Source organism: Colias philodice, chromosome 14 (genome assembly GCF_061535455.1).
Source record: "Colias philodice isolate Cphi_HAF_F1 chromosome 14, ilColPhil1 Martin Lab GWU primary, whole genome shotgun sequence".
Classification (NCBI taxonomy): Eukaryota; Metazoa; Arthropoda; class Insecta; order Lepidoptera; family Pieridae; genus Colias; species Colias philodice.
This window is the reverse complement of record NC_143099.1, coordinates 11454672-11598850: the sequence shown is the minus strand read 5'-3', so window position 1 is coordinate 11598850 and position 144179 is coordinate 11454672. Positions and strand designations below refer to the sequence as shown.

General features: G+C 33.5%; 14 protein-coding genes and 2 long non-coding RNA genes across 21 annotated transcripts in view; 8 read left to right on the top strand and 8 right to left on the bottom strand.

Annotated features, from left to right (window-relative positions):
- The window catches only part of LOC149483092 (calmodulin), a 26261-nt gene extending 3854 nt beyond the window's left edge, over positions 1-22407 (top strand). For both annotated transcript variants that reach the window (XM_089703219.1, XM_089703218.1), the window contains exons 2-4: positions 512-686; positions 17360-17602; positions 21236-22407. In XM_089703219.1, the coding sequence (XP_089559345.1) occupies positions 512-686; positions 17360-17602; positions 21236-21264 (447 nt within the window). In that variant the 3' untranslated portion in view covers positions 21265-22407. The remainder of the gene's footprint in view (positions 1-511; positions 687-17359; positions 17603-21235) is intronic.
- A 4-nt stretch (positions 22408-22411) lies between these two features.
- Positions 22412-31738, bottom strand: LOC149483091 (crystallomitin S-Lap7-like). Of its 2 annotated transcripts, XM_089703165.1 has the most exons (13): positions 31518-31738; positions 30968-31077; positions 30433-30568; positions 29506-29633; positions 28248-28422; positions 27541-27740; positions 26989-27094; positions 26680-26787; positions 26281-26386; positions 24160-24309; positions 23923-23996; positions 23225-23324; positions 22458-22631 (listed from the first exon to the last, which is right to left on the bottom strand). In XM_089703165.1, the coding sequence occupies exons 1-13, from the start codon at positions 31686-31688 to the stop codon at positions 22564-22566; spliced, it is 1632 nt and encodes a 543-aa protein (XP_089559291.1). In that variant the 5' UTR covers positions 31689-31738; the 3' UTR covers positions 22458-22563. The 2 variants fall into 2 exon arrangements, with proteins under 2 accessions (XP_089559292.1, XP_089559291.1); XM_089703166.1 differs by lacking the exons at positions 23923-23996; positions 24160-24309 and having other exon boundaries at positions 22412-22631.
- Positions 31739-31930: 192 nt separating this feature from the next.
- On the bottom strand, positions 31931-33038 carry LOC149483090 (putative RNA/DNA demethylase ALKBH6). The gene is made up of 3 exons (XM_089703447.1): positions 33020-33038; positions 32769-32904; positions 31931-32686 (listed from the first exon to the last, which is right to left on the bottom strand). Exons 2-3 carry the CDS (start codon positions 32811-32813, stop codon positions 32051-32053), a joined length of 681 nt encoding a protein of 226 aa, XP_089559573.1. The 5' UTR covers positions 32814-32904; positions 33020-33038; the 3' UTR covers positions 31931-32050.
- Positions 33039-33806: 768 nt separating this feature from the next.
- Positions 33807-39408, top strand: LOC149483089 (ubiquitin domain-containing protein 2). The gene is made up of 5 exons (XM_089703208.1): positions 33807-33991; positions 34056-34336; positions 36250-36447; positions 38066-38216; positions 39096-39408. The coding sequence occupies exons 1-4, from the start codon at positions 33910-33912 to the stop codon at positions 38207-38209; spliced, it is 705 nt and encodes a 234-aa protein (XP_089559334.1). The 5' UTR covers positions 33807-33909; the 3' UTR covers positions 38210-38216; positions 39096-39408.
- Positions 39409-44991: 5583 nt separating this feature from the next.
- Positions 44992-51069, bottom strand: LOC149483088 (heme A synthase COX15). Of its 2 annotated transcripts, none has more exons than XM_089703135.1 (8): positions 50974-51069; positions 50592-50745; positions 50113-50245; positions 48907-49039; positions 47716-47902; positions 46933-47194; positions 46204-46472; positions 44992-45450 (listed from the first exon to the last, which is right to left on the bottom strand). In XM_089703135.1, the coding sequence occupies exons 2-8, from the start codon at positions 50739-50741 to the stop codon at positions 45310-45312; spliced, it is 1275 nt and encodes a 424-aa protein (XP_089559261.1). In that variant the 5' UTR covers positions 50742-50745; positions 50974-51069; the 3' UTR covers positions 44992-45309. The 2 variants fall into 2 exon arrangements, with proteins under 2 accessions (XP_089559261.1, XP_089559260.1); XM_089703134.1 differs by having other exon boundaries at positions 50876-51055.
- An 86-nt stretch (positions 51070-51155) lies between these two features.
- Positions 51156-52126, top strand: LOC149483087 (uncharacterized). Its single transcript, XR_016316578.1, has 2 exons — positions 51156-51498; positions 51933-52126. It is a non-coding gene; the product is annotated as an uncharacterized LOC149483087 (long non-coding RNA).
- A 1445-nt stretch (positions 52127-53571) lies between these two features.
- On the bottom strand, positions 53572-54503 carry LOC149483086 (uncharacterized). Its single transcript, XR_016316616.1, has 2 exons — positions 54200-54503; positions 53572-53765 (listed from the first exon to the last, which is right to left on the bottom strand). It is a non-coding gene; the product is annotated as an uncharacterized LOC149483086 (long non-coding RNA).
- Positions 54504-54652: 149 nt separating this feature from the next.
- On the bottom strand, positions 54653-57465 carry LOC149483085 (tubulin alpha chain-like). The gene is made up of 5 exons (XM_089703191.1): positions 57369-57465; positions 57076-57286; positions 55531-56003; positions 55095-55451; positions 54653-55003 (listed from the first exon to the last, which is right to left on the bottom strand). Exons 1-5 carry the CDS (start codon positions 57375-57377, stop codon positions 54746-54748), a joined length of 1308 nt encoding a protein of 435 aa, XP_089559317.1. The 5' UTR covers positions 57378-57465; the 3' UTR covers positions 54653-54745.
- A 12443-nt stretch (positions 57466-69908) lies between these two features.
- Positions 69909-79962, bottom strand: LOC149483084 (circadian clock-controlled protein daywake-like). 2 transcript variants are annotated; one of them, XM_089703201.1, is made up of 5 exons: positions 79805-79962; positions 73493-73721; positions 72997-73127; positions 72474-72611; positions 69909-70673 (listed from the first exon to the last, which is right to left on the bottom strand). In XM_089703201.1, the coding sequence occupies exons 1-5, from the start codon at positions 79878-79880 to the stop codon at positions 70522-70524; spliced, it is 726 nt and encodes a 241-aa protein (XP_089559327.1). In that variant the 5' UTR covers positions 79881-79962; the 3' UTR covers positions 69909-70521. The 2 variants fall into 2 exon arrangements, with proteins under 2 accessions (XP_089559327.1, XP_089559328.1); XM_089703202.1 differs by lacking the exon at positions 69909-70673 and adding an exon at positions 70997-71163.
- A 9588-nt stretch (positions 79963-89550) lies between these two features.
- On the top strand, positions 89551-97248 carry LOC149483083 (putative beta-carotene-binding protein). Its single transcript, XM_089703206.1, has 5 exons — positions 89551-89634; positions 93490-93712; positions 95102-95226; positions 95617-95769; positions 97053-97248. Exons 1-5 carry the CDS (start codon positions 89580-89582, stop codon positions 97208-97210), a joined length of 714 nt encoding a protein of 237 aa, XP_089559332.1. The 5' UTR covers positions 89551-89579; the 3' UTR covers positions 97211-97248.
- Positions 97249-101426: 4178 nt separating this feature from the next.
- LOC149483082 (circadian clock-controlled protein daywake-like) lies at positions 101427-114338 on the top strand. The gene is made up of 6 exons (XM_089703203.1): positions 101427-101517; positions 105049-105154; positions 106979-107092; positions 112117-112247; positions 112960-113115; positions 113890-114338. The coding sequence occupies exons 1-6, from the start codon at positions 101463-101465 to the stop codon at positions 114039-114041; spliced, it is 714 nt and encodes a 237-aa protein (XP_089559329.1). The 5' UTR covers positions 101427-101462; the 3' UTR covers positions 114042-114338.
- Positions 114339-114915: 577 nt separating this feature from the next.
- On the top strand, positions 114916-115993 carry LOC149483081 (ribonuclease P protein subunit p40-like). The gene has a single exon (XM_089703446.1). It carries the CDS (start codon positions 114963-114965, stop codon positions 115983-115985), a length of 1023 nt encoding a protein of 340 aa, XP_089559572.1. The 5' UTR covers positions 114916-114962; the 3' UTR covers positions 115986-115993.
- Positions 115994-116498: 505 nt separating this feature from the next.
- Sod1 (Superoxide dismutase 1) lies at positions 116499-126689 on the bottom strand. Its single transcript, XM_089703217.1, has 4 exons — positions 126491-126689; positions 126075-126125; positions 124190-124360; positions 116499-117060 (listed from the first exon to the last, which is right to left on the bottom strand). Exons 1-4 carry the CDS (start codon positions 126554-126556, stop codon positions 116881-116883), a joined length of 468 nt encoding a protein of 155 aa, XP_089559343.1. The 5' UTR covers positions 126557-126689; the 3' UTR covers positions 116499-116880.
- Positions 126690-127166: 477 nt separating this feature from the next.
- LOC149483079 (uncharacterized) lies at positions 127167-128622 on the top strand. The gene is made up of 3 exons (XM_089703207.1): positions 127167-127318; positions 127546-127581; positions 127921-128622. Exons 1-3 carry the CDS (start codon positions 127274-127276, stop codon positions 128545-128547), a joined length of 708 nt encoding a protein of 235 aa, XP_089559333.1. The 5' UTR covers positions 127167-127273; the 3' UTR covers positions 128548-128622.
- Positions 128623-133851: 5229 nt separating this feature from the next.
- Positions 133852-139322, top strand: LOC149483078 (uncharacterized). The gene is made up of 3 exons (XM_089703199.1): positions 133852-133935; positions 137026-137103; positions 138225-139322. The coding sequence occupies exons 2-3, from the start codon at positions 137031-137033 to the stop codon at positions 138992-138994; spliced, it is 843 nt and encodes a 280-aa protein (XP_089559325.1). The 5' UTR covers positions 133852-133935; positions 137026-137030; the 3' UTR covers positions 138995-139322.
- Positions 139323-139451: 129 nt separating this feature from the next.
- On the bottom strand, positions 139452-143709 carry LOC149483077 (uncharacterized). Of its 2 annotated transcripts, none has more exons than XM_089703212.1 (4): positions 143617-143698; positions 140899-141041; positions 140379-140516; positions 139452-140017 (listed from the first exon to the last, which is right to left on the bottom strand). In XM_089703212.1, exons 1-4 carry the CDS (start codon positions 143617-143619, stop codon positions 139819-139821), a joined length of 483 nt encoding a protein of 160 aa, XP_089559338.1. In that variant the 5' UTR covers positions 143620-143698; the 3' UTR covers positions 139452-139818. The 2 variants fall into 2 exon arrangements, with proteins under 2 accessions (XP_089559338.1, XP_089559340.1); XM_089703214.1 differs by having other exon boundaries at positions 139862-140017; positions 140389-140516; positions 143617-143709.
- Positions 143710-144179: the final 470 nt, after the last annotated feature.

Sequence of the window (144179 nt, the reverse complement as noted above, 5' to 3'; positions counted from 1 at the left end):
GTCTTTATGTATCATACATTGCACTTGTAAGATAATACATACACACACATATTAAGAAAAAACACTATTTTTAACATTCATGATATTTTTGATGTCATTTTTGTTATTTAAACTAGTTAAAAAACAGTTTAAAAAAGTTCTGTCTTGGACGTCCGTGTGTGCGGAGGATTTTCTTGTTAACACGATAGCGACCGAAATACTTTACTAATCGAGTCTTTTTTTTTCTCTTACGCTTGAGTATGCTCAGGAATAGAACCCTTTCATTTTTCAGGGTCTGATTCGATGTGGTTTAATTGTTATTAAATAAACAAAAATAATAATTAATAAATAATTATTAAAAAAAAATTCGAGGCGTGCACTTTTGGATTTTCCAAATTATTTACAGAAATTAGTAACACTTAACTTTAGTTAAGCTGATCTCCTATGTGGGTATAGTAATTACGACACCATGCATTGAAAAATGTTAACAATAACCCATATACTATCTATCAATTTCTATCTCCACTTGCAGGCGGATCAACTAACAGAGGAACAAATCGCGGAATTCAAGGAGGCGTTCTCACTGTTCGACAAGGATGGCGACGGCACCATCACAACCAAAGAGCTGGGCACGGTGATGCGGTCGTTAGGACAGAACCCCACGGAGGCGGAACTACAGGACATGATCAATGAGGTCGACGCGGACGGTAAGTTGTGAATCCGTCTTCGTATCCATACTAGGTTAGCCGGGAAATTCAAATAAACGGATAGCTAATAATATTGTTCTTTATGACTCCATAATAAATTTTAAACACCAGGCTATCCTACGCCTGGTGTTCAAAATTCAAATAAACGGGTAACATAAAGGATAAAGGGTAGTCTGGTGTTGATACTAGGCTAGCCGAGTCTTCGAAATTGAAATGAACTGATAACTAATATAGGAATGCTTCTGCGTATATCGTTATTTGATTTACATTGGATAATAATTGAGAAAACAGATACGTAACGGAAACGGTTGGAGACACTCTCATTATATGCAAGGAAAAAGGATGTTGTACTAATATTGGATTAACTGCCTAATCAGACTACGATATTGATAAAAATGATATTTATCATTTATTAGTAAAGTATAGATGTGGTATTATCTAATTCAAGGTAGTAAATGTCGAAAAATAACTTGAAGTGAATAACATACCATTGAATTTTTGAAGTGAAACTTCTTTATCGGGGTTGGACGATAATTTAGTGTAACATTTTTGCTTTACGCCATACGCGTGACATTTTTGCGTTACGCCGTACGCGTGACATTTTTGCGTTACGCCATACTCGTGACATTTTTAAGGTCATAAAGAAGTTTCACTTCTTACGTGTGTACTCTAGTACACGCTTACATTTTTTTTATCTCTGGTTCTTGTAATTGCGCCTGTTATTATGTCGTTAGGCATACAAAATATAAGGAGGCCTAGTAAGGACTAAATTTGAAGCTATCCAAACGAACTTAGATTAGTGTGAACAATAACTGAGTTTAAACAGGGTTTGTTGCCTCGTTTAATAAACCATTCCTTGCACAATTAATACCTCTTTAGACGCCTCTGGGCTTAGACATATCACAAAAGATAGATTAGCGTCTTGTCTCTATCAAATCCCACTAAAATTAAATCGTTTGTATTCATTATTAAGTGGTATCTTCATTTATATTCTAGCTGTTTTGTTTAATATTAATTTGGATAAAATGTAAATTGACGCGTATTAAATCATTATTAATTATTATTTCGTTAGTACTTATAAGTTGACTTACAAACAATTAATAAAGAAAAATATTTATGATACAATTGAGTTTACTCAGTCTTTAGCAGTAATAAATGCGACAATGTATTAACACGTATCTGATCTTGCAAAAACCGCCTGTTAACTGAATTCTTACGTTTCAAAATCTATCATAAAAAAATTTATGTAGGCATTTAAATCTTACCGATTACAAAGTGCACGAATACAAATTTAGCAAAAAAAATATGTATTTTCCTCATAAAAAATCGTTAAACTGCATTTAATACAACCAGTAGTTACCAGTTTACTTTCAAATTATTATGCTACAGTGTGACGGTCACTCCAACCTTGTTCTCGGGTTCGATATTGAAGTCCGTCAAGCCGTTATCGTTAATCGAAATGTTATCGCACATACCACGATAAGACTCGCCGGTATGATCGAATGGCTAGGTGGTAGGTATTGATGTGCTTCTTTGTGGCCGTTGAATAAGTTTTTAATATTTTAATTGAATAGCTATGTAGCTTGGAAGTAGAGGTCCGCGCCACGCCGGCGTGCCGCCGCCGAGAGACCCCGGCGCGCCGCCGCCGCCGCCGGGTCACAGAAAAATTGGCGCCGAGTTCAAATTTTGCGCGCGAACCATGTGTCACGCACGCGTTGTTGTCTACAACACGGCAACGTCGCATCGAAATAGTAGACAATGTCTACTATATCGATGTACTATATCGATATATCGATTATCCCACCTCAAAGGAAAGCCTCAATGAGAGTCGAAACAAACTTGTGTCTGAAGTCGAGTCTTCTTTCCAAGAAGTCTCGGATTGGGGCGAACTTAATCTTGTCGAGTTCAATCCCCTAAAGACACAGGTTTGCGCGTTCACCGCTAAAAAGACCCCATTTGTCGTAGAACATCGGTTTAAAAGTACTCCCCTTAGTATATCGGAATCCTCGGAGTTGTAATCTCGAGTGACGTTCAATTCCGCCGTCATTTGGAAGCGAAGGCTAAATTAGCCTCGAAAAAACTTGGTGTGCTTAGTAGATCGAGACAGTACTTCAAGCCGGCCCACCGACTTCAGCTGTAAAAGGCTCAGGTGCGACCGCATATGGAGTACTGTTCTCATCTCTGGGCTGGAGCCCCACAGTATCAACTCCTTCCTCTTGACCGCATCCAACGTCGAGCAGCTCGAATTGTCGATGACCGTAGCTGCTTTCCGATAGGCTCGATCCACTGTCAGTGCGAAGAGACGTTGCGTCTCTCTGTATACTGTACAGAATCTACTATGGGGAGTGCTCTGAGGAATTGTTCCACCTTTTACCAGCCGCACAGTTCCACCACTGGACCACACGCCGTAAAAACCAGTTCCATCCGCACCATCTGGATGGTTGGCGCTCCACCACTGTCCGCTTCACCCGCAACTTCCTTCCGCGTACGGTGAAACTATGGAATGATTTGCCACCTGCGGTGTTCCCGAACAACTACGACATTGGGGCCTTCAAGAAAAGAGCTTATTTGTCCATAAAAGGCCGGCAAAGTGATTTATGGGCGGTGGTGATCACTTAACATCAGGTGGCCCACCTGCTCCTTTGCTTGCTCTGACATAACATTGCCAATAAAATTATTGGCAATGTTTATAATTATTATGTTCATCACTAAATAGTTAAGCTACTTGATTTTAATAAAAATATTTTTTTTATTAAACTTAAAGAGAGATTTTTCTACTGCCCGCCCACCCCCTAATAACTTTAAAAATAACTAGCCCACGCCGGCGACGCCGCGCCGCGCCGGGTGCCGCACCCGGCGCGCCGCCGCTGGGCTTTTGGACTGCGGCGCGGACCTCTACTTGGAAGGAAGGAGCTGAAGATAAGATTGTTTTAGCTGGCTAGTTATATATAAAAATTGAAAAATCGCGAAGAATTTCAATTAAATCTTTGTTAGAGCATTATTTTGATTAGGTTATAAAGGGAATAGGGATATTTTGTTCATTCATTAGTAGTAGAATTGAATTGATACTGGATATAGACAGATATAAATATGAAAAAGAGTAATTGCTCAATAGTCAATACTATTGCACGCCTCATAAGCGAAGCGTTGAGGTGGGTACTACTGTCACTTCGCGCAAAACATCTGATTTTTCAAACTTAAAATGTCTTTATGTATCATACATTGCACTTGTAAGATAATACATACACACACATATTAAGAAAAAACACTATTTTTAACGTTCATGATATTTTTGATGTCATTTTTGTTATTTAAACTAGTTAAAAAACAGTTTAAAAAAGTTCTGTCTTGGACGTCCGTGTGTCTGTATGTGCGGATCCTTTTTCTTGTTAACACGATAGCGACCGAAATACTTTACTATATAATCGAGTCTTTTTTTTTCTCTTACGCTTGAGTATGCTCAGGAATAGAACCCTTTCATTTTTCAGAGTCTGATTCGATGTGGTTTAATTGTTATTAAATAAACAAAAATAATAATTAATAAATATTTATTAAAAAAAAATTATGAGGCGTGCACTTTTGGATTTTCCAAATTATTTTCAATTAGCATAAAATTGTGGTCCTATTCTCGTAGTCAAATAAATTTCATCGTACGTCTTTGAGATCTTATACTGCGGGATACGAAACATGTAGAATGTTAATCTTGTCGCATCTGCATAATAGAGACCCTCGGATATCTGCAAATGGGGGGACTGGGATAAGTTATGCGAAGTTGCGGGTAGATTTACAACACAATTTGTGCGGCTCGAAGCCATACATCACTGCGTCTTAGCGGTAAAGTGAGAGGAGATGGGGTCAAGTGATATAGAGCCGTATTGTATGTCGTGTCGACTTCGGTCGCCCCTAGGGGCGAGCAATGGTCGATGGAAATGCTGATTGTTGAATATTTGGATCGTAATTTCATCTTTTTTCATCTTTCGATATACGATCTTGTGATAACTGATACGCGAACATTTGTTTTAAGAAAGAGAGATTGTAGATGAATAAAGAAATCATTTCAATAATCGTTTAAATTGTATTTGCTATTTGATTATCGTCCGTATTACGCGTGCAAACTGCGAAACAATTGATATTTTTCTATTTTTGGTACTGCGCTGGCAGTGTGTAACACTCTGGACGAATTTATCGCCCGTCTATTTGTCTGCATTAACGTTAAACAAAAGAAATCACATGTTCTGCGAATACGTGTTGAGCGTTTGGGATGCGTGATGAATGGCGGAAAGGTATGCTAGGATCGCGCCGCTGGCAGCGTTCCCTTCACCTACCCTTAGTTACGCAATATCTATTTACTACACGCCTTAACGTGAAGTTGTAAACACAGGGTGAAACGCATCGTCACCCCGGCTCACGGGTGATAGCTGAACCACAAATTCACGCCAACTATAATTTATAAACAAAAACGTTAGAACAAATTAAATATACGTAATATAACATGATATTTCGTGTACCCAGAACTCGGGCTTAACGCATACGTCTAAACAAATTGTGCAAAACAAACCGAATCGCGATACAGTTATCGCTATGCAAATATTGTAATGAGTTTATTTTTTAGCGTTGTTATTAAATACTACCTACCTTGTTTGCAATAAAAACGACGTCCGCGTTTTATGCGCTGAACATGTTATTTGTGAAATCGTCAACCTTTTGCTGTGGTATATTTTCATTAGAGTGCGTTATTTCGGTTTTTGTTTACAATGTAGGAGCGGCGCGTCTCGAGACGACCCTGATACGACGCCTTATCTCGTCAACTCGATACAATATTAATAGACGATTAATACGTATTTATAGCCGATACACACTCACCTGTCTGAAATCTTGGCGCATATATTGTAATAAATTCATATTGGCTAATGTACACTTCCACGACGCCAAAAGATTGCGGATAAATCTCAAAGTTCGGACGCTGTGATATACATCGCTTATTGGTTTGCAAATATTTTAAACGAACGCTCTTTTGTGTTTATCCGCCGCGAACATTTATCATATCGCCGGCTACTGTGGGAGGATCGTGCGATTTATCAAAAATTAATCCGCACACTTTGTAATGTTTAATTTTTAGATTCTCAAGTGTTTATATTTCCTAATGATTGTGTGTTAATTTAATGCGGGAAGTATCAGAATAGCACACATAGATTAGAATGGAGAAGAAGCAAGGCAAACTACGCCAGGCTACTTATTTATATTTGTTCGTACAAATTGGTACATTACGATAGGTTCACGATTAATGGGGAGCTTCTTGCCACAATATGAACAACAAAGTATTTAGAACGTTAGAACTGTTCTTGCTTTACTCTCTTTAAAGCAAAGCACAATTTAAAACCTCGTTTCACTGAAATCTTAATATCTAGCCTAAAAAATATAATCTGAATAACACGACAGCTGCTGATTGTGTATCTATCAATAATATCAATATTTTGGCTACACTGCAGCCTTGGGCGAGTTAATGAGAAATACTTGTGATCAGTGTGAGAACGCGCACATGGCGGGATCAGTTCAGATCCTTGTTTATTATTGTATTATTGCCCTACAGTGGGGCGTGAGAGCCAATTAACATAACAATTGCTATTTTATTCACCACGTAATACTATATGTTTGTCGTAACGCGGAACTGCGCGAGCGACGCTTGTCACTCATAATTGTGTGTGTTTGTACAACTGGGATGGTTTACATACGGGATGTAGGATTCTGCGTGATAATTATTTGTTGGTGGTCTGCTTGCGCTTTGGGTCTGTTGAAACGACTAAAACCATATGAAAATTGTTACGCATCAGACGCTTAAAAATTTAATCATCTACCTTTTTTCTTTGAAAAGAAGCACTTCTATCTTGCACTTCATCACACTATAGGTACAAGTGAAAAGATCAGAACGAAAATAATACACAATATTTCTGTAGGTATATACTCGAATCCATAATTCTACATGAGTAGTGGATTCTGCTTCATAAGAAATAAAAGAAAATTTATCACATCGGAGTAGTCAATTTTGTACGGCATATGAAAAAAGATTTCGCGGAAGCTATAGAAAAATGCTCATAATGATGGCGTAGGTACACTATTCAAACGCGATGTTTTTAAGGAATTTTAATTATCACAATGGAAATATGATGACGGCATTGCCTTGGTTGTGAGGTAATGTTTGTCCATGTACATCGTGTGGAATAACAATAGCTGCACATCCGTCGGCTCCGGCCTCAGATTAATTCGCCGGCCACAGGAAAGCGTTTCAGATAACTGGCAACCATGTTTTCCTGTTCGTATTATCCTGTTCAGATACGGAACTTAAATCCAGAAATTTCCGAGCGCTACATGTTTTGTTCTGCCTAATGTCTAAAAGCCAGACTACTGTTATCCAGACTTTTATTATCCCGTATCGTATTCCCAAAAGTTGTTAATATAATCTGTTATACTACTCTTGTATTATTTTCATGACGATCTCGTGATGTCTATTGCCCATTACTTGTTGCAAGTTTGTCAAAAATTATAAATATTGGCAGTTTGCCACAGTTGATGGCCTGAAACAGTATAGGATTTGTTTTATACGAGTACAAGTGAAAACTAGTACGCAGATTCTAGTAGAATATAAAATATTATACAGAAAATTGGGATTCTCATACTGAAAGAAAGAAAGAAAGAAAAACATTTATTTGACAACACAGCGCGACACATCAAAAAGTAGACAATAAAGAAAAGAATACATACAAATAACACAAAAAATTCAACAAGAAAAAAATAAAAAATATTAAAACAAATTGTGCCCGCAGTACCGCCAAAAAGGACCTAGTTCAGCTTGTGCCAGGCATGAGCCTAGCGCTGGTTGCGCTGGATGTGAAGCGACGCAATAATAATAATTAATTAAAAATAATGTGATAAACATAATATTACATACATATATATCATATCGTGAAAAAAACGTACCCACATAAATATCCAAATAAAAAGTTCTATAAAATAAATAGACTTAAGATAGGATTGACCCATACCAATAGATAAAAAAAAAAAACAAAAACGAAAAAATAAGCATTGGACATTAATCTAACCTTCGCTGTTCATCGATTAAGTAGTTCTTAAGATGTTTTTTGAATGTATTAATGTTTAACAATAACCTAATCGGTGGCGGCAAGTCATTCCATATTTTCGATGCTGCATAGCGGAAGCTGCCTCTAAAAGTTTAAGTACTATGTTGAGGAATGATAAGTGGCTGAGCACAGCTTCTGCATGCAACATCTCGACTGCTCGTTGTCCAGCTGAGCTTTTCGTACAGATATATAGGCATACGGGTCTTGACAATTCCGAACATAAGACAGGCCAGATGTAGTTGGCGTCTTGCTTGAAGCTTAAGAACACCCTGCTTATTTAGGAAAGGTGTGACATGTCTACGTGGTGGTATAGTGTAGCAGTACCGTGCACACGCATTCTGTACTCTTTGTATCAGCCGATCTGTTCTGGCCAGGAGACGTGGACCATAAACAGTATCAGCGTAATTAAGTTTTGAAAGAACTAGAGACTCCACCAGACGTACTCGAAGATCCTCAGACAAGTATGGACGCACTCTATATAAGGTTCTCAACCGGAAAAAACAATTACGAACCACATCGGTTACGTGCTTTTCGTACCTTAATGAGCTATCGACATACAAGCCCAGATTTCGTGCCTGGTCAACTTTTTGGATTGCCTTACCCATGAGCTTGACGTCAAAAGATGGTAGAGATTTAATATGCTTTTTTGAACCGAATAACATATACTTCGTCTTGTCAGGATTCAGCACTAATGCATTTGTCTCAGCTCTTAGTCTTAGTCTACTTTAATTTTCCTCTCTTAGTGTACATAAGAATTCACATAAAATAATGTATATTGTTTCAGTCCACGGCCATTATTAATTTCCGATCGTAAATGTTTATTTAGCCATAAGCAATTATCATACACTGGGCAAGTTTCCATTAAAATCGAATGTTTGAACGTCTGTGTACTGTAATTGTTTCAATGTATCATGCATATGTTTGTATTGATTATTTTATATGCCTCGGGTTGGTGTTTTATAAACAATAAATTAAAAAATATGATAAATATGATAAATATGCAATTTAAAACAATGTTTAGCTTGGCTATCGATCTTACTGTTAGCTATATTTCAAAAAGCACACGAATCGCTTCGATTTATGGGCGAGGTAGCCTTGAGAGTATTACGGGAATCCATCAAAAGAATATGTAACGTAACAATGAATGTACTTGTCGCTTTGCAAAACAGAAGATCGGTAAGAAATTTTATAAGAAACTAGCGGTCCGCCCCGGCTTCGCCCGTGGTACATGTTTACGATTTCTCTATATAAGAACCATCCTCGTACTTCAAGGAATATAATAAAAAAAGAATTATCGAAATCGGTTCAGCCGTTCTCGAGTTATGCGTTTACCAACACATTTTGCGATTCATTTTTATATATAAAGATCAGTATAAAAAGTGCTTGCTTTTGGTCGCTGGTGCTTGCTGTATTTAGTTCTACAACTTGGATAAGTTGTAGAACATCAGATTGTAGATTTTTGAAGTTATTTCGACGCAACAATTCTTAAATAAATAGATTTGAATCTGATTTATTGCAAATCTGAGGCATATTCTTAAAATTCGCTACTTTTTTGTGCACGATCTCCGAATCTTAGAATCTATTTTCCAAACAAAAAATAAGGTCATTTTAAGCATAAAGGCTGCAATAGACTTTAAGATCTTTGAACTTTGGTTTCTTTGTTGGAAATAAGTTTCATTGACCCGCTCTTCAAACATACGGTTTTATGGCATTCCGATTGCAATTTGCTGGTGCAATTCGGGAATATCACTCGCAACCAAGTTGCGAAATGATGAGGCCAATGCTTGATACGAGGAAGTGCAGTGGCCCAGTTAACTGCGCATACATTCCTCTCCTTAGTGCCTTTTTATCAGCCATAAAGCATCATCGCTAAAACGGTTCGATGCAACCGAATAAATTCCACTATAATAGAACATCGAAATATAAATTTGCCGTTTCAGTTTACATTTTTCACCCACTAATGTTTAATATCGGTTTCCTCCACTCACCGTCTATAACAAATGGCCAGTTTAACCTCGTTCGTGAAAAATAGCCGAATTGTTTACTGTTGAATCGTAATTTTAATGGTGATGTCACAAGCGGCGATAAGAAGTCGTTCACTTGTCCGAGAGAGACGGCGCTCGGCCGCTGCGCCGCTCTCCTCTAATGCTATTTGCGGAACAATGCTGCTTCCAAACGGAAAATCAGTTCTGGACCTATCGTCATTCGGAAAAAAAAGCTTTCGTAAATGTGCACCATCATATGCGTTACAACGTACAATATCAGACGCTATAAAAAGTTAACTATCGAAGAATTGTTCGCCACATTTCAAACGGATGACCGCACACTTAGATCATCAACTATAATTAATTTATTCAGCTATAAATTTAAACTACGTGAAACTAAAAAAATCCCGAGAGACTATTGTATTAGGTATATTTAATTAAAAGCATACGATTGTTAAATTGAAGGTGAGGGGAGGGTGAAGCCTGACGATCAATACGCAGACAGACACGTGTCGCGTTCGATAGCAACGTCAACTGAATTCCCGCGGCATTACATACATGCTTGACATAGTTTTATTAAAAATCAATATGCTGAACATATGCCAGAAACGAATACGAACAAAAATCATAACTAAATAAATCGAAGAAAAAGATCAGAAAAGAGACTATACAGAGAATATTCGTACCGTCAAGAACCGGACAAGCCGTCAATTATTAATTACGTTAAGATCGATTTGCGTCTCGCGCTCCGCTCGACCCCATTCGACCCCACAATAGCTCCATTTATTGATTTATCCACAGCCGGCTCGTACCACACTGTGGCACTGTATCGAAATATCGATTCCCTCTAGCGCGCTTACGTTACGAGGTCAAGAGTACAAACTACAACATAATGACGATTGGCGTAATTGCAGTTGTCGGCAATTCTATTACTCTAATTGACAATATGGCCTCATCGTATCGTTGTGATTTATTGGTGCAGCTCTAGGGCGAGATGCACCAGTTGTGTGCGGATTACAATAAAAATAGGTTAGAGGCGGGTCAAATAACCCGCTCCGCTATCGATCCACTCGGAACCGATCGAGGTCGTTTTTAGAGCGTAATATTATACCGTCTGCTCCATTATTTTCCATGAATTGTTCTCTAGCATCGTCGTTATGTCCCCTACGTATCAAACATCGCCAAAATCTCGAACAGCTAAATGATACAATGTAGACGAAAGTAGACTATTTATTAATAGAGACAGGCAATACATCAACGCTGACCTTTCTCAGCTCATTATTATGTAGTTCGCGCCATCACGCTGTCGTCGTTAGTCCTTTGCAGGCAATTTGTGTGGGACCATTTATTTTCCTCTCGTTTGTGGTTTTATTTGACCTGTGTCACCAGAGGCGGCTTATTTCCTTACTAATAACCGTTTATCAAGCGCTAAGCGCTAACAATAGCTGGTTTATGTAATTTAGACGTACATTCGTCGCGCGAGGAATTTGTGATGGCTCTGGTTTGTGTCTCGTAATTACATGCGCTATAAATGAGATAAAGTGCCGCTTTACTGATGACCACAAAATTGGCGGCGACTTGACGCGTTTACCCAATTAGTATCGGTTAAATCTTTAGTGAATGTTTTATCTCACATTGTTATTAACTAGCGGCCCGCCCCGGCTTCGCCCGTGGTACATATGAAAAATAGATGTTGGGCCGATTCTCAGACTTACCCGATATGCACAGAAAATTTCATGAGAATCGGTCCACCCGTTTCGGAGGAGTATGCAGACTAACATTGTGACACGAGAATTTTATATATAAGATTGTATTTTCGAATAGCGGCGACAAATCAAACTTGTTTAAGGAAAATCGATTGAAGAAGTTATAGGTGAAAAGTTGGGACGGCGCCAATCGTATCGACCCAGTGATGTCTCCCGAGGAGCGAGTCGCGAGCGTTCAAATAGCTGACCCATTGTTGTCCTAATTGCTCGCTCATCGTGTGCCCTTTCTGATTCTGAATCACGGACACATTTAGATCCTTTCTATTTCTGGTTTATCACATCTGATCATAGCGATGTACGTCCACAGGAATCATTACCGTATCACACATAGAATCTGTGTTTTCAGAAATATTCTGGCCACATATTATTGAAGACTTCATGGTATGATTTATGTTGCGCTGCTAAATAATGAAAACATTTTTTGATCCCAGTCTACGATAATTTAGAGCAGAAACTCGTTGTTTGGATAATAATCTAGATATTCTTGTGCACGGCGAATACCGGTTCCGATAGTTTGACATAAACGTGTGCTGGCGCTCCATTTGGTCAGAAATGCGAGTGCCAAGCGCGGTGTTGACTTATCTAATCGAGTGTTGTCTGCATTGGGCGCGGATTGCAAATGAATTTGCATATTGGGTTGGCGTGTGGCCAGCGGGCCTGTCGCGATAGCCGCGCGTGTGCCCACCGCACCAACCGGCTACATTTTCTTAGGGTTTGCGTCTAGCTGATTCGCTTTTTATCATGCCGTTTTAATAATATGTCCCCAATTTTGAATTGGAGAATTGTTATTTATTTTTTAACTTTTAGAGGAGTAAAATACATTTCTGGTAATTGAAGTAATGGTGAAAAAGCAGCATCTTGGATAAGTAGGTTTTAAGCAGTCATCTTCAAAGAAGATATTTCTTTATCGAAATTATTGTTAAATGATAAGTGTTTTTAGCCGAGATTTGTATACACGTGCTCTGGTAGCCCTACAGTGACTGCAAACAACGTATTTACTCTTACTCGACGCGCTGGCGTTGTGACAAAAGCAAGATCGGCGGCGCTCTAATTTATTTACATTTTTTCGGATTGTTTACTGATCGCTGTGTTGCTTTCAGGAACATTAAAGCTTTATTGCTTCTCTAAATATAGCGCTGGCTATCTTGAGTTCACTTAGCTCTGCCCTACTGCCGGTTCTCTCGTATCGTTTCAAACTCAAATATTTAATAATAGGTAGAACTGTTCAAACGCGATAAGTAACATAGCTTAGTGATTACAAACAAGTGCGAGCTGATAAATTACGCACTTTGCTAAGTATGCGGCTGTTGGAAGCGTCGCAAAAACCTCCGGCAGTGACGTCATTTTGAGTCACGCGTCCTCGCTTGCTAAGGCTTCGTCTTCGATCGCCGCATTGTTATCGTATACTATCTCTATACCAAGGCCAATAGATATATAATTATTTAATGCAGATATCTATTAAGTACCTACTACGTGTTGCACGAAACGTACTTGGTACTTGTCATTATTAATTTCACATATTAAAATTGCGATAAAGCGCCTTAAATTACTAGCGAATGGAGTTTACCCGCCGCATAATCTGAACGTATCTTATCACCCTCTTATCGCGTTTATCGAAGTTTAATTATTCGTATTTTCAGACAGACAAACAGCATTCGGTTTAATTTTGCCATATCGCGCATTGTTGCTATTTGAAACCTGATTTATGTTCAACCATTGCCTTAAAAATATGTGTTCCAATTTGGGCATTCTAGATGATCTCATCTGAATTCGCAGCGTTAGGCACAATATGTCACGCCTCTGATATAATACACCATGTTGTGTGTGTTTACGGCTAAAGCAGACTGACGCAAAATGATTAACAGGGACATCTCATCTATCACATGGTTAGTCATACACCTTGTTTTTGCATTAATTATAGCACATTGTTTACTTGATACACGCTCGAATATTGCCTCAATTATGGTAGCATGGAATCGCTCGTCTCGGTGTAAATGGTAATGGAGATTAAGACTATGAAAAACATTATTGTTACATCTGTATCAGATTTAGACTAAGCCGAAATGTAATGTTTACTCAATTGGCTGTAGATTGTCGGTTTGATTACTCGATTCGCCATAATCGACTCCATTGTACCGATTTTGTTTATAAATGAGTCAGTTCTTTTGTTTGCGTACTGCCGAGTTGGGTTTGTTAGTTTTTCTTAACCGCGAGTAGTTTAACAAGCATTGTATGTACTGGGTATTATGTTTCTGAAGTAACGATATGTGGTCGACTGCGGTTTTGCTATGTTGGATCGTATGATCGTTGAGGCTGAGATTACTAACGTGTTTAGTTTCATGAGGTTTTGTCTAGACTCTAGAGTTACAAGCTCTGGAGATCATAAATTGTAAACTGCTGGTTGACCTCAAACCGTTCTAATTACAATATTTCTGGTTGCGAATATTCCAATAATGAATGTTACGAATCATATCAATAAATAACCTTCAACTTAACCTCGAAATCATAAATGTGTTGGACGCGGAATTGAAGATTTCAGGTTCTATCAAATATGGAGAGAAATGTCGAGATGTAGGTGTGGTCGAGTTCAAGGCGAGCGGAGGCTTTTGTTCGTGAACAATACACAGCCGCTACACACACGGCATACGAAACGACTGTTAAATCTTTACTCGTATCTATAAAGAGGCTAGGGATGTCGTGTTTGCTAAACATTCGTCTTTGTCGCACGTAATTGGCGCCTGTTTGAGTTTTGAGACATAAACCGACAAATTTCTGTCTCTTTGTATATCGTGAAACGTTTCCTGCTGTTATTTATAAACTTGCGCGTTTTCCTATTACGACTTGTTTTTAAACAACACTGTATCACCATAGCTTTTAGCCCATATATTGGATAGCTTAAAAGGTTTTATGAATCACATGTTTCCATGAAATTATTCGGCTATGGCAGCTCAACCGCGATGTAGCACTTCTCGGTAGAACATAAGGAAGACGTTTAACGGGGGCAGTGTCGCCAATCGGCCAGATGCGTCCCAGCAGCGGCAGGAACCGGTGTGCATTCTCGAAACTTCTGCTCACGTGCCGGCTAATTATAGCAAGCAACGCCTCCGAAAGGTTAGCCACAGAATTAGCGTCGCCAAACTTAACTTGCACTTATTTTTACGACGTTTGATGTGCGATTACCGATGCGTTTAGGAACTATTAATAGGCTGGTTGGACTAATTCGATTGTATAGAGCGGTGCGGAAAAATGCTATTACCAGAATTGATGGAGCACACATCGGCGTTAACTTTGATGTAGGAAGTAGTTGGACGTAATTGTCCGAATGATGTTGCCTTGTGCTCTGAACAACATTGAAGCAGATTGTATATACTATGCCAATAGGCAATACACCTGAAACCGTGTCGCCGTCAAGCGGAAAATTTTATTCGTTACAGTTTTCCGTGAATAATGCATTTATAGTGAACGCGTTGTTTACAGCGGCTCTTTATTAGGATCAAGGTTTCGGCGCCATGGCGTAGCGTAATGATACGAATATTCAAATGCACGGATTGATTGGTAATGATGCTCATAAACTATATACGAGTTCATTCATTTTGTGTTTATATTTGCGATCCCGATCGTTGGTTCACTGACTCCGGATTGACAGCGTTTGTTTGGCTAGATATTTCGGCCAAATGAGTCGAATTGACAGTTTGACTTGAGATACGAGCTGTGGGTGGAATAATTGCGGAGTGCGATACGAAAAAATATAATGATATTGTTCTATCGCTTGCTCAAGTATATTTGGATGTATTAGTCATGCTTTAAAAACTGGTTGCCTAGCACAATTTGGGTTGGTAATTAAAATTACAAGATACAAAAAGCGATTGTATTTTATTTAAGTGGGAAGGTACCGTCGAATTATTGAAACAATAGAATTTCTTAATTTCAAAGTTGATTAAAAATCCCCTATTTCCTTTTTCGATACTTTTTGCAATCCACTGCTGTTCACCCAATCATATGCTTATCCTATTACATAGGTGCTATGCTATGTACCTATTACAAGCGCATATAATAACATGTTTGTTAACTCAAATCAATCAATGTCTTCCAGATTCACGGCCTCTGTGTGAATTGGATGCGCGTGATAGTAAACATCTAGACGTGATTTGCATCCAAATACATGTCTTGTTTAATATCTTAATATTGGCCATTGTTTTTTGTCCTTGCCGACTGTAATATAGCATGAAATGAATCGCATAGAAATGAGGTGGTTTGTTTTAGTAGGCATTTTTTGCGTAATGACATCTTTATCTCACTTTAAATAATCACTTTTTGCTTATATTACTTCGCATTGTTTGTATCTGCAAGTTATTATTAAAATAAATGGCCTTTTCATAAACATTTTAATCGCGTATGCTAAGGCATAATTACATTTGATTCTCTCATACACTTTAAATAGCTATGAGCAAAGAGATAATACGTAAACACTGGCAGCTCTTTTGATCGGATTCATTAATTTTAAAAGTACTAGATTGTACCAGAGAAAGCGTCATTTCTCGAAGTAATAATACCTATACTGTAGACCTTAAAATAGCATTTATCGCACTATGCATAATTATTAATTTTACCAATAAAATAGGTTTCGTGGCGATATTATTGTATCTACGTCCGTTGCTGATATTTGCAACTAATACGTTAAAAGGCGAAGAAAAAAATGTTCTCATTTTAAAACAATAATTATACTATGTTAAAGTGCTAAAGTATGTTAATTAATGTAACAATGAACGATAGCAATTCGATAAAAGCACTCATTTAAATTTGCATGTAAATTCATTAATATTATTAACTGGTTTTTCTGATTTATTCATGTGTTGAATGATCTCTGTTATGGTAGTTAAAGTGGACCTACTTAGTTGGGAGTATGTGTATTTGACCTTATTATCATATTTAATTATAAATAAACCGGATTATTTACTACTTATGTGCGTAGATCAAAAAGACGGCTTCGTATAGACTTGTCGGCAGCGTGAATAATTAGCTATCGTACGTTTATTTCAATTTTGTACGGAATTACAATATAATAATTATGTAAGTTTTTACTTTCTCTACCGTTTTGAAGGTTATCAAGTATTTACTCAAGGTTTTAAATATTTCAGATTGAATGAAAGATCCAACTTACATATTAACATATCGTATTAAAAAGAGAAACTGCAATTTTCAATGATTTGATTTTCTTTTGTGCTATGAGTAAACTTATAAACCGCTGAACCTAATTTCAAATTCTTTCACCAAGAAAAACTACTTTTGATGTTTTGTAGTCTTCAACTCTGTTCCATGGCATCAAATTAGCCAGAAATTTATAAACATATCTGTGTACAATCTCACTGTGTACAAAACTTTCAGAAGATATCATCACAAATACATATGAAGCTTATTCAAATTCAAATTATATTTATTTACAAGAATGTAGTTACAAAAAAGGTGTTATTACAATGTAAAGGCGCTAATACATTCTACCCACTATCTGGGTGTGCAAATATTTGAATGGAAATAGTTCTTGAATATCATAAAATTGTTTCTCGAATAACCATTTCGTCAGTTTCTCCTTAAATATACTTACTGGGAGATTCTTAAAGTTATCCGGTATTTTATTATACATATATTGTAATAGTCATAAATATCACACTATTTTTTGCTTGATTTATTCTACATGTTGGAAAGTGCAGTTTATTTTGATACCTCGTTAACATATGCGAATTTACTTATCCTTGGTCTTTAATTCTTGTATTTATCGCATATTCCAGGCAACGGCACGATAGACTTCCCCGAGTTTTTGACCATGATGGCCAGGAAGATGAAGGACACGGACAGCGAGGAGGAGATCCGCGAGGCGTTCCGCGTGTTCGACAAGGACGGTAACGGGTTCATATCGGCGGCCGAGCTGCGCCACGTGATGACGAACCTCGGGGAGAAACTCACGGACGAGGAAGTCGATGAGATGATCCGTGAAGCGGACATTGATGGCGACGGACAGGTCAATTATGAAGGTGAGATATGGGGTACATGGGTGGGTCAAACTCAAACTCAAGCATTTATTTATTCAATTAAACGAATTCACGGTTTGATATTTTGATATTTTGAAATGGTATCCGTCTTACGCTTTTTCGATCAGGCCACGTGTCCTGACGCGAGTTTAAGATTTTATACCCAACGCCGCTAAAGAAGTTTTCACTTCAAAAATATGTAGGTATATAAGTTGTAACATATACATGCTTTATACACTGCTATTTTAATAAATTAGTAACTTAAAGCCCCTAATATTGGCGAAAGTTATTGCATATGTTATTAGTCTCAAATCTCTCAACTTCCAAAAACGTATTTAAAATTGCAAATTGTGATTGTTTTTAGCCATACTTATTTGTGTTTTAAAAAGCACTTTTGAATCGTCATTTCATATCTTTAACATTTACCACCGATTCGGAAAGCGGTATCTATGGAGATGAACCGGCAACACTCCATAGTTGCTCTTTTAAAATCATGTCAATATTACAATTTAAGGCCGTGGGGGTTTAGGCTTAGAGAATGTTTATGTAGGTTTACTGGATAGGTTCGTGTGTTTAGGAGCAGATGGGCAAGGGTTAACTGTGTTATACCTGTCATAAAGCGCGTGTAATAAGTGGGGAATTGCGTGGCTTCATAAAGCGCGTGTAATAAGGGATGACAGAAGCGTGGCTTCTGGGCGCGTAATAGTATGGAAAACAGACAAATTGTTCGGAGTCAAATGTGGGGAAGATTATTTATTGTTGTTGTATATAGTTCTTGGTAGCGTAAAGTATTGAGTAATTCAATGCTAGTCACTACATAGTATAAAACAAAGTCGCATTCTCTGTCCCTATTTCCCTATGTCCCTATGTCCCTTTGTACGCTTAAATCTTTGAAACTACGCAACGGATTTTGATGCGGTTTTTTTTAATAGATAGAGTGATTCAAGAGGAAGGTTTATATGTATAATAACATCCATTAAATAGTGGAGAAGTACTGTTATTTTTGAGGTTTCTAATGTGATGTCGTAAATAATTACATTTTATCCGCTTACATTGCAAACGCAGGCTGAAGTCTGAACCCTACGAGTTTTATCAAAATAATGTACTATAGTTGAGCCAATTTAATAGGCAACATTTGACATCTATCAATTTTATCTTCATAGGGTGGTAACCTGCTTAAAAACATCGATTAAAGCGAATTAATCGATACGGACTTGAAACATTTGTCAATCGAACTTGAAACACATGTCAATAATTTATGATGATTTTTATTCCCAAGTAATCAATGCATTCGATTCTAGATGTCAGATTTCGATTTTTAGAGTAACGTCTCTGGTATTTAAAAAGAAAAAAGGTTTAATGACACAAAATTGTAGCGACGTCAGTTCTTTAAATAAGAAAATGTTTATTATGTTTAGAATGGTTTATCAGTAAAATCAAATCCTAAAATTAGTTGCATCGGTCATTATTATTATAAATATGTAATCGTAAATTGAAAAAAGTTAAGCAAATGTGCAGTTACAACAAAACGAAATATCATGTTATTCTATGTCGTCGTTACTAGGTTACGTTGTTGAATTTTGTTGAACTGTCAAATGTTGCCTATTAAAATGGCTCTACTATAAGTATTGTACACATTGAAAAGGTCTACAGAAAAGTCCGCGATGGGCATATGTCTATCTCTTATGGATAACCCACAATAACTTTTTTTTGTCATTTACTTTTTACGACAAATAATGGCTAATTTTCGAAGCGATTTTAACCAATACAGCATTAATCCTTAACCAATTAAATACCTTGAATACATTGTTCATTTAATATAGATCTATATGGCCCTTTACACCGTATGATTTAACTGAATATTTTCGAAGATATTACAGATTTAAAAATTGCGGGGCGTACCGTTTGCGGCGGTACCGGCCGGCCGGGCCGCTATGTTTTTATATACAACGTTAAAAGTTTTTCTGTAGTGTATTTAGTATCAGCATTGCACCCGTGCGAAGCTGGGGCGGGTCGCTAGTACTAGATATAGCAATGATGTTTGAATGAAAATTATATACATGGTATACCTATAACATTGATTTTTTTTGTATTGACATACTTATACAAATACATATGGTAGACTTGAATATCAATGTTGGTATGCTCTGTTCTAAATATGAAGACAGAATAGCTCTATGATTTAAAATTATTTCTGTCAAGTTTTTAATGGATCATAGTTTATTATTTTGTTCTATATTGTGTATCAACAAATATGAGCGCCGCCCACGCATCTCTTGTTAGTGAATGGCACGTGATTTTCTAAATATAATGGTATTATATTTTATCGTTACAAGTATTCTTATTGCTTCTTAGGACATTTCTATTATTAATAATTGATAGGACCATAATCATCTATTAGTATATGAGCATAATATCAACTTGAAATTTAGCAAGACTAGGATTTATTCTTCAAATAAATAGTATTTTAATTTGTGATTATAACAAATCTTACTTTAAGAATTCATGGTTTTAAGTTTAAAAAAATATATGAGTTGTAACATATGCATGCTTTATACACTATTCTTTTAAATTATTGCAATTCACACCTCTATCAACTTAAAGCCCCTAATACTGGCGAAAGTAATTGCATATGTTATTAGTCTCAAATCTCTCAACTTCCAAAAACGTATTTAAAATTGCAAATTGTGATTGTTTTTAGCCATACTTAATTGTGTTTTAAAAATGTATTGTTTTAAATCGAGCACACTGGTAGCGGCGACCGACAGAGATTTGTCTGTTTGCAGACTTCCATGCGCTCGCGCAAATGATATTCGCGCGCGGCGACGGGGGCCGCTAGCTAGCTTAGTAACTAACATAAGGACACGCTGTGATCTCGATATATTTAGTGCGCAAGGCCTACGTCCGTCGCCTCTAGGTACACAGTGCATTCAATGGTTTGCTGCTCGTTATTAACTGTTCCTACATTCTGCAGTGTTGCCACCTACGTACATGTTTCTATCTATCGTAGCACTCACTGTCTGTCACCTATGTCACGGTCCGCCCAACGCGGCGGACTCGGTAGTTTTTTCGCCTTCGATTTTGACGGATCCTTTATAATATTTTCGATATATTTTTTTACTTTTTTCTCTCTGGCATCCCCCTCGATGTACCTCCCCGTAACGCCCCGGCCAGTTGGCAACACTGGTAGCTGTCCCGTGTCGTGTGGGTCGGTGTTGTGTCCCGGGGGCCGCCCGCAACCCCGTTCCGCGCGGCCCCCGCTGCATGTCTAACCTTTCTGTCTCGAAGAAATACCACCTCGACCCCTCGCACCGAACGAGCAGCAAACACGTCGCGTGACGTCACGGGACGCGAGCGACAGGCGTAGGCGTAGTGCATGGACGAGTAGCGTTACTGTAGCGGGTAGTGGGGGGAGGGGGAGAGCGCTCGGGTGGTATTTCGCGTCCCCTAGTAGTGCGGCGAGCTCGAAGCTTGCGTTTCCGCTACTTAGCGTTCTAACAGGTTGTTCTAGTGCATCTCTCTCTCTGTCGGTTACTATATCTGTGTTGTTTCCGTATCTCTTAGAGGGGTCGTGTGATGTGTGGTGTTCGGGCGACGTTAAACCCCCACTAATGCGCTCTTTTTGTTTGTTTGCAGAATTCGTCACCATGATGACGTCGAAGTGAGCCGCCGGCTAGTGTGTGTGTAAAAGAATTTAAATATACATTTTGTTTCATGACACACAATATTACCATCGTATTGGACCTGCATTTCTCTAGTGTTTGCGATAAATTAAATATTGTCATCGTTTCAGTTTAATGGTATAATTGTATAGCGGCGAGGGCCCCGCCACTCGTCCTTAGACTTAAAGTATTCCGTTAATGTAACTATTGTAAGGGTCGCTCGAGCGGCGTGTGTGTGTGCGTGCTCTGTGTTGCGTCGCGCCTAGTGTATGCGGTGCTAGCGTCCGCACCTTTCCGATACATTTTAATGTAATTTTTTTTCAAGTATGAGATATTTATAAAGTACGTGAGATAAAAAATTTGAAAAAATCCCAAAAAAATGTACCGTGCGGGCGCGGGGCGGCGGATTCTCGGAATTGTCAACCAATACCTGCTCGCCTTCGGCTATAACGTTTTTCATTTTTCTATTTATTCATTGTGTTGAGTCGAACCGTTTCTTATATCGTGTAACTTGTTATAAATTATTATTAGCGGTTAAAGATGTAATGTATCTAATACATGTGTCACATCACTTCCCGTGATGGTGTAATCTACTATAACACTAGTTTCACTATTCATTTCACACATTAAACTTAATGTAACGTAAACATTGTACTTTACTCTTGCATAATTTAATACTATTATTCTTAGAATATGACATAATTGTGATTATTTAATTTAATTATCTATGTGTAACTTATCTGATGTAATTTTTAAATTAGCGATGAATAAATAGTGGAACTAGAATTAGTGTTTTAATCCCATGTACTTTAATGAAATTATAATATAATCTATTGTTTTTTATGTTGGTTTGATTTATTTGGAGTTTGGTGTTTGTTGCGATGTGTGACTCGGGCCGAGCCGCCCCCGCGCTTCGCCTCAACGTTTCAATCTAACTCTGTACGAATAAATTAGATTTATCGATACTACATTTAATTGTATCTGTAAATGACTTGATAAATATTATATTTCTATTGTTGGTGAAGTAATTCTATCGACTGTGAACAACTCAGCTGTTATTGAATTACCACATTTGATTCATTCTGTTATTAAATTTTACAAAAGACATACTGAAAATAAATGTTTCTTCATTTTTAGGTCAATAAGCATCGGTGTTTCATTTCACATCCTTAGAATTAAAGATCATTTTAATATTTATAATTGTTAGGTAAATTTCATAATTTCAAATAAAACAACATATTAAATACATTAATTTATTATAAAATACATAATCACAATAGTAAAACGATATAAAAAGTAGGTCTATTTGCATTGTTCTTTGGATTGAGCTGTGTTCATCAAAAATGTAGCCAGCGTGCGGGTTGGCCGACCTGAAATTATAGAAAAAATATTTAAAATAATCACTGAGCACTTCAAGTTCTTTATTTTAAGGTCATGAAGTAGTTAAACTGCCCATAGTAATACCTATACAAGTGTTATAAAGATGACGAGTTTGTTTGCTTGCGCGCTAATCTCGGAAACCACGGGTCCGATTTGAAAAATTATTTTACTGTTAGATAGTCCATATATCGAGGAAGGCTATAGGCTTTAATATCATAACGCTGACCAGTAAGAACGGAGCAATGCGGGGAACCGCAGGGGCATACCTATTTAATTAAATCTTAAGAGCTATTACGCACTGTCGACCAGTCGCCGGCGACTGTGACTTACTATAGTTTAAATAGGGGCTTGCGCACTTAGTCGTCAGTCGTCCAGGAGTAAGTCCAGTCGCCGGCGACCGGTCGACAGTGCGTAATAGCTCTAAATAAATACAGATTCAACAAGATTTTTCTGAACTTATCTAATGAACAGCTGAAATGATTTAAGTTGACAATATAGTTATTTAATTTTATATAATTAGTATACATAGGTATATTAAAGTTTTCATGTAGATAATTATGTAGCTGTAGAATTAATATATTACCTGTCATACGATAAGGGTGTAAGTAAGATGGCGCCGGCGCGTGCGATAACTTGCCCACTCCCGTTATGTCCATGTGTAGCCAATCGCAGCATATAAAGTTCTGGAATTAACTTTTTAGTTAATTTGATTTAAATGTCTTATTTTCTAAGGTTTAGATAATCTGTCACTGAATTAGCAGCACCGTAGTTTGTAATCTGAAGTAGTTTTTAAAATAAATGACAGATGTTTACTTATAGCAATGTGAAAGCGCCATCTAGTGATAAACGAATAAAACTTTTACCTAAAACTACATTTTGAACGAATGATAATCATACATTTACAAATTATATTTACACTGGAACACAAAAACATTTCCTATGCAAGAAGGGCAAACCAGATTTCAAACAGATTGCTTTTATCAATACTTCTATACTAATATTATAAAGAGGAAAGGTTTGTATGTAACTATGTATGTATGGTTTTCACGCTTAAACTACTGGACCAATTTTGATGAAATTTGGCACAGATAATCTTTAGACCATGAGAAAGAACATAGGCTTTTTATTGCGAAATATGTACCACGGGCGAAGCCGGGGCGGACCGCTAGTAAAAGAATAAAACCCAACTACCTAGTAACACACACTAAATACACAAAATGTAGCTAGCACATCTAAAATAAAACAAAATTACCAGCTTATATTATGTAAATAAGCAGATACCTTTAAAAATGCAGCGCCGATACACGGAGTGGCAGTTCCCGAGCCTCTGTTCCGTAAGTCTACTGCTGGATCGTCTGTAGTGAAGTTTTTAATAGTTATAGCTGCTACTTACAAAGAGCATTTTAATGCAAACAAAATTAAACATAAACTTTATATTTCTATCAACGCAGTGGATTGAGGACACTCAAAAAATATGTTAGGATTAAACATTACTTAATTTAATAATTATATACTTACTCTGTATCTGCCTTTGATAATAATCCCACAGCGGTAACCGCCACGGTCTATCGCCGGTATTCGAACCCGCGTCCTTTAGCGCGTTCCACGCGAGTTCGTTGTTGGAGAAACAACCGAACGCACCGCCTCCCATCGCGAGGAGGACGCCATCTTGGAAATAGTTAATTAATTAATTATTTTATCTTCGTAGAAAAGATGTATTTTAAATGTTTATTACTATAAGCCCCGCAAGTTGATATTGCGATGGAACTTTGTCACAATAACAGCCGCGTGACGTCATCCGTCGCAAAAAAGTGCCGATAGCAAAAAAATTTTTAATAAAAAGTAAATATGCCAGGGTAATGAGCACGGAAATATAGACAAAATATATATTTCCATGGGTAATGGGTTTATTTGTAATAGCGAGACGGCTGTTTATGACCTATATTTCTAAGAAATTTTGGCACCATAAAAAAACTAGTTTTGTATGCTGCTTATAGAAAAACAATGATTACACCCCTAAGTACGTAACAATTATATTGTTGATGTGTAAATATGAAAATATTTTTTTAATTAATGTTATGTAATTATAAATTATTAATAAAACCAGGTTGGTATGTAAAAACCCTATCAGCCGTACAAATAAACGAGTTATAACATTTTATGCAAAGAATAAACTAAGAACAAGGAAAAATCATACAAATAAACACGAAATAAATGTAACCTAGTATAACTTCGTAATAAGTATTCATACTAATGCTATTCCGTCCTTATTACGGCTACCACCCTAGTATAAGTCTGACATAACCGAGTTATAACATATCTTTTAATACATTGTGCTGTGTTTTACAAGTTTTAGAAGCAATTTTCAATCTAAATTTGAGATAATAGCAATGAGAGTAATACGAGAAGTAGAAAAAGTTGAGCAAATTAATAATTTCATTACGTACCTATTGAAATGGAAAATTTTGTATGAAATGTCAAAATATACGAAATTATGAAAAACCCTTTTGATATTTATAATGATTTATTTATTTACAACATGCGCCAAACCATACATACATAAAACTTATTTCTAAACTTATCACAATAATATACACTTTATTTCGTTGAAAATATAAATCTTCTAAGCTTGGAGTTGTATGTTTTGAGTACCAGTTATTTGACAACTCTCTATCTCAAGGTGGGCTTATCTTCTGTTCTCCAGATATTGGATAGCGTTATCTATCATTTGCTTGCATATTTAATGATATATTTAAATTATTTCCAATAAATATTTAAAAAATAAATAAACAGAACATCGTATGATGAAACTTCACAACAAATTCGACGAAGTCAAACGAGCGTCAGCAAAATGACAGCACCAAGGCTTAACCGTAGACAATTTCAATGTTTTTCATAAATTTGTGAATGAATTGCGACGTTGCCGCTTTGCGCCTATTGCATAGCGTGAGCATAGTTACATCGACGTTATTCCAAATTTATTTGTAAGAAATTATGACATCCTTATTCTTTATTTATTCTTATCATATCTATGCATTGCATAAGGTTTGAATAAGCAAGTTTTTATTTGTACGGCTGTATGTGTATTTACTAGCGAACGGTATTGACGGGGCGACGTCGACTACGTCACCAAGATGGCCGCCAATCGCAATATCAACTTGCGGGGCTTATACCTTCAATTTGACAATAAGTAACTAATTGTCTCTTCTTCATGCCTAAGCCGCTGAACCGATTTGAATGAATTATGGTGCAAATATAGTTACAGACTCGAGAAACAGAGAATCGGGACCACGGGACGGGATATTACGGGTTTTCCCTTGATATCACCGGTGAAGCGGCGGACAGAAAGGTTAGTGAAATATAAATCTTTCCCGTGTAATAATTTCTTATTACAACAGTAGCATATAAAATCTAAACGCCAATAAATTAGCAGGGTCACTAAAAATCAGAATAAATAGGGTATCGCAATTTTCTATCTCTTTCTATAAAATGGTAATTTATGGGCAAGTGGGATCACAATACCTCGGATTTTTATTAAAATCTGTTATTCATTATTTGATTTTAAGTATCATAGCGACAAACACTACTTATTCTCTATTTATAAATAACATTAAATACTATAAATAAGTAATAACTAACGGGTAAGTGTAGCCACATCGATAACAAGCGAGGGTTTATGCATCACTTGTCCCAACACTAACGCGTCTGCGAGCATCAGACGACCTTCCATGTCCGTGTCTTCTATCTGAAGTTAAATATATTATAATTGAAAATATTTTATAGTGACAAATTAAAAAAAAACGTATGCCGAGCACACGTGTCAGATGTGAAACTTCTTTGGCAGATTCGAAGATATCAAAATCGTCGCCTTATTCCATGACGTAACGGTATTGCTATGAATGCTATGATGCTATCTTGAAATGTTACTCTCAACGCGCCTAAAGAAGTTTCACTTCAAAACTTCAGTTTTTTTTATTAGTAAAATATTGTATGCAAATAATACAGTTTAAAAATAATTAATATTGTTCAATTTGTAACCTGCAAGGACAATCCATTGAGAGCAGTGACCACATCGCCCACTTTCATGCACTGGCCACTGACCATGTTCTCACAGAGAGGTATCACTGCGCTCACATTTATGGGCACCTGTATATTAAATAAAAAAAAGTCGTGTTTAAATAACAACTTTTAACTCAACATCGACTGAAAGGATTATAATATTTTTTGGATGTTGGACTTGGATTCGTCTCAAATGGGATTAAAATAATAATTGAAATATTGAAAAAAAAAAATTGAGCAGCTAATATTTAAATAAATGATTTATTTATTAATAGAATAGTCAAGCACCTTAGCGAGTGCTATAGCCCGTATCGCCGCCAGTACTACGGCAGCGCCGGCCATACTGCCGCGGTTTTCTTTCATCTCGTGAGCTTTCTTGAGACATAATCCACCACTGTAAATAATATGTATTAGTGTGGACGTAATACGTACGTGCGATAATTTACGTCTATTTATTCATTTATAAATTGAGATGATTTATCATTAAAGCGTTAAGCTTTCCCACTAAAAATTTTCAACACCCATGTCAAAATATGAGCTCAATCGATGTACATCTCAGTTTGCGATGAAAAAATCAACGTAATACAATTGCTTAATCATAAAAACACACACAAAAAATCTACTAATAAAAACTCAAACCAAAAAATCACAAAAAATAGTTTTTTTTTTGTAAATACCTGTCAAAAGTTAGCTGCCAACAGCACGGGCGGAGTGCCCCCCCCCCCCGCTCTATAGTCACACTGCAATAGCACAGCTTGTTCACACGACCCTTTGGCCACGGCTAGAAATGCCTCCATCTTCTGCGCTTTTTTTTATTCCTTCAAAAAAATCACTAAAAACCTGTCAAAAGTGACTCCCTTAGCTGCCAACAGCACGGGCGGAGTATCCCCCCCCGCTCTATAGTCACACTGCAATAACACGGCTTGTTCACACGAGCCCTTAGCCACGGCCAGAAATGCCTCCATCTTCTGCGCTTCTATCCAATCGCGTTCCCGAACTGTCACTTGCACTCCGAGAGGACAGAGGACGTCTAACGCTTCCTAAATGTAGCATTTGCTTAAAAATTGTTAGGGAGGAAGAAAATTGGCCGAAATTGGTCAATATACCAAAATTGGTAGCATTATAATCACACACATGTCATACATACAGAATTTCTGGCTTCCCTATTTCTTGTTAACTGACTATATAAACAAAAAATTTATTCAAATCACATTTGACGGTTTTATATGAAAAAATTACAAACACACATCCATCCGATCTTATAAACTTTCGAGTTAAAATATCGCAGAGCCTAGAGATAAAAAAGATCTATTTTATTTCAGTTTGAGTATAGTAAATACTAGCTGTGCCGCGCAGTTTCACCCGCGAACGAACTCGCATGCAAAATCAAGGATATCTATAACTCATGTGTTATTCTGATATATGTATTATATTATGTATAATACTGTAAAGTTTCAGTCAAATACATCTAGTATTTTTGTCCTAAAAGAGTACATCCATAAATCTCCAAAAAAATTATCATTTACGATAGAATAATATTTAGTTACTTGCGCAAGTCCAATAGGAGTCATGCTATTAGCGGGCATATCAGACAGGAATCTGGCCCAGTTCTGGGACCGTCCCAGTATTGACCCTAGCGTCCATTCGTCACTGCTTTCTGTGCCATATTGAGATAGTTTAGCTTCTGGTTTGCGGGTCTCAAGCGATTTGAACTCTTGGAAACTGGAAATATAGGGGAAATATCTTTTATTATAATATTATTAATGCGGAAGTTTGTATGTTTGTAACTTCTTCACGCAAAAACTGCTGAACCGAAATTTGGCACACACATAGAGGGTAAATTGGTTTAACTCATAGGATCGTTTTTATGCCGAAAATCTCACAGGAACGGGAAATATTTCGTTTAGTAGTTTTAGTTTCTGGAATATTTAAAATAATATCGATATATATGTCACGGCTAAAGGTAGGTGAGAACATAAACTTAAGATTAGCCGGCTAAACTTAGGTTTATTTTCGACGAGGTGTTAATGTTAGTTTGTTCTATCTTTAGCCGGCTAAACTTAAGTGTAACCGCAGGCCCGTGGCTAAAAATGTCGGGGTGGGTAGATTTGGTTAGCGCCGGGCCGGTGGAGGGCTTGAGGGGCCCGCACAGTGCCAGAAAACACTCGCCCTGTTCCTTACATGTATTATAGTAACCAAATCTACCCACCCCGACTCAGGGCAGAAAGCTGGTGGCTAGGTTAGGTTAGGTTAGAACTCTTAAGACCCGCACGAGCCGAGCGAGCGCAGCGAGCGTGCTGCGGCAGCAGCCGGCGAAGTGCCAGAAAACACTCGCCCTGTTCCTTACATGTATTATAGTAACCAAATCTACCCACCCCGACTCAGGGCAGAAAGCTGGTGGCTAGGTTAGGTTAGGTTAGAACTCTTAAGACCCGCACGAGCCGAGCGAGCGCAGCGAGCGTGCTGCGGCAGCAGCCGGCGAAGTGCCAGAAAACACTCGCCCTGTTCCTTACATGTATTATAGTAACCAAATCTACCCACCCCGACATTTTTAGCCACGGGCCTGCGGTTACACTTAAGTTTAGCCGGCTAAAGATAGAACAAACTAACATTAACACCTCGTCGAAAATAAACCTAAGTTTAGCCGGCTAATCTTAAGTTTATGTTCTCACCTACCTTTAGCCGTAACATATATATAAAAAAAAACGTAGTTATGTATCCCACTTTATCTTGTTTTCTGTATTTGTAAAAAAAAAAATATCCGAATAACTTTTTATTAAAATTTTAAGTTAGTTTAGTACTTACCTCCAAGCAGCTAAATGGGCAGCTTCAGCAGCAGCGCGCGGTTGTTCCGCTGTATCTACGGACACGTCGTTGATACCACGTGACCGTAATGCGTGTACCCCCGCACCGACACCCAGACGAACATTCTCCTATTTGTATATGTTAGAATAGAGATTTGTGATATGATAAATAAATAAATATTTCAGGACAATTTTTACACACGGCACGATCTGATCCCATACTTTAGCTACTATTATGTATTCTGTGCCCATACTAAGCTTTCGCTTGTGTTATGGACACCAAATAGCTGATAAACACACATATGATATGTCAATATTAGTAAATTAATTACATTTATAAGTTACTAGCTGTGCCCAGCGGTTTCACCCGCATTGCTCCGCTCCCATTGGTCTTAGCGTATCATAATGGGCTATCTAACACCGAAATATTTTTTTCAAATAGGACCAGTAGTACCTGAGATTAGCGCGATCAAACAAACTTTATAATATTGAGTAAGTATAGATAACATTACAAATGAAACTTATAATACAAATATTTAGTCTACAGAACTGCCATCCATAATAAGTGCACGCCCGAACCACGCCAAAAATAGAAAATTTAAGCAATTCATTATTTATTTATTCCTATCTAGGTACTATTATCTTCTGTACTGTAAACTAGTTACTATATATAAACATAATCGCCCATTATGAAGTCCAAACACAAATGTCCGAGCGGCGATGTATAAAACATTCCTTGAAATTAACACCTTATGTGGTAGCAGTAAGGTTCAAAGTCTTCTGTATCGTTCAAAAGAAAACTCTGCCTACACCCATAGGCATAGTTTTGCTTTGGATAATTTTTGTGCGTGATTGTGAGTATAGTTATTCTCAATGGATTTTTGTACACATTTTTTAATTATAACAATCTCAAAATAAAATATTTTACTTTAGTTTCATCAATTTCCTCCAATAGATTGTACCCAGGAGCTTTCTTGCCGAGACATGCGAGCGCTACACAGCTCACTTCTGGTATAATATCCGTCACTACAAACGCTTTGCCGAGCTTCATCTCGCATGATAACCTGGAAACAACATTTAAAGATTTAAAAAAGAGGCTTCCCAATTCAACTGTATAAATTACGTCTCGTATTGGAGCTATTTCATTCCAATCAAACCATATTTTTTGCGTTAGGTACCTATCATTATGTGCGTATATATATACGTACCTATATAATGTGTAGGTATACAAGTTACAAACTTTAATTTTTTTTTCTATAACTGTCTTTCTGTATTTTAGTATCACAGCTAATATCTGAAACCGCTGAATCGATTTTGATGAACATTTGGCTGTAGATGGAGCATACAAAACTAAGTATCAGATAATCAAAGTCCCATATAAATATTTATGTAATTTATCCAAACTTTTGTTACTTCTTTAGGAAACACATTTATTTTTTTATTATTTATAAAGTTTTACTCACTCATTAAGATATTTGCATATCTTGCCGCCACTTTTCTGGTTGACCTCTTCCGCCGCGGAAGTCAACTTGAACTGGTCGCCATCTTCGTACACACCCAGCACTAAACCATTCTGGAATTAAAGGATTATGGGTTATTTTTGTTTTAGATTAAAATTAATTCAACTAGGAAGACCGATCTCAATGGCGTGCCTTAGGAGTGGCCTATGTCCAACAGTAGACATAGAAAGGCTGAAGTAAGAGAGAGACAACTAGGAAGTAAAAAAAGCACAAAACAAAGAATTAATAAATAATTTACCTACTTAGTTATTTTGAATGAATTATGATTATCAGTATTATATTCTACTATTAGGTACGTATATAATATACCTACTTAAGTTTCTGCAAAAAAGTTTTGTAAAAGTGTGTTTGCAAAATATTTAATAACACAAATAATAAATTACTTATTATGAACTTAAAGTTACAGTTTTTCAGACATATTCCTTACTCCTGGATTTTTCATAATAACTTAATTTATAAAGTTAACCATAATTCCAATATTCATTTTGTTTACCTTCTTCCCGATTCCTGAAGAATTTCCTGATGCTGGATTTTCTTTACCTTCCTCATTTTTATCACAGGCTTCTGCTTTTGCCTTCGCACTGCAACTCCTAGATAAAATCTTGCTAAAATTTCTCTCCAAATAAAAATATTTACCACTCGAAAATAATTTTGTAAATGCCATCTTAAAATTTAATAGAATTGAAAATAATATGAAAATTTGAGCCAACTAGATTGTGTTGAAATGTTTGAATGTAGAATTTACCTAGGACAATCTTAAGGTCCTTTTGCTTAAAATTTTCTCATAAGCAGTTTTATTCTTATCTATTATCATTTTCAATTACAAGTTATTATTATTATTCTCAAAACAAAAAATTTATATTTTCATAGAAATAGAAAATTTTAAACTGTATATGACTTTTAAATCGGAAGGAAAATTCAAACACCTTTCTGTAAAAATATATAAATTTTAATCAAAATTTGTACACAGCCAATAAACAGCTACTAGTTAAAACAATATTATAAATTATCTATATATCTATAGCTCTATCTCTTCCCAATATTCAATTTAAACTTTGTCGTTTTAGGGACATGTCTAATAGTTAACGATATTCTAGTCTGCCGATCAACTACAGAACCTTTACTATATCTATTTGAACACATATTTAAATTTAAAATAGAATCATCAATTGTATCCTGCTTAACTTCATCTATACCATGCAGGTAATGTTTAAATAATTCATCTTGTAACACTAGCAAACTCCTTGGTTCTAATAAAAAAGAAAACACTGGCTGCATAGATTTGTTATCTGTTAACGGTTCATAGAAATTTAAAACTATATGAGAGGCTATGGAAATGGTTGTTATTGTTGGGTAGAATAGGGAACCATCTAGATGAGGTAGGATGCCTTGTCCTGGAGTATATTCATTGACTAAAACATGGTTTGGTTTGTTTCCCCCCATTAAATTTAAACTATGTATCCTTTCTAAATACTGATCGAGCCAAGGAGGTATTGTTTCAGCTATCATGCCCTTATTGTGAGGGATTCCGCCCCAGTTCTGTAGCCTACGGTTAGACAATTGAGTCCATTTTGGTTTAGGTGTTGCGTATATGTTGTTAATTATATTCTTTTCTTCCTCTTCAGATATAAATTCGGAGATGTAATACGCAGTTGGTTCAATCTGAAAGTATTTTATTTTTGTTTTTTAAAAGTTTAGTTACAATCTAATAATTTACGAAATTATTTAATAGTTTCTCACTTACCGAAGCAACTCTATGCTTGTCTAAGCAGATATTTCCATTGGTCATTGTTTAGTTTTGGTAAATCACTATAATAATATGTCTGTATACCACTTAAGTTTTCAAATCTCGTTTGAAGTAGTCTATGTAGAATCAACTTCTTCAAAAGTTTTTAATATTATAATAATTTATAAAGTACAAACCTAACTACAATGATATAAAGTTTAAAAATATGTAACTGGGAGTGTTAAAACTAAACAGGTATTATAAATTACCTTATCGAATAAAATACTAGTAGGCAAAGGTAAATACCGTATAACATAATATACTCTATGGGTAAATAAGAACAATTTCCTTTCTTTAATTTTCTATTTTCACGGTTCACCAAATAAACAGAAACCTACACTTACATGTCAATTGTCAATGTCTTTGATTGACATTTTAGACATCTGACAAATGTGACAACGGAGGAGAGCTTATTGGTAGGTCAAACTAAAAGCGATCAAAGGTTTAAAAAAGTGTTTATAATATTTCTTTTTATAATTAAAATTATAATTTACCCAATTCTAAATATATGAGAGTACTGTATATATGATCAGGTGCTGCAGATCTTCCGCGCAAGTTCGGGCCAGCGCTAAAGAAATTTGCCGCTAGATAGTTATTATATCTTAGCAATCATTGTTTACCACTTCAATAAACCAAAGGACGTTATCACCTACGGTTATCACAGAATGTAATTAAGAGAAAGATCTCCTCCGGATCAGAAAAGGTAGCAACTACCTACTCAATTCTTGACTCAATTCAATAAAATATTATCTGTAGTCAAACCTGATTCGTCAAAAAACATTAACGTTTCGTTTTCCATAAAACCTTGAATATTAAAATAATTTAATATATAATTTTGTATTATATAAATTATCTACCCATAAATAGATTTTGAAATTTTAGTTGTTCATCATTCTCCTGAAAAAAATATATGTGAATGTCTCATTTTGATATTTTAATAATAAATGAACTGACATATTTTGCATTGACCGATTCGATGTAAAAACGAAACGTAAACAGCTAGCTTTTGACAGAAAAGGACTCGAACAGGCGATAAAATGTTATTTGTTATAATGTTTTTGTAAATGTTACAAATTGGTAATAAAAGAATGTAATTACAATGGGTGGTTGTATAGGAATAACTAGGAGCAGGAGCGGGCCGATAGAAGAATCCTCGGGCACAGTGTCTCGACCGAATTCAGGTACGTGATCGAATCTGTCGCCGTGGAGTCGTGCGTGAAGTGACTAAATTGAGTTTTATTTTAGGTGGCCTGCGAAAGAATCAGTCCCTGTGCCATGAGACAATACGATGGAAGTCAGACGTGCCACTGACGGAGGGGCAATTGAGGAGCAAACGCGATGAGTTCTGGGACACGGCGCCGGCGTTTGACGGCCGTAAAGAGATCTGGGACGCGCTGAGGGCCGCTGCGGTGGCTGCTGAGGCGATGGACTTCCAGCTCGCTCAAGCAATACTGGATGGAGCCAGTGTTTCTGTACCTAATGGATACCTCACAGAATGCTATGATGAATGGGGAACTAGGTATCAGGTAAGTTAATAAATAGCAAATAATACAGCAAATTCTTAATTAAAGCCAATAAAAACCGAATAAGTACATCTAAGAAGATTATAAGCTACAAAAGGGCAGTTGCTTAATTATTGTGTTAAGTTAATATGGACGGCTTTATTGGCATATAAACCGCACACCATATATGGGTAACAAAGGTCAATGAATATTCTGTAGGCACACTTGAATGTAAATTTATAGTAACTGATATCATGCCTTGATAAAGATTTGAAGTAACTGTTTCAATCAAATTTTATATTATAAAATAATCTGATACAAAATCCTTGTTTGTTGTCATTAATTATGAAAAAATTGTATAGCTGTTCACATTAAATTGTTGGTTCAAATTGAGGCATAGCAAAATTATTCTCTCTTACAATAATAGTATATTTATAGAGCAAATCTATATATATAAAAATGAAACCAGTTTTCCTTGGTCACGGCATCACGCGTGAATGGGTGGACCGATTTTGATAATTCTTTTTTTAATAATATTCCTTGAAGTATGAGGGATGGTTCTTATGGAAAGAAAACATAAACATGTCCCAGGGGCGAAGCCGGGGCGGACCACTAGTTTAAGATAGAAATGATTGTTTCATGTTGAGTTACAAAACACAGTTATTTAAAATGACAATTATACTAATTTATTACAATAACTTATTTAAAAATAGTGTTATAATGAACTTAACACGAAATGTCTGTCCATATATAATATGAGGTAACATCCTTTCACCGGACTGTGTTGTAAGTAAGTTACGCAATGACATGATTCATTAAGAATTAAGTTTTTTTTCGCCACATTGCATTTACGGTCAAGGTTAGTGTGGTTGTTTCAATATTTGTCATGTTAATGGTTATTGTAACCTTGGGTTCAAAGGATTTATTGATAATGCTTTTGATAATATTGTTGAAGGACTTGTTTTTTTAATTTTAATAATAGATAAAAATATGGAATAATGATAAATGGAAATAAAATAATAAGTAAAATATATAGTATAGTAGCTTTCCACCTGCGGCATTAAAGAAAAACCCGCATAGTTCCCGTTCCCGTGGGATTTCCGGGATAAAACCAATCCTATGTCCTTTCTCAGGTATGAAAATATACCAAAATTCATGCAAGTTAAGGCGTGATTGAATAACAGACAGACAGACAGAGTTACTTTCGCATTTATAATATGTATTAGTATGGATTTCTTTGAACACAAAAAAAATTGGGTGAAAAATAAAAACTTTTAGACATTGTGTAATTCGCTAATATGAAGTTTTCTTTTGGCTTTTTAATGGAAATCAAATTTTTTAATTTTATTAATTTAAACTTGAGCAAATAATACAGAAGACAATAATTACTGTAAAGATTAAGTCCTTTAAGGATTTTAGTTCTTACTGATTATGAGACTCATTAACAAGTTGATTCACAAATTCCTTACAGATAAGAGGAGTTCTTTTAGTCAGTGAATAATGATAATATTTATTACTCAATGAGGACTAAAATTCACTTTGAATTAAAAAAAAATATCTTTGTTTGATGTTAACAGGGTTATTACAGCTGCTTGTTCTGGCTCCGTGAAAGTGAAAGAATTCTTGAAAGCAAATCAGTAGTTTTGGCCTATTCATCTATACTAATATTATAAAGCTGAAGAGTTTGTTTGAATGCGCTAATCTCAGGAACTATTGGTCCGATTTGAAAAATTCTTTCGGTGTTAGATAGCCCATTCATCGAGGAAGGTTATAGGCAATATATCATCACGCTAAGGCCAACAAGAGCGGAGCAATGCGGGTGAAACCGCGGGGCACTGCTAGTTAATACTAGCTGCATAGCGCTGTGCATACACAAAACAAATAATAATAGTATTTTTGCCTACAACTTTATACATCAACTTTTCTTATATCTCCAGGTGCCAATCTACTGCCTATCAGCACCAATAAACATGGTCAAGGAAGCGAGTGGACGAGATTCCCCCGCAGACTGTTCGGAGCCAGTGGAGGCTGGCTCCGAGATGGCGTTGCGATTGCGACTGTCCACCACTTGCAAGGATCTCATGCTGCCTGTTGGATCGAGACACACTATAGCGCATTGCAAGGCTAAGTTACAGGTCAGTTATTGTTAACATTACTATATACATGTTGGATAATTTAAATAACTCTCCATAATTAATTATAATTAAGTAGATATGTGAAATAATATTAAAAAAATGTTGTGTGGTTTTATGAAACCACGGTAAAAGTGAAACTTAGGCACAAAATTATCGTATTTGTACGATTATTATCGTACGGTTCGACCGTCACGCGACATGCGCTACACAGACCAAAAAGTTTGAGACGATGTAATAAAAGTTTCACTCAGTCTGACTCAGTGCGCACACCTTGCGCGGTCGATGGTAGTACCGAGACTATATCATCGAGCTACTGACTCAAGGAATATAAACAATAGCATGGCCCGTAACCCCATGCATTTCATATCAATTCAATATCGACATTATGTTGTACATCATAGAGTACATTGTAATAGAAAGGTATAGCCACATAACAACTACTCTGTTATAATTCTCTCATATACATAGTTACTTACAAGTTACAACATAAACTTAATATATTGTATATTTGTAGAAATAATTTGATAAGGTAGTAAGTGATTTTTTTAATGTGGTAGTACAATTATTATAAAGCGGAAGATTTTAGATTAGACTCCAAACAAAATGCATTAAATTATATACTTATTAAATATAGATATTATGTGACTTAAGAATTATTATTAAGAATAATTTTCTTATGGTATACAATGCGATTTTATTAAAATTTCATTACTTATTTCAATTTTTTATTATTGTTTTTGCGTAAAAGGGTTATAGTAATGCGGTTGCGTAATGCATTATTTTTATATAGAAGATAGTGTTTTGGTATCATCCAAATATTTAAACCTTCGAATTATAGTTTTAGAATAAAATCATAGACAATCCTTTAAATTATATACCTGTTTTTAACTGTTAACTATTTTATTGATTCACTTAGAAAAACAATTGAATTTATTACGTAACAGCGAGAGCTTAGTAAAAAAAGTATGTGTAGTTGTCACAGTATAAATATCGAACAGTATGGTAACCAAGTCTATAATATATTTATTTAAGCACCATTACAATTTATTTTTGTATGAAGTTTCTCTACTGGTTGTATCTGTATATTGTGGCACCTTTGACGCAATATAACATATTTTTGATATTTTATCTACTTATTTAAAACATTAGTTCAATACAAAAATATATTTAGTTTACAAATAAATGTTTCTTTTTAAATGCGGCATTTACTACTGACAACACATCGACGAACGATTAAATCGTTGATGCACATGTTACTGTGAGTGACCCGTTGACGTTGTAGAAGCTTTCCATACTGTTCAATGTTTATACTGCGTCGCTGTGTGACACGTTAGTACAATGTCGATCGCGGAGGTTGTTCTTAATATTTCAGTTATTTTATTATGATAGGACTTTTTATCGAAATACATACTTATTTTTATTATATTACTAGTGGTCCGCCCCGGCTTCGCCCGTGGTACCTACATGTTTAAACTATCCTATCTCTCAAGTTCGATCGAACTGCACATGGTGTGCGAATTTTATTATAATCGGTTAAGTGGTTTAGGAGTCCATTGAGGACAAACATTGTGACACAAGATTTATTGTATTGCATTGGGTGACTCGTACTCGTGTGCAGGCACAAGAGGGCATAGAGGTGTGGCGGCAGCGCTGGTTCTACGGCGGCAAGCTGCTCGGCGACCGCCTGCCGCTGGAGGACGCGCGCATCACGCCCGGCTACGTGGTGCAGGTCGTCGTCAGCGACCCGCCGCCGCCCAGCTAGTGGCCCGGTGAGCTGTGTGTAGTATGTAGCGGTAGCCCGGCTACGTGGTGCAGGTCGTCGTCAGCGACCCGCCGCTGCCCAGCTAGTGGCCCGGTGAGCTGTGTGTAGTATGTAGCGGTAACCCGGCTACGTGGTGCAGGTCGTCGTCAGCGACCCGCCGCCGCCCAGCTAGTGGCCCGGTGTGTATGTAACGATAACTCGATAGGAATCGTGAAAAAAGCGAAAACATTTTGAAAAGCTATTTTTTTTTTCTTTTTTTTCATTAGAAGTGTGACGCGACTACAATTTTAGCAAAAAGTTTGGTTTATTTCATTTTATAATGATAGAGTAGATTTACAGAAAATAGTAAAATTACGCAAAAGATTCTTAGAACTGTTTATTATTACACTTATTTTTTTGAAGTGAATTGACGCGTTGAGAGTAAAATTTGAAATTCGCGTCATGATAAAACCATCACGTCATGGAGTAAGTCGACGATTTGGGTATCTTTGGATCTTGGCATAGAATTTTCACATCTGACACGCTCTTTGTTGTAAACAATTAACTTGTCATTTGATGAACAAATGTACTGCACATTGTTATGTTGTTTTTAAAAAGAATTTATACACGATCACTCGTGAGATAACACCGCACCGCTGCAAAGTGCGAACGCTTGTGTACGCGAGCCGTTTCGAACGTTTTGTGTGTAGTTTCCGTACTGTTCGTTTTGCCTACTGTGGTTGAAGCGTGCTCGACTCCCACTTTAAAAATGGTTCTTTATTTGATTTTTGAGTTGATTTTTTTTATCTGCAAGGTTTTTATCATCATTCAACCTTGAGTGTTTTTATATATTATTTTATTAGTTTAATGTTACTATTGAGACTTAAAGTGTTTATAAAATTTTCAGGCTCCGAACAGAGATGCTAAAACAATGTTGAATCACGCTTCACGAGTCCACACCACGGAACATCTGAGCTACATGTTATTGTATCATAATCAGTATAATATCGATTTATTTTTAAATCGGAGATTTAAATCGTTAGATGTCGCTGTAATCGAATTTTTATTTAACGCGCACGTCCTAAAGAAACTTTGTACATGGCTTTTATACGTAATATCATTAAAAAAACCCATACGCTTTTGCGTTTTTTTTTATTTGAATTTGTAGGGTAGTTGCACACAATGGTGTTAAAAGAGTTTCCAAATTTGCAGTCTGTGTGTGTATATAGAGATACTGACACAAAATTTCGAGTCATTTGTAACAGAATGGCGGTTCTACAGGGGTCTTAGTACGCAATGACAAAAAGAAAAACGATGACGTGAACGCTGGTACCGGCGGCTTAGTCGCGTGGACGTTAGTCGAACTCGTCGGAAAATAGCGAAAGTCAAACGATTTGTAACAGTATGGCACTTATTTTTCCTGTAAGTTTGAGGATCAACAAATATAAATACAAAATTTCAAAGATCTATGTGTTGGAAATCTTCACTTATATAAATTAATAATAAATTAAGTTTTCAAGTATGACAGCACTTTTTCCCCCTACTAGAAGTATGGCAAATATAATAATGGTCACATTTTATCAAATACTCTCCAAAAATCCAAATGCAATACTGGTACAAAAAGTTTGGCGAAATAAAAATTTTTTGCAGATTTTCGGCGGTATGGCGACCATTTGGAATCGTCCGAAAAGTATGGCATGGCGATTTTCGTAAATGGCTGCACGACGATAGTTACCTGTGCAAAAGTTAGCCTGGTACAAATGGTTGAATGATTGTTTTATTTAAATCAACACATTCGCGTCGGTATGGCGGGCTGTAAGTCACACCGGAAAAGTATGGCATGACACTACCGCCTACTACTTTTTTATGGGCTATCGGTAAATTCTAAAATTTTTGTGTTACAAATCGTTTGACTTTCGCTATTTTTCCGACGAGTTCGACAAACGCCCACGCGACTAAGCCACCCGTACCAGCGTTCACACCATCATTTTTCTTTTTGTCATTGCTTACTAAGAACCCTGTAGAACCGCCATCCTGTTACAAATGACTCGAAATTTTGTGTCAGTATCTCCCGGTCTATCAGCCTTGTACAATAGTTTCGCGGCTATTATAAGTTTTTTTTTTATTTATACTCGAAGGTTCGTCTAGAGATTTAAATCTTGTGTAAATATGAATAGATGTGTATTTGAGGCGGGATATCGAGAATTTATGTAAAAATCTCTCTGCACATAGTTTGTACTTTTCTACGCTAACCGTGCGGGTGTTTCAAAATAATTTTGCGGGTAGTTTTACAAAATATTTTTATCTTGATATTAGAGTTATTTTATAGATCTTGATTTTTTTTTTATTTATTTATAATAACTCATTTCTTACTAAGTATTCCACGCGAGATAAATTATTTTGAAATACCTGCACGTCATACTGTATATAGATCTTGTCTGTTAGGAATTGCTATTTTGAATAAGTTCATTAAGTATTATTTTAACAAATGTATTGGAATGGAAAACATGAAATTACATTTACCGATATTTTTTATTACTAACTAAATGTATAAGTGATATTATTATTTATTACGATGGAAAACGTTGCCCCAAATAGATACTAAATTATTTATTTATAAACAATATTTCTTTTTTATTATTATATAATTGATTCCTATTAACTTCACTGCCGTATCAATACTGATTTTACTTATTTTTATACTTCAACCTACATTCTGACAAAAACCCGAAATTTTATCTGTTTTGTTTAAATATCACAAACGAAAAAATAAATTTTATTTGTTGAGATTTTTGAATAATGTCCAGTATAAAAAGGCATTATTATGATTATAATCACTTTATTGTAAACCTTCAATTATTATTATTTATGTCATAAATATACTTTATCAAAAATTAGCTTTCCGCCCGCGGCTTCGCCCGCTTTGTCTAAAACATAATAAATTATATACTAAAACCTTCCTCTTGAATCACTCTATCTATTAAAAAAACCGCATCAAAATCCCTTGCGTAGTTATAAAGATTTAAGCATACATATACTATGTAGTGATTATTGTAAACCTTCAATTATTATTATTTATGTCTTATATATACTTTATCAAAAATAACCGCGAAATTCAAATGCCGCGTTTCGCTCGCTCTCGTCTAAAAATTTTGTTTTGTCAGAATATAGGAATTATATTGGTTTAATACAAGACAAACTTTATTATTACTCTTCTTATTATATTAATGCGTTCATAAATCATACAGTTATTGATAAATGCAAGTATTTGAGGTGCCATCAATGCGTAGATGCCATGTTTATATAAAATAAAAAATAAACATCTTCAATTTCATTTAAAATTTGTATTTAATTTTATTTATTTTTTTTACGTCATTTTGGCGCCAAACTCTAGATTGTCTTTGGTCAAATACATTTTTGATTGCTGTTAATTCGATAAACAGGCCTAAAACAAAATACCCATATGGAATTTTTCCAATTTTTCAATAAAATAGATTCATAATAACTGTATTCAAACAAATTAAATTGTTATTTTTTTCGTATCTGATATTATGTATCATAATGAATAATGGTTATGGAAGGCCTTAATCTAAATCATGTAGTCTATGAAACCTTGTTTTTGTAAAATTGTATAATTTGAGTTATTTTTTGTGAATATTTGCTGGTATCATGCTCGATATATTAATCTTTATTTTTGAAGTATTTATCTATGGTTATAAGGATTTTATGAGGTGTCTATGGTTGTTAAAACTATTATAATTTTTAATATGACGTAAGAATTTTAAAACTGCGCAATAACCACGCAAGGAGGCTTAACTATAAACGTATTAAAATAAATGCCATTTTAGGTTACCAATTTTTATCATAGATACGTCTAGAATGCTCAGTGTTGCTACATCTTTTGAAATAACGACTGACAATATAATTCCGACCAATTCTTATACTGTTTTTATTGCAAATATTGTTTTAAATAATAAAGGCATTTATTATTATGTGTCTTATATGTATAGATCTCGATACTGCATGAAAATCTCAGTTGTGTTTTTTTATTTATTTTCATATTAATTTGAACTGAAGGAATTATTGTATGGTGCTAAATGTTTTTTTTTCGCTCAATTTCTGCCTTTGTTTTAATGTTGCCTGATTGAAAAACTGTATATACCTATGTGGCAAATATTCGGAATAGAAATAACCACTAGAAAAAATATACTTACGAAAGCAAATATCAAAATTTGTGTGTATGAACTATTTTGAGTACGACCATTTCTTTTTTTATTATTAAATAAAGTCAAATCTTATTGCATGTGAACAATATTCGTAGAGAAACAGATAAAATACTGTCTTAATATATAAATGCATACACTTATGTAGTACTGATATAAGAAAGCGTCTAAAATATTTGCCACTAGTGGTCCGCCCCGGCTTCGCCCGTGGTACATATTTCGCAATAAAAGGTAACCTATGTCCTTTCTCGGGTATCAAAATATCTCCATACCAAATTTCATGCAAATTGATTCAGTAGTTTAGGCGTGATTGAGTAACAGACAGACAGTTACTTTCGCATTTATAATATTAGTATGGATTGTGACGTTTCAGACCCTCATTATTTACACTCTTAACTATTGCTATAAAATTTTAAACATATTCGAAGCTACAAACATTTGTCTTTGTATTACCTGTGTTCTATAATTCGCTAACAGTCAGTAGTTTTTCAATAAACGTAAGTTGCTCACTTTAATTTGATTAAGTAGATATTAAAATTATATTGAGACCAATATATAGATGAGTTATATACAATATCTTTTAATATATGAATGTTTCATAATATAAATTAATATCGGGTAAGCGTCTGAATTATGTGTTTTAATATAGGATTATTTATCGAGTGTCGAAAATTCCTTTTCATTTATAGTAGACAATATATATTTAAAATGGTATTTGTAACTTACTTATACGGGTACTGTCCAAAATTATATTTTTTGAAATCATGTTTTCATTGGGTTGGAAATGTATATACTTTATGTTATATCTTTGTGGTGATGAGCCGTGATTTTGGGAAATTTGCCCGTTGTTTTTATTGCATCATTCATATATCACAATTAATAAAAATGTTTGTGCCATACATTACATTCTTCTATTGTCTTTTAAACTTTATTTTTGAGTTACTAGTGCAAAGAATTCATACGTTTGACAGCTGCAAGCATGCTATCTCACTTGCACTCACGGGTTTTGCGAATGGTCGCCATATTGCTTTCAATGGCGGCAGAATAAAATGAAATTTCCCAAAATCGAGTGTCTATGGCATTTAGTTGGTTGTGTTGAATGCTTGCGATCATAACTTCAATGCGCACATTTATATTCTATTGTATAAATTTTTAATATCAGCTTCTGGGATAAATCAGTAAATAAAAATGAGATTCTTCGTAATTATAATGTTTGAAACTGTTAACACTTGATTCTAAAACTTTTACTGATTTAACCCAAGGCATATCGTAGTTAAATAGATAATTATTAAATAAATTATTGTATATCAATATATAAAGAGATATCTTTACACTGGTGTTTTTATTTCTTTACTCCTAATTCCTATGATTCAAAAACATGCTATAAATTATTTTATATTGATGTAAGCTTGTCAAAAATGGGAAGAATATTCCACTACATAACATTCATCTAAATTCTAATTCAGAACCATACTGGTATATCTGTACTACATGTAACTACAGAATGCAGATAGTATTATACAGAGTGTCCCACTAAGCGCGAAGGGACTTGTAGTTTTGCTGTTTGCATACACTGATCACGTAAAAAATATACATTACGTAAAAAAATTTTTGCTAAATTTTTCCTGAAAATCCATGTTTTCTTCTCTAGCTTCACGCAGCCAGCATATACCGCTTCTCTAATGTGAGCATTTCGTCTATGAATACATAATCTTAAACGATAGCTCACGTGCTATTGGCAAAGCTGGGCGGGTTGCTTGTTATGGGTGTACACATAGAGTTTTAAGAATTCATCTACATATTTGAAAAAAAATGCGTCTGGAATTTTATAAGTATTTTTTACGTACTCGGCGTATGCAAAACTATAACCTTCTTTGGGATTAGTATACCGACAGTGGGACATCCTGTATAACAATTTCTAACATTTATTTATTCTATTAAAATTCTGTTAGAAGCGCTTTTGAATTTCAATTGAGAACATAATATAATAATTATTATGAAACGCGTGGCCACCTAGTACTTGCCATACACGCTAAAATGGCGCTAAATAACTGATTTCTATCAGTTAACCGTACATAATAGAGTTACATATAATATTATCATAAATAATTGATCTCGTATCTGTGTGATAAATGCTTCAAATAAGCGACCTAATATTTTGAACTATCTTTGTAGCATGAATGGCTATTTCTTTTAGTCGTTTCCTTAAAATAGTGTGTCTGTTACGCTTATTATTATCATGTAACCTGAATTTAACTTTATAGCTTAGAAATTAGAATTGCTATTTCAATGCATTATTCGAATGTGTACCATTTCTATTCTATGTCTAGTGTCTAAAGTGTTGCATGGGAAAAAAAGCACAATAAAAATCAATACATTTGTAACAAAATTTATTTAAACCTTAATCGTAAATACAATACTGTTTTAAAATGCTATTGTTTGGTTTTAAAGTTTACAATCATAAGTGATAGGTTTAAATTAACAATGTTGGACGAAAATGCACTTTATCTTATATTTTATTTGTATGCGTTTGGTAAGTTAATATCGAAATTTAACAGAAAAAACTCAATATACAGTTCATTGTCATATTATCTCACAAAAAATCCCCGCCATAAACAGTTTCCTCACAACTTTCAATTTATTTTGTTTTATAGTATGGCAATACTGCATAATACGTAACATTTGATATTAAACGCCGTTACATGACATTTATATTTATCTAGAAAGCATTATAATATAGGCTGAGTAAAACTAGGTTTTAATTGTGGTTTTAATGTTTCGTGATTATATTTGACAAATAATGTTTCCAAATTGACTAAAATTGAACTAAACATAAATGCAGTTAAACACTATACAACATTTTCAATCACAAAATCAAAGACTAGGCAATTAAATATTTTATTTGGGTATGTATTTAAGCAATTTAATTTCATGAGTTAGCCACACAGCTAGTGTGAGTAGGGTCAATGAACCCGACTGGTGAGTCGCTGCTAAAGGTGTAGGCACGTAGTATAGCAGTGTTAGGAAACCTAGTGTTACCTGTAACGAAAAACATTAATTTTTAGAGAAAAATCTTCAATTTATGTATTGCTAATTATTATTGTTAAAATAAATACTGAATTAGAAGCACAATTATGTTTAACAATGTACATTATGACTCTTATAAGATTTTTTTTAGCTTTCAACTTGCAAAGGATCATATCATAATCGCTTCAGCGGTTCCATAGATGTCTTATCATCTATCAAATTAAATAATATTAGTAGAAATGTATTACATAACTAAATTAAATCACTAAATATCAATAGAGGAGAGGAGTGTTATGGGATATGACATTAATTTAGTTAAAAAAAATAGTCTGAAGATTATATTGAATGTGCTCTTAGAGGAAGGATAAGACTATTTCCATAACATATAAGAATTGAATTTAATTATTCAAATTTTGACGATTAATAAATACATAAATAAATAAATATTACTTATAGGACATTATTACACAAATCGACCTAGTCCCACAGTAAGCTCAATTAAGGCTTGTGTTGTGGGTACTAGGCGACGATAAATATAATATTTAATAAATACATATATATAGATAATAACACCCAGATCCAAGAACAAAAATTAAGTTCATCACACAAATATTTGCCCTGACCCTAATAATCCCATAAAAGTATAAAACCCATCCGCCCCGGAATGGCGCGAAAGGATGCGGGTTCGAGTCCCGCCTCGTGATCGAATTTTTTCTATTCTTTATAAATTTATACTGACCCTAATAGTTAGAATTTGTATCTCACCTGTAACCAAGCCATAGCGCCCACCGCATTAGCGACTCTCCTAGCGACTGGCGACAGTGGCTTGCCCCTCGACATTACCCACAATACCGTAGCCGCTAACAACGTGCTTGTACCTAGAATCCTATGATCGAACTGCACTGTGGTGGGATTTTCAGTAAAATTGCGCAATTTGGGACTAAAAGCCAGTATATCGTCTGGTATCCAATGGTCGCCCATTTTAGGGAACGAATTGTAGACTAGACCCGCGTCTAGACCGGCTACGAACGCGCCTGGAAGATAAAAAATTAAATTTGAAAGAATTATAAATTGTATTAATTAAATGATCACTTATGTATCGAAATGTACCATTTGACCCAAAAACTATTCGATCGTTTTTTTACAATTAGAAAACTACATCTATACCAAGTAATTTGGGTTATTTATTTAGTAGCATCCGAAAGAAGTAGTTATTCTAAATCATAGTTCTGTAATTATTATGATTATTTTACATAGAAACTATCATATTAGTTAGTAGTAGCTGCTTGCCTGGGCCGTCGTATTATTAATTATGTATATTTTTATTGAAATTAAGTTATAAACTGTCCCATTCTCCTTTAAGGTGAATATTAGGGCAAAAGTTAATTAAAATCGGTTCAGCAGTTTCGTTTAGACAACTCGTAATTTATATGCATATTTAGATTATAGTAAATTTCCTATTACGCAAAAATTCACAATACAAGAACCACTCACCAGAAAGAGCAGTAATAAACGCCATCCCCTTAACAGTATTCGCAACCGCTGTTAAGGCGCTTAATTCCTTAACTTTCCTATACAGGGCCCCAACGGGTGCGGGCCTTAACATCCTCAGGGCCCCAGATAGGAGCCCCGCGTATAAGAGAAATGCTAAACCAAGGTGAGAGGCTAAACGGTATTGGGACACCCGGGGCACATCGCTGGGGCCCTGGAAACGGTCCTCGAGGCCCGATTTGACCATGTACCAGCCCATTAGACCCTGGAATTATTAAATTGTTTGTTAATTACATTTACAATTATAATTTTACAATTAAAAAATTACAATTTTACAATTTTACATTTACAATTAAAAAAATTAATTGTTTGTTAATTACATAAGTACAGAAAACACTTTCTGTACTAAAACAGGGATAAATTTAGATAACATTACATATATCTTTACATACTATAAAACAAAGTCGCTATCACTGTCTATTCTCCCCATTGTATGCTTCGATCTTAAAAACGATTTTAATAGTTTTTGAAATGAAACTTTTTTAAGCGTGTTGTGAGTAAAATTTCAAGGTCGCCTCTTGGCAATACCGTCACGCCATGGAGTAAGGCGACGAATTTTGTTTCCTTGAATCTTAGTGTCGCATTTTGTTTGCAAAGAAGTCTCACTTCTGACACGTGTGAAACACACACGCTCTTTTTTTAATAGTTTGGTTCTTAAGGAAGTTTTTATTATATTATTTGTGAAGTTTTCAACAAACACGCGGAAAATTTGTTAAAATTACTCACCTGAGCGCCAACCAATACACAATACCCGGCTACCCTCATTTTCATCGCTTTATCCAAGTACCCTCTTAACCAGAAGAACGTGGCCGGTAAGAACATAGCGGCTCCTATAGCGCGCCCCCAACTGCGGTGAGCGAACTCCATCCACCAGATCCACTTGAACTCCGATAGTGTTATGTTCATGTTTTTACTGAAAGATTTTTTATAAATAGGAACGTTGGAATGTGAACTTTAATCTTTTTAAGCTATTATAGCTTCTATCGCGGGCCTTGAGCGCGGGGACCGAATCCAGAAATTGCGTAACGAAAAACCCTCACGCTCCCCACTCCGACGGGCGCGGAGGTGTGGCTTGAAGGCATATCATGCAATAGCTTTACCGCGGCAGTCCCCGAGTGACACACGTCTTTTTTTTATTCTTAACTGTAAAACTTATTAACAAATACATATAAACACATACACAGTGCGAAAAAGCACTATTTGTAACACTCATGATATTTTTAAAGCCTTATATGTTATTAAAATATTAAAAAAACTTAAAAAAGTGTCTGGGATGTCTCTGTGTCTGTATGTGCACCTCCTTTATGTTGTCACGATAACAAGCAAAACACCTTAAATATACATGTCTGTGCTTCAATCATTGTTATTTCATTTTTGACGTGACAACGTCTTATAATTCGATAAAGCCGGCTGCACGCACGAAAAAACATGACTCATGCGGCGTTACCTCGCTCTGACTCATCTGAGGCGTTCCATGTAAGGCTTGAAGTGCGAGCGAGAGCGCGGAATGAGCGACAAAGAAGCATAATCACGTTCAACTATCGTCAGTAAACCGACTTTACAGACAACCAATTTTTTTTCATATGCTTCAGTATTTCGAGGAATTAATAAGCCTTTATCACACAGTCTAATGTGATATTGTAGTTTAATTTCAACATTTTAATTTTTTTAAGTGAAACTTCTTTATCGGGGTTGGACAAAAATTGTGTAACATTTTTGCGTTACGCCGTACGCGTGACATTTTTGCGTTACGCCGTACGCGTGACATTTTTGCGTTACGCCATACTCGTGACATTTTTAAGGTCATGAAGAAGTTTCACTTCTGACGTGTGTACTCTAGTACACGCATACATTTTTTTAAAGGGTATAAAATATGTCTCTTCTAATTTTATCACATATATACGATAAATTACTCACTATTTATACTCTGGAAACTGTTTATATATTTCAAACTCTGCCTGCCATTCTTCCTCAGTCCTCGGCAGCTTCTCACCAAGGAGTTTCCATGTGACCATAGATAGACCTGATTCTGTTAGCCTTGTCACTCCACCTATGGAATATATTTTATTAAAGTTGAATAAATTATTGTGAAATAGTGTTACAATAAATAAATTAAGAAAAGATGAATGAAGATGATAGTATTCTAAGTTTATTCTAACAACAATCAAAAGCTGTTTTCAATTCCAAAAAAAAAACTGGAATGTAAATATTAAATTTTTGTGTAATTTACTTGTTTAAAAGTATTTCTGGCTTTTTTAACTACCATTTAAGGGATTTAATCACAGCATTTAAACTTTAACTCAGATTTTTATCTGTGAAACATTTAAAAAAATTGGTTGTTTGTAAAGTAGGTTTACGATTGAGATGTTTACGTGATAACATAATGCAGTGGCAGCGCTCGAGATGAGACGGGAGATCGGTCTGTCTCTCTCTCGTTATACCTGCGATCGCGATTTTATATAAATTACAAAGGAATGCTTTTTATATTTTGTAACTATCGCCCCCCTGGTTAAACTATTGTACACATATAGCATAAAACTTTCATCCAAGAATTTCTTGCTTTCAAACAAAAAAACAAACTCTTTAGCTTTGGTATCAGTGATTCTAGTCTAGTATCTCATTCATGTAACACTATTCTGATGTATTCAGAAAATTATCAACATTCAATAGATCATCTAACTGAGATCACAATTAAAATGCTTTATTACCCATATTTTTCAGAAAAAATTTCAAAAGGGTACATTGGGCTTGAAAAATAAAAGAACTGCATAATTTTAAGTTCCTTTATTAACAAATTATTAATACTAAAACATATTCTTGTAACCATTTCAATATTCAACTTTCGAATAATACAATATGATGAACATAATCTAATTAACTTTTCCATAACATATGATGAAGCCTTATCCAATTAATATTAAATCTACACTTGAACTAAAGCCTAAAAAAGATCTTCCACAAAATACTAAAACTACAAATGCCAAAGTATATCACATTCCAATGAAAAATAACAAAAAATCCCCACCAAATTTTCCGTTCATTTCGTACCATTAGTGACTTTAACAATAACATTAACAACATAATAAATACTGTATAAAATAATTAAGTAGCCTATAGCCATACCTAGCACCACCGCTGTGAAAACCATACCACTGCAGCCTAGCAACCAGTAGCCGACTATTTTGGTTGATTTTGGTTTTGGTGATGAAGCGCAGAACCTTGTGACAATGCCATTTCTTTTGATTATTTCGCTTATCTGTAAGGATAATGTAATATTTTTACGACTAGGTTTACAATAATAAATATATGATCTGAATTTAGAGATATTTAGCAATACAATGTCCTTGCTTTATATAAATATAGTGACGAAAATAATGGACTATATTCTATCAAAGGCTTATAAAAGTCCCACTGCTTAAGTTATTCTATTCAAGTCTATTTTGATTTTGCTTTACAGCCATCATATGATCCGATTCCTATATGCTGTTTGACATACTACATTCATCTCCACTGGAATATAAACTCCCTCCTCACTAGTTAGTTTTTTCGTAATAACAGAATACAGTCAAACAAATTTTTATGAAATGTTGTAGATTACTTACTCTAAGACCCTTATTCGTGTGGTTCCATTGCGCTGGTGTTAGCAATTGTCTTGAAGGTAAGGTACCATGGCTTTTTGTACTAGATAACAGGACTCGACTGGGAGCCCTCAAATAATTAGAACATCTACACACCTGGGCTAAACTCAGCATTTTACTGAAAAACATATTGATAATAATTAACCTGGATTAGCTGTTACTTACTACTATTATAAGTGTTTATCTCAATATCTTGGATAATGTAGATTTGAAGTTATATTGATTGCGACTATTTATGCAATACTAACCTAAAGCATATAACAGGTTTAAATTAAATAATTTAGATTGTTGTTCGTTTACTTCGTCACTTTCTCTTAGGATAATAGATAATACTCTTACTATTTACCAGAAAATTATTTAATTTCTTAAAAATATTGTAATTTGTACGTGATGTCTACTTGAGATACGGTGTTAATGACATTGACAAAACGACAGTCGACAAGTGACAATTCGTAAATGGCAGTAGGAAAAATTGACATTTCTGGACCACAGATTAGCGTTATTTAGTTACATATTAGTATTTAATACCTCAGAGGAATAAACCTATAGAGTTCTTATATTGAGACAGAACAAAATACATATTTTCTAATCTACTTACTCTTAGTCAATAACAGCATAAGTCAGATTGAGATAGCGATAGAGTATCTGCACTGTCTTTAAACGTAGCGCGCCGGCAGTCAGTTTGTTTTCCAACCAGCTGGTGGGCTCAGTGCGTCAAGTGTTTTTAACGAAATATTTAGAAAATATAAAGTGTATAGTGTTTCTTTTTATTTGTCAGTGTGCTAAAATGACTATTGTATGTTTAGCTATCGGTTATTACTAGTCGAATGGGAGTTTTGGATGAAAACAATGAAAAAATATCTTTCCATCGGTAAGTGATTTTCAGCAAATTGATAAATATTTATGTTCTAACCCTATTTGAAGGTTTTATCAAGCGCTTTTTTATAAGTTTATGTTGTAACTGTAACATTTACCCACTTTATGGGGTTGTGGAATACAAAAGAATTAAATAATTTTTAAAAAATGTCACAATATTATCACGTTTGACATTTTGTTTACCACCGTAGTGTTGTAACACATCTAGCGTATATTATCGATTTATGACAAAAAATCTATTTCATATTAACGTTGATTTATTTATTTTGTTTCTTATATCAGATTTATATGTAGTTGTTGTTGCAATTATAATAGATGTAAATTTTCTACAGCAGGAAAATAAAAAATACCACGTGGTTGTTTTATTTGACTTATCTGTTTAGTTTGTTGTTTCTCTTTTAGATTATTAATAAATTCATTTTGTTTTAGATTTCCAGAGCTAAATAAAAAATGGGTATAAAACATGAGACGTGTAGATTGGACGCCGTCGAAATTTGCTAGATTGTGTTCACTGCATTTCGAGCCTGCGTGTTATCAAGATACAGGATACTCTAGAAGAATTGTGCAATCTTACGCTTACGTTTTTTTTTGTTCCTTTAGATAATAAATACATTTGTGTGTGAGTGAATTTTTATTTGGATTTTTTTTTACACATTTACTTTAAATGTGTAACTATGTGAAAATTAAACGGTTGATTAAATGACAGTTCTCATAGATGAGAAACTACTATTGAAATACATACTTAATATACATGCGTTTTCAAAGAAAAACCCGCATAGTTCCCATTCCTGTGGGATTTACGAGATCAAAAGTAATTTTTCCAAATTTCATGGAATCGGTTTAGTAGTATTCGCGTGAAAGAGTAACAAACATCCATCCTCACAAACTTTCGCTTTATTAGTAGGATGTAAGGAAAATGTTTTCTTTAAGACTGTCCTTTTATGAACTTGTTAAAATTCATGCTGACTGTGCCTTTCTCCTCACTCCTTTAACTTTATCATCATTTCCATCTTTATTTTAAATTAGTTACATTTCAAGTTTTAAAATTTATTTTAAAATATACTAGCTTTTCGCCCGCGTTTTTAAAGAAAATCCCCCACAGTTCCCGTTCACGTGGGATTTCCGGTATAAAACCTATCCTATGTGTGTATGTACAAAATTTCATTGTAATCGGTTTAGCAGTGAAAGAGAAAGTTATCCATTCTCGCATAATTTCGCATTTATTATATTCGTAGGATTAAACAAATAATGTATTCAACTGAAATTAATGATTAATTTTGTTTTTTTTTATTATTTATTATTTCACGAAACCGTAAATGCAAAATGCATTCACGATTTTATCGATTGAAGCACATCCCATCACTATCACCTTCTATCTATCTAAATACGTACCTATAGTAAAAATGGTGCCATGACTATGTTGAAACGTAGCTTGTAGTCTATAGCTATCTCATTCTTTCATACGACGTTTTCTTTAGATAGAGAGAAACAAATATATGTAAATTGTATACGCTCGATACAAGTACTCTATAGGTTTATTCCTCTGAGTTAAAACTCATTTTATACCGGAAATCCCACGTGAACGGGAACTGTGGGGGATTTTCTTTAAAAACGCGGGCGAAAAGCTAGTATATTTTAAAATAAATTTTAAAACTTGAAATGTAACTAATTTAAAATAAAGATGGAAATGATGATAAAGTTAAAGGAGTGAGGAGAAAGGCACAGTCAGCATGAATTTTAACAAGTTCATAAAAGGACAGTCTTAAAGAAAACATTTTCCTTACATCCTACTAATAAAGCGAAAGTTTGTGAGGATGGATGTTTGTTACTCTTTCACGCGAATACTACTAAACCGATTCCATGAAATTTGGAAAAATTACTTTTGATCTCGTAAATCCCACAGGAATGGGAACTATGCGGGTTTTTCTTTGAAAACGCATGTATATTAAGTATGTATTTCAATAGTAGTTTCTCATCTATGAGAACTGTCATTTAATCAACCGTTTAATTTTCACATAGTTACACATTTAAAGTAAATGTGTAAAAAAAAATCCAAATAAAAATTCACTCACACACAAATGTATTTATTATCTAAAGGAACAAAAAAAAACGTAAGCGTAAGATTGCACAATTCTTCTAGAGTATCCTGTATCTTGATAACACGCAGGCTCGAAATGCAGTGAACACAATCTAGCAAATTTCGACGGCGTCCAATCTACACGTCTCATGTTTTATACCCATTTTTTATTTAGCTCTGGAAATCTAAAACAAAATGAATTTATTAATAATCTAAAAGAGAAACAACAAACTAAACAGATAAGTCAAATAAAACAACCACGTGGTATTTTTTATTTTCCTGCTGTAGAAAATTTACATCTATTATAATTGCAACAACAACTACATATAAATCTGATATAAGAAACAAAATAAATAAATCAACGTTAATATGAAATAGATTTTTTGTCATAAATCGATAATATACGCTAGATGTGTTACAACACTACGGTGGTAAACAAAATGTCAAACGTGATAATATTGTGACATTTTTTAAAAATTATTTAATTCTTTTGTATTCCACAACCCCATAAAGTGGGTAAATGTTACAGTTACAACATAAACTTATAAAAAAGCGCTTGATAAAACCTTCAAATAGGGTTAGAACATAAATATTTATCAATTTGCTGAAAATCACTTACCGATGGAAAGATATTTTTTCATTGTTTTCATCCAAAACTCCCATTCGACTAGTAATAACCGATAGCTAAACATACAATAGTCATTTTAGCACACTGACAAATAAAAAGAAACACTATACACTTTATATTTTCTAAATATTTCGTTAAAAACACTTGACGCACTGAGCCCACCAGCTGGTTGGAAAACAAACTGACTGCCGGCGCGCTACGTTTAAAGACAGTGCAGATACTCTATCGCTATCTCAATCTGACTTATGCTGTTATTGACTAAGAGTAAGTAGATTAGAAAATATGTATTTTGTTCTGTCTCAATATAAGAACTCTATATAGGTTTATTCCTCTGAGATTTAATACTTATATTTGTTTATCCAACCCGGGTTCAGGCACCCATTGATATATTTTATACCGGATTACCGGACTTTGGCGCATTCCCTCAACCTGATGATATACTTTTTTTATAATAAAATGTTGAAATGAAATAAGAGAAAACGCATACTTTTTTATTTTTTACGACAGTTCGACAAAAACTACAAATTTTTACTACTTTCACGTATCCATTTCTTTGTAGTCATTTGATAAGGCTTTAATATTATGATACGCATTTTTGAATTCCCCTTCTTCTAAACCTTCTCCAACGTAGTGATGGACAAACGCCCTTTTAGCGTACATTAGAGAAAATTTCTTGCATAAATGCTCCCATGCAATTCTTATTGCTGATGAATTTGATACCATGGTAACCGCTCTTTGTAATGCAGCCAAGTCACCACCAGGCACAGTAATCGGTGGCTGATTATTTACGCCTATCTGTCAAAGAAAAACATTACACCTTCTAACACACGTATTAACATTAATGGATCACGTATGTTGTTGTATTTGTTAAAAGTAAGGTTGTTACCTTGAAACCAGTAGGTGACCAAGAAACAAACTTAATCGAGCGCATGCTTTTTATTTGATTGATAGCTAAGTTTATATCATTGGGATTAACATCGCCCCTGAATAGTACACAGCAAGACATGTAACTTCCTTTTCGGGGATCGCACTTGACCATTTGATTAGCTGGTTCAAAACATGACATCATCAACTGTTGTGTTGTGTTAGTTTCGTGTTGTGCCCTTGTTGGAGGTACAAATGGGGCAAAGGTGACGAGCGGGAAATGAATTCTGGGATATGGAATCAAATTCGTCCGAAATTCAACAAGTTCCACGTTAAGGGAGCCTTCGAATCTTAAAGATGCTGTCATACAAGATATTACCTTAAACAATTATTAAAATTATTTATACGTTGTTAATAATTACTATTGAAACACATTCCTTATAAAACTATTAATTTACCTGTGCAATCAGTCTATTTAAATTTGTATATGTCGGCCGTGGAACGTCTAAATGCCTTGCTAATATTTCATACAAAGCTTCGTTATCAAAGATAAAACAGACGTCTTCTGTATCCATACATGCGTGTGCAGTCAGAACTGCGTTATACGGTTCTACAATTACTGGTGATATTTTCGGTGCTGGATATATCGCAAATTCAATTTTCGACAGCTTTCGATAATCCCTAGCAATGCTTTCTAGTAATAGTGCTGTGAAGCCTGAGCCAGTGCCTCCACCAAAGGATCGAAACACGATAAAGCCTTGTAAATGATGACAGTCTTCAGCGGCAAGTCGGATCCGATTTAAGGCTACATCTATCATTTCACGTCCAACACCAAAATAGCCTCGGGCGAAGTTGCTTGCAGCATCTTCTTTTCCAGTAAGCAGCGATTTTGAGTTAAATAGCTGTCGGTATGTGCCATGTCGTATTTCATCTGCATAAATGAAAATTTATAATAATTTTATTATTAATTTTAAAGATAATATCAAATGCAGAATATGACTATTAACGCTATTTTGGGCGAGGTTCGCTTTTGCGTTGCGTATTTTTTTCATAAAAAAGAGTGTAGGTAGTTACAAGACGTTGTTTTATTAATGAACCAATTTTTACCCTCTATTTTAGCTTTTTCTAGTTTCTCGAGCCTAAAAGGACCCTTCAAATTCAATGTAACCTAATTATTTAAATCAGTTTATCCGCTATGAAATTGTAACGGACAAACATACACTTCTGTTTATAAGCTACTAGCGACCCGCCCCGGCTTCGCACGGGTGCAATGCTGATACTAAATACACTACAGAAAAACTGTGAACGTTGTATATAAAAACATAGCGGCCCGCTCCGGCTTCGCACGGGTATAAAATATTATATAGCCGGGCGGCCGGCCGGTACCGCCGCAAACGCTACGTCCCGCAATTTTTAAATCTGTAATATCTTCGAAAATATTCACTTAAATCATACGGTGTAAAGGGCCATATAGATCTATATTAAATGAACAATGTATTCAAGGTATTTAATTGGTTAAGGATTAATGCTGTATTGGTTAAAATCGCATCGAAAATTAGCCATTATTTGTCGTAAAAAGTAAATGACAAAAAAAAGTTATTGTGGGTTATCCATAAGAGATAGACATATACCATCGCGGACTTTTCTGTAGACCTTTTCAATGTGTATTATACTTAGTACATAATTTTGATAAAACTCGTAGGGTTCAGCCTGCGTATGCAATGTAAGCGGAAAAAATGTAATTTTTTACGACATCACATTAGAAACCTCAAAAATAACAGTACTTCTCCACTATTTAATGGATGTTATTATACATATAAACCTTCCTCTTGAATCACTCTATCTATTAAAAAAAACCGCATCAAAATCCGTTGCGTAGTTTCAAAGATTTAAGCGTACAAAGGGACATAGGGACATAGGGACATAGGGACAGGGAAAGCGACTTTGTTTTATACTATGTAGTGATATGAAAGAAGCGTAGTATATTATATTCTATTTCATACCTATAGGAGTAGGTTCTAAGTCAATCATAACAACTCTGGGTACAACTTTTCCTCCGGCAGTACTGCTAAAGAATGATGCACAGCTTTGTTCATCGCCACTAAATAACATAATTCCATCCGGTCGTATACCATGTTCCAAACAATATAGCTCCCAACAAGCATTTGCAACTTGTACTCCTGACTGTCCTATATGTATGTGAATAACTTCTTTCTAGGAGATATAAATATTTCTTTAGGAAATGATAAATTTATATATAATTTATGAATAGAAAGTGACCGTTGAATCAACTTACTATCGTCATTTTTAGATAACATCACGAAAATTTAAAATTTTAAAGATTTTAAAGAAAATAAACAGAAAATTTAAGCTACATGTTGTATAGATTTATAAAATAATATTATGACATAATTTTGAAATGTATTATGTAACGCAGGCGCTAGAGATAGATTGAATCAAAACTATTGATCTGTGCTATTGATCAATCAAATAAGGTTTTAATGACATGAATGTGAATTACAAACACATGACAATTACAAATTAAACACTTGACCGTAATTTGAAGCTTACTTCATTGAGAAGGCACCTAGCTTTTTCCGCCTATTCTTCCCTCTCTTTCCGTTGTATGTATGCTATCTCTCTCGCACACCTCTCCACCAGGTGGCGGGGCGCACGATAATGTCGGGCGCTGGATGTTTTTCATTGGCGTCTAGCTTCCGCCGCGAGAAGGTTGTCTACAAGACTACAACCTTGGTGCTATTAAGTATTAAGTATTGCTTAAAGCAAGTGCTAAAAGTGTTAAAAAGTGTATCCCGTCGGATCGGTACAGTGAGTTATTTTTACATCTATTCTAATAATATTTTACTTAAAAATGAGTAAAAATCTTTAAAGTCAACGGTATAATCGTTGGACTTTATTTAAAATGCTGAGGTTTTTAATGAATCCTTCAGCAATAGTTTATTTTTCAATATGCTTAAATACTTAATAGCATGAATAAAGATATTTAAAATTAACGATACAACCGTTACATTTTACTTGAAATAGTAACTTTTCTTTTGAAATATTTCATTATGCAATATGTACTAATTAATATTTGAATTTTTAATACTGTGAGTAAAGCTATTTTAACGGTGTTACCGTTCGGCTTTACTCGAATCGTTAATATTACTTTTGTGATTATTTGATATTACTAGATATATCAAATACCCTCTCTTGTATATAGATATTTTTAATATTTTATTTCATTTTTAATAATGTGTTTTTATTACAAGGGTACAAGTGAATTTTTCGTGGAAAAATTACAATTAATACTTAGTATGGATATGAGCCAACTCAAAGCTTTACAGGCATACAATCCATTGCTACGACTTTATTACATTGTCGTTATCGCTAGGAACGGTTCGGAATTCCTATCATAGTTTATTACTAAAAATTATCGAACGAGATGAGTCAGCTCCAAGAAGTCACGATATGTCAGAACACGTTGTGATATTATTTTATAAATCGTACGGGAGTTACCGCTCAACTGAATAATGATGGAATTCGCTCATGTATAGTAGATACGTACCATGAATGTTCCACACATTCAAAACTATCCGTAGTCTATACGTGTCCTTTTATGAGTATTATTCTGATCCGTTTTTATGTGAAAATAGACATATTACACACGGCTAATTTGATTGAAAATTACGTTTCCTATGTTCAAATGATGCAACTTTTTTGTTAAAACGAGTAAGTACCAAAAATTTTACAATTAAATTCTTTGGTTTACTGAACTTGTGCTGAAAGGGTTATCGTATAATAATTATCGAGATATCTTAATATAAATTAGATTTAGATACACTTATTTCAAAGGATTTACAATTCACTTCTAACGTTTTAGAATAATATTATAAACTTGTACACCTTGACAAAAAGTAAAAAATTGCGGGTGAGTGGAGATTATTTTGTGCAATTAAATATAACGTCCTACGACGGTATGGTTGCGTTCGTAAGGAATGTTAACGGATATAAAGCAACTAAATGTTACATCGATTGCATGAACAAAAATAAATATGAATCGAAGTTCATTTTAAAATTTAGTGAATTGATTTGAATTATGAATTTATTAAATGTCGCTAACATTGGAAAATAAGTTAAAGGACCTTGTTAATTGCTATATTATTTAAATGATTATTTACTGCTATTTTTATATTAGCACTAAGGTGTATTCTTGCTCGAAGCAGAATACATAAATGTGGCCACTACTCCTCGCAGGGGTTAGCCAGGTCAAATTCACCCTCGCAGGGTGTCTCTTAAGCATTTTTTGGCAGGCCCTACTTATTTCTAGTTACAAACATCCCTCGCGCAGCTGTCGCTCGCAGGGAAATGGTGCAAATATATATCGGCCCTCGCGGGGCTTTGATTACAATCGTCCCTCACGGAAAAGATGGTGCGAATATATATCAGCCCTCGCGGGGCTTTGATTACAACCGTCCCTCATGGAGAAATGGTGCAAATATATATCAGCCCTCGCGGGGCTTTGATTACAACAGTACCTCACGGAGACATGGTGCAAATATATATCAGCCTTCGCGGGGCTTTGATAACAACCGTCCCCACGGGGAAATGGTGCAAATATATATCAGCCCTCGCGGGGCTTTAATGGCGATTGGTGCAAATATACAAAGGATTGATCATTAAAATGATCATAGATATTTGCTTTTGTCAACGAGGACCCACGAAAGAAGTTTTGGATATGACCGTATCGGATCTTCACTCTTCTAAGGTAGGTAGAAAAAGGTTTTGAAATCTACTTCACAGTGGGCAGTATAGTAAATGACCTAATAAATACAATAAAGGTTAGATACGTCAAATAATGGGCGCATGAAATTGATACTTCGTATCCTAAAAGTTTACGCTTCAGGAATCAGGAAACCACCATTGGTTTACCAATTATGGAAATTGGAATTTAACAAATTGTATTTACCAATGCAAAGCCTAATCACAACAAAGGAAGGCGAGTCGGATCAAATATCATCTCGCAGATGATTTGTGGCGGTGGTTTCGAGGATTGTCACCAAGCCTTGTGTCAACGGTATGTTTGGTATCGTAATTAAATGGCACTAGCCGACCAATTTTCATATACAAACATCGGAAGAGATTTTTTAATCGCAAAGCGATTGAATGTAACAAATGACGATTGATTACGTATAGTTGACCTCTCATAGGCCTATTTTAGTTGCCCGGCCTTGTAGGCAATTTATTTGACTCGTTTTTCAACCCATTTGACCTCATTATTGCACCCATGAGATTTTTCTTCGGGGCTCAAACAATAAATCGCTGAGGGATTAGGATAATCGTTTGTTAGACAAGTTTTTTTGTCATCCCACCAGGATTATTATATTGTATAATAAAGTTATATATAACTATTAACGTAAAACGTTTAAGTACTCAACGAATGCTGAGAATACTGACTGTTGAGTTACATAGGATAGAGGATAAATAACGGAAAGTCAATCTTTCCAAACAAAAGCCTCTTATTATTAGATATTACTTGGAACCCCTACCCTTAACGAGAAAGCTCTGCCAAATGACTTCTCATTTCTTTGCTTTGAGGGGGGGGGGGGGGGGGGGGCAATAAATGAAATGTACAGGCTATACGGCTTTTAAAATATAAGTCTGGTAAGCGAACTAAACTTTGCTGGTTTAGTTCTTGCTATATCGCTATCCGTGCCTGCTTCTCGTGTTTACGGGTGAATTAAGTTTATCAATAGTCATAAATGCAATGCTATTCAGAGGATATACTGCATTTAAAACATGACAAAGTCTGGTAAGCGAACTAAACTTTGCTAGTTTAGTTCTTGCTATATCGCTGTCCGTGGCTGCCTCGCGTGTTTACGGATGAATAAAGTAATGTCCTGTCTTCGCATCCACAGCTAACTGTCCTATACTGTCATAATCTTAACACAGATTCATTCGACATAACTCCCCACGAGCTCAGTTCTTCATTTTTGCACTCGCACAACTGTGGACAACACAAGAGCAATGCCTCCATTGGTAGCAGTTACAATCAAGGGATAACTAACCTTAGGCTAGCCATATTACGGATGTTGGAACAACCGACTATATTCAGGGCAATTTTCTTTGTTCAGTGTAACGTTTAGACTGTCGTAGCATTCCTACGGAACAAAGATGGGATCAGATCTGCATCCTTAATGCAGTTAATCGAAAGGAGATACTTTCAGACGACGATAGTATTCAAAACCCACCATATTCCTTAACATAATAATGCATAGTTAAGCTTATAATCTCTCTTGCCATTATCCTGCAGCAGAATTCCTTGGCGATAATTTATCCTCGTTAGAACGAGCAAGGGTTGTTACGATAATATGAGAAATCCTAGTCAGTTAGAGACCTGAACGACGCGATAGAGTACCGCTATTTCAGTAGTAGTAACACCTAGAAGGGTGAAGGTATTCTGGAAAGCGGAACTGAAGGCCCGGTCAGCAGCATCAGCCACCTAATAGACAGTGTTCAGTGCTGCACCACTATAATCTGCAAAATGACTCTGACGGTATGAAAATGTGGAGTACATTTTCAAAATATCAAATGATATAGTTGGAATAAAAATCCTATTTGCCTCCGTCTATCCAAAAGACATACGGAGTAGCTAGTAGTAGTTGGTTGAATTAGAATAAAGTAACTATAGTTAAAATCCTTTGTTACTGACTGGATAAATTTGGCTCTTTTCCTATCTGACGTTCATATAGCTGTTGACTGCCTAGTGTTGTGCACAAACACTATTATTATAAACTAGCGGTCCGCCCCGGCTTCGCTCGTGGTACTTACGTTTTCTCTACATAAAAACCATCCTCGTACTTCAAGGAATATAAAAAGAATTATCGAAATCGGTTCAGCCGTTCTCGAGTTATGCGCTTACCAACACATTTTGCGATTCATTTTTATATAAGTACTAGCGGTCCGCCCCGGCTTCGCCCGTGGTACATAATATTTAAGTTTTCTCTACATAAGAACCATCCTCGTACTTCAAGGAATATAATAAAAAAAGAATTATCGCAATCGGTTCAGCCGTTCTCGAGTTATGCGCTTACCAACACATTTTGCGATTCATTTTTATATATAAGAAAGATAAGAAGATAAGTCACGTTATGTAGTCCCGAGGCTTTCGGTATATAAGTTCTGATGTAAATCATAATTATATCTTAAAACCGAATTGATTAAAAGTAACGTACTTGGCTGTAGTAATTGCAGTTTTGGGACACAGATAAGCTCCTTATCATTTTAGTCTCTTAAGTTCAGCATATTTGTTTCCAGTACAGAGTTTATGACCTATCAGTTTTAAATAAATAATTCATGCATTGTACTGAAAGTACTAGCCATGTTTAGATTATGATTGGTGGCGTTGGCTCTAAACATTAATAGATACCGCACGGTTTGGTTGGATGTTAAAAATCTGTATTATAATTAAAACCGTTTACCTGTTTTGATATTTTATTGCCTTATTCAAGGGGTGACCTTTTAAATTTATTTCTGACCCCAAAAGTAAGGACCAAGTTCTCTTCTTGTCCGCTTGTAGCAGGTTGGGTTAAAACTGTGTGAGTTGAGACAGGTGGTAATTCTATGTTAAGATGATTCAATTGTGCTTCTACAGAGTTCTAATTGAATAAATAAAGGTTTGAGTTTGAGGTATTTTTGCCTCGTCGGGATCAGCTGTTGCTTCATTTTGTAAGTAACATCTAAATGCGTAATTGAAAGTCGTTACTGGCGCTTTCGCAGATTTACGCTAAAGATAGTGAAAATTGTAGTAACTTTAACTTTTCAAGCCCAAAAGGTTAACTAAGGTACGCTTGAACCAATCTCATAAGTTCTAATACTTTTAATCATTATGATTAACTTTTTGGTTCTTATTTGATTAACTTTTCATCTGGGATTGTTAATATATTATATAATATAAAAATTTGTGTGATTTATTGGTAGGTATGCTATCTGCACACCTTACTCTTTCAAATAAAGAAATAAGTAATTACTTATGTATTCAAATTCACATTGGCGTCCATATATTGTACACCAGGTGGGTAACAAGCAGGTCTCAATGAAGTAAGCTTCAAATTACGGTCAAGTGTTTAATAGCTGTGTTTTACCTGAAAATAAAACACATATTAAATACTTACCTATATTTGAAGCTTACACTTAACGTCCACCTGTTGTGGATTTCGACTCAATGAAAAACATCCAGCGCCCGACATTATCGTGCGCCCCGCCACCTGGTGGAGAGGTGTGCGAGAGAGATAGCATACATACAACGGAAAGAGAGGGAAGAATAGGCGGAAAAAGCTAGGTGCCTTCTCAATGAAGTAAGCTTCAAATATAGGTAAGTATTTAATATGTGTTTTATTTTCAGGTAAAACACAGCTATTATAAACAAAAGCTATGACTAGCAAGCGGTTGTTTCAGGTAGGTATATGACATAAATTTTACTGATCTTTATATGAAAAAAAAAAGTTAAGTGATATTTTTTACATAAATTTTGCCTATTCAAAAATATCCTTATCATTGTAAAGCAACCAAAATCCAAATAGAATAGCAACATTATTTCTTTATTTTATGTCGATATGAATTTTCCAGAATTTTCATTGGCTAGTTTGTGAATGGCGTGCTTTCGACCAATGACAATGTCAATGACAGCTGACGCCTGACATTGATATTTGAAAAGAAAACACACTTCAAATGTCCGTATTTAAGCAAAAAGGAACCACCCAGCAAAATCGCACTTCTGAGATATCAAAGGATTTACAAAAACATTTGCAGCTCTGTTAGATGAAGTAAAATTAAAATTTATTTTATTTAAATTCATTGATAAATTACTTATTTAAGTATGTGTATATAAATTTGCTCTGAATATTCTTAAACTTTCTAGATAATTAAGAAAATGTGCATGTGGTTCCTTTTAACATTTATCAATTGATAGGTTTTCTCTTATACAAAAAGGAACCACATCCCAGGGATTTAATGATATAAATGAAACTATGTATTTATAATATCGTAATTAAAGCTTTAATTAATAAAATATATAAAATAATACTTATATAGGACGTTTATTCGACGTTATCATCAAATTGGATTTCGAAATCCACCGTGTCTAGTCCATCTATGTGGTCTTCTATTGCATCATCACTAATGAGACCGTTATAAAAACTGTGCATCTTGTGGAATGAGATGTAATATGGACTGAATATCGCTAGAAGGTGAAGAAAGCTTCTCCAGAGGCAGCGACGTATAAGGTTCTTCGTTATCTTCTGTAATAAAAAGAAAAAAGCTTTAAATCAAAATAATAAAGCCGCGTGGCTTTTATACGTAGGTATATGGCGACAGCAAAATATTATTAGTTCTTATAAAGCCGTGTCCCTACTAGACGACTAAGTATGTTGTATGTACATGCGCCATGTACAAAAAACTGGCTAAGTGCGAGTCGAACTCGCGCAACGAAGAGTTCCGTACCATTATCTATAACAACGCCAAAAAAATCACGGCTGACGGTATGGGAGCTTCTTAAATATTTATTAAGCTATTGCATAGCTTCTATCGTGGGCCTTGAGCGCGGGGACCGAATCGAGAAATTCCGTTACGAAAAAACCTCACGCTCTCCACTCCGACGGGCTTGGAGGTGTGGCTTGAAGGCATGCTATGCAATAGCTTTACCGCGGCAGTCCCCGAGTGCCACACGTCTTTTTTTATTCTGTTTTTTAGTATTTGTTGTTACAGCGGCATCAGAAATACATCATATGAAATTTCGACTATCTAACTGTCACGGTTCATGAGACAGAGGGATAGACAGACGGACAGCGGAGTCTTAGTAATAGGGTCTCGTTTTACCCTTTGGGTACGGAACCATAAAAATCATACGCAACAGTTGGCAACCCTAGCAAAAAATTAAATAAACTTGTTAAAATTTTGAATTTCGCAGGCTAGGGCCTGTTCCGGTCAAAACAGTAGCCGCGCGAGTTTTAAAATCAAACAAATAATAATTATATGCGCTGAATGATGTGGCTGAATGTACTGTATTGAATCTGAATCTAAACGTATTTTACCAAAATAGTAGGTACAGTGCGACACAAAAGAGATGAAAATAAATGAGGGCGCCACCGTCGCTCATATAGCAACACTGATACTGCGACGCAAGCGATCTTGATACTACAGAATAAAAATCCAAAAATCTATATAATATAATCTAAAATAAATACCGCGATTTAAACCGTTATAATTGTTTCATTGTAGCAATAGTGTAAATGTAAGACAAAAATACATTAGTATTTTAATTGACCTACCTAGGTAAAATTTTACTTCAATGTATTTGGAATTAGTTATTTTATAAAAGTCGGTCAAGTGTTTAGACTGCAGAGGCGCACATAGAATCAAACATACAAACAAACAAGCATACATGCAGCTCAAACACATTACCCTCTTTCTGGGTCCGTCGAGTAGAAAAAAACAAGGCGATTTGAAAACTACTGTATATTTTTTGTAGATAAATTTTGTACATTAATATAATTCATCAAAATCGAAATATTCTACTCCTTCAAAGGACTGATCATCACTCTGTTTCGAAGTACTGGCAAGAGGGTACGGGGCATCTTCAGTATCATCATTTGGTTCTTCAGCACTATAACAGCTATCTGAGTCATCTTCACTGCTCTCATCACCTCACACAAATTTGCCTTCATTTCTACTCCCTTCCTCTACTATCCTGCGTAGTGTGCTTTCAGAAACCCCTATAACAAACGAATTAAGATGAATAAAATCAAATAGTACATTTAACATATTTTTATAGTAGCTTAAAACTAAAACTTCCTTTATTTTATTAATTTTTTTTTAATGTAGGAGGCCAGCGTCCCTGCGCTACTTTAGTAAGTAGTTATTAAGCTAAATCTAAAATATTATTTTTTTTTCTTATGGTTTGATTGATTAATAGATAGCTGTATGAAAACAGTTATCACTATACTATGTAGTAAAATCTAAACTAAGTACTTTATTTGAGGCTGGTTGGATTGGATATAACTTCTTGACTCAAATTGTGCTGGTCGCACTATAAAAACTAGTTTTTGTTTACATACAAATAACCTCAAATTAAATTGCGAAAACGTAATAATCGCCATACATACATACATTAAACACTCGTCACTAATGGAATATTCTATTTTACGTAGTACTGAGCAAAAATAAATGGAATCTCACCGGTATATTCTGCTGTACGTTTGTAAACGTTTTCCAAATCAGTCAATAAATTTCCAACTTGAAATTCGGACAAACACTGAATAAAAACTTCATACACGACATCACGGACACCGCTACGTTTAACCTTTTTCATGATGTCTCCTTTTTTATTTAAATTTCTTGTTCTAAATAACACTTTTATCTCAATAATTCTCCACTTTACGAAAAAAACAACAAATTTTTATTCAACTTGACAGCTACATTGCCAATTCAGGGTTGCCAGGTAATGAAAAACGAATTAGTTCCAAAATAATTAATTTCATCTCTTTTATGTCGTACTATAGGTACCTAGATCATCGACAGTTATTTTTAAAACAGGGTTTAGACTTTAGTAGTTTTATCTCACAATGACAGATGAATCGTAACAAAATGATCTCTTAATTCGACTCGCCGCGTCTTCGTGAACAACGACATTGTCGTTAAAATACGTAAATCCACAGAGGATTCCTCTTGTACTTACTTAATGAACTATTTTCTTAAAATCACACCACAATCGGGAATGAATCAAAAGTGGATAAAGCGTACCTGCATCTCAGATTCAATACTTAAGTACTTAAATGCATTAAATAAAACTACTTACCCGTTGTATCTTCATTATTATTTTCGGTGTTCGTCTCCAATGCTTTTCTTACCAATTGCTTGCTTATTTATTTATTACTAAACATTTTCACATTTAATTTTAAAGGTAATTAACAAAAACAATAGAACTTACTTCGCGGAGGAAAAAAACACCGTCACGTATTCGAACTACTTCGCTGAATGTCACCTATATTGACAGATGTTCGACGTTTTACTTAAAAAATTGGAATTTTGCACTTAAGTAATGAAATACGTTGTTTAAAGATGAGAAGCATTGTAACAAGTCAAGGCATTTGGTTCCATATAGCGATGATGGCTTTCAGGATATTTTACAATATTTATTTATGCATAATAGAACCGAATGCTTGTGGTTTTATTTTGCAATAAAAAATTACAATTAAATTATGTATTTATTTTACGCATAACCATACCACAGAAACCTGGTTCCATTTTGTGTATTAAAAATAATTATTGTTATTAATAGAAATATGTGTAATGTATAATGGTACCAAGTAGGTGTGGATCTGTTTTGTATAAAATGACATGATAGTAATTTCGTTTATTTGTTTGAACAAAGCAGTCCCGTGGTGCTGTGGTTCGGTTTTGCTTAATATGTAATTATTCGTTGTTGCTGGTGGTTCCTTTCTGCTTTTAGTATACCTTGTTTCCAACGTAAAAATCATGTGGGTCTTGTTTGTATAAGAATTTAGACCACTTTTGGATGAGTATTATTCAATAAAAGCAAAAAACGAAATTTGTCGAGTGGTTCCATTTTGCATAAATACGGACAAATGAAAATGAAGTGGTAAACATGTTTTGATTTACATAATATTAGCGTTATCTATTTATATACGTGATAAGAATATCTCACATTGTAACCGGGTGCAGTAGGAATCATTCTAGAAACGCTTGAAAAATGAATTTCGCTGGAAAAGTAGTAATTGTTACCGGCGCCAGTTCAGGAATTGGAGCCGCTACTGCCGTGTTTTTATCAAAACTTGGTGCACAATTATCTTTAACTGGAAGAAATGTGGACAATTTGCAAAAGGTTAACAAAGACTGCGAGAAATCAACATCTACTTTTATGGTTCCGGCAGATTTGACGAAGGAAGCTGATATTGAAAAAATCGTTAAGAGTACCGTGGATCATTATGGAAAAATCGACGTTCTGATAAACAACGCGGGAATTATCGAAACAGGAACTATTGAGAATACATCTTTAGCGCAGTATGACCGCCTCATGAATACCAACGTCCGATCAATTTACTATTTGACAATGTTGGCTGTACCACACTTGTTAAAAACTAAAGGTAACATTGTAAATGTTTCTAGCGTGAATGGTATACGGTCTTTCCCCGGCGTGCTAGCTTACAACGTGTCTAAAGCATCCGTGGATCAGTTTACAAGATGTGTTGCTTTGGAGTTAGCGGCCAAGGGTGTTAGGGTGAATTGTGTGAACCCTGGTGTTATTCTCACCGAATTACAACGTCGTGGAGGCTTATCTGAAGAGCAGTATGCAGCTTTCTTGGAAAGAACCAAGGAGACGCATGCTTTAGGCCGTCCTGGCAAGCCTGATGAAGTTGCAGCTACAATAGCATTTTTGGCCAGCGACTTAGCTAGCAATATCACTGGAGCCAGTGTGCCTGTTGACGGAGGACGCCATGCTATGTGCCCACGCTAGATTTTAATTTTTATACCTGTTTATATGTATTTTTATGAATTTATCTGAGCATTTTTATAAAATAGATCTAAGTATAAATATGTATTTGATAAGTTGCATTTACAGCTGTTATTTTTGGAAAAATTTAAAGGAATAAAATTGTTGAAGTTGAAAATGTTTTTTATTTTGATCGTGCATCATAATGTTGTTTATAAAAAAATCTGTCATATAATCATGGTGTAAGAGTCATGATGGGCCTCTATACAATTTGGAAGACAAACAATGTTTGTTTGTATTAGGTTCAAGGTGGCATTTAAAGACAAATTACTTAATTATAAAATTTTATTAATCCTTAATGTAACATATTTATCACAAAACTTTTTATCAAAGTGTACATTGACAAAGAGCCAAAATTCTTAACACTAAAATTATAAAAACATAAAAATTATGAAAGTAATGTTTTTACTACACTTTCCTCTTTGGCTACATATTTAGTCAATATTTAAAAAAATAAATGATAAAAGTAATTTAGTATTTTTTTCATATTGAGAAAATTGTAAGGAAAGTGTAAGGGTATTAAAAATTGGTGGTATTAAATTGATTTTATAGCCTGAATTTGGACATTTTTTACTAAAAACCATACCAAAGGCCAAAGATATAATAAAATAGTTTTAGAACCTAGTCATTAAAGTTACTAAAGTTAAATATGAAGTCGGTTAATAATATTCATCCATTGAATTACTATGTCCTACGTACTAGAGAGGACAATGGACATCACTACTACACTATTTGTAACACGAGTTAGAGCCAATCGTCTCAAACCATTTTGTTTGTTACATTGATTGGTTTTAATTTATAAGTAATAAGAGGCAGAATATCTACAAAGTGTATGACTCACTAGCCGCCCCGCGCCGCCGCGCTTGTCGCACAGATTTTGTACGTGGTGTCCTCTCTACACGTAGTAATAATACCTCAATGTATTCATCAGATAGCGTTGTAATAAGCCGCAGAGTAATTTAAAATTATCTTATTACTTCTTGTAATCTAAGGCTTTTATAAATAATATGGAAGTGATAGTTAAATGAAATGAAACTTAACTCTTAATTACGTAAAATTACTTTCCTTCTTACGGAAGTCATAACAACTGATTTATGATAGTAATGGTCAATGGAAATGATACAAGATTTTCAAATAAATCTATGATTACTTAGTTTACTTAAATTAAAAACAACGAAATCTTATCAATAGTATAAAATGCAATTTTATGTTGTGATTCTCGGACATTTTTTTCAATTAGGTACCTATTTCAATAAAAAGTAAATATGCATCAGATTTGCTCCTTATTAGTATGTATTTCTGTAGTCATATTTGCATAATTAATAGTTTAAGTTGCGTTAAATATTGCGATACAAGTAATATTTACCCAAAAAGGAAGGATGTCTAAAGTTACACATTATTTCATGTACTTTCAACCTACAACACATAGGAAGTTACAATATCGATCAGGAAATACGCAACTGACCTTTGAGTTTTGGGCAATAACCCTCTACTTGGTAATTGTACAATTTGCTTCATAAAAACGTTAATTATTTTATAATGTGAACAATTAACAGCGTTATTTTAAGACCTTAAAAAGTAGTTTCTTTAATTATAATAAATAAGTAGGCTCTACGCCTTAAATTAAAAATTAACGTATGATTTAACTATTTTGCGTTTTAAATAGCAACTTCCAGTTCAGTCAAAAGTATGTAAAAGATTAAGAAATATTTAAATAAACTTTCTTAAAAAAAACCCTCGCCCTTTTAAATATCAAAAATTAAAATCATTTTATGAAAAAGGCGGCAATATTTAAGGGTTAAAAGCGCAGATTATAAATCGAACGAATTTAAATTTGCGCGGAAACGTCATTTTTTTTAATTTGTTTTTTTTTTTACGATCAAGGCAAAAGAAGTTCATTGGCGGGAACAGCAGCGAATAGTTTTTTGGCTTCATTTACACAGGCAGCGATGATCGTCTCAAATGCAACTGGGGCTATGTCTCTTATCACTGGTTCCCAGTTCTCGTTTATTACTCTCTGGATTGTAGATGCTGGAAATAAAAATTGGGGTTATTTTATGACAACATTATTTTTATAGCACAATATATATGCAAAGAGAAACAAAACAATATGTAGGTAAATGTTTTCATTCACATTTTCCATGCCTTTTTTTAGTTTATGATGATTGAGTTACAAAATCATCATGCATATTATGATAACGCTTATTTCTGAATGATGAGCATTTCAAAATTTCATTCCTCAATATAAGAAAAATTTGAGTATGAAACATGCACTTAGGTTACCACCATTCAATTCAAATGTAAACTTAATTTCATTCGTGAAAAAGTATGGATCAGACGATGCATGCCGATTAAAAAGTTCCAAACCATCAGGCAGACAGTAATTTCGTCGATGGAACCGCTCTGAACAGTTTCTTCACTTCATCGACGCATTTATGTATAATCTGTTCGATCGCTGGTGGAGCTATCTCTTGCATGATGAGACTCCAGTTCTGGTTTGCGAAACCTATTGTTGTGTCGGCTGTAAGGTGGTTTGTGTGTTAGAGGAATATTTTGTACCATTTTTAATTTTGTTTAGAGACTGCGTGTTACATAATTATGTATATTATAGTATATTTTTTTGTTATTTAGAGACTGTGTTATATTATATAAATTACTAGCTTTCCGCCTGCGGCTTCGCCCGCGTTTTCAAAAAAAAACCCGCATAGTTCCCGTTCCCGTGGGATTTCCGGGATAAAACCTAGCCTATGTCACTCAGAAATGATGTAGCTTTCCAACAGTGAAAGAATTTTTCAAATCTGCCAAGTAGTTTCGGAGCCTATTCAATTCATACAAACAAACAAACAAACAAAAAATCAAACCTTTCCTCTTTATAATATTTGTATAGATGTATAGATGTATAGATAGTACTGTATGTTATACAAATTTCCATACTTGATATTGTTTGTAAGGATGTAGTATTTCTTTTCTATATTTATGCGCCTTTCGCGATTTAGATATAATCATGAAAAAAGAATAGACTAACCAAAAATAGAAAACCTTTGAATCACTACAAGCTTAAAAAGGTTTCAAATTTCCTTCTTAAATTTATTTTAAGTACCTACAAAATTTTCATTCCAAAATTATTTTGTTTATTACCATCAAGATTAAGATTTAGATTAAAGCTAGTATTCAGTTAAAAATACAAACATTTCTATGAAACCTTGACCGAAGAAGATAAATCTTAGAACACATTACGATAATGCAAGTTTTCTCAAAGATTTGGTGAGCGTCCTTCAACTGTGTAGACTGACCTTTATAGAGCTAAGGAAAATATTTGTCTCTATGGTCTATGGTTATTTTCCGTGAAGCCTACCTTCGAGGTGTTAGATCCGTATGATGCATGAAAATATTGAATTAACTGTGTTTGGATTTATGAGTAATGACTTATATCATCATTAGTATCAAAACAAACTTATTGTATTTTGATCAACTATTCTCTATAGGTATTTATATTTCATTGTGTTATTTATCACCAAAACATTTTGAATACGTGGACTTGACAATGTTTTTGGTTAGGTACCTAATATTGAAATTAAGGATTCTTACCTACAACTTTTTTTTCTTGTTTACAAAAATTGTTTGTATGTATGGATTATGGTGTGTTTTGTTTTGGGTTTTGAGATAGACTGTTAATGTGTAGCTACACAGAGCAAGTAATATAGTAAGAGACGGCACTCAGTACTTCGATTTCGAGCTCACGCACACTGTAGCTAAACTTCATGGACCTGATGTTCCTGATGCATGGTACCTGAAATCTTAAATCATATTTCATACTTCAATGAATCTTACCTAACTCCTTATTCCCACCGAAGAGGTTGGTAAATTTAAACTGTGCTCGGTCCATCTTGTAGCTGTCCTTGTAGCCGGTGACCGTCCAGTAGCCGTCGATAGTCTTGTAGTCGTATTTGATCACGATGTTCAGGTTTGCTGGTAGAATAATGGAGAAGTTAAAATTTTTGATATTTATTTATATACCTATATAATAAACAAGCTAGAATGTAATGATTAAGTAGGTACTCTTAATATCTCTACATAAATTCTATATTGTATATTTTTCCCTCTGATTTTATTCTAAATAATTATAAAGTTACATAACTACCTATATTTCATTTTTATTAACTTTATTTGAATCATTATATTCTTTGAAAAACTTCAGCAAAAAATAAAGTAATTACCATGTAATTACTAATTACCAATAAGGTAGGCACGGTGCGATATTCAATTCTGGATTCAGTAGGTAACTTTACGAAAATATTTATGCATTCAGCATTACATTTATTTATTCTGATTGTAACGTAAATAAACTACTCACTTATTTTAATTTTCGCCTGCCCATTACCCCTTATGGGCAGAATAAGCACCTGCCCATCCATGTCGTAGTTAGCCTTCAGAGTCACGTTGGCCGTGAAGTCTAGGATAGCTTTTCCCTTTTCAGTGTCAATTCTAGGAATAAAAAGGTAGTTAGGTTTATTGTAATGCTACGAAATATAGCTACGTATTCTTCTGTAATATAAGTAATGGAATTATTTACATTAGAAAGGTATTTAAACTATGAATAACATAGATAGGGGAAAATTATAAAGTGCGATATTTATTTTGTATTCTATATAACTTAGTTTTATTGTGGTTTTATCAAGAGGTAAATTTGCATTTCCATTTGGGGCAGTGGATAACTACGCTTTACGCTAGCGGATATGGGTTCAATTCCGTTTACTAGAAAATATTTACATGTAGGTATTGATAAAAAAAAATGATGTTGGATAAAAGTATCTAATCTAAGTAACAAATAACTAAATATTTTCCCTTACTTATAAGAATTAACCCTAAAATCGCCCAGACCGGTTACAACTGTGTCATCAAAGGTGAGCCTCAAAGCCGGGTTGTCAACCACCACCTTGCCCAGGTGCACAGGGTCCAGGGACGCTATGCCGAGCTCCGGGATGCCCTTCGCGAACTTGCCGCCTCCAGCTGATATCACCTTCTCTATGCATTGGTTCAGATTGGGATCTGATGCTGAACAAGCCTTGAGGAACGGCGCTGCAACAATGCAAATCAAAATTATCTTAACATCTATACTACCTATCTATACTTCTATACTAATATTATAAAGAGGAAAGGTTTGTAATTATGTATGTATGTATGTATGTATGTATGGTTTTCACGCATAAACTACTGGACCGATTTTGATAAAATTTGGCACAGACAATCTTTAGACCCTGAGAAAGAACATAGGCTACCTTTTATTGCGAAATATGTACCACGGGCGAAGCCGGGGCGGACCGCTAGTACCTTATAAAGTTACCATAGGCCATCCTTTGACGGACTTTTATGAAAATGCCAAGCGGAAATTGTTAACAAACTCAAACTCAAACAACTCAAACTGTGTGTTCCGCCCTATTGTTCCTTTTTCGTATTTTCTTTCCATAAGGACCTTAGCCAAATCAGTCGAGCCGATCTCGAGTTGTATGCTTAGTAAAACATTTGGCGCTTCATTTTTATTTATAGATATTATACAGGTATATTTCCTATTATTTTTTTAGTAATTAGTAATAAATAATTGGCAATAATTAATAAACATTTTACGTTTTCATTTAGCATTCCATAATACATATTGTAACGTACGGAAAGAAATGTTCTCGATTCGGATGCAAGATATGTTATTTAATATTTATCAGTTACCTGTTACACTATATCCTTTATTACTTTATATAACGGATTCATGCTAAAATAGACTTCAATCGGAAACGATACATCATACATATCAATTTAATGTGTTTAACATTCCTTTCTAGAAATTATTTCAATAAAATCGTAGTAGAGTAGAGCCCTGTGGTAGAGCCTGATCTGATTTTAATTTTATCCTTAAATAAAAATCTTATGTAGAGCTAAGAATTATGTTCGTTATTGTGCTAGTAGGTAATGTAAATTATTTTTCTTCGTTCAATGAAAAAAAAATGTTGTGTGGTTTTATGAAACCACGGTAAAAGTGAAACTGTTCGAACGGTTCCGAACACTGCTTTGTGTAGCGCATGTCGCGTGACGGTCGGCTGCCGAGTAGGTATACCTACTCGGCAGCCGCGATACACGCGACATGCGCTACACAGACCAAAAAGTTTGAGACGATGTAATAAAAGTTTCACTTTAAACAAAACACGCACTTTATGTTCGGGATTCCATTTGTCTTACAGGAATCATTTCAATAATTGTTTTGTTAATGTTAACTTCATGTGATAAAATTTTGTATTAAATTAATAAAATGATTGCAATACATGCTGGGATTAAAGTGTCGATAAGCTTAAGTTGCCAATAAAGTGTTACCAAGATAAGGCTTAGCGTATACGACGATTTGACACGCCCGCGCCATTGATTTTTAAATATTTTTATACATAGACCATAGTAGGTAAAATATGATAGGTGAAAAAACACTTTTAATTAAAAACTGTATCTATGAATCCTTTAATTTATAAAATTAACAATTTATCCGAAAGAGTTGAAGGCTTATGGATTAAATGCATGCTGCTGTTTCAAAATAAATAATTTTGACGAGATTCACTGGCATATTATGATGATGTAGCTGATGTTCTTTACTTAAATAACGTCCAAAATTTTGCTAAAAAATACTACAATATAGAGATTATTATACTCTAAAAAATCGCCGCGTTCCATCCGCCCATGCATCACCCAAGTGTGTCAAATGAACAGGTCAATGTCGGTCAGCCTGTAGCATGTAACGTGTGGACACACACAAGACACACGTGACTCGAACGAGTGACATTTGAGTACGGTCTGCAGCGGCCTTGTGTTTTGGATAAATATTTTGTTTGCGAGTGGTGCAAGTTGTTTGACTGTATGTTTACTGGTATCTATCTATTTTTAGCTCTGTGATAATATCATTGTGTTTTTGACACTTTAAACTATTATTCTTTAAAGAAAAAGAACAAACAAAATAAACTTTTTAGTTTGTTTTTCGGCTAATCTCGTATTGGCAGTGTAACGTATCCATTTAGATAAAACAATTACTTGAAGATAGATGATATAATAAGAAGAGGTCCTATTTTCATGAAAATAATATTTGTTGCATAAAAAATACTCTATACACCACTCTAGAGCGGCATCAGTTTTCGAAATGAATAGACGGAATATAAATTGAAAAACGCATCGTCTACAGATACTTAATAAAAAAAAAAGTTAAAAAATTTAATGACAATACATCGGAAGATATCCGATAAAATATTTACAAAATGGTTGTTGTTTCAAAATTAAAATGCGAAGAAAGTCGACCGGTTTCAAGTGCAACCACTTCTGCCAAATATTGCTTAAAGCCGAGTTATGAAATTACTTCATTATACTTGATAATTTTAATTCGAGAAATTAATTTTTCTGTATGACATATATAGCAATGTACTTGTCTATATGTAACTAGCTGCCCATTCACATATTGCTCTCAATAGAGCACAATTGCCCCTTTTTCTTATTTTTTCTCCTTAGGAACCTTCCTTGTGCCTAAATAAAAACGTTAAAAAATAGCCTAATTGGTGGATATGATGAAATGTATGTAAATAATATAATCTACTAAAGAATAAGATTAAAACAGTTGCTCAATTTTTGAAATAGTAAATAATTGTTTTTATATTTATTATTCGTAATATATCTTAAGAGCAAAAGTTAAAATAAATGATAGTCTCAACTATGTTATTTTAAAGCATTTGTCGAAACCAAGACTAATAACATGACATTATTTCAATTCATTTCCAACTTCTAATTCACCTTAAATGATGTCGACATAAATTTTAATTCACACAGGAAATAACGCAAACCAAGTCTATATTTAATCGACGCAAAAAGTAATGGTTTCTTAACAGATAATGACAATAAGCCAATACTTTTTTTAATCTGTGTAATTTTTAAGTTTGATAAGTTCCCATATAACTTTTTTAAAGTTTTGTTTTGAAAATTTGTGCGAAACTCAATGGTATAATAGTTTTTAGACTTCACTACACAATAGGTATAGAGCAAAGTTACGCAACAGATTTTGATGGGGGTTTCTTTAATAGATCTGCTACATATTTTCTCTATAGTTTTAGTAAATTATTTATTAGGTTTAAGACAAAGCGGCGAAGCCCGGGAAGATAGCTAACTAAGGCTAGTTTATTAAACAATAGTATATTAAGTACATATTTAAGAATGTTGCTTAAATAATAATTTACGAAAATAAATTAAACAGTTTTAATTCGATGAAATAGTTGAAATAACTTCTTTCAAAGTACGTTGAAGAATTTTCTTTAGATTCCTTCTAAGCTTTGAATTATTTTAATTGGGTATTTAAGATAAAATAAATTAATTGTGGTTTAATTCTAGCTCTAGGTCATTGATCTTTTTAACCAGTTTTAGTCTAATGAATTCAAAAAGGCAACCTAATGTTCAGATACAAATTTTAGAAATGTCCCGATTCATTCTTTTTTTATATTTTATGAGTAAGGTAAGCCAAATATCTATTGTTTTAAAAAAAGAACGTGTTTTTTTGTATAGATGACAGATACAAACTAATTTAATTGTTAAAATAAACAAAGGATGATACAATATAACCTCGTGGTATTATCTCATACATCTCTAAGTACTTACGTTGTCATTTGTTTTTTTTTATCATACACGTTTTTAAGTCACGTTCGTTTCCATACCGTACATCTTAATAAGCTTAAAAAATAACTTACTTCTTTGAAAAATACAGAGGGACTTGATATACCTAGGTGTAAAAATTTTAAAGGCGTGAAAGTATAGCTCATTTGGAGTAAAAACGGAAATATTACCTAGCCGAAACTTATAAGTTTCATAAATATTTGAATTTAAATACTTTTTTGAAAACCAAATCCCAAATCCTTAGGGAAAACGATAAAAAGTAATAAAAACGTTTTTTTGTTAGGTTACGACAAATTCTTATTATTTTTATATTCTATATTGAATGTGATCAAAATACAAATAATAAATGCTCTACGTCCAAACAGAATTACAAGATTTAGCATAGGTACAATGTGAATATTTATTTTAAATCCGTTGCGTTGTTTTAAAGAATTAAATCATACATAGGAATATGGGGACAGAGAAAGGGACATTGTTTAATACTAAGTAGTGTTAATCTATTTTGAATTAATATACACGTATAAAACAAAGTCGCTTTCTCTGTCCCTATGTCCCTTTGTATGCTTAAATCTTTAAAACTACGCAACAGATTTTGATGCGGTTTTTTTAATAGATAGAGTGATTCAAAAGGAAGGTTTTAGTATATAATTTATTAGGTTTTTAGACAAAGCGGGCGAAGCCGCGGGCGGTAAGCTAGTTTAAAATAAAGATAAAATATTCGTTCCGGTGGTTCTTATTAATACAAATAACAAACAGACTATAACAGCGTCTTCAATCTTCACGTTACGTAAATAACTGGACATTATATAACAATCTAGTTAAAATATTGTTTTGTTCAAGTCTTTGCCGTCAATAAATCTAAAAACCTTATGGATATGCGGGTAGCACTGGTTTTCAGTTTAAGCCGGTTAGCTTCGATTCAAATGATATGGATTGCTATCCTGCGATGCTATCTATAGCATCGCAGGACTTACTCTAGTAAGTAAAAAGAATTTGATATTTATTTATTTTTAAAGCTGTACTCTTTATTTTTAAGTTAAAGGCATAAAAATACCTATTTGTCAAATATTTTTAAATTAATAAGAACATTATCACTTCTGGCTTCCTACACATCACCTCTACAGACATAATATTATTTATATAATAATTATCTATAGTTCTAATATTAATAAATCACAAACTCTATTTCTTATTTATCTCTTTTTCTTCCTGTCCTCCTAGTTTGTTTGTTTATAAAAAGATCTCTATCGCCACAGGAAGAGCGGCAGATGACATTGAAATGTCAAACGAGTTAAAATGATAGTTTCTTCATCGAATCGGAATTTATCTCGATTACAAAATAACTTGTATGAAAGTAACGACCTTTCGATTATTTGAGATTCGAGTCAAATGTATTAATTTCTGATATGTAGCAGAATTTGGAGAGATTGTGTAATATAATAATATTTTAAGTAAAGGTCGTATAGTTTTATCGATGTTGCGATTGAATATCACAGAATCAATTGATTATTTCTTACTAGATTTCCGCCCGCGGCTTCGCCCGCGTTTTCAAAGGAAAACCCGCATAGTTCCCGTTCCCGTGGGATTTCCGGGATAAAACCTATCCTATGTGTTAATCCAAGTTACCCTCTATATGTGTGCTAAATTTCATTGTAATCGGTTCAGTAGTTTTTACGTGAAAGAGTAACAAACATCCATACATCCATACATCCATACATCCATACATCCATACATCCATACATCCATACATCCATACATCCATACATCCATACATCCATACATCCATACATCCATACATCCTTACAAACTTTCGCCTTTATAATAGTATTAAGATTAAGATCTTTAGAACTTGTATTTTTAGACTAGATGATATTTTTATGAATTCTAACTGAAACTTGTATTTGAAACATTTATTCTGTTTGTATTTAAAAAATATACATTTTTATAGATTCGAGCGCGTTGAAGTCTTTTATTCATTTTTACAAATTTGCAAGTGTTATTGTTGAAATCGTTTAAAATTCGATGTTGGAATGTTTTATAGATTATATACTAAAGAGGCATAAATAATCACAGTTATTAATATTAAAAAATTTGTTAGCTGTTGTAGGGACTTTAATTCTAAATATTTCATACGAAATATTTTGACTTTTATCATTATATTATTATGTATAGATTACCATATGAGTTATTTAATTTATTTCACTTTTTGCTTGTGTTTATTATTTTAACATTGTGATTATTATTTTGTCGAGCGAATAAAAATATACATATTTCTTGTAAATAATTAATAAAGTTAACCATTTTCCAATTCACATTGAAATTTAAAGAGTAAAGTAGATTAAAAGTCATAGTCAGTCGTTCATAAAACTACACACTTTTTAGTAGCTTATCCGATATCCGATACTTCAATACCAATGAATATTTGTTCTAAAAACGTCACTTTTCAATTATTATTTACTTAATAATTTCATAAATTCACTCACGTAGTGCTCCAGCAAAAACGCTGGCCCCACAGGAGACTACCGCCAGCAGACAGACGGACACACGAAACATTATCATTAAAAAAATAAAAATCCGCTATAGTTAACCGCGCTCACTATACTGCGAGTTACCGCCTCGCATGTTACGTTATATAGCTTACGCAAGTATCAACAACGTTCGGTCCGACTGTTTACAGTGCGTTCACCTACTTCGATGTATATGAGAAATATGAATACTTTACTTATTTTGGTATTTTATTAATGGATAGAAATAGTGAAATGTGTGTTTTTTTTTAGAATTAAAGATGGTGAAATTCTATCCCATGTCAAATATTTGTTTAAGTATTTTATATTTATATGACTAGCTGCTCCGCGCGGTTTCACCCCCGTGGCTCTACTCATGTTGGTCGTAGCGTGATGATATATAGCCTATAGCCTTCCTCGTTAAATGAGCTATCTAACACCGAAATAATTTTTTAAATCGGACCAATAATTCCTGAGATTAGCGCGTTCAAACAAACAAACAAACTCTTCAGCTTTATTATATTAGTATAGATAGAAAAGTGAGTGAAAAAGTTTATTAGATTTTATATAAAAAGCGGATTCGAATCTGCATCAATCTCTTTAGATGAATATATTTGTCCTCAATCCATCTAAATCTAAATTCTTGGTTCTTGGTTCTCAAAAGCAGGTGGGTAAGATAAATGAAATATGTCCTAAGGTAGAAGTTAATGGTGAACAATTGGAGCAAGTACAGGTAGCAAGAAACCTCGGCTTACTAATGGACTCATCACTAAACTTTGAAGACCACATAGCTGAAGTAGCACGTAACTGCTTCTACCGCCTAAAAATTCTCTATAAGATTAGAAATCACATAAATGAGCCGCTGCGTATCCAGCTTTGTAACTCACTCGTGCTTTCTAAACTTAATTACTGCGATGTTGTTTATGATAGCTGTTGTTTGGCAAGAAGTAAGAGTCTCATTCAAAAGATCCAGAATGCTTGTGCGCGCTACTGTTTCCAGATCCAGCCTCGCACGCATGTTACGCCTTTCTTAAATAAAGCAGGAATACTTAAAATGTCAGCATGTAGACAGCTCCATCTTTATATTCTCCTGCATGGTGTAATAAATCACCGTACACCGCCTTACCTCCATCAAAAATAAACTTGGTCACAAAGTCAAAAACTCAACAAATCAAGGTCTTTCTCTTGTGTGTTTCAAATCCCTAAGTATAAAACAGCTGCATTTAGAGGTAGTTTTAAATATCGGGCTAGTAAGAGCTGGAACGACCTCCCTCCTCCTGTCCGCGACTCGAGATGTCTTGGCACTTTTAGGGCAAGGCTAAAAAACTATTTACTTAAAAAGCAAAAGGAACTGTGTCCAGCGGATTAGATGATATTTTAATTTTTATTGTGTTGTATTTATTTAACTATTTTAAAAAGATTTCTTTCGCCCGATGTACGAATTGATTGGCTTTAGGTATATTTGTGAGGCTGAATAACGAGGTATCGCTGTATCATGGATGTATCTCACCAGTAGGGACGTAATAATTAATCCTGCATTCCTTTAGTTTTAGATTCATTTTTCTGATCTTTTATTTTGTATTCAAAAGTTTTATTGTTTTACCTGTGTTCCTGAAAATATAATATGTTTGTTTAAGGGGAACCACTATGTTTGTTATGGTACTGAGTATTTTTTTTATTATAATTACATGTTTTTTTTGTCGTATGACATTTGTGGCCACAACAGGTTATGGCTGAAAAACAGCGGTGAAAGCAGTGGCCTTTTGGTCATTGTTTTCTCCATATGCTGAATCCATACCCTTTTCGTGGTGATTTTTTATTTTTTTATCTGTATTATTTTTTTTTTGTTTTGTATGTATTTCTTGTTTTACCACGAATAAATGAATTCTATTCTATTCTATTCTAATAACTTAAGTGACAATTATTGATAAATAATTCCTAATACTGTCTTATTAATAATTCTACTGTATTATAAATGTAGAAACAGGTAATTTTAATCATACTTACAGCACATCTTAATTCCAATAAAATAATCGGCTATAAGATGCCTTTACGATCTTGGGCGGGTTTTATTGGGATAATTATTTGGTAGGTAATCTAGATAATAGGGTAGATTATTTGATATTTATCAACATAGATTATTCGTACTATATTATAATTATTGTTTAACAAAAACTTAACCGCTTTTGAACGGTCAAAACTGGACATAATAATTTGAAATGAACCTACCGAAAGGCTTTCAAATAAAAAAAGACTCATCAAATCGGTTCACTCAGTGGAAAGTTCTGAGGTAAAAACCCAAAAAAAAACAATCGTATTCAGAACCTAGTTTGAGGTCGGTGGAAAAATAATAAAAATTGTTTATTTGGAACGAAAACAACATCTAAACGTACAAAATAACATGGATAATGTAAGTATCATAAGTACAAATTCCTTTTTCGTACAAAGCAAGTTATTCTTATATTGTGCATTTTCATAATAAGCACAGTTTTAAGCAATCCCAAAAATGCATTATGCATGTAGTTTGATGAAGTTCAATGAGCTATTCATTGCAAAAATATGGACGACAAAGAAACTTAATAAATAAGCCGTAAGCCTTAATAAATATTATTTTATTTGTACTGTACTACGTGATATTTACGCTTACGAAACATTACCTATAGGTATGTTATTGTGAATATTAAGTTTTAAAACGTACTGCAGTTCTTCAATTTTATTATACACATAGTAAAGACGAGATAAATAGCATTTTTTTATTAATTAATAAGTGTCACCATTAAAAAAAAAAAACAATTCTTTTGACTCTAAATACATATCTACTATGCTCTATGTATATTAAGCTCATTGATTTAGAAAACCAACAAAGATATTGCGATAATTAACTAACTTACACTTTACACTTACCACTTTATCAAGTAAGTTTAATTTTATCTCGTTTATTTGACACTTAGGAGCTGAAACTAATCTTTATATGCGAAGTGTTTGATGGAAATAATCAATATATTTTATAATAATTAATATAAATTAAAAATTTAAATAAACTAATAAGTGATAGGGTCCTACGTGATCAAAGTCAGCTATATTTAGCTACAGTTAAATTATTAATAACAAGTTTCCTAATGTTTGTTTATTTAATGAGATATTTCGAGGGTCAAATACCTAAAGGTATATTTGTTTATTCGTCAAACCTACTCGCTGACCCTTAAAAACTTTTCTTAGCTTATTTAAATATTATTGTTAAGGTCATGGTTTCGTGTAAGACTGTCTTCAATCGTATAATATTCCGAATTAGAATGAAAGTAGAAAAAAGATACCTATATAAAGTAAGTCTCTATCTCTTGTCTCTATATATAAAAACTAGATTTCCACCCGCGGCTTCGCCCGCGTTTTCAAAGAAAAACCCGCATAGTTCCCGTTCCCGTGAAATTTCCGGGATAAAACCTATCCTATGTGTTAATCCAAGTTACCATTTATACGTGTGCTAAATTTCATTATAATCGGTTCAGTAGTATTTGCGTGAAAGAGTAACAAACACACACACAAACACATCCTCACAAACTATTAAAATATCCATGTCTCAGTGAATAAAAAAAATTATCATCAATTTTATAGTAGCAAAAATTACGTTATGCAAGTTATTTATGTGACTAGGAAAATTACGAGTAGTTTTTAAAGAAGCCCTTTTTTAAAAACTGACGCCTGTTCATAAATGCAAAGCAATTTGGTTTTGAAGATCGTGATAAGCATAAATTGAAAGATAAAACTCAAAACTGAATAATAAATATTACAATTAATATCATGGACCTTGATGGACCTTGTCTTTGAAATATTTTTGAGGATGTCAAAGTAATTATGTATAATCATAAATAAAAACAAATATATAGTGTATCAGGTAAGTTAGACAATAAAATGTTTACATGTCTTTGTATATATGACATTCATTTGCTCACGCCTTTCATTAAATGATAGACGAGATTTTTTTATATTGAGATACCTTTTATATTTGAGATAACGAATGTGTTTTGTGTGAAAAGCTAATCGATCCACTACTTCACAAAATATAACACGAAAGGCAGATAATAATATTATGTCAAGATATTATATGTATTATGATTGAGGTTGCTGTTTCGTATCTTTTGTCTTTAACTAGTTCCTTTTTTCTTTTAGGAATTTTAAGTGAACGTTCTTCCCAACATCACAGTAACCACAGTAACGTTAAGATATCACTGCGGCATTTATATATTGTCTTGTTTGTAATTTTATAATTATGAAGGACAGTATCCTGCATTATGTTTTTGCTCTCACGTCTGTCTGTTATAATCTGAAATGGTCCGGGAGCCAGCAGCAGATTTTATGACCAAGTTCCTCTCAAGCGGTAATTAGTAAAATGCATCAAAGTATAGTATTATGAAGCCTCGTGAACGTCAGCTGGAGCTCGGTTGGGGGGAAGAGCGGTTGTAGCCTCCCGTATCAGCTGACGGTTTTTCCACCAAGATACAGCCAGCTGACATATATATTTATCCACAGTTACATATAAGCTATCATTAGGTAAATTTTTGTTTGAGAGGAAATAACGGAAAATTAATTTTTCTTTAAATTTAACTTTCATGTTCGAGACACCAGCTGACGTATAATACACCATGTTGTAACCAGCTGACTATTTTTTTTCGTTGAGATATTGGGTTAGCTACAATTTGACAAATTTTTAGCTGAGAGGAAATGAATGAATGAATGTATTTTTTTTCATATGTGCGTGGGAGGCACCCCCCCAACCGAGCGCCAGCTGACGTTCACGAGGCTTTATAATACTATACTCTCATGCGTCTGACGAACTATCTCTTGAGAGGAAATAGTTAACCAAATTTGCACCTGGCTCCCTAACCAAAACGTCGTGATGTTGTATTGTAATTAATAATAAATATCAGTTGTCATATTTAAATTGTCATCCATAAAAAATAATAAGCTGGTTATCAACGATTATTTTTATGGTGTTTTACTTAATTGTGATCCGACTTCCTGGCATCTCGTTGTTTTACTTTAAAACTGCTGTATTCCAATAATCACTACATAGTATAAAACAAAGTCGCTTTCCCTGTCCCTATGTCCCTATGTCCCTATGTCCCTTTGTACGCTTAAATCTTTAAAACTACGCAACGGATTTTGATGCGGTTTTTTTTAATAGATAGAGTGATTCAAGAGGAAGGTTTATATGTATAATAACATCCATTAAATAGTGGAGAAGTACTGTTATTTTCGAGATTTCTAATGTGATGTAGTAAAAAATTACATTTTTTCCGCTTACATTGCAAACGCTGGCTGAACCCTACGAGTTTTATCAAAATAATGTACTAAGTATTATACACATTGAAAAGGTCTACAGAAAAGTCCGTGATGGTATATGTCTATCTCTTATGGATAACCCACAATAACTTTTTTTTGTCATTTACTTTTTATGACAAATAATGGCTAATTTTCGAAGCGATTTTAACCAATACGGCATTAATCCTTAACCAATTTAATACCTTGAATACATTGTTCATTTAATATAGATCTATATGGCCCTTTACACCGTATGATTTAAGTGAATATTTTCGAAGATATTACAGATTTAAAAATTGCGGGACGTAGCGATTGCGGCTGTACCGGCCGGCCGCCCAGCTATATAGGTATTTTATACCCGTGCGAAGCTGGAGCGGGCCGCTATGTTTTTAATTTTTATATATACCTACAACGTTCACAGTTTTTCTGTAGTGTATTTAGTATCAACGTTGCACCCGTGCGAAGCCGGGGCGGGTCGCTAGTTATTGATAAAGGAATGAAATAAATGAAGGAAAAATCTTAATATTATTTTTTTTTATTTTATTGCCTTATTGATAATGAAATAAATTAAGGAAAAATCTTAATATTTTTTTATTTTTATTATAATTGCCTGATAGGGAAGCGCTTGACCACGATCTTGCCTGATGGTAAGCAGAGATGTGGCCTAAGATGGAGCGCGCTTCCCTAGAAGGTACCCGTTCACTCTTTTCTTGCATAATAGCACAAAAAACTACGTAACAACTTTTAAGTTTCATTTTGTTAATAATCTGATGCAATAAATTAAATACTTTAAATCAAAACGACAACAAGCCACCAACACATAAAAATATTTACTACATGGCTATGTTTTGAAGATTCTACTCAAAATATATTCAAATTCGTCACCGGATAAACAGGTAAAAAACAACATGATAGGAGTGTGTGACATGTATCACATCCTTTCGTTTCATACATGTCATGACTCTATATGATGTTAAATGATACCGGCTCTGACGTAGAGTGATGACGTCTTTGGTAATAAAACTAAATTATAGTTGATACAGGACTTGTTCATAATGGGATACGTATAGTATAGGAGATTGTTGGTAGCCGTGAATACTCTTGGTTTTATTTTCGTTTATACCAGTATTATTTTGTATAAATAGATATACAATACCTAGGTGGATGAAACTTGCAATGCAAATAATTTATAATTAATGCATTTAGAGAATTTTTAGGAATATTAAATAAGAATAATACCTACCTATTCCATTTTCAATAATCATTAGATTTCCTATTTTTCATTAATAATAATTAATTATTCTAATATTTATTTACGATGTCAAAGGTGAATAAGTATTTAATTAAAATAGACGTAATATGTAATTGGGTTTTTTTATATATTTCGATTTATCTGTGATAATCCATACTAATATTATAAATGCGAAAGTAACTCTGTCTGTCTGTCTGTTACTCAATCACGCCTAAACTACTGAACCAATTTGCATGAAATTTGGTATGGGGAAATTTTGATACCCGAGAAAGGACATAGGCTACCTTTTATTGCGAAATATGTACCACGGACGAAGCCGGGGCGGACCTCTAGTATATTTTACATATTTGTTTACAATATAAATATAAGTATGTAGGTGCTTGCTTACAAAATTTCGGCTATTTCACACAACGAATCAAACCATGAATAATTATTGTACATATTAAATTGTTGATGAAGAAATTTTTGACGGATTTAAATCCATTTTGTAACTATTTTAATTTCTAACTTGGTTTAAAATAATTATAATAATGCAGTGAATACAAAATAGATGCAAATCCTTTTAAAGTATTTACCATAAAAATAATACTACTTCCTATACTAACGTTAGTTGATAGTTTCAATGGAAACAGTAGGTACCTATAGTCTGCTGACGTATGTATGGTCACGTATACCCTCGGCCATGGTCATTGCCACCAGTCAACCCTCACGTACCTACTTTAATTAATACAACATTGTTTATATGCAACTTTAACAGGAAAATATATCAATAAAAGCCTAAAATACTAGTTTAGTATTATACTAGCTGTGCCCCGCGGTTTCACCCGCATTGCTCCGCTCCTGTTAGTCTTAGGATGATGATATATAGCCTATGACTTTCCTCGATAAATGGGCTATCTAACACCGAAAACTTTTTTAAATCAGACCAGTAGTTCCTGAGATTGGCGCGTTCAAACAAAGAAACCAACTCTTCATCTTTATAATATTAGTAAGTATAGAATGTCTGTGGTTATAGTTAGAGGCATTTTGTTTCTTCATGGTAATTATAACACTTTTTCCCACAGTTTGTTGTCTAAAAATAACTTAATTGGTTAAATTTTAATCGAGGATGATGAATGCAGAATTATTTTGAAATTATGTCACGGATATTGATAGAGTCCACGTGTACACAGATGATAATTTTTTTTCAATGTAAACTTTAACTTAAAAGTCTATAATAATAGTGAAAGTACCTTGTATACATATTATTTAAAACATAAATTCAAAACCTTAAAATACTACAATTTTATATTAGCCCTAGCAGAAATAATATCTTTCTTCTTATATATAAAATTCTCGTGTCACAATGTTAGTCTGCATACTCCTCCGAAACGGGTGGACCGATTCTCATGAAATTTTCTGTGCATATCGGGTAAGTCTGAGAATCGGCCAACATCTATTTTTCATATGTACCACGGGCGAAGCCGGGGCGGACCGCTAGTCTTATATATAAAATTCTCGTGTCACAATGTTAGTCTGCATACTCCTCCGAAACGGGTGGACCGATTCTCATGAAATTTTCTGTGCATATCGGCCAAGTCTGAGAATCGGCCAACATCTATTTTTCATATGTACCACGGGCGAAGCCGGGGCGGACCGCTAGTATTAATATATTAATCCTAGCAGAGATAATAAATTTCTATACTAGTAGCATAGATATTATAATACTATACTATTAGTATGAAACCATATACGCAAGTGAGGTAAATAAAGGTAAAATATAATATTCGTAATCATATTAATATTAGCACAGATTAAGTTACTACATAATATATTACTATGGATTGGAAAGTTTCCTATCTGTTTCCAATAAAAGTAATTTATAGGCACATCCGTATAATTAATAAAGGATAATTAAGAGATTCTTCGAAAAAACGCATCCATAAAACACCTTCGCTTACTCACATGTGTTTTTAAATCATTTCCCAGTTGTACGGAAGATTAAAGGCCAATGTCAACGACCTTTGAGGCTTTTGTTTAACTATTCATGATTCATTCATTTACCATACTATATTTAATTATATTAAACGTGTAATCTTAAATATTGAGAGTTTATAGTTCAGACACAATCATTGTAGTTACTTTATTTAGGGAAAGAGGTTAATTTTTATCAATAACTAGCGGTCCGCCCCGGCTTCGCCCGTGGTACATGTTTACGTTTTCTCTACATAAGAACCATCCTCGTACTTCAAGGAATATAATAAAAAAAGAATTATCGAAATCGGTTCACCCGTTCTCGAGTTATGCGCTTACCAACACATTTTGCGATTCATTTTTATATTATAAGATCAATAACTAGCTTACCGCCCGAGGCTTCGCCCGCTTTGTCTGAAACCCAATAAATTAATACTAAAACCTTCCTCTTGAATCACTCTATCTATTAAAAAAACCGCATCCAAATCCGTTGCGTAGTTTTAAAGATTTAAGCATATAAAGGGACATAGGAACAGAGAAAGCGACTTTGTTTTATACTATGTAGTGATTATGTTGAATGTGGATGGGCGATGAGTTTTCTAATTTTAATCCAAATCTTTTAATCCCGGCCAAACCGGGCTAAGCCGGGCCAAGGGAGTATTTTATGATACTGCGTCTATATTATTTAAGTGTACTATGTATCTAAACAGAGACTCTCTATTCATAGAGTTTTCAGTTTTGCTATGATAAATGTAATTTGTGCTCTACTTATACCTTAGTGAACGCCTCCTTGGTACAGTGGTTGACGCGTGAGCACTGAGCGTAGCACCCAGGGATCCTGGGTTCGATTCCCTGTGGAGACTATCTACTACTACTACTACTACTAAAAAATGTCTCGGTCTGGCAGGACACAGAAAGGCTGAACACCTACTTGTCCCTAAATAAAATCGATCAGTGAAACAGATGTATATCTGCCTCTTATCCCACTAGGGGACATGCCGGGACTTCACTTTTTATACCTTAGTACTCTTTAACTGTCTCTACCTACTCTAAAATATCGTTAAACCACAAACTTGCATTGTTCACGTAACTGTACAATCAAGGTACTTAATAATGGAATAATTTCCAAATTCGCTGTTAATTGTCAATTTAACAGTAATTAAGAAATGAAGAGGCTATAAAAATGTAGTGTCATTTAAAAGTTGTGTTTTGTGATGTGCATGAAGCAAAATGAAGGTGTCAGTTTTTGTGTTCGTCTGTGCGTTTATTTGCACTTGTTATGCTGGTGAGATTATTTTTATATATTTTATGTAAAAATCTAAAAAAAATAAAGCAACTGAAGGCATTGATAAATAATCTTCTACTATTTAAAAATAAGTCGGATTTTCCTTCCTGACGCTCTAACTCCAGAACGCACGAACCGATTTCCACGGTTTTGCATTCGTTGGAAAGGTCTCGGGCTCCGTGAGGTTTATAGCAAAGAAAAGGCGTCTCTGGTGGCGAAACGGAGTTCGCCCGGTTTGCTAGTTGCTAATAGATAAACGGTTTTGGAGATATATCTGTAAATCAATTATTTTAGTGAAACGAATAGTAAGTTACTATACCTTTATTTTTAAGTGGGGAAATCTTCCAAAGATAACCACGGCCCCCCGGGGAAGGAGCCGTGGGTTAAGTTACTATACCTATACTTATACTATAACAACATTTTGCTTTAGAAGTTTTGCGGAAAGATAAATTCGTTTTTAGATTACATTTAAAGTTCTCTTTTCCAGTTTTTCTTTGCTTAACAACTACCTACAATATAATATGCATTTACTTGATATTATATTTGAAGAATACAATTAAAATGTTGAGTGTCCAGCATTTTATATTCTTAATTTTTTAATATTTATCTATAGATGTAAATAAGTAAGCTTCAGCCTTCAATTAAATCTTAAAAACCGACGAAATATTGATGTATTTAATTGACAATTAGTGGTTTTGTGAATTACAATATTGATTGATTGTATAATAACAACATTAAATAACGTTTATGACGTCAATTCGTTAGTATTTTATAGATATTTATTGCATGAAGAATCTTTTCGTTATAAAAACTTGATGAACACAAAATAGATGATTCTAAGAACAACAATTAATAACTATCAGCACTATAAAATCGTCTTTTGTTTCTATGCATTATTTTATTTAATATCCTTTTCTGTATTAGACCATGATGTGGCAAGCTTTAGCAAGCAGCTTTACTCGCGTTAATATACCTACGGATAAAAAGCGTCACAGATAACCTTTGGTTTTAATTCTAAAGAATATTTTATTAATTATTATCGTATATATCTTCTTATATATAAAAATGAATCGCAAAATGTGTTGGTAAGCGCATAACTCGAGAACGGCTGAACCGATTTCGATAATTCTTTTTTTATTATATTCCTTGAAGTACGAGGATGGTTTTTATGTGGAGAAAACATAAATATGTACCACGGGCGAAGCCGGGGCGGACCGCTAGTATTAAATATATATAATATATTTATTATGTAATATATTATCTACTGCTTTGTATGATGTGCTTTGCGTAAGTTCTACTCAATTTACTATTTTAACGTGGCGTAGTAACATAAATCAGAAGGGTTTCTGGTTTATAATAATAATAATTCATAATAATAGGGTAATATATGGGTATATATTTAAAAATTTCAATATAAGATCCAGTACCTAGTAGGAGAATTTATATTCAGTATCTAAATCGATTTTATCATACCTATTAGCCTTTTATCATGTTTAATTACAATATCTACTGCATTGATTTATTCTGTTTTTTTCTTGTTTGTACGTCTAAGCCGTAGAATGTTATTTTTTGTATTTATAATGGAGAAGACTTTGACTCCACGAGACAAAAAAGTCTCAGTCTACGAGATTAACTTCAAAAATATAATCGATCGGAAACACATGTGATTTTGTATTTTTTTCTACAAAACGTGTGAAGTTTTTGTTACTTTAGTTGTTATAATTAGGTACATGAATGACCTTGCTTTTAAGTGTATTGCAAAAAATGTGTTAGGTACATCAGATATTGTTGAAAACATGATCCAGTTCGCGAACCAGCTTATTTTATTACGATTGCCAAAAAATTGAGTAAGATTAATTATTTTTCATTACGTACGAGCACAGCTATTACAATACTATGTAAGAGTTAAATATACCTACTTACATGAAAAACAAAATATTGAAGGCGGTCATTTAGAAAAAAAAAATTAGGTAATCAACGAATTTTAACCAATTCTATACCTAGCGGGTACCTACCCTTATAACATTTTAAAATTTCATAGATATAATTATGTGCATAAAACTACTCATTTTTAGTTCAATAAAATCATGTAAGTTTTTTTTTTTTCATATAATCTTTAGCATTATTGTATCGAGATGACAGTTTTGTACATAACTTTAAAAATACGTATATTTATAAAATCTTAGAAATAGAGAATTTTATAAGATTTTCTGGGAAGTGTCATACAAGATTACCAGCTTCTTACAACTATTGAACAATAAAATAGCAATTGTATGTATATAATAATTGAGTAAACGTGAGGACAAAAACTTGTATTGAGGATATAAACTATATTTTCCTTGACATGTTTAACGCTGTAAAAGATATTCATTATGATATGTCTTGCTATGGATAAGTGGCGGTTTTCAAACATTTTATATACTTTTAATGGCTATCCTATATTTCTAATTATTGTAGTGAAACACGTGGAACAACTTTTTATTATATCTGTGTGTTATTATATCTACTAAAGTTTTTCTGAATTTTTAAGCTATTACATAGCTTCTATCTGTGGCTTCTATCGCGGGCCTTGAGCGCGGGGACCGAATCGAGAAATTCCGTAACGAAAAAACCTCACGCTCCCCACTCCGACGGGCTCGGAGGTGTGGCTTGAAGGCATGCTATGTAATAGCTTTACCGCGGCAGTCCCCGAGTGCCACACGTCTTTTTATTATATCTGTGTGTTATTAATTATTATCTACTAAAGTTTTTCTGATTTTTTTTTCTTACAAAATACTTTAGACTTCTTAATTACGTTATTTTTATTATGACTATCTTAAATACAGGGCTTTACTCTATGAAAGCTTTAAGAAAAAACTTCCCTGCTAACCTTGAAAATCTTGCCACTACAATTTTTAATACTATGAAATAATAAATAGGCCATTAGGTGATTAAGTCATTACGTATACGAGTATACACCGTATGTTATGTAAAAGGTTGCCAGAACAAAAAAAATGAATATGTAGTTAGATTTCATAAATTAGATCTTGTTTAAAAAAATGGAGTTACTGCATCAGCGTTAAACTTATTTATTCTATGGGTCTGTAATTATTTTTGTATCTTAGATAAACAAACAGAATAATTATTTCTCAATACAAGCTTTTAAAGCTAAATAGAGTCAAAGTTTTATATATCACAGATTCTCTGGCACGTAAATATCTCATTAATTTTAGCGGAAAACCAGCCTCCAAAACATCCAAGTACTCTGTACTATTAGCAGAAAAATACAATAAATCTTGATCTATTCACCTTTGACCATGACGCTTGCAAAATATCTACACAGTAGTGACTAGGCTAAATGCATAAAAAATTAAATTGGTATAAAATGCCGAGTGAATCAGAAAAAATATCTTGAATTGTGATGCTTAATACCCAATTAAAATTTGGTTTAATATTTTTTTAGTTAAGAATGGAAGAAAAACGTTTCTTAAGATAAAATTAATTACATAGTATACAGAACTATGTTACCAATCGATACATTTACAAATAACCATTAAAAAAAGTGAACCTATTAAAAAAAAGTGAAGTCCCGTGTCCCACATAGGGGTAAGGGGTAGATGCATTATGCATACATCTGTGTCACTGATCGATTTTCTTTAGGGACTAGTAGGTGATCAGCCTTCTGTATCCTGCCAGACCAAGACATTTTTTTTCTTCGTCTCCACCGGGAATCGAACCCAGGACCCCTCGGTTCTACGCTCACGCGTCAAGCATTGTACCAAGGAGTCAACTATCAGCGGTCAACTATCTATCACCTATTAATTTTGATTTATTATTCTAATAAAGTATTTTAAAAACATCTTATCCTCTTTACAGATCTCTCCTTCATCCATCCATGCCACTCCTACGACTCTGTCTGCCTCAAGGTATCTGCTCAGCAAGCTGTTCCGTTCATAGCGGCGGGTGTACCAGAACTGGGCATGGACACTTTGGACCCGATGAGCGTGCCACATGTGGCCAGCAACCAGGCGGGATTGAATATCGACTTTAGGAACACGGTTGTGAAGGGGCTGCGTCATTGTCTGGTTTTGGATCTGGAGTAAGTTGTTGCTATAATAATAAGCCCTGAGTTTGATTATGTTTTTCCTATCGGTAGTTTTTCCATTGGTACATTTTTGTTACATTCATAAAAATTGCATAATTTAATATATTATCTGCCCTTGCATCAAATTATTTCAGAACTCAGATTCTGATCATTTTTTATCAGTCCGTTTTTTGAAATTTGAACCAAACTTTTATAAATTCTAAGTTTTAAAATTCTTTTTACAATATTCCGCATACTAGATGCTTCCACGGAACATTTTTAAAACAGATCAAAATTCCCAAATATTTTAGAAAGATAAAGCACATCTTCAACTAATTAGTACGTTATTTATTAAATATATTTTCTTCAAGCTTATTTCTAAGTACCTATTCGTCTTATTCAACCTTGTTTCGTATGACTTTAATAATTCCCTTGTCTATTTTTTGTTGTATTTTTTAACGTCACATTAACGCATCTTATTAGATTGAAAATTCAATTGTAATGTTCCGGTAGTTATTTTTAAATTGCGTTACGTCAAATTAGTAGATATCTTAAGGATATAACGACCATGTATGTGATTGATAGGTACATGTCTAGATGGAGTATTCAATTACATAATAATTTGTTTTTTTTTTTTGTGTTTTAGCATATTATGATATTAATTTGGCATTTAGTCAACAAGGGTGCAATGACACTTGTCCACTTGTTTGACTCGGAAATAAATGAACGTGATTGTATTATGTACACCTTAGTGTACACAGTGAAAATATGTTGACAGTTAAAGTTAAATTTACTTATTTATGTTTTGTCTTGAAAATATTATTTTGAAATTCGAATAATAGTTAATAGAACATCAAAATATGTAGTAAATCCGCCACAAAAGTAGCAATGGAGGGAAGAGTCAACGAGTTATTAACAGTCAGACATGGGAGACAGTTCAAAAAGTGTCCAGCTGTAAACATTTCCAATCAGTTCAAAAAACCTCTATATGGCAACTAAGTATACAAAGCGTTATTATCAAATAAATATTATCTAATAGAATTTTTTTCCTTAGTAAACAGTTAAATCATTCACAGTCGACTTACTCTAAGCTTGGGATTTAAAGGCATATGAAAAAAAGGCCAATTAATTAATCATGAGTAATACTTTGACAAAAAAACTTTAGTGAAAACGATAGAGTAAAGACAGAATCAATATGGGAAATATTTCGATGCATTATTCCAGTAATAATAATAATTAACGAATTGATTTGAAATTTGAATAATATTTGTAATAATTTAAAAATAAAAATTATTAGGAATAGGTACAGTTACTTGAGATATAGTTAATAACCTAGACTAAAAGACAGAGAAAGTTAATAAATAAAAAAATGACTTCTAATATAATTTACTTTGTTAACTGCAGGCAACAAGCGGGCCGTATTAACATAAATCTACAATGTTCCGTGGTGCTCACCGGAGATTACACTCTCAATGGTAATCTCATGGACTTCAAAATTGACGGCAATGGCCCATACATGATTATTATTCGTGAGTAACATACCTTAATTTATATTTATAAAAAGTTTAATAATTCGTTTTATAGCATTTATAAATGGTTGATAAATGAGCATTTTTTATATTCTCTAAAAATTTTCATGTATAAAAAGTTATTCAAAGTAGTGGTAATGATTATTTTAATAGTACATATATATTTTTCTAGGTAAAAGTTAAATAGTATAATGTTTATTTTATAGCCAAAAAATAAAAAAAAAATTGGCATCTAACTAATACACAATTAATAATGTAGTCACTAAATAAAAATAAAATTAAAAAATAAAAAACACACTTAGAAGATATGTTAACTTTCTTTCTTAGTCCGTTATAACAACCAAAGCAAAGATTCATCAAACATATATACCAATAATTCCACTTATACAGATGACATCGTAGTCAAAGTGGTGTTAGACACAGCCCTACGCTCTGAGGGCGGCAACACTTACCTCTCCGTGAGGAATTGGAGCCACTCCGCACATGTGCTCACCAATGTGAACTTCCACTTCGAGAACCTTCTGCCTGGGAATCCGAGATTGGGTAAGCTTTAAATTTATTATTAGAGCCTTTTTGACTCTTGAGAGTGACGGGTTTCATATTTAAAGCTAAATGTTATTTATTTATTTCGAGAACATAGTGGCTTACAGTCATGACAAAGCACCACTATGCTATACAATACAAAATAATTATTAACACAATTCAAGTCAAAATACAAAAGAAAAATACTTATATCTTAACATTATGATAATATGTACAAACATACAGATATTATCACCAATAGAAATTTATAGAAATAGAAGACAGACAGATTAGAAATTTATTCAATTTAATTAAAAATTGCTATCCAGATAATAAATGGCGTACCGAATAAACACAGTCATACTATCAGTGAAAAAGTCAAGATGTTGGTACTGCTAGAAAGATATTTTAATTCGTTTTTCAAATCAAATCAAATCAATGATTCGTTCGTGGTTATATCCATTTAGTTACCTATATTTTCAGAATTATCGATTGATTTTAATATTGAAAAAAAAAGGTGATTTTTAGGGTTCCGTAGCCAAAATGGCAAAAACGGAACCCTTATAGTTTCGTCATGTCCGTCTGTCCGTCTGTCCGTCTGTCCGTCTGTCACAGCCGATTTACTCGGAAACTATAAGTACTACAGTGATGAAATTTGATGGGAATATGTGTTGTATGAACCGCTACAAAAATATGACACTAAATAGTAAAAAAAAGAATTGGGGGTGGGGCCCCCCATACATGTAACTGAGGGATGAAATTTTTTTTTTCGATGTACATACCCGTGTGGGGTATCAATGGAAAGGTCTTTTAAAATGATATAAAGTTTTCTAAAAAACATTTTTCTTAAAGTGAACGGTTTTTGAGATATCAGCTCTCAAAGTCGTAAAAAGTATGTCCCCCCCCCTCTATTTTTATAACTACGGGGTATAAAATTCTAAAAAAAATAGAGGTGATGCATGCTAATTAACTCTTTCAACGATTTTTGGTTTGATCAAAGTATCTCTTATAGTTTTTGAGATAGGTTGATTTAACTGTAATTTATTATATTTGCTGCTACGGAACCCTTTGTGCGCGAGCCCGACTCGCACTTGGCCGGTTTTACCATTATTTAAAATAATGCAACTTGAAAGTGCTTTACAATCCTTTGTATAACAGTCTGCTAAGGTTACGATTAAACTAATATAACTTTAACTGATTTAAAAACAATTTAAGTATACCAAACTGTATATAAAAGTTTAAATTCTGTGTAATTAACCTTAATACTTAATTCACCAGTTTAAAAACTATTTTATTGTTCACAGCTCATACAGTGGCGCATTTAGCAAACTCGAATTGGCGGGAGATTTTCGACGAAATGGCGCCTCCGATCGTGAAGGCAATCGTTACTAAGATTGTGAGAGAAACAACCAAACTGTTCAATCAGGTTCCACTGAACGAACTCTCTCTTGATTTTCAGTAATGTACTTGTATGAATAAAGTTTATTAACATTTTTATTACTTGGGTGTTTTATTTGATAAGCCCTTAACTACGTTAATCGAAAGAAAACACAAATTTGAAATCATATTCGAGCGCTTTCAAAAAAAATATTAATAAAAAAAAATTATCATTTTTGAAATAATTACGGCGAATCTAACGACACCTGTCTACATTATCTTAATCTTAATATTCTAATTATAAACATTATATAACACACAAAGATCCATGTATCCAAAGATGTATGGATGTATGGATGTTTGTTACTCTTTCACGTAAAAACTACTGAACCGATTACAATGAAATTTAGCACACATATAGAGGGTAACTTGGATTAACACATAGAATAGGTTTTATCCCGGAAATCCCACGGGAACGGGAACTATGCGGGTTTTCCTTTGAAAACGCGGGCGGAAATCTAGTATTAAAATATTTGTAAGGTTTCAATCAACACGGCAAAACAGAATTGCCCTAATTAAGATATCGTATGAAAAACAGTAGTAGAAGATGGCAAATTGATAAGACTGTCACATTTGATACAGATTTATAAAATTATAGCAGGCTTTAATAACAATTATGACAGTGCGGTGACAATTTATAATTAACTTTCAATTATTGTTCAATTAAATATTAATGACAATTAATTTTAATCCAAGCAAAGATACATTATTGCTTTAGAAAGAACAAATAGGTTTAAAACGAAAAAATGAACCATAACTTGCAACCAATTATTAAAAAAAACGGTTTGACAAAATAACAGGAAAAATGACTACAGTGCCACAAACTTAACTGACGAAAAATATAGAAGAGAGATTTTTAAAATAATATATTTTTATTTTATGATTAATGACAGGGAAAATAATAATAGTAGTTGCGTGTTTAATAATATGCTAATACATATTATATTATTATGTTATTTATATGCGATATTTAATTTAATCGTTTATAATTTTTATTGAATATATTATTATGACATGGTTTTCTTAAATATACTTTTCGTAGAATATTGTAATTTGTAAAACAATATAAAACTGACCTTTGACATTCTTAATGAAGGGTAATAACAGCATTATTTCAAGTGAAACTAACTTAAGTTCGTTCAAGTATGTAAATGATAAGTGGGGTTTCCCATACTTATGTTATTTAATAATTAATATAACTAGGTATATATGTATTACTTGTCGCTATCTTTGATGGTATAAAATAAACATTTCTGCTTATTGATAGATGTTAGAATAATATTCAAATATTGATAATGTATTTACTGATTATTTTGTAAATAAATATGTATTTATTATATCTATTTATTTATAACAGAATTACATGCTTACGTGATTAATAATCTAATCTTTCAGTTTTAATAATATGTAATTTATTGCAAATGTGTCTAGAATGAATACCTATATAATAAATAAAAGATGAATATAAATTATACCAATTGTTTTTTTTTAGTTGGTAGGTATTATTTTTACTGCTGCATTGGGTTATAAATTATAATACAGGTATTATTATACCAAGTATTAGTATTAGTTGTATACGTAGTATATTATTATTAGTCTGTGGTATTAGTATTAAAAAATAGTATTAGCAGTAAATAATCCAAAATCAATAGTTTTTTTTTAGCAACAAGGATTTTAGCAAATTAAGTTTTTCTGAGAATATAATCTTGGAGAAGTAGAATATTTAGGATTTTAAGTAAAAATTGTTTATCACTACATAGTATTTAAAACAAAGTCGCTTTCCCTATGTCCCTTTGTATGCTTAAATCTTTAAAACTACGCAACGGATTTAGATGCGGTTTTTTTTAAATAGATAGAGTGATTCAAGAGGAAGGTTTTAGTATATAATTTATTAGGTTTTAGACAAAGCGGGCGAAGCCGCGGGCGGTAAGCTAGTAAAAGAATTAAGTGGATCCGCTTCTTTTTATTTGTGAGTACGATAATATTAAACTATTGCTAAGGAAGTTTTAATGGGCTTATATTGATTTATTACTCTATGAATAAATTATTTATAGGGAAATATATTTAGATGATTTACTTTGCTTCATATTATATTGAATTATTTAATGTAACAGGAAGATGCAATATTCCATTGTTGCTTGATGCTTATCATCGATAGCTATGTATAAGTATTATATAAGATACTAGCTTACCGCCCGCGGCTTCGCCCGCTTTGTCTATCTTTCAGCTTAGCACACAAAAAAAATCAAGCACCTTCCGCAATAATTGACGTCACCATGAGTGAAAATATCACCGTACTCGGCGATAGGTGAAAAATTGAAAAAAACGTCATAACTCCGAAAATACGAAAAATCGCATAACATACATGGGGGTGATTCGGATAGCCCTTTAGGTCCTCTACCTCCCAGCTTCCGTTCATCACTACTTTTTGGGACACCCTGTATAAGAAGATAAGATTACTTCTGCTTCTAAAAATTAAGATACGAGAAATAGGTAGAGATGTTAAATCAATTTAAACGACTTTTCTAAATGTTGTGTTTTTTTTTATTATGAGTCAGTGTTGTTTATTATTACTTTGTTTTTATCGCTTATAAAAAGAGTTTTGGACGAGACTCAGAAAACTTCAATATTATAATTAACTATATAATCACTACATAGTATAAACTATATATAATCACTACATAGTATAAAACAAAGTCGCTTTCTCTGTCCCTATGTCCCTTTGTATGCTTAAATCTTTAAAACTACGCAACGGATTTTGATGCGTTTTTTTTAATAGATAGAGTGATTCAAGAGGGGGGCTTTAGTATATAATTTATTATGTTTTAGACAAAGCGGGCGAAGCCGCGCGCGGAAAGCTAGTACTGTTATAAATTGCACTAAACACAAGCCAATAAAAAGTTTGTCTAGACGAGTATGCAAAAATCAAAATAGATTTTCAATTTAATTATTGATTATGCTCATAACTGCATAATTTGGTGAAGGGAAACATCTTGTGGAAGCCGCAGGTCGTGCAAAGAAATACATATTACCTATAGATTAATGATTATTATTAATTAACTAAAATGATATACTGATTCATATAAAATTTCAACCAGAACCACTGTCTTAAAACTCCATCAAAGTCTATTTTTTAAGATCTAAAAATACACAGGGATAGACAGCAGGAAGCGAATTTTACACATATCCTAACTAATATTATGAATGCGAAAATAATTACTCTGTCTCTTCTTTATGCCTCAACCACTGAACCGATTTGAATGTAATTGGTACATACATAGCTTAAGACCAGAAAAAGGACATAGAATAGGTTTTATCCCGGATATCACATGGTTACGGGAACTGTGAAAGTTTTTCTTTGACCACGCGGGCGAAGCCGCGTGCGAATCCTAGTTTTTATGCTATGTAATAGATACAGAATAATCTATTCCAAGTTGAAGAACCTATTAAAAATATTCTCTGCCTCCTTGGAGATAAATTCACAAATTGATTTTAACCAACGTTGACAAAAGGACGGAAGAACCCAATTTGTAACGCATTGTTTTATCTTGTTAAGTATAATCTTATTATGATTAATAGGTTTTACAAAATAGTCGATTAACAGATCCTTATGTGGAACCGAATACAATAGACGAAGATCAGCCAAAACAATCATAAATAATAGGAAACTTGGCAAAAAGTGCGGCAAAAAGGTTAAAGCTGTTTCGATGTTTTGCAAGCTACAGGAATATTTGTTTTTAGGAAAATTGTTAAGTGCCTGGTATGGATTTTTTTATAATATTTAAGAAATATTTCTAGCATAAAACGCATTTCTCCTTGGTACTTGCTGCAAAATTGGGTGCAGAACCAAGGGTCCTGAGTTCGATTCCCGGTTTCGAAGAAGAATGCAGGTAGGGCACAGAAGGCTGACCACTTTCTTATAGAAAATTGATTAGCGAAACAGTTGTATAATGCATCTGCCCCATGGAGAGAGAGGAACAAAGGGACACTCTACTTTACTGAATATATTTCAAAACATTTGTTCTTCAAGAAAATCATATATTTAGGGAAATAAATACTTAATTAAGAAAATTGAACATAACTTATGTATTTACAAAACAATGTCTTTAACTCTTTCGAAGATCAAGGCAAAAGATAGACATTAAATAAAACATCCAGTTCAACCACATACCCGTAGCATGAATGACAGTGACACTGGCGTGACGTCACAGCGAGCATATAAGTCAGGTTTCTGAGCGGCTCTCATCACTACATAGTGACAACCTATATTATACAAAATGTTCCGGGTGTTGTATTTACTTGGACTTTTTTTAAGTGTAAATAGTGCTGCAGGTGAGTTTTATTTATGTAAAAGTAACTACATAGTTAGTTGTGAAAAATCCTGGACTTTTTAGTGCCGGTAACATTAAATTCGGGATAGGAACATGATGATTTTGGCAATTTATTGAAGATAGAGCCGGGAAATCTTCTCTCGTAAAAATCTAATATGTATAAATAAATAATATTTGTTAATCTGTACCTGTAAAAGAGTTAATTTGTATGTACTAAAAGTGTAGAAAATATTCTGGTGTTAACCTTTTCTTTTCTGTAATATTTTTGTTAGATTTTATTGGCTAAGGTCAAATTAAAAGTTTTTGTATAAATATAGATTATACCTAGGTATTCTATTGTATTTATTGTATGTGAATGTTTATTTTAACTTTATTAAGATTAACTAATCCTTATACATATACTAGGAGACCCAGAAAATTTTATTCCTGCGAATCCACTTGTAACTCCTATTCATATTCAACCTGAATGATATTTTTTATTTGCATATGCAATTTTACGTTCTATCTAATCTATTATATAGAGGAGTTACTTTGAAAGCTCATCAACAAAGCTTAATTGCAGTTGAACGATTCGTTTTTAAACGACGTTTAGAAAATCTCTATTTTTCATTTATTACTCATATTATATACTTTTTTTCGATAGCGAATAATATTATCTAGTGTTTGGTTTTCCGCGAGTATTTAGAAATAAGATATTTTAACGAATTTTAAACCCGATTTATTGAAGAGTGTGCGAAACGTCGGGAAAATAATATAATGAATAAATAAATTTATATTATTATATTTCAATTGTTTTCTACTTTGAAGTGATCAAAAACGATAGCGAATAAGGATGTGAATAAATTCCTGTTCATTATGTTTGTTTAATTAAATGCACTAAGGTTATAATATAATTAGGTATTATGAGAAATCCTGCGAACCTGATTCCAATCTAATGATTGTATCTAACTGCAATTATAAAATGTTTTAGAAGTTAATCAACAATTTAATATTCATATAATATTTAAATTTATTTCAACATTTCAATAATAAAAAAAATATTTTTGTATTTAGGATGCTAATTCGTATTCAATGTTACATATGTTAAGAAGCTTGTATTTAATTAGTACCTAAATAATATATTATGTATATATATTTATATAAGTAAATACTGAATGGAAATGGTTATTATATATATATATTTATATAAGTAAATACTGAATGGAAATGGTTATTATATATTATATATATTTATATAAGTAAATACTGAATGGAAATGGTTAATGAAAGAGAAATATAAATGTTTTAAATCATATTTTATCTCTTCAAAATAAAATCCCGCGAAGCTCATAAAGCGAGTTTGAGAAGAGTTTGATAATAAGAGTTTGTTTGTTTATTTGTTTGTTTGAACGCGCTAATCTCAGGAACTACTGGTCCGATTTGAAAAATTATTTCGGTGTTAGATAGCCCATTTATCGAGGAAGGCTATAGGCTATATATCATCACGCTAAGACCAACAGGAGTGGAGCCACGGTAGTGAAACCGCGGGGAGCAGCTAGTAACCTATAAAACACGAAATTATTCGTAGATAATACTACTACACAATATTATAACTTAAAGTTCATTTTATTTGATTTCTTATGACATTTTTAACTAAGATTTATTGAGAAGTAGGTATTATAATTATTTTAACTAAGAAGTATTTTAATTATTTTTACATTTTTGGAAAGGATAGTTAAAAAGGCCCATAATTTCGTTAATTTGAGCATGAAATATTACGTATTCTTGGACGGAAACAATTGCCTGTTCTTATCAATTATTCTTATATATTTGCATTTTAATTTATTAAGTCCAGTTACGTACCATTGAACATAAACTTATACAATGGTATATTACTTTAAATATGATTATTTTTGCGCATTTCATAAAAAAGGTAGGTATATAAGTAATTATTAGTTATGATTGACAAATGATAATTGGACAAATTAGTATCAATTTAATTTATTACATCCGCTAACCTTGAACTGCACCTGCACAAAAACTGCAGACAAATAATAAAAACTATAAAAATAATTTACAATAAATCATATACAAAATAAACTATTATTATAATCAAGTTATTTCTGTCTATAGTTTTTTGTTTTATTATAACGAGATGTTCTGATACAAACAAGTAATTATATAAATCTTCACTTAGGTTGGTAAAATATATGTATTATTAAATATCTATAAATAGATCATGAAAATAATAACAGTACAGTAAATTTAGTAAAATAAAATATAAGTTTATATTACCTGTAGAATGGGCCTTTATTATTATAGACTATAGTATTGGTTTTATTATTTTTATAATTGCCTCTGTTAATTTTTGAAAAGCATGAAAGTTTTACGTATTTCACCGTAATACAGGAAAGTTCGATCCTTGATTTTGAAGCACAGTCTGAAGTTTCAATGACATTCAAATTATCTTTTACTATCTTTCTATCTTTCTTTTGTGCAAAAAATTCTGTCAAATATATTATATTCTCTGAATAAATTGTATTTACGATCGATCCAGATTAATTTTTAGCGATTATTCCGTATTTTATATTCATATTTTTATTTGTTACCTCGATTTATACAATAAAATGTTACGATTAAAATTTTCAAGAAAACTGGACATTCTAAAATGTATTTATAATGTTATTTTCCAAGAACTACATTTATATTTATAAGGACGTAAACTTGAACAGCATTATGTGAACTTTATAATGTCATTTTAAAATTAACCTTGTTGGATTTGTCGAGGATTATTGTATAGGCACTGATCAAAGGTTGGATAGACAATGCTAAGAAACAGGTCTTGAATACGGAAAGGTTTTTATTAAGTTTTAATATACTTATTATTTATAATTACTAGCTTATCACGCGCGGTTTCGTCCCTTGCTAATGTGATGTTTCGCCGCGATAAGGCTCTATCACTCTCTAGCTTCGTAAACTATCTCCAGACACAAAAAAAATTGGTAGGTAGGTACGTTGCGCTGTAAAAGATAAACAAACAAACAAAACAAGCGTATATTAATATTTTTATTACTAGAATATATTAAATTGTGTGTATTTAAAAAAAACATAGACCTTAAAATAGAATTAAAGAAATGTAGAGCGGTTCACGCGTGATCCATTTCCAAAGTTAAGGCAAGCGATATTTTATGTTATACTAGCTTACCGCCCGCGGCTTCGCCCGCTTTGTCTAAAACCTAATACATTATATACTAAAACCTTCCTCTTGAATTACTCTATCTTTTAAAAAAAACCGCATCAAAATCCGTTGCGTAATTTTAAAGATTTAAGCATACAAAGGAACATAGGGAAATAGGGACAGAGAAAGCGACTTTGTTTTATACTATGTAGTGACATATACTACCTAGTTACAACTATGTTTATAACTTATGTTATTCTTTTATATATAAAGCCAATTATATACCTAAAGCTCTATACAATACTAAACTAATATTAGTTAGGAAGTTAGGATTTGTCTTTGTATAGCATTATTATAAACTTGTATTTGTTACAGCACCATTCATAAAGCCATGTAAAAGTGGCGACTCAGCCTGCGTCCTGGCGTCCGCCAAGGCGGCAGTTCCCTTCTTCCTGTCTGGTGTACCCGAATTGGGAATCAGGTAAATAGTTATTAGTTATATTATTTAAATGTTTTTGATATGAATAAGGTATTAATTATTTGCGTGTTTGCGTTTGAAACGTTGACGAGGAAGAGAAAATTATCTTATTATGATTAACTGATATTATGTCTGTTAATAAAATAGCTCGGAAACTTATATTGATGTGGTAAATAATTATAAACTTTTATATAATGTTTAATTATGTTGTGACCATAATATGTTTACACACAAGGTTAAAATGGCTTGATGTTGATGTTAATTTCGTTAGGAATTCCATTCAATGAAAAGAAAAATATGGAATTAATTGTAATTTCTCTTGCACTTTCTCTAACAATAATAACGCATTTCTCTAATTTATTTTTATACTTAAACTAGCGGTCCGCCCCGGCTTCGCCCGTGGTACATATTTACGATTTCTCTACATAAGAACCATCCTCGTACTTCAAGGAATATAATAAAAAAAGAATTATCGAAATCGGTTCAGCCGTTCTCGAGTTATGCGCTTACCAACACATTTTGCGATTCATTTTTATATATAAGAAGATGATAGTATCAAAGGTCGTTAAACTTAATACAAACGACTAAAGGCTAAATGGCTTCAGAGCATACTCGTCGCGAGTAAGGCAAACGGGTTAGTATCACCTTGAGTGGATAATCCTAGCTCACTTTACGACCTATATTTTTGCATTTAATCGAAATATTTATTGTTTTAATTAACCAAGTTTTTGTGACCTTAATTCTTATCTTTTTGAGAAACTAACATCCTTGGTGCAAGGGCAAAGTTGAGTCTAATTAGTAGAACAATATAAAAACAGAACTTTCAAATGTTTTATGTATAACTAGCTTCCGCCCGCGACTCCGTCCGCGTGGATGTCTGTCTTCCCGTGGATGGTTTATTTCTCCATTTTGAGTAACTCTGACAATAACATCTTATAAATATCTATTGGACTCAAATACGGCTAGGCCTATAATAATACCCAACGTGTGTTCGCTGTTCTACAGAACAACGTCTATGGATAAAACTGAAAAATTAAGATTATTTTTTTTCTTCGTATTTTTTCAGGATAAAAAGTATCCTATTTTACGCCCAGGATAATAAGGTATAATTATACCAAGTTTCATCGAAATCGAACCGTTAGTTTTCACGTGATGTCTTCACATACAGACAGACAGACAGACAGACAGACAGACAAAAATTTTTTTAATCACATATTTGGGTTTGGTATCGATCCAATAACACCCCCTGCTATTTATTTTTTTAATATTTTCAATGTACAGAATTGACCCTTCTACAGATTTATTATATGTATAGATAAGTGCATTTTTATTAAAAATTCAATTTGTAAACATCGAGATATATGTACTATTTGTAAATAATAATTAATTTATTATCTTATTGTAGATACTTTTCTACTTAAAATATGTGCTCAGCCACCGAAACAATATAATGAATAGTGTTTTTTGTATAAAATTTATTATAGGTAGGTACTTAATTATAATCAAGCTTTGATAATACATAATATATGTTTTCCTTATAGTTCAGTTCAGAAACATCCTCATAAAGTTTTTTTGGATATTGTTTATAAAATTTCTATGAATATTTTAACGATTTTAATTAATAATGTCCTATCATAATTAGGATTGCATCAGTGTTTCAAAATTTTTTGATCGATTTCTACACTGTAAGATATTCGACGAGTTATTGACAGGAAAATAGAAACACAAACAGTTTTTAACAGAAAATGGATTAGGAGATTTATTATTATCGATTGATTATTAAGAGAAATATCTTCAACAGATATTAAATAAATTCTTTCTTTACAGTCCCATGGATCCCATGCACATTGACGTCATCAAGAGTGACCAGGGCGGTTTGCAGCTCCTCTTCAAAGACACCATCATGACTGGCATCAAGTCTTGCACCTTTGAAACTGTGAAGTAAGTTACAAATGTCTATTGTTGATGTACATTTTATATTTAACGTGAGGACTTCTCAATTTAGGAGGGTTGTAAGGGTTATTAAGAATCCTTATTAGACTAGTGGTTAGTAGGTATTTTCAGTATATCCCCTCCGCAGTGGAGGAACCACACAGTGGCAGGTGTAAACTTTTGCGGATCAGTGTGGGGGCCACAGTGTGGTTACTTCGTGACCAAATACAAATCGTCTCTAAAATCTTATTAAAAATCATTCTAGTTCCCTCTAACCTACCGTGGTATATATACAGAATAGAAAGAGCTACCTATAGAATCACATGACTTGCCTATTTGGACTTGCTTATTTATCATGTATACTGTATATAATATAACGTACTAGCTATGCTCGCGACATTGCGTGGGAATCGTTAAGGATCAGTTTTTACCACATAATTTTTTATTTGTGCTCTGCTCTTATGTAAATTTTTAAATCAAGAAAAAATTATCGGTACCTAAGTAAAAAACCTTACGACTATGATTATTTTTTTCCTTTCCTTGTTTTGAATAGCCCGCGATGGCGATTGGATAACTTTTTATACGTTTCTGATATCGATATTAATATTATACACGTATTATTTATAATATGATTATATCTCTTGTGTCTTTGTGTGAATCTCGTTTTTATTTAATTCATGGTGTTTGTTGCTATGGCTCAAATAAAAACAGGTATTGTTAAAGTTTATCGGCAGAAATTTCGAAATATTCATAAGGATCAAGGCTAAAACTATCATTATAGAATCAGAATGTAAATATTATAAACATATTTTTGAATTAAAATTAGATAATGGTTTATTTACTTCGATGTGTTTCAGTGAGTTGATACTTAAATAAATATTTTATGCAGTAATAATAAATAAAGTAGAAGAAAAGTGCTATTACATAAATCACAATAGTTATCAAATACCTACTGCTGAAAGCCCGAGATGCAAGTGAAGCTGTCCCTTCTTTACCTAAATTATTCCTTCCGTTCCATCTGCCCATGGTAGTAATAAAATATGTTATGCATGCATATTTGGATGCATATTTGTACATTGTATCTATATCTTCGTCACAGATAATATAATTGTATAATACTAGTCTCCGTCTCCACCGATACTCGCCTCTGCGTTCGAAATTCTGTTAATAAAACTATTACGTGTGATAGTGCGAACGTGACCTTATTCGTGTAGTCTAAGAAAAATTAGCATTCCACATTTTCCTCTAACCTCAGCTGTCATTATAGTATGATGTAATTTAATAATGAAATCAATTAGAACGATGTAAGATTACGGGTTAATTAAAAGAAAATTGAACTACTATTGAAAGGTGTGTATTAAAGCGCTATTGGCGCATGTCATTTTTTGTATTTTAATAGAGATTGATGATAATTAGTTTAATCTGTCGCGTGAGCTCTTTATCCTGAATTCTTTCATAAATATAACAATGGTAGAGTTTGAATACATGTTGAAAAAGGAGGCAAAACGCTAGAGGTGTGTTTATGCCTTGATAATGTAGCCTAATTGGTTTAGTTTTCCAACCAAATTCGTTCATTCGTTCACTTTTTCTTTTAAGCTATTGCATATAGCTTCTATCGCGGGCCTTGAGCGCGGGGACCGAATCCAGAAATTCTGTAACGAAAAAACCTCACGCTCCCCACTCCGACGGGCACGGAAGTGTGGCTTGAAGGCATGCTATGCAATAGATTTACCGCGGCAGTCCCCGAATGCCACACGTCATTTTTTTTCATTTCTAAATAGATTTATATTTTACGGGTTTTAGTAAAAATATTTCCAGTTTCCTTACTTTACATCCTTTATTAAGTATTAAAGCTTGCTTTGAAGTAAATAAAAGCACTTATATAATCTAGGATTTTTAATTGTTCCTATGTAAAAGTAATCAAAATATACCATTATCGTAGTACCTATGTTTATATACCAATCATAATCTATTATTATATGTATATATAAAACTCAAAGGTGACTGATATAGTGATCTATCAACGCACAGCCCAAACCACTGGACGTATCGGGCTGAAAATTGGCATGCAGGTAGATGTTAGGACGTAGGCGTCCGCTAAGAAAGGATTTCTCGAAATTCTTGCGGGAACGGTGAAAAATGGGGATGTAAGTACAAAGTCGTGGGCGGAAGCTAGTCGACAGATATACGGACTGGATTTTACATTTTAAATTAAAGACAGCTCTCTTTTCATATTATGTAAAATTAAACGCAACAGAAAAAAACCCTATTATACTATTAATAAAATGGACATGCGCGAAGAATAATTGTTAACATAATTGGATTAATTGCTTTGTCATTTTGTTCGATACGGTTCTATCTTGATAACTTGATAATAATTTAATTACAATTCTTGCTAAACGCCGTAATTTCTGGAGATACCTGATTATGGATATTAGATTTGAATTAGTTGGGGTTTTCAAATTCATAGAGTTCAGAGTGGTACAGAGTAGGCAGGTACAGTCTATAAGTATTAAAAAAAAATATTTAAAGATTTAAATCGGTAAATGTTGGGGCAGTTTTTTTAAGTATGACTGAATAATTTTATTGACATACCTACTAACATTTTGACCAAGAAAAATTACTTAATTAAGTAGGTTATATCTATCCAAAGAATAACTAAGTTTATTTTTCAATAGGTGGAAGCGGTAAAAAATATATTTGTTGTAATTGAGTACCTAAGTAGTTAGGTATTTTTAAGACGCGGGTGTAATTTACTATGAACAATGATCATTATATTATAACGAACCCTTGAGGTGTATTCTTTAGTATGACACATCAAGGCTGACGACGATGCAGATGGTGACAAGCCTGCATGCATACTGCACTATATAAATATTGTCACAGCTTATTTGCATTTTATTGCATAACTATGTAATTTGAATAGTCTACTATTTACGTAGAATGTTATAACTTCATTCTATTGGTTTTAAGACTTGTCGCTTGCCCCGGTTTTATCCGGCAAAAAAAATGTGTGTAGCTTTATGTTAGTAAATTAATTTTCAAGATCGGATCCGAATATTATTCATATAAAATATACACTAATAGAAACTTTAAGTTATCTTACTTTAAGTTATCTTATCAAAATAATTAAAAGGTATAAGTACTTAATCTTTGTACATTGCCTATATTTTTTTAACAACTAATTTACATTTATTGATAACTAGATTTCCGCCCGCGGCTTCGCCCGCGTTTGCAAAGGAAAACCCGCATAGTTCCCGTTCCCGTGGGATTTCCGGGATAAAAACTATCCTATGTGTTAATCCAAGTTACCCTCTATATGTGTGCTAAATTTCATTGTAATCGGTTCAGTAGTTTTTACGTGAAAGAGTAACAAACATCCATACATCCATACATCCATACATCCATACATCCATACATCCATACATCCTTACAAACTTTCGCCTTTATAATAGTATTAAGAAAGATTAAGATTAAGATATTATATTAGATTTTCCCTCCAATATTTACGAGATAATATGAATATACTTAGTCGAGATAATAATATCATCCCAAACTAGCTAACCACAGACATGTATATTTAAGTAGACAACGCAAGTACCGCGATCTGTATGAAAACCAAGCGTGTCATATTTTTTGTACTGACCTTGACGCGTTATGACGTCACGAGCGCTTTTTAGTGATGTTAATTTCATTTTACGCTAAATCGATTAGGCCGCCACTCGCGCGGCGATTCTAGTATCGTCCTATCCCATCGAAGTAAATCGAAAGAAATCAGATCAAACTAGATCTATGTCTAAGAGGTAGTCAAATAAATGAATCGTAATCGATTACTAAATCGATTCAAGACAGAAAAATGATTATTACCATAGACAGAGGGATGATAAAATAAAGTTATAAACCTTTTAATATTCTAACAAGTAAACTAATGTGTTTTAGCTTTTTCTTACATATGCCCATTGAGTTACCATGTACTACGTACTAGAGAGGCCATCGAAAGAAAGTAATGAAACTGTCAATCAATCAATCTTTATGTCCCGTTGCATCGATCCATTTTCCTTTTATGTTCGGGTTACATGGAAAACTGAAAAAACAAACATAGTCTAAGCAATAAGGAGTTTTCTTAAAAAACTCCCAAGATGACACTTTAATTAATCCCTCAGTCCCGGAATCACAGACACAATAGAAAATCTATTGTGTCGCGGCCCGATCGGGCCGCTCGGTGGTCAATGGGCTAATGGCGTCCATGTCATAATATTTATTTTTAGTACCTTTGTATTAAAATACTTAAAAGTTCTAGGTCAAGTCGTATTAAATGACAAAAAAAATCTATGCCTTTTTTTCTGAAAAATTGTTCCTTCAAATTATCATTTTTCTGTTCGATTATAAAATCGATTAGAATCGAGAACTGTTGCATCAAATGAACATCACTAACCACAAAATTGGACAGAAAAATGAGAACAGAAAAATGAGAAGACGCTATTCATTGCTTGTTATCATACGACGCGATCTTTACTGTGCCAAGTAAAAGCCGCAATGTATTCCGAATCATTTCGTATGATTTGGTATCCGTGTTTGTCACGATCGTTTTCCACAGATATTCTTTATTTGATTTTAAAATAAATAGTGCATATTCTGATTAGAAAATTACTTACCGGTGGAAGGAAACATCTCTGCTAACTCGGCCACTCACAGCTGTGGAGTTTCTACAGTTTATAACGGCGCAATTCGGCATTTTAATTTATTCAGCTTCACGTCTTTCCTTGGCGAACTGCAAGCGCGGACTGAGTGTAGGCCAGCGTCAAGTAAGTTTCATAAACTTAGTTTGGACACGGGAAGTACATACACTCGCTTAGTCTATCTTGATACATGTCTGTGTAGCTAACTCTACCGTCTCTACTATAGTCTACATAGGTAGGTACATTACTACATATATAACATATACTTGTATACGTAGTAATATATGTATTATTATTAGTCTGTGATAATACTAACGAAACAATTTTATTTAAATGATGTTTTCTTTATTACAGACACGATCTGGTGAAAATGAAGCAAATAATAACGATGAAGTGTAACCTGAAACTGAAAGGAAACTACAAGCTGTCCGGCCAGCTGCTCATCCTGCCAGTCCAGGGAAATGGAGACTACAGCATCAATATCCGTAAGATAATTATTTAATAATGTTTTATTATTATTATTAATCCGAAATAAAATTAAATCAAATGTCCGACATGCTAAGTAAAGTACCTAGTAATTATTTTATTCGTTAAACACATTAATAGCTCAATGGTTTACATAAAGTATTTTTTGTAGTGTAACTTTTTTATCGGGGTTGGAAAAAAATTTAGTGTAACATTTTTTCGTTATGCGTGACATTTTTCCGTTACGCGCCATCTTTTTCTTATCCCTACCACGCGTGATTCGACGTATTTCTATTTCTGTAAAGTTGCATATAGGTACTAAATTATTTTTTGAAAAATAAGGTCATAAAGAAGTTTCACTTCTTACGTGTGTACACTAGTACACGCACACTTTTTTTATTGAAGTGAAACTTCTTTATCGGGGTTGTAAAAAAAATTTGTGTAACATTTTTTCGTTACGCGTGACATTTTTCCGTTACGCGCCATCTTTTTCTTATCCCTACCACGCGTAATTCGAAGTATTTCTGTAAAGTTGCACATAGCAAATTATTTTTTGAAAAATAAGGTCATAAAGAAGTTTCACTTCTTACGTGTGTATGCTAGTACACGCACACATTTTTTTTTAGTTTTATGACATTCGAATGCATTATAAACGAAAAAAAAAACCAAAAAAATATCAAATAGAACGGTCTATTTTTCAAGATGCACATTTTAACTTATTATAATTTACAGATGACATCGTGATCAAGGTGATCAGCGAGCTCACAACGGTGACAGGCGCTGATGGCAAACCACACTGGCATATCAACAAGTGGAAGGATTCTTATAACGTACAGACTGGTGCTTCGTTCGCTTTCGAGAACTTGTTCAATGGAAACAAGGTTTTGGGTACGTTCATATTTTTACGTACCTATTACCTACGTAGGTAGCTAAAAATAGATGCTTAGTGTAGTAATGAATATATTCTTAAAAATACAGTGAAACTTGGTTAAGTGGGACCTGGATAAGTGAGAAACCTCCATAACTGGAACTCATGCTGAGGTCCCAACACTTTGGCACTGAATTACCTCTGTTAGTGGGACGAGGTAAACCTCTATATCTGGGATTTGTTCTTTCGATTTATCATCATAGTTACCTCTATAACTGAGACAGCGAGTAAATTTTATATGCATAAACCTCTGTAACTAAGATAGGTAACATTGTTTGTGTAATTATTCTTATTCTACTTCTTCTAGTTAATATCCGTTTATCCGTTTATCTGAGACACTGGGTAAGTGGAATGCCTCTATAAGTGAAACGCCATTGCAGGTCCCTTGATGTCTCACTTAACCAGGTTTCACTGATGTCATATGTTCGTAATTTATGTTTTACCTACATACATGCTACATACCTACCTAAAACCAGGAAATTCTCATGGCAAGCCTGGAGAACAGTATTTTTTTACGTTGTGTAAATAATTTTGTTTAGTTATATTTATCCAATATTTCATTATTATCAATAATCCAAGCTTTAAAGCTTAACTTCGAAATATTGTCACAAAGTTAGTCCAATAGGTAACTACCTATTTTATTTCAAAGTTCCAAAGCACGTAAGTAGTTAACTACCCATATCTTGATTTTTTTAATGATATTGTCTATACTAATCCGATCATTATTCTTTCAGCTCAACCAGTACTAGACTTCGCAAACAGCAGCTGGAAGGATGTGATGCAAGAAATTGCGCCTCCCATCGTTCATGCTATTTTGGAGCGGATCGTCGCTGGAGTGGAAGCGCTGTACAAAGCTGTACCCGCTGAAGAACTCAACTTAGCTTAATTTTTTAATTATTTATATAATATCCGCGGCATTTTTAAATTAGCACATAAGACCCGTCTGGAAGGCGGCTACGAAACGAACAAGTATTATTGTATTTATTGTGATAACATTTCGTACAATTAATATAATCTTATTTTGGCTGGAACAAAATATATTTCCTAATTTAGGAATTAAAAATTCTCTTCTATTGTTAATAGGTTGTTTGGTTATTGTTGTTGTGCACTCAATCATAGACTTACAATATAGTAGATAATAGTTAAAATTAGAGGAGATTTAAATAAATAATAAAAAATAAAATATGTGTTTTAATGCCTTATAAATTCACCTACTTATATCAGACTTTTTCGTTAATATGCTTTAAAGCAGTAGGTACCTATTCCATCATTCCATGGTATAAATCTGACCAGGAAACAGGAACAGGATGTACTAGCTCCTAGCTGCTCTTTTCTTTACAACAATTTCCGAACTGCAAAAACTGTTACAATGCGGAATGCAATGATCTTACAATCCCTAATAAATAATAATGATCTGTCTGATCATATTATTCAGAATAAATGTTTGAATTTGCGTTGAAACATAATTAATCATAACTACTAACTAGTGGTGGTGGTAGTATAAATTCGAGCCTCATTTATTAAAAAAAATACAATCATTAATTCCATACACTAGGTATATTATGATATATTATGTAATATGCACATGCGAAATTTTCTTTTCAAATTTCACCGCGCAATCTCAAAACAGATTAAAATCACATCAGTCGACAGATTACAGATCAAACAAAAAATATGTCAGATTTGACACCTAGCTAAACCGGCTAAACGCAGAAATGTCAGTGAATTTCAGTCACAACAAGTCAATGCGGCATGAAAAAATTCATAATTAAGAATAAATATTGTCATTTTTATACTTTTAAGCAAGATGCTCTGCCCCGAAGTAAATAATTTTCCACCGCCTAAAACTACGTGTACAGTGCGGAAAAATTTAAATATAGAGAAAACAGAAACCATAATAAACTTGAATAACTTTTATAGAAGTGCTTTAATAACTTTTCCTGATGAATTAAATGTACCGAGTTTTATTCAAGAGTGTTTTCTAGATGACAGTGATTACTATAAGATCTTAAATTGTCCTGTGGTTGAGTTTATTGATTCCGTCTTCATCGAAACTTTTGTTCGAAAAGGGAGGTTATATTGTTTATCAGTTAATAAAAGTTGTATCACTCATAATAGTGCAGCAATAACACCAGACGGAATACTAACATTGAATATAACAGATTATGTTTATCAAACGCTTGGTTTGGAAGGAATAAAGAGGCCGCATAATTTTCACGAAGTTCGGATAGATTTAAAAGATATAAAGCGGAGCGAAAAGTTAAAAAATGCTTTAAGCAAGCTGGAACTGTTCAATTTCTATATATCTTGGGAGCCACACGATGAAAACATATGCCCGTCTACAATAGCAAAATACTTTAGTGATAAAAACTACACTGTGACACAACATGCCTTACAAGCAAAAAATCTATCTCCTGAAATTACAACAATACCATCTCTAATTGACATAGACATAGATGAAGTAGTGGAATGGTTGGGAATGTTAGCACACAACGCTAATTTGACACCAGAAGAGAATTACATAAGTACATACTATGTACCTGAGAGTGGAACAAATTTGCAGTCAACGAGAGTCGCAGTACTAATCATAAAGGGGTTCATGACACCCAATATAATAACTAAAGCATGCAAGGCTATATCAGAATATGTTTTAACAAGAGAACTAGAGAATTATTGGGCAGCATTAAGCATACAAACTGTGGAAGAAAGTTTATATCAATGGCATTTTAGTAGTCAAAGAATGTTCCAATCGCACAACTCATCTTGTAATATATTTTTTACACACAAAGATCAAGTTATTTATTCTATAGGACAATTAAAGTATTCTTGATAAATTATGTTGTGTAATTTATATGCTACCTGAACAAGGTTCTACAGAAACTTACTTTGGATATTCATATAACCAAATATATGTACATAATTCAATATGTAATTTTATTTAACTTGATATTATTTGTGCTAACTGCTAGTGTATTTTCAGGATAAGGATATGGGATGTGGGATTATAGTCGATGAGAACATTCATAGCATGCGGAGTTTAATACGCGGCTGTGACATCAATAATGATAAGGGTTGCGCATGCCTTTTAAATGAATGAATGATTACTGGGCTCCTCAATCTCATTAACAAATGAATTGTATACCAAACAAAACATTGATAGAAAAATGGGATGCCTGCCCATAAGTGCAAGGGAGCACACAATATACTCTATACCGTTCGCACTTTCCCTGCATGCCATGAATGTTCTTGTTGACTATAGCGCTTACATTGATTATAGAATATTTATGACATTGTAGAAGGTCATTTAGTCACTTACATTAAAAATAAAACAAGATATATATTCCATAATATTTATTTAGTAAACAAAACAAGCATATGGCAGACAGGATTTAAATAGAATATATCCCTGCACCAAAATAACAAAAAAGTGAAACACGAGATTTCAGGGAATGCTAAACACACCAAGTAGTTTATAATTTAGATTATGCTTAAAATATCTTTGATGCGTAACATCAAATTTTTTAAAATGTTGCCAATACCAATTTCATCACACATACTATCAATCTTTGATATATTCCACACAACACCCTGTTATATCAATTATCATTCCACACACATCAAAATATTAACGAAGTTAGCATAGACTACAAACTATAGACAAAATTGGTACTGGCAACACTATTTGTTCAGTTTGGCGCCAATTTTAGGTGCTATTTTTTTATTATTTATTCAGCTTTGGCCAGTCCAATGACTCCGCAGGCGATACGAGCTCCAGCATTGCCAGTGCTCTTGCTCAATTCGTGGCCACCAACGCCAAGATCATCTGGATCAGCATGGACAACTAAAGTGCGGCCGATAATGCTGTGGGGTCCAGAGAGGGAAATCTGCGAGTCTTGGATGCACACCTGTAAGGTTGATATTTGTTTAGTAGTGTTGTTTCATAAAATATTAAGAAAAGTTATTGGATATAGAACTACTGTATATTTAAATTGTTATAGAATATTAGAAGAAGTTATAGGATTTAGAAATTAAAGGTTTTTAACGGATCTTAAACGCGATTAATTATTCATTTTATTATTTACCAGACGTTAAATTTCTAAACGTATAATACTCGCATAAAATCAAACACTAGAAAATACTAAGTAATAGGGGATATTGAAAATTAATGTCTTAGTTTCTAAATACCATTCATTCAACACATAGTTTGAATTTATTTCCAACTATTATGAAAACAAAATAAATGCAAGTCATTGTGCTCATCATCATTTTAATATTGACCAAACTTCAAGGCCAATAACACAACTTCTACATTTAGAAAATGTTTCAACTAAAAACTAGACAGAATAGATTTTAAAGCATTTGAAATTGAATGCTTTAAAACAAAATATTGCAGTAGAAATATACCAATCTTCCTAATATTTGGATATCTTTAAAGTCACACAACTTCATCATATAAACTTTCGCATTTATAATATTCTTATATTCAGTGATCTTTCGACTTCCGCTAAGAAAGGTCGCGTCGCTCACGTTTGGGCGCTAGTTAGTGCTCGGGTATTGCGCTGACGCAGCAACCTACAAATCGTCACGTCTGGCCGCGTGCGGTCGCCGCGATGACCCAGTTACCGAAAGTAACTCACATATTTGTGTAAACAAAGTGTTAAGGCGAAGCTATAACGTTTAATTAATTATGGCTTCGACATCTCCAATCAAACTAATAACTGAAACAGAACACCTGTTATATAAACACTACAGTGAAGAAAAAATAAAACGAGAACATCTCCAGAATTTAGTGCATGACCTCAAAGGTCAAATAGAAAAACTTCAGCAAGAGTTGAGTTATATCCAGGGGCAAAAAAGTACAGACCCCGACAAAAAAGATAATAATGGGAAGCCGATGCAGGTCCAGTACGAGACGGATGAAGAAGAGCTTGCAAAGGAAACAGAATGGGTACGACAGAAAAGTAGAAAAAAAAGGAAATTGAACACATCACTGTCCCCACCATCTCATCAAGCAGATGAAACTACTGCAAACAAAGAAAATGTGAAACCTAAGAAACAACCTTCACCACCACCCATAATTGTCGAAAACGTAAAAAACTATCAACAGTTTTACGATCTTCTTTCGGAAAATCTAATGAAAGACTCGTTCATCATGAAAATGATGAATGGAGAAAAAGTTAAAATAAATTCTAACGACGGTGACTCGTATCGCGCTATTACCAAGCATTTGTTACAGAACAACTGCCTTTGGTATTCTTATGAAAATAAACAAGAAAGGCCGATTAGGGTAATGGCAAAAAACCTGCACTCCTCATACGTGCCAGCTAGAATACTTGAAGACCTGACATCTAAGGGATACAAAATCCAGGACGCGGTCAACAAATTGAGCTGGAAGAACAAGGAACCCTTAAACATGTTTATGCTCTCTTTCGATAAGGATGAGGACATAAAAAAAATATATGGAATTAAATCCATATTAGGCTGTAAGGTGGACATACAGCCCCTGAAAACATCTAAGCTGATACCACAATGCAAAAGGTGTCAAGCATACGGCCACACACAAAAATACTGTTCAAAAGAACACAGATGTGTTAAGTGTACAGGCAAGCATTTAACAAAGGATTGCAATAAACCAACTACAATGAAACCAAAATGTGTTCATTGTGGAGAGCCTCATCCGGCTAACTATAGGGGATGCACAGTGGCTAAAGAACTTCAAATTATTAAAAACAAAAGCATAAAAAGGAATGTGCAGCCAAATCTTCAAATTCTAAACAAAGAAAAAGTGACCAAACTCAGTAAACTTACAACAACAAAAGAACTTTCGTATGCATCAGTGACACGAGGAGCGCAGCCACAAACATCCTCACAGTCACAAAATAAGCCACTAAACCAACTCATGGATGAAAAAATGAATACCATCTTAAAGCTTTTAACCTCGTTTGATGAGAGGCTTAAAAAACTTGAGGAAAGCAATAAAAGAGCTTCCAATCATAAACAATAAAAATGTCGAATACATTAAAAATTATGGCATGGAATGCAAATGGACTGCTAAAACATCAGAATGAACTAACAGCAGTCCTAGACATAGAAAACATTGATGTATGCCTCATCTCAGAGACACACTTCAACAAAGAATCCCACGTAGAAATCAAAGGCTACAAAGTTTATCACGCGCTACATCCCCATAATACATCAAGAGGAGGAAGTGCTGTCATTATAAAGGAGAACATCTACCATTATGAAGTAAATAAATACGAAAAAGAAGAAATACAAGCAGTGGCGGTCAGTGTAAAAACTAAGCATTGTCCTATAACCATTTCATCCATATACTGTCCACCAAGGTATTCCTTGAAAGCAGATCATTACAAAAGCCTTCTACACGATCTTGGAAACAGATTTATATTAGGAGGTGATTTTAATGCTAAAAACGTATACTGGGGTTCAAGACTGACCACAACCAAAGGAAGAGAGTTACTATGTGCTATTAGAGACACGCAATGTAAAACTTTATCAACGGGTAAACCAACCTATTGGCCAACCGACCGACAGAAAAAACCAGACTTAATTGACTTTTTTATTTATAAAAATATATCACAAAATTTTCTCCACATTGAGGAAGGTTATGACATGAGCTCAGACCACTCGCCTATCATACTAACTATAAGTGAGAGCATAATAATGAGGGAAAGTCATCCTACTTTAGTAAATAAATATACTAATTGGGAAAGCTTCAAAAAGGACTTGGAATCTGTGATAGAATTAAAAATTCCTCTAAAATGCGAGGAAGATCTGGAGCATGAAATCAGAAAATTTATTGTTGATATACAGAAAAGCGCTTGGAATAATACACCTACTGTTAGAAAAAGCAAAAGATCCAATAATTATCCGCCAGAAATAATAAATCTTATAGCCAAAAAAAGACAACAAAGACAGATATGGCATCATACGAGATTTCCACATGATAAAACAGTACTTAATAATCTTACTAAAAGACTGAAAAGAACAATTCAAAAGTTTCAAGATGAATCAATGGATATCTTCCTTAGTCATCTAACTAGTGATCGTACAACAGATTACTCCCTTTGGAAAACCACAAAAAGTTCAAAAAAACCAATGACGCATATCCCACCAATCAAAGATGTGAATGGGAGGTGGGCAATCAGCAACGAGCAAAAAGCAGCAAGATTTGCACAACATCTGGAGCAAATTTTCAAACCCAATGAAGAGAATGAACACTTCACTTTAGTAGAAGAAACAGCAAATGATGAGCTAGAAATAAGACTAGTCACTCCAAGAGAAGTATCCAGTGAAATTAAACGACTTAGCCGAAAGAAAACACCTGGCTATGATCTCATTACTGGAGAAATCCTTAGAAACCTTCCGCGGAAGGCTATTGTCAAACTAACTACAATCATTAATGCTACCTTTAGGCTTAAGTGTGTGCCTGATGTGTGGAAAATAGCCGAAGTTATAATGATACCAAAACCTGGTAAACCGCCACATGAGACTACTTCATACCGGCCGATCTCTCTGCTGCCGATCATGTCAAAATTATTTGAAAAACTTTTCTTGAAACGGTTAAAACCCATAATCGAGGAAAGAAACTTAATTCCTGAGTACCAATTTGGATTCAGAGAACGCCATTCTACAATAGATCAAGTACATAGGATAACCAATATAATTGAAAAGGCTCTAGAAGAAAGAAAAGTTTGCTCCACGGTATTTTTGGATGTGGCGCAAGCATTTGATAAAGTATGGCACGAAGGGCTTATATACAAACTAAGAAATATGCTCCCAAAACAGTTTGCTGACATCTTAGAGTCTTACTTATCACAACGTATGTTTAGAGTAAGACAAGATGATGCATATTCAGAGCTTAAGCCTATAAAAGCTGGAGTACCGCAAGGAAGTGTCCTGGGTCCTATTCTGTACTTGTTGTACACTTGCGATATTCCTGAGTTAGAGAACAACACCATTGCAACATTTGCGGATGACACAGCTATAATGGCTACAGGTGACACTCATGAAGAAGCAGTAGAAAAAGTTCAGACAGCTGTTAATACGATCTTTGACTGGACGAAAAAATGGAGAGTAAAACTCAATGAGTCTAAATCTATTCACATAGACTTCACAAACAAAAAGCCAAATTATCATCCGGTATACATAAATAATCATGTAATACCTTATCAAAATACAGCGAAATACCTGGGTATGACTCTAGACGCAAAGCTTCGCTGGAAGGCTCATGTCAAAAAGAAACGCGAGGAGCTAGAGCTTCGCTATAAGGCTATGTACTGGCTAATTGGCAAGCATTCTACACTTTCAAAGCAAAACAAATTACTCTTGTATAAACAAGTCCTTATGCCTTTGTGGACTTATGGTAGTCAGCTTTGGGGCTGTACCAAACAAAGTAATACCACTATCATACAACGATTCCAAAATAAAGTGCTGAGAGAGATCGTGAATGCTCCCTGGTACATTAGAAATGACGACCTACATCGGGACCTTAAAGTAGATCTCGTCACGGACATAATTAAAAAAAACGCCGAAGCTCACGAACGCAGACTTCACCATCATGTGAACGTCGAGGCTATCCAGCTCCTTGACAACACGGACATAGTGAGAAGACTAAAAAGGACAAAACCTTTTGAGTTAGTTTAGTGAAGTGTCAGTGTAATATAGTGAGTGCTATTCATAAAGAACACATGAACAAAGTGTCTTCGCCTTAAATAGAGACATTAAGAAAAGTGTTAATGGACACATTCTTAGACATACTATACCTAGCAAATTAAGTTAGATTTATATTACTCATTAGCCTATAGTAAAGGGCTAGATCGTAATTTTCAATAATGATACCTTAGGTCTTAGATCATTAAGTAATGGATGGAGCACGCTGGCAAATGTTCTAACTAAACTTTCTGCCGGTTTTGGTGCGGGGAGGGTAACTCACACTTTGAAACACAATCACACATTCACAAAAATAATTTGTGTCTTTACAAACTCAAACTATTACAAAATGGACAGACTAGCATGTTTTTGCACACATACATCGATTACACAGAAAAATCTCTGTACATATACGTAATAATACAATCGCTCTAAAGGGATGTAACCATATCGATATTACAAAAATAATAATTTTGTTGAAATTAGAAATAACATTAATATTATATTCATAAAAATACTACACAGGTCATTTGTAACGTTTTCATCATTATTATATGCATACGAAAAAACAATAAAACGCCATTTTATTTGTATTTGAATATGTATTTATTCAACACATCACATATTATATTCAATAAAATAAATATCGGTCCAGAAATTTTTATTATTTCTGTACCGAGGTGTCCATTCTGATTTTCTCCCACAGCATTCAATCCACCTTAGCCTTAAAGCAGGATTTTTTGTAAATCTGAAATATACGCAATATTCGTACATACATATAAACAAAGTAGCTGCTCCGCGCGGTTTCACCCCCGTGGCTCCACTCCTGTTGGTCGTAGCGTGATGATATATACCTTCCTCGATAAATGGGCTATCTAACACCGAAAGAATTTTTCAAATCGGACCAGTAGTTCCCGAGAATAGCGCGTTCAAACAAACAAACAAACAAACAAACTCTTCAGCTTTATAATATTAGTATAGATTACATAATAGAAAGGTTACAAGATTAACATTACAAAAAAACGGCTAAATGCGAGTCGGACTCGCGCACGAAGGGTTCCGTACCATTAAAATGTTCTGCCAGTTAAAAGTAACCGAGCGTAAATTTTAATAAATATATACAAGACTTACAAAATAAACATTATACTCCTTTTTATGCAGTTGTGTAAAATTATAATATAATAAAGATTAATTCTCATCTCATTTCAAATTATACTTAGAAAAATATTTTTTTATCGACGTTCAAGTTAAAAGCAGTCCGTCACTAAGAAAGTCGTAAAAATTTACGACCTTTTAAGCGACGAGTTTTTAAATTCAACTCTATCACTAAGTTCATAAAGATTAAATTTGAATTTCTCTTCAAGATAGTCTCGCTACATCACTTTATAGTCTCGTGGGGAGTGCGGTTCAATATCGCGTTCTAAATTCAACTTTATCGCTTAGTTCATAAAGATTAAATTTGTATATTTTCTCTTCAAGATAGTCTCGCTACATCACTTTATAGTCTCGTGGGGAGTGCGGTTCAATATCGCGTTTTAAATTCAACTTTATCTCTTAGTTCATAAAGATTAAATTTGTATATTTTCTTTCCATGATAGTCTCGTGAGGCCGCATCAATGATCGAGTACACACATGACTCGATTATTTGTCTTGATCATATCGCTAAACGATACATCGACGATTATTAGAAATTGCATTTAATTAGAAATATACGTTAAAAAAATAAAAAAATATACACAAATGAAAGGTTATTCCATCTTTTTTAATATTCGACATGTTTGAATTGCTTCTGCAAGACTTGACAGTGCAAAACGGCATTTTTAGCGGAGCACTCGCAGACGTCCTTTCGATGTTTTACGAATACGCAGAGTGTTCGTAATCGATTACGCAAATAGTTTTTATGAAAGCATAAGATTTTTCGATTCGAATAATCTTATACCTCGGCAAAAGGGGAAACGCCTGCGTGTGTTATCCATTACTTAATGATCTAAGCCTTAGGTTCATTATTTTAGGTAAAAAAAAAAAAAAAAATTATAATATTAGTAGGAAGTAGGATTATGAACAAAAGATAAACATTATTTTGACTGGCCGGTTGGAGTGGTTGGTAGTGACCCTGCCTTCCAAGCCATAGGTTGTGGGTTCGATTCCCACCCGGGGCAAATATTTATGTGATGAACATAGATGTTTGCTCTGTGTCTGGGTGTTAATTGTCTATATTATAAGTATTTATTTAAAATTATACATGTATGTTTATCAGCCATCTGGTTTCCATAACACAAGCGAGAGCTTAGTATGGGATCAGATCGTGCCGTGTGAAAATTGTCCCGAAATATTTATATTTATTATCATTCGCTATCTACTTACTTTAGTAACACCCCCATCGCTGCTGGCCTCAATGTTGCCCAGATCGCCCACATGCCTCACGCTAGCATTGGGGGCTCCGTGCTCCTGTTTCAACGGGTTGAAGTGAGGCCCCGCGGACGTGCAGCCATTGGTGTTGTCTCCGAATTCGTGGACGTGGAAACCGTGCTTGCCCTGGAATTTATTAATTAAATTGATGAGATATAAGCTGGTGAAAAAGATTGAAACAAATTGGCATTTCATGAAAAACATAGAAAATTTGGATGGTTTTTTGAGATAGTGATTAACTTAGTAGCAAATATAGGCTGTGAGAGCAGTTAAAAACATTGAAATCAGTGTAAACCCTCTGCGATTTTTGAGAAGCAGTTAATATAGAGATAGTATGGTATATAAAATATTAAATATGTCGGAGACGGTCAATAGCATGGATGTAAAACGACTCGAAGCACGAGTTCCGCGTGGTGGCAGCACCGTAGCTACAGTAAAGTTGGCGGCTTACTTCATGCTTGTACCGGGTCTAGCCGGTGAGGGCTCGCCCTCGGGACGGCACTTCACATTCGAACATTGGAAGAGTTCGGACCTTCCACAACTTGGAACTGTTAACCTTTTCTTTGCTTGTGTTTAATTTTAATGTGTAATGTGTAACGTAACGGTTATTAAAAGTGATTGTACTTTGCTCAATTACCCACAGCTTGAAAATACATTCACATTCTGCACCTTTCCCCGATAAATATATAATTCATTATTATATAAAGACAGATAATCTTTGTACCTACTTCTGATTTGCACACTTAATACTCAAACAAATCAGTTAGCATAAATTTACATATTTAAATAATGTATTCTAATCAATGTTCAATGCTTTGTTACATCAGTAATGTTATAAATACCTGACCCAGTAACCCAATGAGACCAATAAATTTTATTTAATGTTTAAATTCAAAACTTATTTTTACAGATTTCTGGACTTTTAAATTGTCCTTTTAATTGAAATCATGTACTATATAACTTCCTATAACTTTTAATATTCTATTGGTTAACAATTTACATTAAAATGATTTTTATATTTTAAGTTTGAAGCAGATATAAGTAAAAGTTATCAGTACTGCAATGCTCTGAAATTCTAGTTATCATTTAAATAATGAAGCTATAACAATTCAATGAGAATTTAAGTAGAGTATGGTTCAAATTACATATTCCAAATATAAAAATGAATCGCAAAATGTGTTGGTAAGCGCATAACTCGAGAACGGCTGAACCGATTTCGATAATTTTTTTTATTATATTCCTTGAAGTACGAGGGTGGTTCTTATGTAGAGAAAACGTAAATATGTACTACGGGCGAAGCCGTGGCGGCCCATTAGTTCCAAATAAAAATAATCAAACCATAGTTTATAGAGTACAAGGTCATCTGACCCTCACTTAATATATTCTTATTTTTTGCCTTATCACTATCATAAATATTCATATAGTTCATTTGCTTACATCATTGCAAGTTCCTCTATATAATTTCAATTAACCATTTATTAGAAAAAATTAAAAAGTATGTGAACTAGAAGAAACTATATTTATTCCTGTCAAATTTAAACTGCCAGTAGCAATTTCACTGTTTACCATTTATGGGATAGAAGTTCATAGTTATTAAAATATATTTTATGTAAAAATTAAAATTAAACAATTTTAAATTAATCGCTATTGGTCACACTGTATGTATTACATATTTTCTTTGCAGTCATGAATATCACAAGCAGATATAAATCGGAATTGTAGGTTACAGGAGTGTTTTTAAATTCTACCCCTTTCTATGAAAACAATCTGTATTATTATTAATTATTATCTGTATCTGTGTATTTTAAGTATTAAGTTATATTGAAAAACAGCAACTCACCTTAGAAAGACCTTTGACCTCTCCAGTTACAACTACAGGAGACTTATCATCCTGTAATACATAAGAATATGCTCATTTAGATAAAACATAATAAAGTGTAATTTGTAAACTCATTATTGCATAATAATGTGGTAGTGTGGTTCATACACTGTAGCTTGAGAATATACACATATACATAGATTGTAGTGAGAAGTAGATATTATTATCAATAGTTACGACTTGAGTTGCAGTGATAAAGCTTCTAGAAATTACTAAGTATGTAATTAAATAAGTTCGAACTTATTTTTCCTCACGATAAGGACACGTAGTAATTATTTATCATACCCATCTATGCGATAATTATTGTGTAAAATAAATATACTCTTTAGGTACGGGTTATTTACAAGGTCATTGAAGCGGAAAAAAAATAAACCTACCTTCTGATCGAAAAGCACGGTGCCGCTTACATCACCATTAAGCACGCAGACAGCTTTGACAGGCATTTTCAAATGTTTTAATTAATCAATATCAATAATAATACAAGAAATTAATCTCTAATTTCACCGGCTATTCACAAATAATTAAAATCGGCGAATCGTTACTTCGTTCCACCTTGGTAGCAATGACGTAAATGAATATAATTTTTATATGTCAAAGTCAAAACATGACAAACGCTGGCTCTACATACCAGTCGAAAAAAGTACTAGGTATCAGATACAGTTGTCTTAAAACTAAATATCTTTGTATTTTGAATCACATTTTTTGAATTGAACACGTTTGAAACCACGAAACGTACCTTAGTTCATTGCATTTTTTATCCTAGATTCATTTTGAAAAGTAAAAAAAGACGTGTGGCACTCGGGGACTGCCGCGGTAAAGCTATTGCATGCTATGCCTTCAAGCCACACCTCCGTGCCCGTCCCCGTGGGGAGCGTGAGGTTTTTTCGTTACGGAATTTCTCGATTCAGTCCCCGCACTCAAGAACCGCGATCGAAGCGGAATAGCTTAAAAACTCTATTGTCTGTGTCTATGGTACACTATGCTTTGCAGCCTATTGCTCCGAGTTTGCAGCTTTGACTTTGACATATTTTCATAAAAAGTGACAAGAGACGATCGAGCGCGTTTTCAAACAAACTCAAAACAAAAATATTATAATTTGTTCTTTTATAGGAAAAATTTTAAAACTGAATAACCAGCAAGTTGAGCAAAATAAAGGAATCATGGAAGGCGATAATATCGCTGTGTTATTAGCGTCAACCCCAGGTGTAAGTTCTTTATTTATTATTTGTGTCAGATTTTTGTTTTGCTTACTCAATATAATTACATGAAGTTGTACAGGTTCATTAATATAAAAGATTAGGTAGTGTAAAATTAAAGAAAAAGTTTTATTATCAGCAATGTTTTTTAAATGATGAATTGTTAAAAAAACATCATCTAGAGAGGTTATGGCTATGTATATAATACTCTTTACTTTTTATATTTACTTTTACAGATGGAAGGAGTTCAAATGGTGGAAGAAGGACCAAGGGTATGTTATACTGTGTATTAAAAACTAATTTTCATGAGGTGTTAAATTACTATCAAATTGATTTAGATTTTAGTCAATTAAATCATCTTAAATATAAATTAACCGCGTTTTCAAAGAAAACCCGCGTAGTTCCCGTTCCCGTGGGATTTCCGGGATAAAACCTATCCTATGTGTTAATCCAAGTTACCCTCTATATGTATGCTAAATTTCATTGTAATCGGTTCAGTAGTATTTGCGTGAAAGAGTAACAAACACACACACACACATCCTCACAAACTTTCGCATTTATAATATGTATTAGTAAGATTTAATATCTAAACTGTATTTTTATTGTTTTAGGTATGTCCATTATGCTCATCACCAATTAAACTATTCTTTATAAACTACAATGAGAAACTGTTAATGTGTGAGAATACAGAATGTGAATTTCCCTTTGGTTATGAAGAACTACAGTTTGTGCAAGTCGATAGTGCAGACAACGAAACAGGGTCGATTAAAAAGCGACATTTCTTTTCATCACGCACATCAACTTCAGGTGTATCTGTTACTGATGTAGATAAATTATACAAAGCATACGATTCAGATGACCTGTCAGAAACCTCGTCTATCCATATGTTCTCAAAACCACCTCTAAAATCGTATAACAGAGACCACAGGAAAATAGAGAAAGACATGGAGGATTTGAAACAAATTAACAAAGAATTGGCTGAATTGAATAGTGAAACGAAAATTACAAATAAAACAATACACAATCAAAAAATGATTAGGAATTTGTATAAATTACAAGAGCCGTCGGGTGTTAAATTATTGAAGCCGCAAGAATTGCAGATTATAAAGAAGAAAGAAGCAGCGAAACTGCAGGATGTTAAAATTGATATTGATAAAGGGAGTGATATATCCATTATTAAAATTGAGTTGATTAGTACTGAGAATAGTAATGAATGTGACGATGATGCTGAAAAGTAGTTAAATGTCAATTATTTAATTCTCAAGTCGCCATCCACTTATTACAAAACATAGACTAACTATAAACCAGGTCAAAAACATTAAAACCATAACAAAACATGTTTTATTGACTGACTGATTGGCTTGGTTGGTAGTGGCCACAGAACATATAAAAGAGGTTAGAAAGGCAATAATTCGCCGTTCCTATAAGAACCGGTGTCGCCTGTGGGTGTGGCCAAGTCCGCGCAAGTCCGCTTACGAACATATTTGCAATTTCAAATCTAGCCAATCATAGCGCCGCGCGATCACGCGATTTAAAATGGAACGAATCATACGCATGATGATGATGTGAGCAGTGCTCATATCCTTGGCGCGTCTGCCCCGCCTAAAATGCCTTTCTAACCTCTTTTATATGTTCTGTGGTAGTGGCCTTGCCTTCCAAGCCTTGTGGGTTTGTTTTCCACCCGGGACAAATATTTGTGTGATGATCATAGATAATATTTGCGCTGTGTTTGGGTGCTAACTATCTATATAAGTTTTTATTTAAAATCATGTTTATCAAAAAAAAAGTATGTTTATCAGCCATCTGGTTTCCATAACACAAGCGAAAGCTTAGTATGGGATCAGATTGTGCCATGTGTGAAAATTGTCCTGACATATTTATTTATTTATTTATCATTAAACCATAGATGCCATAGACAAGGACTTTAAACCTCTGTACTGAAATTAACCCATTGACCACCGAGCGGCCCGATCGGGCCGAGACACAATAGATTTTCTATTGTGTCTGTGATCCGAGGACTGACGGATTAAGCTGTGAATATATTATAGTCTGCATTTAATCCAAGTCTATTTAAGTTTTTGTAAGAAGATGGAGTAAGTTTGTATTTCATTGTATTATTGTTTCAGAAATGTTTTGTTTTATTGTTTCATCATGAATAGTTATTAAAATGTTAAGTATATGATATATCAATTTTAACACTCATGAAAATTGTTCAATGTAAGAGTATTTTGTCATCTCTCATATAGACTACAGGCCCATGTTGAATCTGTGGGCATGTGTGACTGTGTGGCATCTGTGTCTATTTCTATACTGTTTTTAATCCATTATTCCGCAACGCCGTACAAAAATCATGGAGACAAGGGGAAAAAATCTCTACCTGTACATTCGAATTCTCATCTGCAGTCTGGTGGACAGCTTACAAGTGACGGCATAGTGCTGAATCTTATTATTTTATGCTATCATTCTAGATAGGTCACCTGGTGGTTCAAATGACCCATAACTTTTTCAACATGGGCCTGTAGTCTAATATTTTCTTTACAGTTATTTTAATTTATTAATTTAATGATTATGTGCTAAAAGAGTTTTTTTATTTTTATTTAGTCAAGAAGTGACTATAAGTTGGAAAGTTTATAATAAGGTACTGCAATTGTGATATTAGGTTAGAGTGACAATAAATTTATATTTTTTTTTACTGTTTGCATATTTTTTTTGTAAAATACCTAATCCAAGTTAAACATTTTTTTATCAATCTTTCTAACTACTACGGTTACGATTTTGCGCCTTATGTAAAACTTCGATACAATTAAAAAAAAAAATAATTTGGAAAATCCAAAAGTGCACGCCTCATAATTTTTTTTTTAATAAATATTTATTAATTATTATTTTTGTTTATTTAATAACAATTAAACCACATCGAATCAGATCCTGAAAAATGAAAGGGTTCTATTCCTGAGCATACTCAAGCGTAAGAGAAAAAAAAAGACTCGATTAGTAAAGTATTTCGGTCGCTATCGTGTTAACAAGAAAAAGGATCCGCACATACAGACACACGGACGTCCAAGACAGAACTTTTTTAAACTGTTTTTTAACTAGTTTAAATAACAAAAATGACATCAAAAATATCATGAACGTTAAAAATAGTGTTTTTTCTTAATATGTGTGTGTATGTATTATCTTACAAGTGCAATGTATGATACATAAAGACATTTTAACAACTTAACTGTCCAATGAGTCACATATGACTCATGGTGAACTTTTGGAATAAGTTCGTGAGTCACAGGTGACTCTTTTTTTCAAGAATCTTTGGGGTATATTTTTGTTATGAACGTGGAGTGATATTCTAAATATAATTACGTGAACGTGTGGCGAAAACCCTAACCTTCAAGAAATTGAAATAAATTTTCGCAAAAGTTTTATACATTATCTGTGGTAGGTACTAAGGTAGGTAGGTGTGTGTTTCCTATTTGTTCGAAATAAAACAAAAAATACAGTGAAAAGGAAAACGTTTTATTATGAAAAATATGTTTGTAAGTATTATTAGGAGAACCAATCAACACATAATATTATGTTTTTCGATGTAGATATATAAACAAAATGCTTTTTTACATGTTTTGCACTCTGTGTGCACTTGTTTAGCTTTTCGAGCCAACTGCCCTTGAATTTTTAATTTTTCATAGCAACCGGTACATCTCTTTCGAACTAACTTATTGTTTGTAGTATTACGCGGAATTTCTTGAAGACTATGGCCAGGAGATGAACTAGAAACTGGAGATCTGGGAGTCAGAGAAAGCGAAAGTCTTGAGGCACGTTATTTTCTGTAGTTCTCGCTGCTGGCCCTAGAAAATGTCGAACTAAATGTTCTTGTACTTGCAAAACAGACAATTTAGGACATCCTGATGCCAAATGCACCTAGCATTTATTACAGAAACTTGAAATAAAATATCAACAGCGATTTTTTTGTACCAAGTTAGGCTTTTGCGTAAAGCAGAGTGAAAGGATGCTAGTTGGTCCGAAATATCTATACCTTTTGCTTCATTATAGTCTATTATAACGTCGGGTTCATCAAATTCGGTTCGTCGGGTCATCAATCAAGTTTTATTGTCTATACTTGATGTGTACACATATGACTCATTGAACTTGGAAAAAAAAATCTTTTATCCCACGCTCATGCTCATATATGAGGCATAAATATAAATTGAATAAAATAAATAAAAACAATAACTATTTTTATAAAATATAATTTATTAAGACAATGTGAATGTTTTTTACCCTAATAGAAAAAAAAAAACTGATGGACGTGGGGTAGTGTTATTTTGTATTGTATGGGGACAGTGAAGTTGTTAAGTTTGAAAAATCAGATGTTTTGCGCGAAGTGACAGTAGTACCCACCTCAACGCTTCGCTTATGAGGCGTGCAAAAGATGTAGGTACAACTGTTAAAGTCGCTTCCAGCATCGGTTGGAATTTTAAAATTTAACCTATGCCACTGAAAATAGGTAAAATACCAGCGTTATTTAAAATGCCTGTATCCTCCTTAATAAGAAATCCCGGGAAATTTAAATTCGGATGTACGATTTGTAAATTATTGTGTTGTTCTTTATTAAATCATAAAAAGCTTTCCGCTCGCCTAATTAAAGAAATCTTAATGAGAAATTTGATCACCGCCGCAAAATATTTTATGACAACGTCCCGCTACTTTCCCGACTACTTATCTCTAATTCTCCAATAACTAAAGTCATATCATTAAATCGTTCCGTTGCGAAATCAAAGAAATGCAAACAAACACACTTTCCAATTATAATACATATTAGTAAGAATTACGAATTACGGCCAAAAGGCCAACACGATTATTTGTATCTATCTACGACTACATGGATGAACAAATTATCACAATTCGTATAGCGGTTCGGAAGTTAGGTGCAGGTGCGAGTGCGGGTGGGCACAGGTTCCTATAAAGCGTCCTGCTAATACCTAAAATTGTTTTCTGCGCACCGGATCGTACCTACGGTGTTCCGAGCCGCCATTAAGTTTGAATTGAACTGTACCTGTTGCTTGGACAATAATATCGTTTTTTTTTACGCTGCAATAGTGGAGCGCTTGGCCACGATCTCGCCTGATGCTGAGATGTGGCCTAAGATGGAGCGCGCTTCCCTAGAATGTACCTGTTCACACTCCTCTTGAAGACCCCCATATTGTCCCCCATCGGGGAACTTAATTCGCACTCCTTTTACCTTTATGTGCACTTTTTCATCCAGATTTAATCAGTTATTTTATCCATTATACACCATCATACACCATCCTCTGTATAACACTTTCGGTCAACTTAATTTTCGCACGTACCTAACGTTTAAATGTACTTAAACATGATAAAATTGTATTTAAACATGATTATTATTATTAACTACAGAACTATGTGCATGGTTATTAGCGAATAGTAAACAGAGATATCGGATATACCTACTATCTCGTTACAGGAAGGCAATGCAGGACGTTCAGAGGATTTTGAACTTGACTTTCCCTCACAAGTTCTACTAGTTACGTGTTACGGATACGCACGGAAGGAAAATTGTATTTAGTGGCGGATTTAGAACTAAAGATAAATATTTTTTTAAACATGTTAGGTAATGCCTTAAATATTTGGATCCCACTGCAGGGACTATAGCCTGAAATGCTATGATGATTATGGCCATAATATTAACCCACTTATGACTAAACGGCAATCCTTATTTTTATATATTTTTTTGATAAGAGAGTTAGTTACTATAATTTTAGTGCTTCGCAGTTTTATGCTGAATACAATGCAGTTATGAACCGCGGATTGATAAACTGTTTCTTTTTTTGATAAATTCTTAGTCTAAGTAGGTTAGTAAAACCCTTGTAAAAGCCAATAATATCTATTATAATTAAAAAGCGAAATCAATTAGAAGTCAATCATTAAATTTTATTGTTATTGTATATTGTAATACCTATTAGATTAGAATTGTGTAGATAATAATTATTATGAAGTAGAAATCGCAGTGTAATTTAGATCTTAAAAAAGAAAAGATAAATTCGTCCTTAACTATTTATTGTATAAATAATGTAAAATATTTTTCACTATGTTTTTTACAAATTCTAAAAATATGAACCTAGATTGAACCTATAGGTATTGGATATTGGTAGTTAGGTAATCTAAGGGGTACGAGGTTCAACAATCATCTAGGTAACTACCTAATTATTAATTTTTCATTTCTTAAGCTTAGTGACGATGGACGACGATGACTTTAGTCTCTACATTTTGTAAAGAATAAACAAAAATCTTAGTAACTTTTAGCATTAAAATATTTAACATGAGTTTAATATTTTACAAAAGCGTTTTTACAACTTTCAAGTTATACCATCATGCAGATATCAAAGATTATTTACCTTTGATTATGATTATTAACCTTTGATAATACAATAAGTCATTCGTTAGTTATAAGTTATATAATTCCTGATGATAATATTATTGTATTATTATTTAGTTACGTGCAATGACTGGACACAAAGTCGGAGTGGTCAGAAGCTTATAAAGTAAGGTAAGGTTCTGCTAACTTTCATTCATGTTTCTTTAGTGATGAAAGTGAGAAATGTGCTCTGGACAATAAGGTAAGCGGTTTTTGATAACACAAGTTAATGGTGTTTTAAGGAGCCTGTTTATTGTATCATTAGGGAAATAAATTACCTAATTTTAAGTTATCATGTTAGAGGTGCTTTAATAAAAAGACATTCTAGCTGTAATTATGAAAACCTTATTTTATAAGAAAGGATTAAGTAGTAATTAATACTACAGAATGTTTTCTTTTTTAATAGTTTTCATAATTCATAGAGCTTAAACTCTAAGCTCAAATAAACTGCTACAAAACAGGCGATTTTATTTTTATACACCCATTCTTCCTTACATTCTTCAAAGCGTCTCAATATTTATTTAACGCATGTTGAATTTAGTCAAAGGGTTTGCGATAAACCTTAGAACTACTTAGGATTATAGCTATATCTTTTATTTTATAAAAAAAAACACATTGATGGTATCGTATAATACCAATTATACAAGCATACGGAAAAAAAATCAATTGTACTTAATCTTTAAACATTTGAAATGAACCATTTCGAGTACCCAAAGGAATTCATAGGAATTTTTTCACGAATGGCAACTATACCTACCCAGAAGCAATGCATTGGAAATTATGGTTTTTAGAACTACGTATATTATGAATTTTAGCTTTCTTTTTTTGTAATGTACAATACTAGTTAAATAGGTATGTATATTTGGAAATAATATTTTCTAACTACATAAGGTAACGGCACCAGTCGTGGACAAGCATCCAGTAATGGACAAAATAAATATTAAATTTAAATATTAAGACCAAAATTAACGTTACATAATTTGGCAATACTTAAAATAAAAGTTTGGTTCATAAGCTATCAAAATACGACATTTCATCTTATTCGGCCAAAATGTTTGAAGATGGCAGAACGTTATGTTTAGTTGCTGCGACTCGTTTCGAAGAAATCCGTTTTTACTAAGAAAATCCTTAAGGAAGTGAGGACACAATTTTGGTTATAAGAATTTTTGTATAAATGTCAGCAAAATTTGATATTACTTTTATTTATAGTAGTTAAGTGTACGAAATATTACACGATTTAGTATCTTGATAGGTTATGTTGTTTAAATAAAATTCATCAGTGTCCATAACTGGATTTAATTCTATGGATATATCCATTTATGGACATATGTCGAAAATAAACTTTTTTTAAAGGTATTAATTACATGCGCTTTTCTGTATTGTCTTTTCTTTCTGATTAATAATATACCTATCACGACCATTTCAAACAAAGGGTTCCAATATTGTACAACAATTGTCCATGACTGGATTTGCTTAGGTTCCTATAATGGACAGTGATATTTTTTGTTAAAATTACACTAATGGGTCCAACAACATAATATCTATCTAAACATGAAGAATATATTTTAGAACAATGGGTCATTATGTGCTGTGCGACTCGTTCTCGGCTTCATTCTCTTTCACTGCGTAGAGAAGTCGCATACTTATGCGTATTGTAACTCATCTATCATAGAGAGTTCTCTGATGAACTGTTTGGATCGTTGTCTGCTGCTAAATTCCACCACCATATAGCACACACGCTTAAATTTCATCCACACCATCTTGACAACAGTTTAAAAAAAACTTTTTGCCTCGTGCTACAATTTGTAATCCATATCGATGGACCGATCAGATTAAGGCTGCTGGCGGATTCAGATTGGCGATTCACTTCACGAGTGTAGCGGAATGCCAGGCAGCAGAGAGATATGGCGGAACATCGTGAAGCGGGTAACATCTACCCCCCTAGAGTGATATGACGAAGAAGAAGAAGTCCCAAAATGGATGGAATGGCAGTACTTTTTTAGTTATATTTTTCATCCCTGACTTATTGAGAAAAAAAACCATATTGGTGTTTCTTAACGGACATAACTCGTATTTAACGATGCATTTGTCAAATTTTTGCCTAGAAAATGGAAATTAAGACTGTTTTAAATAGTAAAAGTATGCAAAATAATTAATAAGTACAATTTTTTATAAATACATCCCCGATTTATTGTATTCCAATCATCATTTTCAAGATTCTATTGATAACTATAAGTCTTCTCCAAGTGTAAATAACAGGAGAAACGACATTAGGTACAGTCCATAAATAGGTGTTCATAACTGGATGTTGTCCAAAACTGGGTGTCCATCATTAGATTTTTCACTGTCCAACACTGGTGCAAAAAAGTGGTTTTTTAATTTATAAATAACTTCATTATTTATGCATTGTAATCTTTTTTCTAACATTGGTTACGTTAAACTAACATTGAACTAAAGGTATAACTAAACAATATCCAATAAAGTTAAAAAACCTACGAGAAATTTGCAAAAAACTTCAATTTTTTCCTTAATCTGTACAAGACTGGTGCCGTTACGTTACCTATTTAAATTCAAATAACCGCAAGTTAATGAGAAGAATGACATGCTTTTTTGTTTTCTAGCTATGTAGGCAACTTTTTGAATAACTTATTATTTGCAACCGAATATAAATTTCTTTGTTGAATTATTATATGGCGAAATTTCATTTAAATAGATAGATATTTAAATAAATTTACGTAGCGTGTCGAGATCGTAATCTCAATGTACTTTCTATAAAACAGGAATCTGTTGTAGGAAGTCTGCGGCTCTGATAAACAAAGTCGGTGATAAAAACGATAATTTTTATAAACGATTAATTATGTTGGTAATAAATGTACTGTATGGATTTTATTATTATGTTTATTACTTCGCTTTCTCTTGATTTTGTTTGTTGATCGAGACTTTATTTTTTTGTGCATAGGTAATAATTTATCTTAACTGGGGTGAAAAAGTAGAGGTGATATAGGTAAGTGTATTATAGTAGAGGCTAGTGAATTAAAAATAATAGTATCTTAACAAAATAGTTACTGAATAGTAAGTCCTTAACCTCAATCTCTATAGATTATCTTTTACTGTTTAAATGAAGTATTATCTAATAATTATAAATGCAAGGAAATGCTGATTGTATTAAATAGCAAAAAATAAGAGGAAGTTTTGACAATTCTTATAAATAATGAAAAAATACTTCCTCTTTTTAATAAATATATTATAATAAATTATAACATTATTTGTAGAGAGAAATTTATTGTTTCAGTAAGCATGTGTACGCTACGCGCGTTGTGTTTTGTTTTGGCGGTGTGCGCAGTTCACGGTGGAGTTACTAAACCTTCTGGTAATTATTTTATTTATTTGTTATCATATTAAAAACAAAAAAATATAATGTTGATATGTTGTACTTATTGCCTTATTGTCAAAAAGTTATCGCTTTCACAGTTCACTTATAGAAAATCAGGCAGCGGATTTTCCGAAAATATTTAAATTAGGTTCAGGAATGCACTCGGTATATTTTATTTTCAGATTTCTACAACATTATAAGTAGGAAAAAAATTTTAACATGAGTACTAGCCTAGACTTACATAAATATAGAGCAATTCATAATCCTAATTCTTTAAATTAAGAAGATAAATTATACCTAGTAAAATTGAATTTACATGTTTTCGTCGATCGGTATTCTTTACGAGAAAATCACTAAGTTTCCGGAGAAGTCACTTGTATTTCAATCTTTTTATATCATCAAGAGTATTTCTGATTCTCTACGATATGTCCCTTTACTATGGGAACGATGGCGATGACAATAAGGTCGAAATTAATAATATCAATTATCAATTGAATTTTACGCACGTTAAACCAATTTCGAATCCTTGACTTTTCCGAAGTTCGAGGCCTTAACCGCTCTGCTACCTCCGCTAATTACCTTCATAACACGTACCTAATTAAGAAATCACTTATCTACAAATATTTAGTTCATCTATACTAATATTATAAAGCCGAAGAGGTTTGTTTGAACGCGCTAATCTCGGGAACTACTGGTCCGATTTGAAAAATTCTTTCGGTGTCAGATAGCCCATTTATCGAGGAAGGCTATAGGCTATATGATATCATCTCGCTAAGACAAACAGGAGCGGAGTAAAACCGCGGAGCACAGCTAGTAGATAATACTCATATTACGTTTGTTTGCAAAGAAATCGAAAGTTTAGTACATAGTGTGTACTGTGTAGTGAGAAATATCGACTCACCGCTATTTACTTTCTCGCTAACGAGTTCTAAAGGTGACTATCGTTGATAGCATTTTATCTATTAAAGCATTTAACCGGAACTAATCTAAGTGCGGTGTACATTGCTTTGACTGTACCTACGCGGTTATGTTATTTCGTCTCGTAGACTTATTTAGGCCGCAATGTAATAAAAACAAACAATATCTATTTAACAAAAAACTTTACTTAATTTTTTCAGGTATCTCGCAGTTTTGGATGGACGATATAAAAGTCCTCGACCAAATATACGGAAAGACATCAGACAAGGATCTGTACGGAGCCACTCTTCCTCCCAACATTCGATTTGATATCGATCGTGCGAAACAAGTAAAAGCGGAGGCTTCTCAAACACGGGAACACTATATCTCTACGGATGAAGAGGATCCAGATTTCGATGACCAATACAAACCACATTCATTCGGCGACCGATACGCAAAACAATTCAACAAGATTCACAAAAAAGACAAGACTAAAAAAGAAAAAGCTAAAATTGAATCACCACTACATTTTGTAGGTCTATCGAACTTCAAACCGATATCTCAATCAAATGATCCAGAAACATACAATTATTTGAAACATCTCGAACATTTTGAAAAGCATAAGGTTGAACTGCCTGAAACTGAGAGCGGTTTTAAACCATCATACATTGAAAACAGTGAAGAGGAGGAAGCCTATAAGAGTATTCAGGACATATTAGATGCTCACGAATCGAACAAAGCGCGTAAACCTGAGACTGAGTTCAATGATAGTTTGGAAAAATATCCAAGATATCTAAATAAGGAAAACGATGATACGTATACTAGATATGCAGCTAAAGCAGTGCCAACGAAAAATAAAGTCAGGTTCTTGAATAACAATAGCCTATATTCGAGGTGTCGTACAGGAAGATGCAGGAAGCGAAGTTCAAACGGATATCGTTACGCTTCCAGACCATACATACGAAAAATAAAGCGCATAAGAATCGCATGATCCAATACATTGTTATTGTTGCCTTGTTTTTATAGATTAATGTTTACTTTGTAAGATAATCTTAGATTGTAGGATTAAGCTACAGTAATGTTCTGTTAACCGAAGCGGAAAATTATGCGATTTTGTCGGACAGAAATTTCTTTTACTATTTTTAAAGTTAGTTATTGTTCGCCTAGAAATGAGATATATTTGTTTATTAAAATGAGACTGTAATATCGATTGTGCAATATTTATGAGATCTTTAATAGTTGTATGTAGGTAGTAACTAATAGATATTGTAAGTATTTAAGTTTGTTATTTATTAAAATAATTGTTGATTTTAAACAAATCTTTTATTATGGTATAACTACTTCGAAATGAAACACAATATTAATTAAATAAGTTTTATTAAAACTATAATTACAATTAGTCTTAAAATAGATACTTATATAAAATTTCAACGTAATTTTCAGGTTATGAAAATCAGTGAAAATACTGCATTTTTACTCATAAGCTTCCGTTAGTTTGTAGAGGAAGCGACTGCAAATTTGACGATATATTTTTAGCAACACAAAAGCCGAATAGGATTTACAAACATTGTTTCATAAATGAGCACAATTTGCGTCCTCTGTGCTTAAATCTGAGACAATATTAAACAGAACTCGACGACAAAGAAAATTGGGTCTAATAGGGACAATTAGTTTATGGCTTGACAAGAGCAATGTATTTGCCCAAAGCCTAACATTTTTATTTGCTTAATGCGTCATTGATAAGGCGAATGACATGGTTTTAAATCGCGCCTATCAAATTAGAAAATGCATTTTGCAGGAAAATGGCAATTTAAATTAATAGATAAAGTTCGGATTTGTGTTGCTATGTCGTCCTGGGTTCGCCACGGGGTTGACCATACTTCTGGTCTTCTTTTTGCTGTCTTCTATACTCTGGAGTAAGAAGGGTGGCGGGTGACCGTTGGCTTGGCTCTGCCTTTGCTGTCTGTCGTCTATCTTACGAGACAGTTCCTCTACGAACTCCCCACCCGTCTGCCTGGAATGTTTGGTTTTATGTAGAGATAGGCTAGTAGAAAAAACGGTATTGAGACAACAAACAATTGTAATCCCATGAGCAATAGCAATAGTATACGTTAAACGATTAAAAGTTTTATGGATCACAGAATATAGGTCATATTTATTTTTGTTATGAATAGAGTATAATTATTGACATGTTAAAATCTGTTTAATTTGAAAAAAACCCTAAGTATAAAATTGCTAGTAACGTACTATGAAAACAGTTATTGTTAAAACTGGGCATTTGGCATTCCCAAGGGAGGAACACTGGGCCCGCTATTATTCCTAACATTCATCAATGCTCATTAACTTTATTGATGTTAAAATCATTATCGTCGTACCGATCAGTACCTCGGCCACTCTCCAGGTCGCCGTCGGAAGCCTGGTACATGGAGAAGCCGCGCCGAGACAGTTCCTCATCAGGGACTAGCGCTGGGTTGTTGAACGCGTGGTTTCCTTCCGGACTCATCTGTAGTTTCCTGAAGATATATAATAGTATTAAAATAAATTGATTCATGTGCTATTGTAGGTACACTGTAAAGATGAAGGAATCTATAATGATAGTTTTTGTGATTGAATTTCATAATTGAAACTTCTTTGTTTTCTATCGTCAAATGCATGCCTTCATTTGCTGATCTTATCTTAATTTTAGAGCATGTATGTCTATCTACTTTTTGTACCCATCACAATATTGAATCTAAGTTTTTATTTGAATCATTTAAAACCAAATCTCGCTGTGTATTATAATTATCTTTTGCACGCCTCATAAGCGGAGCGTTGAGTTAGTGCTCTACTCTCGCCTTTTTATGATATTTTTGATTCATAATTTAAAAAATTAGCTAAACAATTGAACAGACTTACTGTACACGAAGTCGGCCTGTATTGTTCAGGTCGTGGATCTTCCGTCTCAGGCTGGAGACCTGCGTGCACAGGATGATGCAGACGAGCAGGAGGACGAACCACGCGGCGCTGAACACGCTCACGATTATTATCGTTTCTGTCTCCTGGAATAGTTATTTGTTTATCACTACATATTCAAATGCTCTTAATATAATTATCTACTATAACTATTTCTTCAAAATACATATACACTTGTAGTTATTTCATAGATCCTTCAGAAAGTAGCATAGCAAATGTTTGGTAGAGGTTTTTGTCTCTTGTAAATTATTTTGTATGTTATTGTGAATATCAATAAATTTGGTTAATGGTATTAAAATATGAGTCTGATTATCACGTAAATCTCTAAAAAAATTCTAATGGTTGCATCAGAAGATTGCAAATAATATTAAATAGTAAACATGAGCAATAATTGTTTGCGAACGTTTTCTTCAGTTAACTTATCTAGATATAAATAAATTGAATAAATATGCAAGCTATTTATTGCTTATCATAATAACATTGATAGTATAATTATTCTTCAAATATTATCAGTTCTACAAGTGACTGTTATCAATACATTAATGATAATATATTGTTACACCTCTTCTTCAATGAAAGCACTGAAAAATAATTTTACTTAAGGTCAGTAATATTGTAAGAAATAGGTTATTCCGGCCATTAAATATACCTATAACATAATATTATCATATATGTGTACATTAAATTATTAAGTTCTACATTTAAAATTTCTACAGGCGGACATACGAACAATGTAGCCCTATTGAAAAAAATTACGATTAGTAGTAAGTAATAAAAATCACACATTAGGCCACATATTAGCTCAACATCAGGTGAGATTGTGGTCGAACGCTTTCCTATCGATAATAATAAAAAAGAGCGTGTGTGCCGAGCACACGTGTCAAAAGTGAAACTTCAAAGATACCAAAATCGTCGCCTTACTATCTATTGACGGTATCAACGAGCATAAAGAAATTTCACTTCAAAAAAATAACTTATAAAACTATGATGAGATATAAAGTATTTTTAATTGGTATAACAGTGGTATAATTCACCCTATTTATTTATCTAGATGTAAGATGCAAAGTGATAGATGTAAGATACAAAGTGCACAAAATAAATTATAAAATTCTTCATGCGTTACATTTTCCTTTATTTTATCGAGATTTCTATTGACCTATGATGTAATAAGGTGACGAATTTCTTTGTAATGTCTGCAGGAAAAGTCTTGACTAATGAGTGACTATTATGCAAATAAGTGATTAAGATAATGCATGCCTACTCATGTTAAGATTATAGGATATATCTTGAAGCTATTTTCATCCTTCACATGCATGCATTTTGTATGTTGCTAAAAAACACACTCTAGTTAAACTACCAGATTTTCAGTTACATAATGTAATAAGTACAACTAAATATATTATTTGCTTATCTATACGAATTTCATACAATTAACATTCAAACTTATTTAATTATAATATCTCTGGACTCTGCATATCAATACAATCTAATTGTGATTTCTTGGTGCAGTTTCTTGTTTATATTTAATTTTGAAATTTCTATATTTTTTTGTCTATAATATTCACATTTCACACACTGAGTCCTCTCCCATTATTGCGCGTCTCTATTAGAGCTTACGATAAAATAATCAATGATAACACATTTGAAGTTATCAAAGGAATGCGTGACATAAACATGCTCACATTAGATTATTTACAAGTGAATAGATACTGTTTTAGACGTGGAATTAATCTATCTAAGTATAGACTGAAGAATAGGTAGTTCAGAAAAAAATATTGAATATTGGTTAAGTTTTCAATAAATAAATAAAACGGTTATTGTTATAAATAATGGTTGGATATAATAATGGTTGTTATCAATCAAATAAAAAAAAAAACATGACAGTAGGATCAGCAAAAGTTGGTCCATCAGTTATGAAAACAACGCTAATTTTCAGCCAGTTCATATTATTTAAAAATTAAGTATCAAATATTTTAAATTTCTAAACCTATTTCACAATAAACGAATAAGTACTTCAGATAACGAGACACGTACCTACTATCTACGATTCAAAGCTTTATACCACTTCAGACGTATTTATATTTTGTTAATTTTAAAATAACACTAGCTGTTATTAAAAGAATGACATTTCAAATTTTATAATTGAACACATACTTAAATTTAATGAAAAATATTCTTAGATATATATTACTACAAATAAGGATACAAATATGGAGATGATGATTATAATTTATTATCTATTAATAAATATTTTGGGCTATTTGCTATTTAGTCATAATGATAAAATCATAAAAATATGACCATAAAAAGGTAAAACAACTTAGATAAAATGCTATCTTATGACTAATAAAAAACATTACCACAATAGTAAACAACTAAAAAAAAAACAATTGACATATTATAATTATTATTTTCAATGCAATTTGACATTGGCTGAATGCGTCTTTGTCTTAGAGTTATAATAAAAAAAAGGAAATAAACGTTATCTTCTATTTTGAATAAGGTCTACGTGCGTTAAAATCATACACACTTCATATTTTGAAATGGTTTAAAGGGTTTTTATAAACATTTCTATTCATTAGGACTTACTGCACTATTAAACGTAAACATGTGTCGTTTAAAAATCAATTAATGTTTATAGATTTATAAAGATACACTTACCATATTTCTACGTATCCGGGTACATCGTTTACCACAACTCGGCTCGTACTGGCAGCCGCTATCAGTGCTTATCTCTTATCAGTGATAAGTGATAATGCATCTCGGACATATCGCTCCAGTGTTTGTTGATAACACGTTGGACGTAATTCCTTTTCTTAGGGTAACAAGTGGGTCATTATTTGGATTGGTTTATGGGAAAGAAAATATATTCATTTTTACCTGTAGGTTTTTACAAAAAGGTTGTGATGATAAATATAATTGATGGCTGATGATAAATATAATTGATGGCTGATGCTAGTAGCTTTTTCTGATAAATTATTATAGAATTTTGGTAACTTTTTTCATTTCTGGCGCGCTCCTATTGGAAAAGGTGTAAATGGACTATGTAACACCAAGATTATTTTTTCATTTTCAACCTAGTTTCCGAGATTATCTAATTCAAATAAACTTCATTTCTTCTCCATACAACGATGCATACTTACAATTATTAACACCGCAACATTGAGTAGGCGTTTGTAATCTTTTGTTTATCATCTTTTATTCTGTTCTAAGAAAACTTATCT

Coding starts and splice junctions, on each gene's coding strand:
- LOC149483084 (XM_089703201.1), bottom strand. CDS start 79,880: ATGATAATGTTTCGTGTGTCCGTCTGTCTGCTGGCGGTAGTCTCCTGT. Junction 72,612..72,996: donor GCAGGCGAAAATTAAAATAA/GTGAGTAGTTTA, acceptor TTATTCTACCAG/CAAACCTGAACATCGTGATC. Junction 70,674..72,473: donor CGGTGGGAATAAGGAGTTAG/GTAAGATTCATT, acceptor TTTTATTTCCAG/CATCTACAATCCAGAGAGTA.
- LOC149483077 (XM_089703212.1), bottom strand. Junction 140,517..140,898: donor ACAGGCCGACTTCGTGTACA/GTAAGTCTGTTC, acceptor ATATATCTTCAG/GAAACTACAGATGAGTCCGG. Junction 140,018..140,378: donor AGTGGCCGAGGTACTGATCG/GTACGACGATAA, acceptor CAAACATTCCAG/GCAGACGGGTGGGGAGTTCG.
- LOC149483079 (XM_089703207.1), top strand. CDS start 127,274: ATGGAAGGCGATAATATCGCTGTGTTATTAGCGTCAACCCCAGGT. Junction 127,319..127,545: donor TATTAGCGTCAACCCCAGGT/GTAAGTTCTTTA, acceptor TTACTTTTACAG/ATGGAAGGAGTTCAAATGGT. Junction 127,582..127,920: donor TGGTGGAAGAAGGACCAAGG/GTATGTTATACT, acceptor TTATTGTTTTAG/GTATGTCCATTATGCTCATC.
- LOC149483088 (XM_089703135.1), bottom strand. CDS start 50,741: ATGCTGAGTTTAGCCCAGGTGTGTAGATGTTCTAATTATTTGAGGGCT. Junction 50,246..50,591: donor ACACGAATAAGGGTCTTAGA/GTAAGTAATCTA, acceptor TTATCCTTACAG/ATAAGCGAAATAATCAAAAG. Junction 47,195..47,715: donor GTGTATTGGTTGGCGCTCAG/GTGAGTAATTTT, acceptor TAATAATTCCAG/GGTCTAATGGGCTGGTACAT.
- LOC149483081 (XM_089703446.1), top strand. CDS start 114,963: ATGCTCTGCCCCGAAGTAAATAATTTTCCACCGCCTAAAACTACGTGT.
- LOC149483078 (XM_089703199.1), top strand. CDS start 137,031: ATGTGTACGCTACGCGCGTTGTGTTTTGTTTTGGCGGTGTGCGCAGTT. Junction 137,104..138,224: donor TGGAGTTACTAAACCTTCTG/GTAATTATTTTA, acceptor TAATTTTTTCAG/GTATCTCGCAGTTTTGGATG.
- LOC149483083 (XM_089703206.1), top strand. CDS start 89,580: ATGAAGGTGTCAGTTTTTGTGTTCGTCTGTGCGTTTATTTGCACTTGT. Junction 95,227..95,616: donor CCCATACATGATTATTATTC/GTGAGTAACATA, acceptor CCACTTATACAG/ATGACATCGTAGTCAAAGTG. Junction 95,770..97,052: donor GCCTGGGAATCCGAGATTGG/GTAAGCTTTAAA, acceptor TATTGTTCACAG/CTCATACAGTGGCGCATTTA.
- Sod1 (XM_089703217.1), bottom strand. CDS start 126,556: ATGCCTGTCAAAGCTGTCTGCGTGCTTAATGGTGATGTAAGCGGCACC. Junction 126,126..126,490: donor CCGTGCTTTTCGATCAGAAG/GTAGGTTTATTT, acceptor TATGTATTACAG/GATGATAAGTCTCCTGTAGT. Junction 117,061..124,189: donor GCGATGGGGGTGTTACTAAA/GTAAGTAGATAG, acceptor TCAACCTTACAG/GTGTGCATCCAAGACTCGCA.
- LOC149483089 (XM_089703208.1), top strand. CDS start 33,910: ATGGGTGGTTGTATAGGAATAACTAGGAGCAGGAGCGGGCCGATAGAA. Junction 33,992..34,055: donor AGTGTCTCGACCGAATTCAG/GTACGTGATCGA, acceptor GTTTTATTTTAG/GTGGCCTGCGAAAGAATCAG. Junction 34,337..36,249: donor AATGGGGAACTAGGTATCAG/GTAAGTTAATAA, acceptor TTATATCTCCAG/GTGCCAATCTACTGCCTATC.
- LOC149483085 (XM_089703191.1), bottom strand. Junction 56,004..57,075: donor CTTAGAACCTACTCCTATAG/GTATGAAATAGA, acceptor TCATTTATGCAG/ATGAAATACGACATGGCACA. Junction 55,004..55,094: donor GGTCACCTACTGGTTTCAAG/GTAACAACCTTA, acceptor TTTCTTTGACAG/ATAGGCGTAAATAATCAGCC.
- LOC149483091 (XM_089703165.1), bottom strand. CDS start 31,688: ATGGCATTTACAAAATTATTTTCGAGTGGTAAATATTTTTATTTGGAG. Junction 27,741..28,247: donor CTCCTATTGGACTTGCGCAA/GTAACTAAATAT, acceptor TGCTACATTTAG/GAAGCGTTAGACGTCCTCTG. Junction 26,788..26,988: donor GGGCTATAGCACTCGCTAAG/GTGCTTGACTAT, acceptor TTTAATATACAG/GTGCCCATAAATGTGAGCGC.
- LOC149483082 (XM_089703203.1), top strand. CDS start 101,463: ATGTTCCGGGTGTTGTATTTACTTGGACTTTTTTTAAGTGTAAATAGT. Junction 101,518..105,048: donor AAGTGTAAATAGTGCTGCAG/GTGAGTTTTATT, acceptor TATTTGTTACAG/CACCATTCATAAAGCCATGT. Junction 113,116..113,889: donor CAATGGAAACAAGGTTTTGG/GTACGTTCATAT, acceptor TTATTCTTTCAG/CTCAACCAGTACTAGACTTC.
- LOC149483090 (XM_089703447.1), bottom strand. CDS start 32,813: ATGACCAATGGAAATATCTGCTTAGACAAGCATAGAGTTGCTTCG. Junction 32,687..32,768: donor ACAAGCATAGAGTTGCTTCG/GTAAGTGAGAAA, acceptor AAATACTTTCAG/ATTGAACCAACTGCGTATTA.